Here is a 144,179-nt window from a genome sequence, read left to right on the forward strand (position 1 = left end):
CCTCATTATTCCTCTTCTGCAATATTCATTTATCTTTGTAAGTTGTTGTCACTTTTATGTCTTGCACTGTACTGCTGCCACCAAACTACAAATTTCGCAACGTGCACTCAGTGGCCACTTTATCGGGTACACTTGTACACCTGCTCATTAATACAAATATCCAATCAGCCAATCATGTAGCAGCAATTCATTGTATAAAAGCATGCAGACATGGTCAAGAGGTTCAGTTGTTGTTCAGACCTAACTTCAGAACGGGGGAGAAATGTGATCTAAGTTCCTTTGACCGTGGAATGATTGTTGGTGCCAGATGGGGTGGTTTGAGTATCTCAGAAACTGCCGATTGCCTGGTATTTTTGCGCAAAATAGAGTTTACAGAGAATGGGGTAAAAAAAAATCCAACAAGCAGCAGTTCTGTAGGTGAAAGTGCCTTGTTAATGAGAGAGCTCAGGGGAGAGTAGCCAGATTGGTTCAAGGAAGGTGAGTGTAATTCAGTTGAACACACCTTACAACAGTGGTGTGGAGAAGAGCATCTCTCAATACAGGACACATCAAACCCAGAAGTGGATGAGCTGCAGCAGCAAAGAACCATTAGCATGCAGTCGGTGAGTGTACAGTTGAGATAATAAACCTGATTCTGACTCTGATTCTGTAAAGTAATGAATCCCCTTTATGCTGTGAAAACAACCCAAGCATATTCATAGAACCACCAAAGAACTTGCCTGGGAGGTGTAACAAGATTACAAAACACAAGGTGTTGTTGCCTCTGTTATCTGGAGTGGAATTATCCTGATCTTTTCTCAGGTATGCAAGGAAGTAATGTCTGCAACTTTGCTAATGGGCCGTAGCACAGCGTGGAGATACCATCTGCTTACGAGACAGTTGCTTCTCTTATCTGAGAGGGCTGGCTGGCCCTATCTCTCTCTCATTCAAGCAGATCCAGAGAGATGGTGTAGGATTAAAAAGTAAACTTTTCCACTGAGTTCAAGCCGTGTGTCAGTATGAACTCAGTGACTTGGGCTGGTGATGTGCCGATGTATTGAAGGTGAATCGATGATTGTGAAACCCTTGTACTTCAGGGTCAGCACAGGCATAAGAATCAGCTTTATTATCACTGATATATTGTTTGTCATGAGATTTGTTGTTTTGTGGCAGCAATACAATGCAAGACATGAAAGATACTAGAAGCTACGATAAGAAATATATATAAAAATAAGTAAATAGTTCAAATGAAGGGCATTTGATGGGTCTGGGCCTGTACTCACTGGAGTTTACAAAAATGAGGGGGGATCTCGTTGAAACTTATCAAATATTGAAAGGCTGAGATATATTGGATATGGAGGAAACGTTTCCTATAGTTGGAGAGTCTAGGACCAGAGGGTACAACCTCAGAATAAAAGAGCGTCCCTTTAGAAGAGAGGTGAGGAGGAAATTCTTTAGCAAGAGGATGGTGAATCTGCGGAATTCATTGCCACAGATGGCTGTGAAGGCCAAGTCATTGGGTATATTTAAAGTGGAGGTTGATAGGTTCTTGATTAGTCAGGGCATCAAAGGTTATGGGGAAAAGACTGGAGAATGGAGATGAGAGGGATAATAAATCAGCCATGATGAATGGCAGAACAGGCTCAATGGGCCGAATGGGCTAATTCTGCTCCTATTTGGTGCGGTCTAATAGTCATGCAGGGTTCATGGGCCATTCAGAAATCTGATGGCAGAGGGGAAGAAGCTGTTCCTAAAACGCTGAGTGTGTGTCTTCAAGCTCCTGTACCTCCTCCCTGATGGTAATAAAAGGAAGAGGGCACATCCTGGATAATGAGGGTCTTTAATGACGGATGCCAACTTCATGTGTGCGGAGACTAGTGCCTTTAGTGGAGATGGCTGCATCAACAACCACGGGAAACACACGTGACTCCTTTATGTCTGGAGTCGGGGGTTGTGGTAGTTGGCACCGCCAGACATTCTTGTTGGCTGGCAAATCACAGGAAGATGGATCCTGAGGAAAAGGAGATCCATATCTCACGTGAGTGAAAAATACTCTCGGCATCCCGATCCCAGAGCCTAGGTTTCCTGTACTGGTTGGAATGGAATGGATGGATTTGTCATTGCCACAGGTACTGATACAGTGGAAAACATTTTTCTGTGACACCTAAAATCAAAGTCAAGTTTACTGTCACAGGTGCAATGAAAAACTTAACTTGCAGCAGAATCACAGGCACATATAAGCAGCATTCACAAGAAAAAAATGCATAAATATCAATTAGAATCACAAGAAGTTCTGCAGATGCTGGAAATCCAAAGCAACACACACAAAATGAAAGAGGGACTCAGGAGGTGAGGCAGCATCTATGGAAATGAATAAACACTCGACGTTTTGGGCCGAGACCCTTCTTCAAAAGGAAGGGGGAAGATGCCGGGGGGGGGGAAGGGAAGCAGCTTGAAAGTGATAGATGAAGCCTAGTAAGTGGGAAAGATAAAGGAAGGAATCTGATAGGGGAGAAGAGTGGACCATAGGAGAAAGCGAAGGAGGAGAGGACCCGGGAGGCAGTGATAGGCACCTGAGAAGAGGTAAGAGGCTATATTGGAGAACAGAAGAAGAGGGGAGGCGGAGGGATTTTTTTACCATCTTAGGTTATGAGAACACTCGGTCCTCTTTTATTGTCATTTAGAAATGCATACATGCATTAAGAAATGATACAATGTTTCTCCGGCGTGATATCACAGAAAACAGGACAGACCAAAGACTAACACTGACAAAACCACATAATTATAACGTATAGTTACAGCAGTGCAAAGCAATACCATAATTTGATGAAGAACAGTCCGTAGGTACAGTAAAAAAAATAGTCTCAAAGTCCAGAGTCGATCGACTCCCGAGTCCCCGATAGCAGGCGGCAAAAGGGAGAAACTCCCTCAACTTGCCGATACCTTGGAAGCAGCCGACCACAGCTGACCTTGAGTCCATCCGTCCGAAAACTCTGAGCTTCCGACCAGCCTCTCCGATATAGCCTCCCGAGTGCCATCCTCTGCCGAGTGCCTTCGACCTCTCCCCGGCCGCTGAAACATGCAAAGCCGAGGATTTCGAGGCCTTCAGCTCCAGAGATTCCGGTTACCACGCAGTAGCAGCGGCAGCAAAGCAGACATTTCAGAAGTTTTCCAGGTGTTCCGCTGTGCTCTCATGTCTGTCTCCATCAAATCAGGATTGTGCACGGTCCCCTACCTGACAGATAACAGATATTCATCACCGGAGAGGCCACGCGCGTTGTCATCGCACAACCATCTTCTCCCCTAGAAGAAGAAATCAATATTCTTACCATCAGGTTGGAGGTTGCCCGGATGGAATATGAAGTGTTGCTCCTCCACCCTAAGGGTGGCCTCATCCTGACACAAGAGGAGGTCATGGACCAACATGGCAGAATGGGAATGGAAATCAGAACTAAAACGTTTGGCCACGGGGAAGTGCCGCTTTTGACAGATGGAGCAGAGGTGATCAACGAAGCAGCCCCCGCAGAGGTGATCAACGAAGCAATGTAGAAGAGGCAGTAATGTATAAATTATACACTAGTGTTACAAGAACACAATTAGAGCAAAAAGAAACAAAAGTCCATTGTAGTACAAAGTGATCAAACTGCTCATAATGTTGCTAACTTCTAATGATTAGGATTGCATTGGTTGGTTCAAAAAGTAAATAGTTGAAAGGAAGTAGCTGTTCTTAAACTTGGTGGTGTGAGACCTCAGAGTTCTCTGCCTCCTGATGGTAGCTGGGAGAAGATGGCATGGCTTGGGTGGTAGGGATCTTTGCCTTCTCGAGACAGCACCTCCTGTTTGTACACCCAATGGTGGGAAGGGATGTGCCTGTAATGTAAAGGTAAAGATTAGCTTTATTTGTCACATGTACAATGAAATGTTTTATTTGCATCAATGAGTATCACAGTCTGCCAGAGGCAGTCCACAAGTGTCACCACACTACCGGTGCCAGCATACATGCCCACTGATCCTAACCTGTACGTCTTTGGAATAGTCATAGTCATAGTCATACTTTATTGATCCCGGGGAAAATTGTTTTTTGTTACAGTTGCACCATAAATAATTAAATAGTAATAAAACCATAAATAGTTAAATAGTAATATATAAGTTATGCCAGGAAATAAGTCCAGGACCAGCCTATTGGCTCAGGGTGTCTGACCCTCCAAAGGAGGAGTTGTAAAGTTTGATGGCCACAGGCAGGAATGACTTCCTATGACGCTCAGTGTTGCATCTCGGTGGAATGAGTCTCTGGATGAATGTACTCCTGTGCCCACCCAGTACATTATATAGTGGATGGGAGACATTGTCCAAGATGGCATGCAAGTTGGACAGCATCCTCTTTTCGACACCACAGAATGTGTGAGGAAACCAGAGCACCCAGAGAAAAGCCACGTGGTCACGGGAAGAATGTACAAACTCCTTAGAGACGGAGTCCGTGATTCGGATCCAGACAGATCATTCTGGGCATTATCACACTGAGGTAGTAAAAAGGAAAACACCTGTCCCAGAATTTTGTAAAGCCATTTCTGACCAATGTTCCCTCTAATTTGTAATGACCAGCGTGCGCTAATATCTTGTGCTGTGCAATTTTTTGCCCAGTGACAACACTATGCGCGCACTGAATAATTTCTTCAATAAAAACAGCCAGTTCTAAAATCTACAGACAAATCATCACAAACTCCACATTGTCAACACAGTCCATGTCAGAAACTGGAAAAGGAAACGTGATTGTGTTCGATCATGAAATATAACTTACACGCCAACGAGGTAGAGGCTGACAATCTTTTTTGAATGCAGTTTAAACTCTTCTGTGCGCTAGTAGCCAAAGATATGTGCACAGGCACATGCACACACCTGAGGTGGAACATTGCTTCTGACAACAGTCAGGCAGCGTCTGCTGTCCTCTCTTCGGTCTCCGTCTGCTCCTGCCCCAGATTTCATCCCCACGTTACACACACAACGAGCTCAGTAAGGCCCTTCCCTTCTCCTTCCCTGGCTTTCTCCCTTGCAGACGTATCATGATTAAACTGCTGAACCTGCAATCCCAAAGCCTGGAATAACCATCCAATGATTGAATTCAAATGTACATATGGAGGCAGGAATTGAACGTGGATCGCAGGTGTTCCAAAGCTTTACGCAAACCACTGAGCTACCAAGCCACCCACATTAGGTCTTACCCTTCTCTCTTTTGCCTGTTCAAGTGCCTGTCTTACTGCGTCTTAAGCAGCATGGTAACATGGCAGTATAACACTGTACATCCCCAGCTGTAAGATCGGGGTTCAATTCCCAGTGCTGTCCGTAAGGAGTTTGCATGTTCTACCCAGGAATGCGTAGGTTTCCTCCGGGTGCTGCTGTTTCCTCCCACTATCCAAACACATACAGATTCAGGTTAGTAACTTGTGCATGCTCTATGTGACAATAGACAATAGGTGCAGGAGTAGGCCATTCAGCCCTTCGAGCCAACACCGCCATTCACTGTGATCATGGCTGATCATCCACAATCAGTACCCAGTTCCTTCCTTATCCCATAACCTTTGATTCTGCGATCTTTAAGAGCTCTATCCATCTCTTTCTTGAAAGCATCCAGAGACTTGGCCTCCACAGCCTTCTGGGGCAGAGCATTCCATATATCCACCACTCTCTGGGTGAAAAGGTTTTTCCTCAACTCCGTTCTAAATGGCCTGCCCCTAATTCTTAAACTGTGGCCTCTGGTTCTGGACTCACCCATCAGCGGGAACATGCTTCCTGCCTCCAGCGTGTCCAATCCCTTAATAATCTTATATGTTTCAATAAGATCCCCTCTCAGCCTTCTAAATTCCAGAGTATACAAGCCTAGTCGCTCCAATCTTTCGACATATGACAGTCCCATCATCCCAGGAATTAACCTCGTGAACCTACGCTGCACTCCCTCAATAGCAAGAATGTCCTTCCTCAAATTTGGAGACCAAAACTGCACACAGTACTCCAGGTGTGGTCTCACCAGGGTGCCTGAAACATGGCAACATCAGCGGGCTGCCCCCAGCACACCTTCAGACTGTGTCGGTCGTTGACACAAATGACAGATTTCACTGTATGTCTTGATGTTTCAATGTACATGATACAAATAAAGCTGATCTTTCTATAAGCTTAGTGGTTGTATCTGATTCTCCCATCTCATCTGTTGGCATGCTCTAGATTTCAAACACTCACTGTTTGTAAAACCCATCCCTCAAGTCCCCTGTAAGACTCCTTCCTCTTCCCTTAAACCTTTGTTACCTTGTCTTTGATAGATCCAGTCTGTAATAAAGACACTACCAGCTACACGTCACAATATACACAGAATGACGGAGGAATTCAACTTTGCGGTCTCTTTCAGGTATGCCTACCCTGAAGAAGTTAGTCTTCTCTTCACAACTTCTGATTTCCCTTCACAGATGCAGATGCTGCCTCACTTGCTGAGTTCGTCCAGGATTTTGTGTGTGTTGCTCAAGATTTCCAGCATCTGCAGAATTATCTTACGTTTATAATCAGCACTTATCAAACAGTTTCAAAAGAAACCTTTCCCGAAGCAATTGAATAAAACTTTTCCCTCTAGTCTAACTGAAGTAGATTAAGCTAGGTGGCATAGATTCAGGGTAAGATGAGGGATTCAGAGATGACCTAAAGGGGAGTTTCTTCACCCAGAGAACGGTGAATACCTAGATCATAGTACCTGAGAAAGGAGGGAGGTCACCTGGATCACCTAGACACGGAAAGCTATAGGCCAAGTGCTGGAAGGCGGGATTATCAGGGATGGGTGCTCACTGGTCCGCAGGGATGGGTGCTCACTGGTCAGCAGGGATGGGTGCTCACTGGTCCACAGGGATGGGTGCTCACTGCTCAGCAGGGATGGGTGCACACTGGTCTGCAGGGATGGGTGCTCACTGGTCAGCAGGGATGGGTGCTCACTGGTCCGCAGGGATGGGTACTCACTGCTCAGCAGGGATGGGTGCTCACTGGTCCGCAGGGATGGGGGCTCACTGGTCCGCAGGGATGGGGGCTCACTAGTCCGCAGGGATGGGTGCTCACTGGTCCGCAGGGATGGGTGCTCACTGGTCAGTAGGGATGGGTGCTCACTGGTCCGCAGGGATGGGTGCTCACTGGTCAGCAGGGATGGGTGCTCACTGCTCAGCAGGGATGGGTGCTCACTGGTCCGCAGGGATGGGTGCTCACTGGTCCGCAGGGATGGGTGCTCACTTTTCAGCAGAGATGGGTGCTCACTTTTCAGCAGGGATGGGTGCTCACTGGTCCACAGGGATGGGTGCTCACTGGTCCGCAGGGATGGGTGCTCACTGGTCAGCAGGAATGGGTGCTCACTGGTCAGCAGGGATGGGGGCTCACTGGTCCACAGGGATGGGTGCTCACTGGTCCACAGGGATGGGTGCTCACTGGTCAGCAGGGATGGGTACTCACTGGTCAGCAGGGATGGGGGCTCACTGGTCAGCAGGGATGGGGGCTCACTGGTCAGCAGGGATGAGTGCTCACTGGTCATCAGGGATGGGGGCTCACTGGTCCACAGGGATGGGTGCTCACTGGTCAGCAGGGATGAGTGCTCACTGGTCATCAGGGATGGGGGCTCACTGGTCCACAGGGATGGGTGCTCACTGGTCAGCAGGGATGGGTGCTCACTGGTCATCAGGGATGGGGGCTCACTGGTCCACAGGAATGGGTGCTCACTGGTCAGCAGGGATGGGTGCTCACTGGTCATCAGGGATGGGGGCTCACTGGTCCGCAGGGATGGGTGCTCACTTTTCAGCAGGGATGGGGGCTCACTGGTCAGCAGGGATGGGTGCTCACTGGTCCGCAGGGATGGGTGCTCACTGCTCAGCAGGGATGGGTACTCACTGCTCAGCAGGGATGGGTGCTCACTGGTCATCAGGAATGGGGGCTCACTGGTCAGCAGGGATGGGGGCTCACTGGTCCGCAGGGATGGGGGTTCACTGGTCAGCAGGGATGGGGGCTCACTGGTCCACAGGGATGGGTGCTCACTGGTCAGCAGGGATGGGTGCTCACTGGTCATCAGGGATGGGGGCTCACTGGTCCGCAGGGATGGGTGCTCACTTTTCAGCAGGGATGGGTGCTCACCGGTCAGCAGGGATGGGTGCTCACTGGTCAGCAAGGATGGGTGCTCACCGGTCAGCAGGGATGGGGGTCACTGGTCCGCAGGGATGGGGGCTCACTGGTCAGCAGGGATGGGTGCTCACTGGTCTGCAGGGATGGGTGCTCACTGCTCAGCAGGGATGGGTGCTCACTGGTCCGCAGGGATGGGGGCTCACTGGTCAGCAGGGATGGGTGCTCACCGGTCTGCAGGGATGGGTGCTCACTGGTCAGCAGGGATGGGTGCTCACTGGCCAGCAGGGATGGGTGCTCACTGGTCCGCAGGGATGGGGACTAACTGGTCCGCAGGGATGGGGGCTCACTGGTCCACAGGGATGGGTGCTCACTGGTCAGCAGGGATGGGTGCTCACTGGTCAGTAGGGATGGGTGCTCACTGGTCCGCAGGGATGGGTGCTCACTTTTCAGCAGGGATGGGGGCTCACTGGTCAGCAGGGATGGGTGCTCACTGGTCCGCAGGGATGGGTGCTCACTTTTCAGCAGGGATGGGGGCTCACTGGTCAGCAGGGATGGGGGCTCACTGGTCCGCAGGGATGGGTGCTCAGCGGTCAGCAGGGATGGGTGCTCACTGGTCAGCAAGGATGGGTGCTCACTTTTCAGCAGGGATGGCTGCTCACCGGTCAGCAGGGATGGGGGCTCACTGGTCAGCAGGGATGGGTGCTCACTGGTCTGCAGGGATAGGTGCTCACTGGTCTGCAGGGATGGGTGCTCACTTTTCAGCAGGGATGGGGGGTCACCGGTCCGCAGGGATGGGTGCTCACCGGTCAGCAGGGATGGGTGCTCACCGGTCAGCAGGGATGGGTGCTCACCGGTCAGCAGGGATGGGGGCTCACTGGTCCGCGGGGATGGGTACTCACTGGTCAGCAGGGATGGGTGCTCACTGGTCATCAGGGATGGGGGCTCACTGGTCCACAGGGATGGGTGCTCACTGGTCCGCAGGGATGGGCGCTCACTGGTCCGCAGTGATGGGTGCTCACTTTTCAGCAGGGATGGGTGCTCACTGGTCAGCAGGGATGGGGGGTCACTGGTCCGCAGGGATGGGTGCTCACTGGTCAGCAAGGATGGGTGCTCACTGGTCATCAGGGATGGAGGCTCACTGGTCCGCAGGGATGGGTGCTCACTTTTCAGCAGGGATGGGTGCTCACCGGTCAGCAGGGATGGGTGCTCACTGGTCAGCAAGGATGGGTGCTCACTTTTCAGCAGGGATGGCTGCTCACCGGTCAGCAGGGATGGGCGCTCACTGGTCCGCAGTGATGGGTGCTCACTTTTCAGCAGGGATGGGTGCTCACTGGTCAGCAGGGATGGGGGTTCACTGGTCCGCAGGGATGGGTGCTCACTGGTCAGCAAGGATGGGTGCTCACTTTTCAGCAGGGATGGGGGCTCACTGGTCCACAGGGATGGGTGCTCACTGGTCAGCAAGGATGGGTGCTCACTTTTCAGCAGGGATGGGTGCTCACCGGTCAGCAGGGATGGGTGCTCACTGGTCAGCAAGGATGGGTGCTCACTTTTCAGCAGGGATGGCTGCTCACCGGTCAGCAGGGATGGGGGCTCACTGGTCAGCAGGGATGGGTGCTCACTGGTCTGCAGGGATAGGTGCTCACTGGTCTGCAGGGATGGGTGCTCACTTTTCAGCAGGGATGGCTGCTCACCGGTCAGCAGGGATGGGGGGTCACTGGTCCGCAGGAATGGGTGCTCACTGGTCAGGAGGGATGGGTGCTCACCGGTCAGCAGGGATGGGGGCTCACTGGTCCGCAGGGATGGGGGCTCACTGGTCCGCAGGAATGGGGGCTCACTGGTCCGCAGGGATGTGCTGGTCTTGATGGTTTCTTTACATGTTGTGTAACTCTTCGACTCTATTAGCATCTGAATGAACAGTTAACTTGCCAGGAGACAGTGGGCTGTGAAATAAATGCTGATACTTGGGAATGTAACCTTGCAAATAAGTGGGTACTTGATGGTCAGCTCTTAATGGGTTGGTCCTTTTTGGAATGACTCAATGCAAGGTGAACACTAATTGGACAGCAAAGGCAGGAATCATTGGTGGCCAACTGCTGCCCCCTTGTGATAAGTGCAGGATGGCCAGAACTCGGCTGCCGCCAGAGATTTTCCAGGAGAGGGGGAGCTGCACGAGGGAGAGGGTGACAGAGGGAGAGTGAGAGAAAGACGAGAGAGTGAGAGTGGGAGAGTGGAAGTGAGGGAGAGAGGTGTAGTGACAGATTGAAAGAGAGAAGCAGAGAATGAAAGAGAAGAATGAGAGGGAAGAAGAAAGAGAGAAACGGACTGAAATGAGAGAGAAAGAGGCAGAGGTGGGAGAGAGAGGTAGAGAAAAGGAGAGAGATGGAATGAGTGAGAGAATGAGAGTGTGAGAGAGAAGAGATTGAGAGTGGGAGAGTGTGAGAGAGGGAGGGAGGAGCATAGTGATCACTCCGCACTAACATCTTAACTACATTCTACAGAGGCGTGGTTGAGAGTGTGCTGACCTTTTGCATCACAACCTGGTACCCCAGCTGCAGTGCTGTCGACAAAAAAGCCTTGCAGTGGGTGGTTAGGGGAGCAGAGAAGGTCATTGGGGTCTCCCTACCTTCTGTCCAAGACCTCTTTCAGAGTCGATGCCTCCAGAAGACACGGTACATCATTAAAGACCCCTCACACCCTCTCCATGAACTGTTTGTTCTTCTGCCATCAAGCAAGCGTTACAGGAGCATCAAAACAAAAACCACAAGGCTACTAAACAGCTTCCTCCCACAGGCAGTCAGACTGCTAAATAGCTGCTCCACCTGACTCTGCTTTGGACACTTTTAACTTGCACTGGACACTTATAACTGATTTTAACTGACATGTGGCTGTTGTGTTTTACTATTTATTGTTATGTTTATTATTTAGTGTTGCGTTTGTTACCATTGCACTGCTCCTGAGAAACGCTGTTTCATTCTGCCCTGCCGAGCTGATGTATGGTTAGAATGACAATAAAGTTTTTTGAATCTTGAATCTTTCAATCTTTAAATAGATTGAAAGGGAGAGACAGCGAGAGAGGGTGGAAGAGGAGTAAAACTCCGTGTAACCATAGATATCAGGAGCAGGGTATTCACCCTCTCAAGCCCATCAACCTGTTCGCTGTAAATTTAGAATAATTACACACTACCTTATCACCTATTCTGTAGTTACCAAACTGATATCCTGCTGTTGACAGTAGGTCTTGTCCACCTGTGAACTTAATGGTTTGACGAGCTGCTTCTGAGTTTGAAGCGGGAAAACTTATGGGTGGTTCTAGCACCACCTGGTGTGGAAGCTCCAGTGCGCAGGATCGAAGGGGAATGCAGAGGGTTTTAAACTCACTCAGCTCCAGCCCAGGCACAAACCACCCCATCGTCAACGATATCTTCAAAAGGCAGGGCCTCGAGAAGGTGGCATCCATCATTAAGGATCTCACCATTCGAGGCATGTCCTCTTCTAATTACAGGAGCCTGAAAGTTTTAGGAACGGCTTCTTCCCCTCTGCCATCAGATTTCTGAATGGTCCATGAACCCATGAACAATATCTTGCTGGTCCTCTTTTGTACTAGGTATCTATTTTTGTAACTTATACTAATTTTTAATGTATTGCACTGTACTACTGCCACAAAGCAACAAGTTTCATGACACAAATGATAATAAACCTGATTCTGATTCTGCTACAGGGTAGGAATGGCTGATTTTAGTTCCAAATCACCATGCTCACAGATCACGCTTCCAGCTTTCTTTGAACACAGATTTGTTTAATAGATTACATCTCGACTCCCCAGATGACAGTGGGATGTCACAGATCCAGATCATAACAAAACCCGTTCTCCAAGGGATGTCTCTAATACCCATTGCACCTACTCCAAAAGGGCATCAGTCATACCCAGGAAGAGCAGGGTGAGCTGGCTTGGCGACTATTCGCCAGTAGCTTTCACTTCCATTCTGATGCAGTGCATTGAGAGGTTGATCATGCCATGGCGAGAATTAACTGCTGCCTAAGCAAGGGCCTGGACCCATTGCAACTGGCCTACCACTCCAATAGGTCTACAACAGATACAACCTCACTGGTTCTCCACTTGGCTTTCAGCACCAAGGCAACAACCAAACATATGTACGCTGTATACGAATTACAGCTCGGTATTCTAAACCATCATCCCCTCAGTACTAATCATCATGTTTCAAAACCTGGGCCCCTGTACCTCCCTCAGCATTTGAACTCTTGATGTCCTCATAGGGAGACCATTTTCAGTACAGATTGGTGATAACATCAACATAAGCTCATTTATCTTTTACACTGTTCATTTATTCTTGTTATCTTCTGTAACTTTTATATCAACAAAGTTAACATCATAAATTCTATTAATTACAGAAAAATAGAGGGCAATGCAGGAGGGAAGGGTTATATTGATCTTAAAGTAGGTTAAAAAGACAGCACAACATCATGGGCTGAATGTACTGTGCTGTGCTGTTCTACGTTGTATATGTCAATATTAATAAACCTGACACGAAATGCTGGAGGAACTCAGCAGGTCAGGCAGCATCTGTGGAAATGAATTAACAGTTGACGTTTCAGGCCATAACCCATCATCAGGCCCTGCTGGGTTCCTCCAGCATTTTGGGTGTGTTGCCCTGGATTTCCAGCATCTGCGGAATCCCTTGTGTTAATCAACCTGATTCTGATTCATCCAGTACCGGACGCATTTCCGGAAGAATTCCATTCTGGAATACATCTGGAAGAATGCAGTGTGGATGCATTCCAGAAGATGGCGCCAGCGAGCAACGCTACCAAGGACGACATCCTCAAGACAGGTCACCAAGCAACTCATTTCACTTCTTTTATATCGTCTTTTTATTCCATATGTGATTCTGCTATTGTTTGAGCCTATCAGTGGGGAAGTTGAATCTCAGGGTTATATATCACATACATACATTGATAAAAAATGTACTTTGAATCCATAAATCCTTTGAATTATCCACAAGAAGGCAGCAAAAGATCACAAGAAGTCCCATAGAGTCCAGTGTGTCAACGGGCAATGCCAGAGGACGTCCTTTTAAGGCAAGTGAAGTTAGGGGAGATGTCAGAAGTAGGTATTTTTTACACAGAGACTGGTGTGTGTGTGTGTGTGTGTGTGGAACATGCTGTCAGGGGTGGTGATAGAGGCAGATACATTAGGGGCATTTCAGAAATAGGCACATGGAGGAATGAAAAATGGAGGGCTGTGTTCTGTGTAGGAGAGAAGCATTAGATGGATCTTAGAGAAGGCTTATAAAGATCAGTATAACACTGTGGGCCTATCATTGTTCTGTGATGTACTGTTCTATGTAATCCTGACCTGTTCTCAGTCGTTGAATCAGTCAGCAAGCAAGCAAGCTCTTTGGTCCAGCAAGTCCAAACTGACCCACCAAACACTAATCCATTTGATTCTCCCCACATTCCCACCAAACACTAATCCATTTGATTCTCCCCACCACAGCCACCCCTGATTGCACTGGTCACCCCACACTACAGGCAATTCACAATGGCCAATGAACCCACCAACCCACATACGTTACGGATGCGGGAAGAAACCCACGAGGTCACAGGACACTGTGTGTCCGACAGAGTGATCAGCAGCACTGGGGCTCCACAGGGGACTGTCTTGTCTCCCTTTCTCTTCACCATTTACACCTCGGACTTCAACTACTGCACAGAGTCTTGTCATCTTCAGAAGTTTTCTGATGACTCTGCCATAGTTGGGTGCATCAGCAAGGGAGATGAGGCTGAGTACAGGGCTACGGTAGGAAACTTTGTCACATGGTGTGAGCAGAATTATCTGCAGCTTAATGTGAAAAAGACTAAGGAGCTGGTGGTAGACCTGAGGAGAGCTAAGGTACCAGTGACCCCTGTTTCCATCCAGGGGGTCAGTGTGGACATGGTGGAGGATTACAAATACCTGGGAATACGAATTGACAATAAACTGGACTGGTCAAAGAACACTGAGGCTGTCCACAAGAAGGGTCAGAGCCGTCTCTATTTCCTGAGGAGACTGAGATCCTTTAACATCTGCTGGACGATGCTGAGGATGTTCTACAAGTCTGTGGTGGCCAGTGCTATCATGTTTGCTGTTGTGTGCTGGGGCAGCAGGCTGAGAGTAGAAGACACCAACAGAATCAACAAACTCATTTGTAAGGCCAGTGATGTTGTGGGGATGGAACTGGACTCTCTGACGGTGGTGTCTGAAGAGAGGATGCTGTCCAAGTTGCATGCCATCTTGGACAATGTCTCCCATCCACTACATAGTGTACTGGGTGGGCACAGGAGTACATTCAGCCAGAGACTCATTCCACCGAGATGCAACACAGAGCGTCATAGGAAGTCATTCCTGCCTGTGGCCATCAAACTTTACAACTCCTCCCTTGGAGGGTCAGACACCCTGAGCCAATAGGCTGGTCCTGGACTTATTTCCTGGCATAATTTACATATTACTATTTAACTATTTATGGTTTTATTACTATTTAATTATTTATGGTGCAACTGTAACGAAAACCAGTTTCCTCCGGGATCGATAGACTATGACTATGACTATTCTCCTCAGACACTGCCTGACCTTCCAGCATCTTCTGTTTTATTTTGGATCTCCAGCATCTGCAGTTAAACAGATAAAACTGAGCAGTGTCATAGTACTTTGTGTTGGATCTTGCTGTGTGAAGATTGGCCTCTGTGTTTCCTGCATTCCGCAGAAGTACACAATTCCAGAAGTCCTTTATTTGGGATCAGCTGGACATTCTCTATGCTTCTTCTTCCATCGGGCAGAAGATACAAAAGCCTGAAGTTCTGTTGCACCACAGCTTCCACCCTGCTGTTGTGAGACTATTAAATAGTTCCTTAGTATGATAGGTCGGACACTTGACCTTACTGATTATCTGCACTGCATTTTCTCTGTAACTGTTACCCTTCATTCAGCATTCTGTTATTGCCTTACCCGTTCTACCTCGATGCACCATGCAAAGATATGGTCTGAATGAACAGAATGCAAGGCAAGCTCTTCACCATATTCACATGTGGCGACAATAAACCAATTCCAATTCTAACTTCAATTCCAATACCATCTGCCGTTGACATGAGAGCTGTGGAAAGAGGTGTACCCAGCTCCCCATCTCCAACGTGGTGTAGGACAACATATTCCACCAGGAGTGAGAGTGTGGGTAGGGACTGGACATTGGCCAGGAGGCCATGCAGCTAATCTAGTCCACTATCCCAAATGAATCTACGTTAGCTCTGCCATCTCATTTTCAGAAGCAGAGTCAGGTTCACTAACACTGGCATATTTCATGAAATTTGTTGCTTTGTGGCAGCAGTGCAGTGCAATACATAGAATTCTGTATAAAGTATAAGAAATATATAATTAGTTTAAATGATTACTGCAAAAAGAGCAAAAGAAGTGAGGTTCATTAGTCCATTCAGAAATCTGATGGTGGAGAGGAAGAAGCTGTTCCTAAAACATTGAACTTTTGTCTTCAGGCTCCTGTAACTCCTCCTTGATAGTAGTAATGAGAAGAGGGCATATCCTGGGTGGTGAGGGTCCTTAGTGATGGACGCTGCCTTTGAGGCATTGCCTTTCGAAGATATTCTTGATGCTGAGAGTCCCTTTGATACTGGACAATGATGCAACCAGTTAAAATGCTCTCCAAATCTCCTCAAACTCCTAATGAAGTATAGCCACTGTCAAGCCTTCTTTGTAATTGCATCAATACATTGGGCCGGGGTAGATCTTCAGAGATGTTGACACCCAGGAACTTGAAACTCCTCACTGTTGATCCCTCAATGTGTGTTCCCTTGACTTCCTCTTCCAGAAGTGATGAGTCAATTCCTTGGTCTTACTGACATTGAATGCAAAGTTGGAGTTGCAATTCCAGTCAACCAGCTGATCTATCTACCTCGTCACCATCTAAAATTCGGCCCACAATAGTTGTGTCATCGGCAAATTTATAGATAGTGTTTGAGCTGTGCTTTGCTGCACAGTCATGGGTGCAGAGGGAGTAGAGCAGTGGCTGAGCACACATCCTTGAGCTGTGCCAGTGTTGACTGTCAGCAAGGAAGAGATATTATTTCCAACGCACACTGACTGTGGTCTCCTAGTGAGGATGTCAAGGACCCAGTTGCAGAGGGAGGGATTTGGAGCTTGTTGGTTAGAACTGAGGACGTGACGGTGTTGAACATCTACTATGGACCTATTTTGGTGAAAGGCAAATTGCAGTGGTTCCAGGTCTTTGCTTCGGCAGGAGTTGACTCTGGCCACGACCAACCTCTCAATGCATTTCATCACGGTAGATGTGAGTACAACTGAGTGGTAGTCATGGGCACTGGTATGCTTGTTGCCTTTTGAAGCAGGTGAGGACCTCTGCCTACAGCAGTGAGAGATTGAAAATGTCCTTTAACACGCCAGCCAGTTGGTTGGTAAAGGCTTTCAGTACCCTACCAGGTACTGATGCTTTGTAATCGTTCACCCTCTTGAAAGATGTTCTGATGTCAGCCTCCAGGACAGAGGTCACAGGGTCGCCAGATGCTGCAGGGATTTGCACTGATGTAGTCTATTTTCCCTTTCAGCGCATTATAAAATATGTTGGGCTCATCTGGGAGTGAAGCATCACAGCCATTCGTGATGTTAGGTTTTGCCTTGTAGGAAGTAAAGGCCTGCAAAAGCATCCAATAAAGTCTCTAATTTCAAACAAAATTTCTTTTTTGCATTTATATATCTCCTTCCCCCATCAGCACCCTCACCACACACACATCAATTCTCACTTTAAAAGCCCATGTTGACTGCCAGAATCTCTGCAGAACGGAGGCAAGGATCCAGATTTACACCACCTTTTGGACAAAGTACCCTTCCCAGATATCCCATCCAACTAACTAGCTGTGTAGAAAATGGTCCCCTGTCTACATTTCAACCGATTATTTCCCAGCATTTTTCTCAGTGTGATGTCCGGAAGGGTTTGTGTCAGCAGGGTAGTTGGAGAACGACCAGACATTTTGCTGAGAACCCCACTAGTCAGAGCCTTGAATACCCAAGTCTTCTACACTCTCACCAACACTATCCACACAGTACATTCTCAGACAACACGGTGTCCTTCCTCCTCTGTTGCCCCGACTCAGCTGGAGCTGATTCATGCTCTCAAACCTGAGCAGCCCGACTTTGTTTCACTTCTCTGCTGCATTTCTGTGGTTACTGATCTACACCAACAAATCCCCTTCTCTGTCATTAACTTGTCGACTCCATTCAAACCATTGCCCTCCCTCAGTGTGGCCATCCCCTCAGGATTCCGGAGCAATGGACACAAAATGCTGGAGGAACTCGGTAGGTCAGGCAGCATCTGTGGACAGGAATAAACAATCAACATCTCGAGCCGAGATCCTTCCTCACGACTATGATTCATGTTCAGGATGCATGATGAAAGATCTTAATTTCAAACGCTGACAGTTCATTTCCCCTACCAAAGATGCTACCTGACTTGTTGAATTTCTCCAGCATTGTGTGTTGCTCCAGGTTTCCAGTATCTGCAGAATCGCTTGTTCTACCCACCTGTGGGTTCCCTTCACAACTTATCGGGGGTTTGATAGACAGTGAGGACAGGATGAGCTGTAACTAGCGTCGAGTATAGCCGTAGTCTTTGATCCCATCAGGAGCTCTATTCCTCAGCCATCGACTATGGTGTGCAGTTCTGGTCACTATAGTAGAGGAAGGATGTGGTGGCTTTAGACAGTACAGAAAAGGATCACTAGGCTGTTGCCTTGTTTAGAGAGTATTAGGATAAACTTGTCTTGTTTTCTGTAGATTGTCAGAAGTGCCTAAGATTCTGGGAAACATCAATAGGGTATATAGAGTACTTTCCCAGAGTGGAAACGTCAAATACCAGAAGGCATAGCCGTAAAGTGTGAGTGGGGAGCTTAAAGAAGATTTATGAGATGAGTGCAATATAAATACTAAAGTCTTTTACATAGAAAGAGGTAGGCACCTAAAACACACAGCCATAAGCAGATACGATAGCTACGTTTCAGAGGCATTCAAACAGACACATGAACAGGCAGGGAATGGAGATCAAAAGATCTCATACCACCAGTTTTAGGTTTCTGAACCAGGATGAATAATTTCACTCATCTCAACTCTGAGTTGATTCCAAAACTGATGATCTCAGCATGATTTATTTATTTATTTGCTTATTGGTTGTTTGTCAGTCTTTGCTTTTGTGTAGTTTATCAATAATTATTTATTTGTTCTACTGTCATCATGATCAATTTATTATCCCTCTCAACCCCAATCTCCTACTTTCACCTGATAACCTTTGACTCCCTTAATCTCCACCTTAAAGTCAGCAACTCTAAATTCCTCAGTGTTATTATTTCAGGGGAACCTGTCCTGGTCCCAGCACGTACGTGCAATTATGAAGAAGACATGGCAGTACCTCTACTTCCTTGGGAGTTTATGGAGATTCAGCATGACATCTACAACTCTGACAAACTTCTATAGATGTGTAGTGGAGAGTGTATTGACTGGCTGTATCACAGCCTGGTATAGAAACACCAAAGTCCTTGAATAGAAAATCTCTCAAAAAAGTACTGCATGGAGCCCAGTCCATCACAGATAAAGCCCTCCCAAACACTGAGCCCATCTACATGAAAGATTGTTGCAGGAAAGCAGCATCCATTATCAGGGACCCTCACCGCCCAGGACACGCTCTCGTCTCACTGCTGCCATCGGGAAGGAGATACAGGAGCCTCAGGACTCACACCACCAGATTCAGGAACAGTTATTACCCCTCAACCATCAGGCTCTTGAACCAAAGGGGATAACTTCACTTACCTCATAATTGAATAATTCTCACAGCTAATGGACTCACTGGCAAGGACTCTTCATCTTATGTTCGCAGTATTTATTGTTTATTTATTTGTTTTTTTTTGTTTATTTTTGTGTTTGCAGAGTTTGTTGTCTTCTGTATTCAGGATGAATGCCAAAGTTGTGTAGTCTTTCATTCATTCTATTGTGGTTATTATTCTATAAAGTTATTGAGTATGCCCACAAGAAAATGAATCCCAGGGTTGTATATGGTGACATACAGTGTATGTACTTCAATAATAAGTTTACTTTGCCACTTTGAACTTTAAACCACGGTGGCATAGCAGTTAGCGTGACGCTACTGCAGCTCGAGGGCATTGGAGCTCAGCATTCAATTCCATCATTGACTGTAAGGAATTTGTACGTTCTCCCTGTGTCTGCGTACATTTCCTCTATGTGCTCCGGTTTCCTCCCACAGTCCAAAGACATACTAGTTAGTAGGTTAACTGGTTGTTGTAAATTGTCCTGTGATGAGGCTAGGGTTCAGTCAGTGGGTTACTAGGTGGCAGGCTCATTGGGCTAGAAGGGCCCGTTCTGCGCTGTATCACCAAATAAATAAATATACCCAATGACTTGGCCTCCAGAGTCATCTGTGGCAATGAATTCCACAGATTCACTAACCTCTGGCTAAAAAAAAAAAAATGCTCCTCATCTCTGTTCTAAAGGGACATCTTTCTATCCTTAGGCTGTGTCCTCTAGTCCTAGACTCCCCTCTGTACAGGAAATATTCTCTTCTCGTCCACTCTATCTTGGCCCTTCACTATTCAATAGTTTTCAATGAGATCACCCCTCACTCTTCTAAATTCCAGTGAGCACAGTCCCAGAGCTATTAAATGCTTCCTCATATGTTGCATCTTTCATTTCCGGGATCATTCTTGTGGACCTCCTCTGGACTCTCTGCAATGTCAGCAAATCCTTTCTTAGATAAGGCACCAAAACTGCTCGCAGTACTCCAAGTCAGGACTGACCAATGCCCCTGTAGGGCTTCAGCATTACACCCTCCAGCTGCCAAAACCCTCATCCTGACTACTATCATCTTCGGGCAAATATGCCAAAGGACCACATTAACTGGAGGTCTCCCATCAAAACCACATCCACCCATCCACACTCACCCAGCTAAGCAATACTTCCATTTTAGAATTCCATCGCATATATCCCCTATGATCTCACCCTTCTCTATCTCACTAAACTCCTCTGGCCCTGCATGCTCACCAATTCCTAGCAACGCAGACAAAATGCTGGAGGAACTCCACAGGTCAAGTAACCTCTATGGAGTCATGATGAAGGGACTCAGCCTGAAACGTCAACTGCCCATTTCCCTCCAGTAAATCGGCTGAGCTCCTCAAACATCTTGCATGGATTGCTCCAGGTTTCCAGCATCTGCAGAATCTCATGTCTGACTATCCCCTCCTCCTTTACAACCTTCTAAGACCCTGCACTCTTCTAATCCTGGCCATCTTATCTTCCTCTATTTCCATCCTTCACCAATTCCCTGAACCTTGGAGTTCCCTCCATCATCTCTCCCTTCTCCTTTTAAGACACTCTGTAAAACTTACTCCATCCCTAATTCAATTATGTTACTGTTTCAGAGATACAACACAGCAACAGGCCCACCTTCCCAACGAACACCAGCTGTCCAATTGTACCATGTGACCAATTAGTCTACTAACCCATGTTGTTTTTAGAGTGTGGGAGGTGGCCAAAGCACCCAGAGGAAACTCACACCATCACGGGGAGAACGTGCAAACCCCTTGCAGATAGTGGCAGGGATTGAACCCAGCTCACTGGTGCTTTAATTGCATTACTCTAACCGCTCTGCTACCATGCAATTTGATCAGGTTAGTCACCCCAAACCAAACCTCATCTTCTTCCATTCATGGACGCAGAGAGCAAGCCTTACAACCTTCCGAAGGCTTGGAACTACGCCATCTTTACTGTGCATTGAATTCGCTTCATTTAAAACTTCCCTGCAACGGAGAGAGGATAGGTTGAATCTATGCACGTAGCAGTCCCAAATCACTGTATTCAAATACTTTATTTCAGCTTAACCATCAGGGCAGAAATACAAAATAAACACCCACCCTAATTAGACAAGATTTATTGCTCCATAGTGATCTATTTACATTGTTTGCTCCTTGAACTCGATGCTATTTACAGTGGGTCCAAGAAAATGCTTCATACAACAAAACACTGAAATCCCAAGGACAGACCAGAGCCCGAATGGAAATTGAGCCTAATTAAAATCATCCTGGAAAAAGGAGTGGGACAAATAAGGGAGCTGGGATCCATCTCTGACAGAAGGTGGGTCAATGGGATGTGTTGGTAATCCAGATTCTCCCCACATCTCCCCAACCCATCTTTCACATATTCCTGAGGAATAAGTGGGATTGGGAATATGAGAAGTGGGATTGGAAGATTATGGGGATATTTGGATGGGTAGAATTGTCAGATGTAAAGATGGGAAGGTAGAAAGGTGGGACTGACAGTATGGGGATAAATCTTTTAAAGACTTGCACTCAGGGCCTCTTTAAAATGTCACTGGAAACCTTTGACCTGTCTCTCCATCTCTTCTGCTAGAAGCAGGTTTAGAGGGGCAGGTTGAACTCTGCAGTGAACGCCATTGCCTACCAGAATAAACTCTTTAGGCAGGGAGACGAGACAGCAAAGTCACGAGAGGCCAAGAGAGAGTGAAGAGGAAGGAAAGGAAAGCGTGTGATGTAATGGCGGTTGATTGAATGTAATTGGCAGCTGAATTAAAGAAAAACTAGGGGAAAAATTATTTCACTCTACAGGTGCCTGGGGTTCAAAACAGAGAGGAGGTGGAGGCAGGAAACCTAACCAGGCCCCAGTGCATGTGTTCCAGAGGACGACAATACTCGATAACAAGCTCATTCCTTGGAATGTAGGACAATGAGGTGGACCTTAACGAAGGGTTTAAAATTATAAGATGCATAGAAAGGGTGGACGATAACAGTCTCTTCCCCAGGGTAGAAGAGTCCAAAACGAGGGGGAATAACTTGAGGGTGAGAGGGAAAAGATTCAAAGGGACCTGAGAGGCAACTTTTTCCCCCAGAGGGGGTGAGTATATAGAATGAGTTGCCAGAGGAAGTGATTGAGGCAAGTACAATAGTACAATAGAAGCACTTGGACAGGTAGGTGGTGGGGCTTGGAGAGGTTAGGCCGAACACAGGGAATTGGGACTAGCTGGACGGGCAGCATGGACTTGGTGGGCTGCAGGGCCTGTTTCCACGTGGTGTTACTCCACGTGTCTTCCTGCAGGTGCCTTCAGCTGTGTGGCTGTGGACGCTTGTGAGTAGCTTGCAAGGGATCTCATTGCGTTCACCAGAATGGCCATTCAGTGCTGGATTCCAGTGAGTGCACATCTTCATGGAGTCACAGGCACTCAATGGTCCCAGCTTCCTCCAGCGCCGTGTTGTGTGGAGGAACCATAGGCTACAGGGACTGTACTGAAAGACGCCAGACCCGCTCTCTGGAGGACCCCATCTCACACTCACAGAACGTCAGCTCCAAGGAAATTGTGCCTTGGCCAACACCAGGCACACAGGGCCGGGGCTGAGTTCTCAGGTCCACAGGACCATAGGCAGAAGTCTCCACTCCACCTGTAGTTTGTGCCCAGGTCGGGAACAGTGTGAACCTGTGCCCAGTGGTGGGGCAGAGTGGCTGGGGGGTCCACACGAGTCATGCCAGGACAGCGGAGCCCACAACGCCAGCTCATGACCAGGTTCCTGTCCTTTGTAGTGGGGAAGAGGTTCTGTCTGCTTCCCAACCATGGAGGACAGGTGCCCAATAACGCACTGTCTTCAATCAGCTTTCCACACAACCTCCTCACCACAGGTCTCCGCACCGCTGAAAATTTCCACCCCCCTCCCCCACCCCCACTTGTGACTGATGACCCCGTAGGTCCGTCCACGGCCCCACCTTCTCAAGTGGTCGGTTGTAGAGAGATTGTCCATGTGCAGCAGGGCCATTTGTGGGGGGGAACGGGTAGTTCACATGTGCCTCTTCATGTGGAGAGCCAGGTGGTCCGACCGGGAGAAAGCCCGCTCGCAAAGATGGCACTGGAAGGGGCGGTGGCCTGTGTGTTTCCGGAAATGGCGGGTCAACTCATCAGAGCGGGCAAACTTCCAGCCGCAGCCTTCCCAGTTGCAGTGGTAAGGCTTCTCTCCTGCAAAGGGGAAACATAGGATTGTTAACAAGGGTGACAGAAAAATGGAGGGCTGCGTAGGAGGGAACGGTTAGATTAATGTTACAGCAGGGAAAAAAAGTTGGCACAACATTGTAGGCCTGTACTGTACTGTTTTATGTCCATGTAACATAGTCTTACATCCATTCTCCATCCATGCCCTTCCCTCCTGGATATCCTGATCATAAACCTAGTTCAAGAAGGCAACTCCATCATCAAAGATCCACACTATCTGGGCTATGCCTCTCCTAACAACTACCATTAGCTAGGTGGCACATACTTACAAACTTTTTGATCTTCTGCCTGATGGGAGAGGGGAGATGTCCAGGGTGGGAAAGGGGTCTTCGACTGGCCCACTGGAAGTGAAGCAGGTCTCTCTCCAACTAGAGAGGAGACTCAACAATTGATTGGTGGAAAATAATCTCAAATTAGCCACTCTCTTCTCAGGTTTTCTGTGTACAATCTGATTATTGTCTTCAGGAGGAGGAAACTGGAGGTCCATGAGCCAATCCTCATTGGGAGGATCAGAGATGAAAAAGGTCAGCAACTTTAAATTCCGCAGTGTAATCATTCAAGAGGATCAGTTCTAGGTCCAGCACATAACTCCCATTATAAAGAAAGCAAGGCAGCACCTCTACTTTCTTAGAAGTTTGCGAAGGTTTGGCATGTCATCTAAAATTTTTACAAGCTGTTATAGATGTGTGGTGGAGAGTATATTGACTGGTTGCATCATTGATTGATTGGAAGCACCAATACCCTTGAACGGAAATTCCTACAGAAAGTTGTGGATATGCTCCAGTCCATCATGGGAAAAGCTTTCCCCAACATTGAGCACATCTACATGAAATGTTGTCATAGGAAAACATTATCCATCAACAGGAACTTTCACCACCCAGGCCATGCTCCCTTCTCAGTGTTGCCATCAGAAAAGAGGTTCAGGAGCCTCAAGACCACAGCACCAGGTTCAGGAATAGTTGTTACCCCTCAACCATCAGGCTATTGAACCAGAGGGGATAACTTCACTCGTCCTATCACTGAACCGTTGCCATAACCTATGGACTCACTTTCAAGAATGCTTCATCTCATGTTCTTGATGTTTATTGATTATTTATTTATTATTATTTAATTAATTCCAATTTCCATTCCGATGTGTCGATCAATGGCCTCCTCTTGTGCCAAGATGAGGCCACCCTCGGGCTGGAGGAACAACATCTTATGTCAACGTACCCTCCAACCTCATAGCATGAATATCAATTTCTCCTTCCAGTGAACAAACTTCCCCTCCCCCCCTCACCCTTCCCCTATTTCCCACTCTGACCTTTTACTTCTTCTCACCTGCCTAGTGTTATTTCCCCTGGGTCTCCTCTTCCTTCCCTTTTTCCTATTCTCCAATCTCCTCTAGCAGATTCTTTCTTCTCCAGACCTTGACCTATCCCACCCACCTGGCTTCACCCATCACCTTGCAGCTATCCTCCTTCTCCTCCCCCACTGTTGACTCAGACATCTCCCCGATTCCCTCTCAGTCCTGACGAAGGCTCTCAGCCTGAAATGGCAACAGTTCACTCTTTTCCATAGATGCTACCTGGCCTGCTGAGATCCTCCAGCATTTTGCGTGTGTTGCTCTGGATTTCCAGCATCTATGGAAGTTCTCATGTTTGTTTATTAGTATTATTATTAATAACATTTTTTCTTTCTTTTTGTATTTGCACAGTTTGTTGATTTTTTGTTTTTGCACATTGGTAGTCGTGTGCCCTGATGGGTGCAATCTATCATTACCAACTCATCAACGATCTGTTCACAACTTCCATGTTCATTATAAACCTTGGCAAATTTTCACAACACAACTGGGATAAATCACCGCTAGGTGACCTTACTCCAGAAGGGCCTGTTTCTATGCTGTATCTCTTTGTGACTCGAACCAAACTACCAGTACGCCTCTGTGATGTGGGAAGAAACCAGGGCACCAGCTGGAAACACACGCAGGCACAGGGATGGTGGGGAAGCCAGAACTTTTAAAGTTGACAGTAAAAAAAAGTGTTCAAACCTGACCTCAGTTCTGTCTGTGTGGAGTTTGCATGTTCTCCCCATGTCGATTTACAGTCACCAATTAACTTGGAACTGTCACAAATTACCCCTAGTGTGTAGGTGAGTAGTGGAATAGCAGGGAATCCACTGAGAATGCGTGGAGAATAAAACATGGAATTAACGCAGGATTGGTGGAAATGGGTGGGTGATTGTCAGTACAGAATCGGTGGGCTGAATGGCCTGTTCAGATGGTATGCATCACAGTACATATGACAATAATAAACCAATACCATAATACTACTACATGTGCGGTGAGTGATGCACTCGTGTTCCTGCAGCTCTCTGTCCTTCCACCGCACCTGGACTCCTTCCAGAAGTGAACTCTCTACTTGCCCACCAAAAAGCACCAACACACAGTTATCTTTGATAAACTTCACCTCGCAATTATTTGCCCTTTCAGCAATTATTTTTTTTTTTAGAAAGAGATAATGATTCCCTTCACTGGTCACACGTACATCAAAACGTACAGTGAAATGCCTCATTTGTGTCAACGACCTACACGGTCCGGGAATGTGCTAGGGCAGCCTGTGAGTATTGCTATGCTTGGTCGGAGAAAACCCCCATGGTCACAGGGAGAATGTACAAACTCCCAACAGACAGCGATGACAATTGAACCCAGGCGTCTCGCACTGTACCTCTTTATGCTAACTGCTACTCTACTGTGCTGCCCTTTCATGCTATTTTCATGTCCTCCTGGAGTTTCTCAGTGAGCTCAGCTCTTTCTGAATTTGAAATCATCTGCAAATTTAATACTGTACTTTTGATTCCAGAATATAAAGGTAAACTTGAAATAAATCATTTGATAGGGATCTAATCCGGGTTACTGAAGTTATAAAGACAACAAGGCATAGGAGCAGAATTAGGCCACTCAGCCCATCAAAGTGACAAAAGATTCCTTCCCATTATCCCGCACCCCACCACCTGTCTGTTACACAATCTGAAACAGAAACATAAGGGTGCAAATCTTAACCAAGAGACATAAAATTTAGCCTATGCTCTGCGTTCTGGAGGGAACAACACACTTTGCAGGGAGACCATCAGTTTCTTGAAAATGTATCTGGAAGGAAGGTGGGGGGGGGGGGGGAATGAAACTGATGTTCTGTGTCTCTCTGATGGAGGAATTCACCAGCTCAGGAAGTATCTGTGGAGGCAAAAGGTTAGGGCACTTGCCCCACTCCTCCTCCTCACCTCCATCATGGTCATTACCCTCTTCACCATTGAGGATGTCTTCAAAAGGTGATGGCTCAGGAATATGGCATCCATCATTAAGGATCCTCATCATCCAGGAATTGCCTTCTTCTCATTTCTACCACGAGGGAGGAGGTGCAGGAGCCTGAAGACACTCACTGAACGTTTTAGGAACAGCTTCTTCCAGATATCTGAACAGTCCTTGAACTCAAGAACACTACCTCTCTTTGGCTCTTTTTGCATGACTTACTTTTATTTCTTATTGTAACTTTTTTTTAAAAAAAAGTATTGCACTGCACTGCTGCCGCAGAACCAGAAACTTCACACACATGTCACGACATACATGTGGGATATGGCAATTCTTGAAACCTCTAGCCACCCAGAAAACTACATCTACACCAGGTGCACTAAGCTGCACCTCCTCAAGGAACACGCTGAAGAACTGGAGCCACAACTCAATTACCTTCGGCTCTTAAGAGAAAGTGAGGAGATGATAGAACGGAGCTACAGGGAGTTAAGTCACCCCTAGGTTGCAGGAGACAGGTGAATAGATGCCTGTCAGGAGTGGGAAGGGAAATCTGGTACAAAGTACCCCTGTGGGTGCTCCCCTCAATAATAAGTATAATGTTTTGTATACTGTTGGGAGGGATAACCTACTGGGGGAAGCCATAGCGACCGGGTCTCTTCCCCTGGTGCTGTGGCTCGAGGGGAAGGGGTCTGAGGAGGAATGCACTGATGTTAGGAGATTCCATAGTCAGAGGAGTGGATAGGAGAGTCTGCGGACATGATAAAGAAATCCAGATAGTATATTGCCTCCCAGGTGCCAGGGTCAGGAACATCTCGGATCATGTTCACAACGTTCTAAATGGGGAGAGTAAACAGCCAGATATCATGGTCCACATTGGTACCAATGACGTAGGAAGGAAAAGAGAGAAAGTCCTAAAGAGAGAATTTGGGAGCTAGGTAGAAAGTTGAAAAGCAGGACCTCCAGGGTAATAATCTCTGAGATTGCTGCCTTTGCCACACCAGTCATAGGATGATTTGGTAGATCAATATGTGGCTGAGGAACTGGTGTGGGGGGCAGGCTTTCAGAGTTATGGATCACTGGGATCTCTTCCAGGGATGGCATGACTTGTACAAAAGGGTAAGGCGACACATGAACCAGAGGTGGACCAATATCTTTGTGGGCAGGTTTGCTCAAGCTGTTGGGGAGGGTTTAAACTAATTTGGCAGGGGGGTGGGAACTGGAGTGATAGGGCTAAGGACAAGGATGTTGATTTACAAGTAGAGGTAGTGTATAGTAAGACTGTCACGAAGCATACACAAATGATGGGGCAAAATTGCAGTCAGTGGGATGGGTTGCAGTCTAAAAGACAGGACAAAATTGAAAAGGGGTGACCAATACAGGACTGAAGATGTTATATTTGAATGCACACCGTATACAAATTAAGGTAGATGATCTTGCAATGCAGTTAAGTGATCAGCCGGTATGACGTTGTGGGTATCACAGAGTCATGGCTGAAAGACGATTGTAGTTGGGAGCTTAATATCCAATCTATTGAAAAAAAAACAGACAGGGAGGCAGGGCAGGAGGAGTGGCTCTGCTGGTAAAAAAAAAATGAAATCAAATGTTCAGAAAGAGGTGACATAGGATTGGAAGATGTAGAATCCTTGGGGTAGAGTTAAGAAACTGCAAGGGCAATAAGACCCTGATGGGAGTGAAAAACAGGCTTCCAAATAGCAGCCAGAATGTGGTCTACATATTACAGTGGGAGATCGAAAAAGCACGTCAAAAAGACAATGTAACATTAATCATGGAGGATTTCAATATGCAAATAAATTGGGGAAAATCAAGTTGATGATGGATTCATACATAGAACATAGAATAGTACAGCACAGTACAGGCCCTTCGGCCCACAATGTTGTGCCGACCCTCAAACCCTGCCTCCCATATAAGCCCCCACCTTAAATTCCTCCATATACCCGTCTAGTAGTCTCTTAAACTTCACTAGTGTATCTGCCCCCACCACTGACTCAGGCAGTGCATTCCACGCACCAACCACTCTCTGAGTAAAAAACCTTCCTCTAATATCCCCCTCGAACTTCCCACCCCTTACCTTAAAGCCATGTCCTCTTGTATTGAGCAGTGGTGCCCTGGGGAAGAGGCGCTGGCTATCCACTCTATCTATTCCTCTTATTATCTTGTACACCTCTATCATGTCTCCTCTCATCCTCCTTCTCTCCAAAGAGTAAAGCCCTAGCTCCCTTAATCTCTGATCATAATGCATACTTTCTAAACCAGGCAGCGTCCTGGTAAATCTCCTTTGCTTCCACATCCTTCCTATAGTGAGGTGACCAGAACTGGACACAGTACTCCAAGTGTGGCCTAACCAGAGTTTTATAGAGCTGCATCATTACATCACGACTCTTAAACTCTATCCCTCGACTTATGAAAGCTAACACCCCATAAGCTTTCTTAACTACCCTATCCACCAGTGAGGCAACTTTCAGGGATCTGTGGACATGTACCCCGAGATCCCTCTGCTCCTCCACACTACCAAGTATCCTGCCATTTTCTTTGTACTCTGCCTTGGAATTTGTCCTTCCAAAGTGTACCACCTCACACTTCTCCAGGTTGAACTCCATCTGCCAAGAGAGAATTTCTCTCATTCCAAGAGAGAATTTGTGGAATTCCTCTGAGATGACTTTTGGGAACAGCTTGTGGTTGAGCCCACTAGGGGATCAGCAATTCTGGATTGGGTGATGCATAATAAACTGGATATAATTAGGGAACTTAAGGGTAAAGAAACCCTTAGGAAACAGTGATCATAATCTGAGAATTCACCCTGCAATTTGAGAGGGAAAAGCTAAAGTCAGATGTATTGGTACTTCAGTGATGTAAAGGAAATTACAGAGGCACAAGGGAGGAGCTGAACAAAGTTGATTGCAAGGAGACACTAGCAGGGACAATGGCAAGGCAGCAATGGCTAGAGTTTCTGGGAGCAATTCAGAAGGCACAGGATAGATACATCCCAAAGAGGAAGTATTCTAAAGGCAGGATGGTGCAACCGTGACTGGCAAGGGAAGTCAAAGCCAACATAAAGGCAAAAGAGAGGGTATATAATGGAGCAAAAATTAGCAGGAAGTTAGAGGTTGGGAAATTTTTTTAAAAACTAACAGAAGGCAACTAAAAAATGCCATAAGGAGGAAAAAGTTGAAATATGAAAGTAGGCTAGCCAATAACATCAAAAATGATACCAAAGGATTTTAAAGTATAAAAGAGCAGCAAGAGTAGATATTAGACCACAGGAAAACGACGCTGAAGAGATAATAATGGGGGACAAGGAATGGCGGACAAACTGAATAAGTATTTTGCATCAGTCTTCATTATGGAAGACACCAGCAGTATGCCAGAAGTTCTCGAGTGTTAAGGTGCAGAAGTGAGTGCAGTTGCTATTACTAGGGAGATAGTGCTTGGGAAACTGAAAGGTCTGAAGGTAGATAAGTCACCTGGACCTGATGGACTCCAGGGCTCTGAAAGAGGTAGCTGAAGAGATTGTGGAGGCATTAGTAATGATCTTTCAAGATTCAATAGATTCTGGCATGATTCTGGAGGACTAAAATATTGCAAATGTCACTCCACTCTTCGGGAAGGGGGGGAGGGAAGCAGAAGACAGGAAATTATAGGCCAATTAGCCTGACTTCAGTGGTTGAGAAGATGTTGGAGTTGATTGTTAAGGATATGGTTTTGTGGTACTTGAAAGCACATGACAAAGTAGGCCAAAGTTAGAATGGTTTCCTTAAGGTAAAATCTTGTCTGACAAATCTGTTGAAATTCTTTGAAGAAATAACAAGCAGGATAGACAAAGGAGAATTGGGGTATGTTGTGTACTTGGATTTTCAGAAGGCCTTTGACGAGATGTTGCACTTGGAGACTGCTAAATGAGCTAAGAGCCCAGGGTATTACTGGAAAGATATTAGCATTGAGTACAATGTAGGAGATTACAGAATGAGTTTAAAGGCATTTTGAGGGAACAGATAGAGTTGCTGAACCTGTTCTATTAAAAGGTCAAGGATTTGAAATGTTGCCTCATGATGTTGTCTAACTAGCTGATTGTTTCTGGCATTTCCTATTTTTATTTCAGATTTCCAGCATCTGCGGATTTTTATCTTGGTTTTTCAAAACCCGACGCTAGAAACTGAGCAGCCCCTAGGCTATTTTGAGCTTAGATGGAAGAAGCCTGTGCAGTCAGCTTTAGTTGGAAAGGGGATGCTGCTCACTGCCTGTAGGTCACTAACAAATCCAGGCACATGTGACACCTACAGAGATGCAACGTCCTGGGTTCTAATGGAGTAGAGATAACAGAACTGGTCCTGGGGCATACAGCGCCCAAGGCAAGTGGATGAAATCTAAAACTTACATGAAAATCAAAAAGAAAAAATGACAACATGCTGGAAATTTGAGATAAAAACAGGAAATACTTAAAACACTCAGCAGGTCAGGCAGCATCTGTGGAGAAAGAAACAGTCAATAAATGAGGTCAAAGACCCTTTGTCAGTACTGGCAAAGAGAAATTAGAATAAATGATCATTTGAAATTCACCTCTCCCCTCAGTCCACCAGCACCCAAATATTGGTTAACCTCATTAGCGATCCTATGACAGAGAAATGAGTTTACAGCACCTTGCATTACTATAGCAATTTTAACAAAGTAAAGTATCCACAGATGTTCCACTACAGAGAGATCCTATAGAAATAGCCACCAAGCAGAAGATCCAAGAAATACAAACAGAAACTACTCAACAGGAACAGAATGGAGCAATCAGTATCAATTACTTACATCAATCCTACACTCACCCCATTTAATTCCCCCCACATTCCCATCAGCTCCTCACAGTTCCTACCACTCACCCATGTACTCAAGACAATTTAAAAGCCAAAGTCAAAGCAAGTTCATTGTGGAAGTCTGTATACATTACCATATACTACCTTGCGAATGAGCAGTTAATTAACCTAGTGGTCCACACATCTCTGAGATTCAGATTTATCACACGTACAGCGAAACAGACAGTTTATTGCAGCCAGGAGACGTGAATCATGCAGAAGGGTCTCAGCCTGAAACATCAACTGTCTGTTCATTTCCTTGGATGCTGCTGAGTTCCTGCAGTATTTTGTGTGTTTTACTTTGAATTTCCAGCATCCACTGAATTTCTGGACTTTAATGCATTGCTTGCAATAACAACCAACACAACCCAAGGCTGTGCTTGGGGGGGCTCCACACTCTGGCACCATTCAGAGCATGGGATGTGGGAGGAAACCCACATGGTGACAGGCAGAACCTGCAAACTCCACACGGACAGCACCTGAGCTCAGGGTAGAAGCCAGGTCTCGGGCAGTGGAAGCACCACCATGCCACCCTCAGGAGATCAGGAGTAGGTTTTAGAGATAAAGGAGGGTGAGGCAGCTGTTCTAATGGAGGTAATCGCGGAGCATGGGTGGAGGTAGCTCAAGGCACACCTGCTTGCAGCCAGGAGGCTGCTAGCAGAGCAGGGTGGAGATGTAGCAGAGTTGTTCAACCAGAGAAGCTGGTTTTTTGTGACCAGTGGAGGCTAGAGAGAGCCAATGGAGAGATCTGTCGGATAATTTCAAAACTGAGGCTTGTAACCACACAAGAACTCATCCAGCCCATCAAATCTGCACCAGCTGCTAGCAAGGTCAACTCCTCAATTGCCGCCCCCCCCCATTCTTTCCCTTTCCCCTGCAAGTTGTCCTATCTTCCCTCCAGAAGATATTCAAGGTCGCCTCAACCCCTTGAATTGAATTGACTTCATTTCTTACATCTTTCACATAGATGAGAAGTAAAACTCTTTGTATTACATCTCTGTCTAAATGTGTAATTTATAGTAATTCAGGTAGTGAACTCCGGTTCATACAATCAGAAATATCAAGTAGTAAATGCGTGCACAGCTCTCCGGTGAAAAATGATATTGTATCTGTTAAATAGGGGCCGTGGACAATTTCTGATTTGATGGAGACAGACATGAAAGCACAGAGGAACATCTGGAGAAATTTCTGAAACGCCCATCCGCTGCTGTCGTTACTGTGTGGTCGGGTATCTTTCGGAGGGTAGGCCTCAAAATCCCCGGCCTCGCCTGCTTTCGGTGACCGAGAAAGAGGTTGAATCGCTCAGACAGAGATGGCGCTCAGTACTCGGTGTTGGAGAGCTGATCAGAGCTCGAAGTTTACAGATGACTCAGAGTCGGATTGTGGTCAGCATGGCAGGGAGTTTTACTTCCCTCTCCTGTCTGCGTGAGATGTGGGACATTTGAGAAACTTTGAGTTTTACTGTGCTCACGGACTTTCTTCATCAAGTTATGGTATTGTGCACTGTTGTAACTATATGTATAATTATGTGGTTTTGTCAGTTTTTTTCAGTCTTGGTTTGTCCTGTGTTTTTGTGATATCACACCGGAGGAAATAATGTATCATTTCTTAATGCATGCATTACTAAATGGCAATAAAAGGGGACTACGTGTCTTCATAATCTAATCTAATCTAATCTAAATCAAGGCAACTGGACTTGCTGTGTTGTCTAGAAGATGTTTTGCCACTCATCCAAGAGGCTTCTTCAATTCTAATCCATGGTGGGTAGTTTCCCGGTTTATAACCTCCGAGTTGCTTAAAGGTATAACAATCAGATGAGGGTCGTTAAGAGTCACAGAAGTAATGAGAAGGTCGTTAGTCTTATCTTTGCATGGATGGAGGTGTGAACCATTGTGGAGGTGCCAAGGTAGAGGTGTTAGGACTGCGTTGTAAGTAACTGATAGGTGGTGTTGTATCCCACTCCCTCTGGTCAGAGATGGGTTTTCCATATTGACAAAGATAGCTTCTTTAAAGCCTGATTTATACTTCTGCGTCAACTCGACGCCATAACCTACGCAAGAGGCCTACGCGCGTTGTGAGCATTTATACTTGTGCGTTGGTGTGTCCGCGTCGCTCTGCAATTCGGGCATGTCACGCATGTGCACACACCTGCCCGTGCAAGACTTCCTGGTCATGGTAGTCTTTCTCGGGGTAAGCAAGAAGCGAGCGTCTTTTTTCGTAAAAGCGAAATGTGTCCTCCATAATTTCGGAGGTCTGTAAAGCTTTACGGAAAGCGTTGCAGCCAGAGTTCCTTCCCTGCCCTTCAGTCGCCCAATGGGAAGCTATTGCAGTGTAGGATGAAATGCGATGCTACCAAGCAGACCAATCACAGCTGTTGCGTTCTGCATTGCCGCGACACGCAGTTACATTTTGGGAGAGGTGCGCGTCAGGCTCTGGCATAGGGATCCGCGTTGGCTCTGCGTAGGGTTTGCGGCGACACCGGGCGCCGCGTTGACGCAAAAGTATAAATCAGGCTTAGCCGCTCTTTCAAACCATCTGTCCTCCCTGCCCAAAAAGTGCACACTGTTATCAAAGGAATGCCCCTTGCCCTGTAGGCGTAAATATACAGCCGAGTCTTGACCCGGGGTGTTAGCCCTTCCTGAACAGAGGGGGTGGGGGTAAGATACCAGCAATCAGCAATTTACAGTACAGTCCTAACGTCCCCACCACAGTTCACACCCTCTCAAGACTAATGACCCTCTCATTACCTCTACAAGTCTTAACAACCCTCACCTGATTGCTATACCTTTAAACAATTCAGTTTATAAACTGGGAAACTACCCACCACGGATTAGAATTGAAGGAGCCTCTTGCGTGAGTGGTGGAACATCTAGACAACACAGCAAGTCCAGTTGCCTAGGTACACTACAGCTTGCTATACAATGACCCGGACGACTGAGACAAACAATCAGAAAGAAATACAGCTTGGAAACATGCCCTTCGGCCCACTGAGTTTTTGCCAATTCACACTTATCCCGTTCTTCAGTTCAACACTGAACTGACCCCACAACCTACACACTGACTTTCAAGGACACTACAACTCAAGCTCACGGTTTTATTTATTTATTTTTTTAATTATCATTGTATTTGCACAGTTTGTCTTTTACACATTGGTTGTTTGCCAGTCTTGGCGTGCAGATTGTGATTGATTCCATTGTAGTTCTTAGTTCTACTGTGAATGCTGCAAGAATATGAATCTCAGGGTTGGAGATAGTGACATATATGAACTTTGATAATAAATTTACTTTTAACTTTGATGTTATTCTCCCCATATTTCCACCAACTCCCGCCAGATTCCACTTTTCACCAAGTTTATAGCGGCTAATTAACCCACCAGCCCCCACATTTTTTGGGATGTAGAGCAATGGGCCAGGGATACCTATAGGGAGAACATGCAATCTCCACACAGACAGTGCCAGAGGTCAGGATTGCACCCAGGTCTCTAGTGTTGTGAGGCAGTGGCTTTACCCGTTGCACCAATGTGCAGGCACATCATCGCTCTTGGTTTAAGTCTTTTCCCTCGCAGTCTCTTCAAGGATCAACTTTATTCGCCATGTATAGTTACATGCATCAGGAATTTGCTGTGGTGTGTTGGTGCGACGTGCAACAAAAACACCAACATATATCATAAAAGAATTATATAAACACTCAAGTTAGAGGTTAAAGCACAGATATGGAATAAAATGTGCATAAATATATAATTTAAAGTTAAAGTCTGTCCCAAGCCTTGTGGTCCATCAGGCCAGTGCTTATGCCGGTTTCTCTGGCGTGAAGTGACTGAGAGTACGAGACTCCCCACCCCGGATAGGACACCGGTCTATTGCGAGGTTAACCCCCAGCATTTGCCGGTACCCATTTTCAGCTGGGTGGACTGGAGCAGCGTGTGGTTAAGTGCCTTGCTCAAAGACACAACACGCTGCCTCGGCCGAGACTCGAACCCATGACCTTCAGATCGTGAGCCCAATGCCCTAACCACTTGGCCACGTGCCATATAAATATATAATAGCAACATCTACCTAAAATGTAAACAACATTGTAAGAAGTTTAAGGTGTTCACAGTGCAGTGACAGGAGTAGCAGATAGAAGGGGGTGCAGGGGAAAAGACTAACTGGAATGGTTGATCAGATTACCTGCCACAGGCAAGGTTTAAAGTGGCATGAAGTTTTTGTTTTGTTAGCCCTATAGTGCTTTCCAGAGGGGAGCTTTTGGAAAAGCCAGTTTGCTGGTGGGTAGAGTCTATAATAATTTTCCACCTGCAGATCCAAACTCTAAATTTGTTCCCACTGGTCCTTGAACATCTCCATCTGATCTCCCTCCCTAAACCATCAAGTCCCCTCCAAAACTTCCCTTAGTCTGAGAACAACCACCTTCTCCAGTCCATCCTTAGAACTGAAATCCCTCCTCCCTGAAACCAGCTCATCTGCCTTTTTTTTTCCCCCCGTAGGAACCTTCAACAAGTTCTAACTGGTTGCTGCAATTCCTAGACAACATCCAACAGTGCTTAAAAACATGAGAGATTCTGTAGGTGCTGGAAATCCAGAGCAACGCACACGGAATGCTGGAAAAGCTCAGCAGGTCAGGCAGCGTCTGTGGAGTGGAATAAAGAGCTGATGTTTTGGCCGAGACCCTTCATCACGACTGGAAAGGAAGGGGGAAGAAGCCAGAAAAAGGTGGGGGATGGAGAAAGAGTACAAGCTGGCAGGTTATGTTGTATTTTGGAATATCATAATCAAAGAGACAGGTAGCATAGAAATAGTCCTTTCAGCCCATTTACATTAGCCTATCCCAATCCCATTTACCTACACATATGCTTACCTTTCCACACCTTGCCTATTCAAGTACCGTCTAAATGCCTCTTGTACCTGATTGATCACCATCTCTGCCAGCACGTTCCAAATACTAGCCACTGTGTAGAACTACCGCCACAAATCAGTGGTTCATTGGTCTAGAGACATGATTCTCCATTAGGGACACGTATAGACTTATGTGCAAGAGGTTGCAGGTTCAAATCCCAGTTGAGCCCTGTTGAGCAGACTGGTTAGCGTAACACTATACAGTGCCAGCGACCAGATTCACTGAATGAACTCAGCAGGTCAGGCAACATCAATATACTTTATTCTTTGATCACAGCATCTGCAGATTATTTTGTGTTTACAACCTGGATTCATTTCTGCTGGTGAGTATAAAGAGACTGTTCGTTCTACCCATGACCATGTGGAATTCTTCTGGCTGCTCCGGTTTCCTACCACACTTCAAAGACCTACAAATTTAGTATGTTAATTGGTCACATGAGTGTAACTGGGTGGCATAGGCTTGTTGGGCCGGAAGGCTGTATCTCATTTTTTAATCTCTAAATAAATTAAAAATCCCTTTTAAAAGTCCTTCCTGTCACCCTCAACTTATGCCCTGAAGTATCATGGGAAATAGATGCTGACTCTCTAACCCTATCAAAGTCTCTCCTAACCAGCAACAGGCAAAATGCTGGAGAAACTGATTGGTGGAGGGGAGGGAATGGATCAAGACCCTTCACCTGGACAGCCGTTCATTGAGGTGTGCCTCTTGTAATTTTATGTCCTTCTCCCTCCATTTCCTTCACTCCAGGGGGAACGCACAGCCAATCCGATCTCTCCCTATACTGTAACTAAGGAGCTGGTCTGACAGGTGGCAGATAGACTTCAATCTGAGGAAGTGTGAAATGATGCATTTGGAAGGTTAAACTTGAAGACAGAGCAGAAGATTAATGGCATGATTCTTAGCAGGGTGGAGGAACAGAGGGATCTTGGAATCAAAGTCCACAGAGCCCTCAGAGTTGTGCAAGTTGATAGGGCAATGTATTGACCTTCATTTGTCAGGGCTTTTGAGTTCAAGAGCAGCGAAGTAATGTTGCAGCTCTATAAAGCTCTGTTTAGACCACACCTGGTCACCTCATTGTAGAAAGGATGTGGAAGCTCTGGAGAGGGTACAGAGGAGATTTACCAGGATGCTGCCTGGATTACAGAGTACATCTTATCGGGAAAGATTGAGTGAGCTAGAGCGTTTTTCTTTGGAGTGAAGAAGAGAAGAAGTGACTTGACAGAGGTGTACCAGTTGATAACGTGCATATATAGAGTGGACAGCCAGTGCCAAAGCAGCAATGGCTAATATGAGGGGACATAACTTTAATGTGATTGGAGGAAATAGCATGGAATGGATATCAGAGGTAGTTTTTTTTAAAAAAACACACAGAGTGGTAAGTGGATGGAACACACTGCCAGGGGTAGTGGGGGAGGTAGATACATTAGGGATATTTACGAAACTCAAGTAACCACAAAGATGATAGAAAAATGGATGGCTATGTAGAAGGGAAGGATTAGGTTGATCTTGGAGTAGGTTAAGGACAGCACAACACTGTGGGCCAAACTGTTCCATGTTTTAAGCACAAAATAATCTGCAGATGCTGGGATCAAAGCAACACTCACAACACGCTGGAGGAACTCAGCAGGTCGGGCAGCATCCGTGGAAAAGATCGGTCGACGTTTCGGGCCGGAACCCTTCGTCAGAACTGTAGAGGAAAGGGGCAGAGGCCCTATAAAGAAGGTGGGGGGGAGGGTGGGAAGGAGAAGGCTGGTCAGTTCCAGGTTCACAAAGGTCTCTGCCCCTTCCCTCTACAGTCCTGACGAAGGGCTGGGCAGATCTTCTCTGCACCCTTCTCAGCTGAACCATCAGTTGCAACATTTCACTACCTCCAAGTGCACCCAAGCGCGCGCGCGTTCACGTTTTCTCTCTCTCTCTCCCTCTCTCTCTCTCTCTCTCTCCCTCGCTCGTTACCTGTATGGGTGCGAAGGTGGGCCTTCAGGTGGGAGCTCTTGGTGTAGACTTTTCCGCATCCGGGGTATTCACAGTTGTGGCTGGCCACTCTCTTCCTTGCCCAGGTCTTCCGAGTCCGCTTGTGCTTGGGCTCCTCAGCGACGCTGGCTGGCAGGAGTGGGGAGGCTGCCGAAAGGATGGCGGTGTGCCCGGGTAGGTCTCCCTTGAGGTTGGACGTGTAGAAGTGGATATGCCCCTGGTACAGATGGGGGGGCTGCTGGGTGTAGTAGGAGGGGTTCCGGGAGAGCAGGTGGTAGTTGTGGGCGCCCTGCTGTTGAAGTTGGTGCTGGTGTTGATAGTGCTCGGCAAGCTGGTACTGGGAGACCTGCTGGTCCCTGGGCTGGGTCCTTATATCTCCAGGAGCCTCTGCTACCTGGGGGTAGAAGTGGCGGACAGGATGGCACGTCAGCATCAGGCTGGGCTTGTAATCCACCAGGGGCCTGGCACCAGAGCTCACTGGCACCATGCGGTCGGCTTTCTGAGCCCCGGGACCGCCACTTCCCATTGGCATGGGGGGGCAGGTCACCAGTCTCTCCCTCTGTGGCATGGTTGCTCCTTGATCCATGCCCCCCAAATTGGTGTAGGTCTTATTTCGGGGGTCCGCACATCCCGCCTGGGTGTCAGGTCTCAGCTGGCTGGTTTGGACGTCAGTGGACAAGAGTTCAGCCACGAGGCTGGTGGCTGGTGTGTCTGAGCTGTTCCAATCCGTGGGCTGGTGGGCCACCCTCTTGAATTTGCCACCACTGCCCTCCGGCACGTGTGCCAGCGGGTAACCAGGGGCCATGGGTGTGCCCGCACCAGCTTCTGCACCAGAAAGGTCTGACAGGAGGAGATCCAGGTCCAAGAACGAGCCAAAGTCTTCGTCCTCGCGCTTGATCTGCTCAGGGGCCAGGACCGGCCGGGGTCCATCTCCAACAGGGTTCTTGCTGCTGGTGGAGTTCTGCTTCGTGGAATTGTCCTCGACCTCCCACCACTGAAACACAAAGGTTAAGAGGCTCAGTGATAACGTTTGATTGCAATATTCCTGCATCAGACCTAGTCCCTTGAAACCCCTGCTCTCCTGGGTACCCGGGCTACAGGCTCTACAGCTATCCGTGCCTCTGGCCAGGCCAGTACCTGGTCCCATCTCCTCCAGACCTAGATGAAACATTGTCCCCTAAACTGTCCATTTGCATTTCTAATCTTTCCACCGTTGTCAGGTCAGATCTATTGTCACAAGTACGACTATGGGGAGCTACAGGTACAATGAAATATCTGCTTGAGACAGCATCACAGGCACAGACAACACACAGGGATTAAATTATGCTTGAATTATAGCCGGTGAAGCAAGAGAAAGAAAATCATTCTGCAAAGATTAAGACCTTAATGCAAAATTAGAAAGCACAGAGACAAGTCTGTGGTAGTGCTAAAGGTGGTCCATGGTACGCCGGTGCTGAGGGAGGGCTAGGGTTTTACAGGTCAATTAGAGTACCTGATGTTTGTAGGAAAGTAGCTGTTCCTGAGCCTGGTGATGTGGGACTTCACGCTTCTGTACTTTCCGCCTGGTGGCCCTGCCTTCTGGTGTTCAGGCTCCAACCCATGGACCACCATCCCTAGACATCGACACCCTTCTCGCCTCTTAGAGGCTAGCTGTGGCCAACCCTGGCAGCTTTGAATAAATCCTAACAACGCCTTTCCAAGCTGGGAGTCAGTACGTGTCCAAGCACACTCATGTGAAGCCGCTTTGAAATGTGTTACTACGTAAAGGTACTATCCGGAAACTGGAAACACACAACAGGCCAGGCAGCCTCTGTGGAGTTAGAAACAAAGTTCATGATTCAAGTACAAGACCCTGCATTAGACCAAAGGATCCATACTACTGACCAGCACATTCTGATACAGGGTCTTAGACTTCAAACATTAACTCTTCTTTCTCTCTCCACAGATGCTGCCTGACCTGCTGAGTGTTTCCACCATTTTCTGTTTTTGTTTCAGATTTCTGGCATCTGCAGTTTTTATTATATATAATACTACACATATGGCTGTTCTCATCAAATGGGCAACAGTGAGAATGTCCGAAAAAGGAAGGGAATTTAATTAGGAAATCTTGGGTGAATAAACATCTAAGAGATCCAGATTTCAGGCAGATACAGTAGATATAAACCTGGAAATAGAGTTATGGGGTCAGAGGGATACAGCAAGGAAACAGGCCTTTTAGTCCACTGAGTCTGTGCTGACTATCAATCACCCATTTTACTCTAGTCCCAATTTTTATTGTCCCTGCATACTCATCAACCCTGTCACTTTTCTGAACATGATGGGCAGACTATATTAGTGCCAGAAGGTGTGGTAATATTTGCAGGCTACCCCAGCACGTCCTTGGTGTGTTGGTTGTTAACACAAACAATACATTTTACTATATTTATGTTTCAATTCATGTGATAAATAAATCTAAATCTTAAATTCAAACTCTGAACTCCCCTAGATTCTATCCCTCACTAGGGGGGATTTGGAGTGGCTAATTAAACTACCAATCTGCATGCCTTTGGGATGAAACTGAAACACCCAGGGAAGGGGGTCAGGTGGTGGGGGGGGGGGCGGGAAGCAAAACACAGATCTAATATAGTCACAGGAAACGATACAAACTCCACACAGGACTCAACCAGCCGTCCTGCCACCCAACAACCCCCACTTAACCCTAACCTGATCATGGGCTAATTTACAATGACCAATTAACTTACCAGACACGTCTTTGGACTGTGGGAGGAAACCAGAGGACCTGGAGAAGATCCACACACTCCACAGGGAGGACTTACAGAGGATACTCAAACCTCCCTATCTGGCACCAACAGTCAAAGATCATTGAGGTCACATTTCTTTCCCCTATTCGAATGCTTGGCCTGAACAACAACTGAACCTCTTGACAATGTCTGCATGCTTTTAAGCATTGAGTTGCTGCTACATGATTGACCAATTAGATATTTGTATTCATGAGCAGGTGTACAAGTGTACCTAATAAATTGTCCACTTGGTGTACTTAAGTAAATTGCAACCAAGTTGAAAATAAAATGAAATAAATGCTGAGCCTTTTCCTTCTAGTGCAAACATTCTGGAACCAACGGAACAGGTTTATTATGAGTCATGTGAAGTCTAGTTTGATTGCTATCTCTCTCTTTTATAAACTTTGTTCCCTGTTGTGAACAATTATCATTGGCTGATTTCCTGTTCCATTGCTTTTCACAGACTGGAATTAGCAGTCAACTGCCTCTAATCAGAACGATATATCCAAATAGAGACCAGCAGTTGGATAAGCTGAGAACAGAAGTGTTGTTGTCCAAGTGAGGTAGTGCAGCTGTTAACCTCGGAGTGCGAGGCTCCCAGCTGTTCACTGGCTTACCGCCTGCCCCAGTAACTGGCTGCAGGAGTGCCGGGTTGCGTGACTGCTGCAGGGCGTTGGAGTGGTGACGGCACAATTGGCTTACTTCCTCTGCCTCGCATGCATTCCCAGCCACAGCTTCCTCACCACCCTCGGCTGGTCCAAGAGATCAAGGGGCTTGCCTCCACTGACGGGATGTGAGCCTGGGTCAGCGCCAGTCAGGGATAATCACCAGGGATCTGGGGGCCTCGTTGGAGAATCATGGAGGGCCCTTCAGCCCATTGTATCTGGTGCTGGCTCCCAGTAAAATAATCCTGTTCTCTGAATTTTTCCCCCACATCACTCCAGGTTATTCTTTTGCAAGCCCCTCTCACCATTCCAGTTCTTTTCTTGACTCCTTACTGAAGCTGAAGTTGGGGGGGAGACCAGATTAAGGTTTATAAGTTTATGCGAGGCATAGTTAGAGTGGATAAGAAGCACTCTCTTCCCCCCATGGTTGAAGTGTCTAATACCAGAGGGTATACATTTACGATGAGAGGGTACAAGTTCAAATAATACGTGCAGGACAAAGTTTGTTTCTTTAAAACACAAAGTGTGGAGGTGTGTTGGAGAGCATTCTAACTGGTTGCATCACCATCTGGAATGGAGGGGCCACCGCGCTGGATCGGAAAAGGCTGCAGAGAGTTGTAAACTCAGCCAGCTCCATGATGGACACGAGTCTCCCCAGCATCGAGGGCACTTTCATAGGCAATGCCTCAAAAAGGTGGCACCCATCATTAAGTACCCCCATCATCCAAGACGTGCTCTCTTCTCATTGCTACCATCAAGGAGGAGGTGCAAAAGCCTGAAGACACACACTCAACTCCTCAGGAACAGCTTCTTCCCCTCCGCCATCAGATTTCTGAATGGATAACGATCCCATGAATACCACCTCACTTGTTTTGCACTCTTTGTGCTACCTACTTGGCGTTCATTGGGACATAATTTTGACTGGAAGAAAGTATGGGAGGATGTCAGAGGTAAGCTCTTTAAAAAAAAAGAGTACAAGTGCATGGAAAGTTCTGACCGGGATGGTGTAGAGGCAGGTACATTAGGGAGACTTAAGGGACTCTTTGGTATGTGGATGATAGCGAAATGGAGGGCTACTGCACGTGGGAGGGAAGTATTAGATCGATCTTAAAGTAGATTAAAAGTTCAGCATAGCACCGTGAGCTGAACAGCCTGCAAGTAAGCATTTCATTGTCACTAGTACATGTATGCACAGGTATAATAAATTCGACCTGCCAGTCTTTGTATGTAACATTTAATTGATTCTGTTGTATTTCTTTATTCTACTGTGAATTCCTACAAGAAAATTAATCTCAGGGTAATATATGGTGACAGGTACATACTTTGATAATAAATTTAATTTGGATGGTGACATTAATCCTGGACTAATCCCATTTTTATTTTCCTCGCATTCCTATCAACGCCCCGCGGAATCTGCCACTTCCCCCTGTCCCAATTAACCGGCCAATCCACACGTCTGCAGTGGGAGGAAACAGGGGCATCTTGGGGAAATCCACGCAGTGTCAGGGAGACGTGCAAACCCCACACAGGCAGCAGGGGTCAGGAGTGAACCCAGGTGACTGGAGCTTTGAGGCAGCCGCTTGCCCACTGCGTCACTGTGCTGTACAATCAACAGCCCTGTGTACAATTCCAATGTAACTGCCTACTTTTGCACTGGTTCTCTCTCTTTATAAAGCCCAAGAACTCACCCATTTCGCTCATTGTTCGCTCGACATGCTCTCTCACTTTGCAGGATTTATACACCTTTAGATACACTCAGTGGCCACTCTATTAGGTACACCTGCTCACCAATGCACATATCAAAATCAGCCAATCACATGGCAGCAGCTCAATGCACAGAAGTGTGCAAACATGGTCAAGAGGTTCGGCTGTTGTTCAGATCATTCCAAGTGACAAAGCAACAACAGTGAGACAGGCCCTGTTCCTCCCTCCTTCCCCACATACACAGTCCTCTAACCCCAGGATAGGCCATCCTCTTTGGCCTCCAGCCTCCAGCAGACTCACAAAATCGCAGGCATTGAGCTTTGGCTTTCCAGTTCCATGTCCCAGTACCTGGGCACCCCTTAGAACTTTGACAGGACTGGTGCACACGAACACCATGGATGCTTTTTTTTGTGTCCACTTGCACCTGGGCAGGTTCAGGCTCCCAGATGGTACCTAAAGCATCTCAGCTCAGGAAGTTGTTCCAGTTGGAACCAATTACTACTGGTGCAGAAAATGTCCCACACCGCTTTTTGGAAAAATTCACAACTACAGGGAATTATGGCACAGAAGGTGGTTCTAGTTGTATTACTGCTCCACCTGGCTTCTCATAACAGCAGCAATTCCTTCCCACTCTTCGATGGAACCAGGGGAGATTTCCAGAGTACCCTGGCCAGTACTTATCCCTCAACAAACATCAAGAAACAAATGTAACCACCAAGAGTTCATGTCTGCTGTGTGGTTATTTGTTTTTGCAACACACACAAAGGTCAGGCAGCATCTATGGAGGGGAAAAGCTGTTGATGTTTCAGGCCGAGACCTGTTCATCTGCTTATTCTCCTCTACAGGTGCTACGTGATGCTCAAGATGAACAGCATCTGCAGAATCTCCTGTGTTTTTAATTTGTTTTTGTGCCTGACACGTCACAACAAAGACTCTTCACTACCCGAGGGTCCAGTGGCACAACAGCACTGCAGGTAGACCAGCTGACCCAGGTTCAACCTCAACCTTGGGTATTGTCTTTGTGGAGTTTGCAACCTTTCTCCCTGTGACCTGGTGGGTCTGCTCCCGGTATACTGTGGTTTCTGCCAAAAACACACGGGCTGAAGGGTTAATTGGCCACTGTAAATTTTCCCCAGTGTATTGGTGAGTGGCAGAAAACTGGGTGGGTGGGAGGGGGGCAGGGAAATTGATGGGATCAGTGCAAGATTAGAGTAGGCAGATGCTTGACGGTCAGCATGGTAATGGTGGGCCGAATGGTCCATTTCCTTGTTGTATGAATCCATGATCAAAGACAAAGACTAGCAGATACTTAAAGTGCAGGCAGATAGGGTCTTGATTAGTAATGGTGTCAAACGAAACAGAGGGAAGGCAGGGGAATGGGGTTCAGAGGAAATAAATCAGACATGATCAAAGACTTAATGGGCCAAATGACCTAATTCTGCTCCTTTGTCTTGATAGTCTTTAAGTTGGGACCCGATCTATGGCCATATCCGTTTTAAATGTCGACAGTTCATCCCTTCCCAGTTTACAGTGTCCAGCCCAAACACCACCCATGCAAGACACTCCCTCGGCTACTCATTTCTGTGGGATCTTGCTCAGCATTGCCACTGTCCTGGACAGAGTGTACACCCCATTGTGGGAAAGACCAATCCTCCCCTCAGCACGAGAAAGGCCTCCCTCCCAATCGAAAAAAAGTGTATCCCACACCATCGCAGAGCAGCTACAATGTTCCCGATGTATTTAGTCAAAAACCTGGATAAACTCACTTTTAAAACATTTATGATTTTATTGCTTAATTAATGAATAATTGAGAAACGTGTGTTTATTCTCTGCTGTAGCGTGTCATTTGGCACGGGTCCAGAGCTAGCAGGGAGGCCCTGACTATGTTGCAATGTCAGCTAGCAGATTCCGATCTGTGCTCAGACTTGTCCGTGTATCAAGCATCTTCTTGGCTTCTTGGCATGAAGAGAGGTTGGAGACGCAGCAAGGAGAGAGCGCTCAGCCCCAGGGAGGATTAGCTGTGTTGGTGATGGCGGGGGCTCTAATGCTCTCTGTTTGGAGCTGTCTTGGACGAAAACCACATAAGCTTACTCTAGTGATCCTACGTGGATAGGGTCTTACTCTATCAGCTTCAATAATACCCCGATTCATCCCTCCCTCATGGACGAGGAAGGTGATAATGCTAATTATGTTAGGAGCATTCCTGAACTAAAAATCATGGATATCAAGGGTTAAAACCAGACCATTCCCCAATACATAGTTTGGGATTTCTGCCAGGCAGAACAGGAGAAAGTGCTACATTGATGGAGATGCCCAGTTTCAGATGAATCTTCTCCCTCAAATGGATGCAAAAGACTCCTTGTCTCTATTTCGGCTCTCAGAATAAAATGATGTCCTTAAAATTGAGATGAGGAGGAATTTCTCCACCCAGAGTGTAGAGAACCTGTGAAAGTCATTGCCGCAGACAGTTGTGGAGGCCAAGTCATTGGGTGTATTTAAGGCAGAGATAGGTAGGTTCTTGATTAGCCAGGGCATCAAAGGGTATGGGGTGAAGGCAGGGAGTGGAGATGACTGGAAGAATTGGATCAGCCCATGATTGAATGGTGGAGCAAACTCGATGGGCCAAATGACCTACTTCTGCTCCTACATCTTATCGTCTATATTTAAAACAGAGGACGGTAGGTTCTTGATTACAAAGGGCATCAAAGGCTGAAGAAAGAAGGCAAGAGAATGGAGTTGAGAAGGAAAATAAATTAGCCATGATCAAATAGGTAGAGCAGACTCTCGATGTCTAAACAGCCTGTTTCTGGTCTTATGTCTTATGGACTTGACCTAAAGTGCTGCAGTTACAGAAAAAATGTAGTGCAGGCAGAAAATAGGCTATGAGGGCCATGATGAGATAAGATTGTGAGGTCAAGATTTCCTCTTTATTTAAGGCAAAGATTGATTTGTTCTTGATTGACAAGGTGTTTAAGGCTTACGTGGAGAAGGTGGGAGAATGGGGGCTGAAAAAAAAATCAGCCATGATTGAGTGGTGGGGAAGACTCAGTGGATTAAATAGTATAACTCTGCTCCCATATCTTATGGTCTTGTATCTAAAAGTAGGGGCAACTTCCCTGGTGTTCTGGTATTGTCTGGCAATTAAAGCACTGCCAATTGTGGGATCTGGCTATATCTAAAATAGTTACTGTGGTTTGGTGTTACAGTATTGAAAACACTAGAAATCATTCCAATAACCACAAAGCATTTTAGGATGTCTTGAGGCCGTGGAAAGTTTTGGAAGTGGGAGGAGGAAATGAAGCATCCATGAAGATTTTTGGGAGTATATTGCTCAGAGGACTGGGAAGCTCCCTGGAGATTCCATCTCATTCCATACTGGGCAGTGGATAACCATCATATAAAGCAGCAGTCTTTTCACAAGATGGCAAGGATCTTGGAAGAATCTAGGAGGACTGATAAACCTAGAAGTACAGGTACATGCTTTCATGAAAGTGGTGCCCCAGGTAGACAAGGTAGCAAGGAAGGCTTTTGCCACACTGGCCTGCAACCTTCAGAAGGTGAAACGTTATGTTGCAGTTCCATAAGAAGTTGGTGAGTTGACATTTGGAATATTGTGTTCCGTTTTGATCCTCCTGAGGGCGGTCAATATATGGAATGAGCTGCCAGAGGAAGTGGTTGAGACAGGTATATTAATAACATTTAAAAAGGTACTACACCAGATATATGCATTAGAGAAGTTCGGAAGGATACGGGCCAAATGTAAGCAAAGAGGATTAGCTTAGGTGGAAGTGTTGAAAAGCATGGAGCAGTTGGGCTGATGGGCTGTATGACTCTTACTCCTAAATTGGGGCATACTTTTTTTGATGGCATTAAACAGGAACTTGAAAAGATTATTTTGGAGAGGCTGTCAGCAGGTAAAGAGATAACGGTAAGTGGGAGAAATTGAGAAGTAGAATTGAAAGAGTTCAGGGTCAACGTGTTCCTGATTATGTCTCTGTGGCTGCTAGAACATATCTGACCCCAAAGAACATCAGAAACAGGATTACACTTTTTAGTCCTTGCATCTCTGCTGGCACTCATTAAGATCATGGCTAATCATTTCCCCCTGCACTAGCCCCATATCCCTTCGTACCCTTACACGGTTAGTGTAAACCCTTAGTGTAGCAGTTAGCAAAATATTATTACAGTGCTAGCTGTAAGATTGAGGTTCGATTTCCACCGATGTCTGTAAGGAGTTTCTACTTTCTTCCTGTGACTGTGTAGGTTTCCTCCGGGTGCTCTGGTTTCCTCCGACATTCCAAAGGTGTCCAGGTTAGGTTTGTGAGTTTTGGTCATGCTACGTTGGCTCCAGAAGTATGCGACACTTGCGGACTGTCAGCATGATCCTCACTGATTTAATTTGATGCAAACAACGCATTTCACAATATATTTAAATGCTTCAATTTACATATGGCAAATAAAGATAATCTTTAAAAAAAATTTCATCTTTATCTAAAATTCTGTCTGGCTCCATCTTGAATCAACTCAGCAACTGAGCCTCCACAGCTCTGTTGGGTGAGAATTTCAACAATCCATTGCTCCACAGGTAAAGAAATATCTTTTCATCTTATCCCCGAGTGAGCAACCCCTTACTTTGAGATTATTGCCCCTTACCATGGACATCCCAGTGTCCTGCATCCACCTAATCAGGCCTCCATAGATTTTTGTATATTTCCAATCATATCTCCTCTCATTCCTCTAAACTCATGAGAAGTCAGGACAAACCTGCTTAATTCCTCTTCAGGGGAACAAGAAAGGCAAATCACCTGTTATTTTATTTGGAAACAAAAAGCTACAAAATATGTACCAAAATCTCAAGGTTGTGACAGTCCCACGGAACACAATGTTGAACCTACAAAGTTCTGCTTAAGATAGTCTTCCAACTTGTTTTCCCAGTTCAAAGACCAGGAGCACTAGTCTTTCTGGCATTTTAAACCCATCCCTTTTACTAAGCCTTTGATTTTCTAACGTAGCAAAATCTTTGCTTGCATTAGATGTTGTGCAATATGCTGCCATACTCCACGTTACAGGTGCTCCCTACATTGCCTCATTTTTGCAGCTAAACTATTTCGTCACACGCAATCAGTGCAAGAGACGGAAATCCAGTTTCTCTTTTGTTATTGCTTTGGATGGCCGCTCCCTCATCTCTACATCTCCCACTCCCTGCGGGGGATGAAGTAGATATGGCACATTAAACCACAAGGCATAGGAGCAGAATTAGGCTATTCTGCCTATCAAGTCTTCTGCCATTCCATCGTGGCTGATTTATTAATCCTATTCTCCTGCCTTCTCCCTGTAACCCTTGACGCCCGTATTAGTTAAGAACCAGTCAAACTCCACTTTAAATATACCCAACGACTTGGCCTCCACAGCCGTCTGTGGAAATGAATGCTACAGATTCACCACACTCTGGCTAAAGAAATTCCTCCTCATCCCTGTACTGGACAGAAACTCACTCAACCCTAGAGCACCTGGATGGCAAAGATGCATACATCAAGCTGCTCTTTATCAACGGAAAAAAGTCAGCATTTAATACAATCATCACCTCAAAGACTAGTCACTAAGCTCCAAGACTTAGGCCTCAATACCCCCTTCTGCAATGGGATCCTCGATTTCCTCACTTGCAGTTCAGATTAGCAACATCTCTTCCACGGTTTCCAACATCACAGGTGCACCACAAGGTTGTGTGCTTAGGTCTCTGCTCTACTCATTTTGTGGCCAAGCACAAGTCTAGTGCCATATTCAGCTTTGCTGATGACACTGCCATTGTACATCCAATCGAAGGTGGTGACAAATCAGCATTTAGGAGGGAGATTGAAAATCTGGCTGAGTGGTGCCACAACAGCAACCTCTCACTCAACGTCAGCAAGACCAAGGAGCTGATTATGGACCTCAAGAGGAGGAAAGCAGAGGTCCATGAGCCAGTGTTCAGAGGAACAGAAGTGGAGAGGGTCAGCAACTTTAAATTCCTCCGTGTTATTATTTTTGGAGGACCTGTCCTGGGCCCAGCACACAAGGGAAATTACAAAACAAAAGCACAGCAGCACCTCTACTTCCTTAGGAGTTTGCAGAAATTTGGCATGACATCTAGAACTTTGACAAACCTCTGTCGATGTATGGTGGAGAGTATATTGACTGGCTGCATCACAGCCTGGTATGGAAACACCAATGCCCTTGACCAAAAAAAAAACACACAAAAAAGTATGGAATGTGGCCCAGTCCATCATGGGCAAAGCCCTATCCACCATTGAGCACATCCACATGAAACGCTGTCGCAGGAAAGTTGCATCTACCGTCAGGGACACCCACCACCCGAGCTATGCTCTATTCTTGCTGCTGCCATCAGGAAGAAGGTACAGGAGCCTCAGGACTCAAACCACTAGGTTCAGGAACAGTTATTACCCCTCAACCATCAGGCTCTTGAAGCAGAGGGGATAACTTCACTCACCTTCACTTGCCCCATCATTGCAATGTTCCACGTGACTATGGACTCACTTTCAAGAGCTCTTCGTCTCATATTCTCAATATTTATTGCTCACTTATTTATTATTATTTCTTTCTTTGTGTACTTGCATAGCTTGCTGTCTTTTGCAGCCTTGCTGAACGCCCAATTTGGCGCAGTCTTTCATTGATTCTGTTATGGTTATTATTCTGTTTACAGATTTATTGAGTATGCCCACAAGAAAATGTATCTCAGGGTTGTTCAAGGTGAAATATTAGCACTTTGATAACAAATTTACTTGAACTTTGAAATCCTTGTATTCTGAGGCTGTGCCATCAGGCCCTAGACTCTACCCCAACTGGAAGTCTCCGCTCAGTGTACACTACCTAGGCCTTTCAATAATCAATAGGTTTCAATGAGATCCTCCCTCATTCTTCTAAACTCCAGTGAGTACCGACGCGAGACTAATGGCCACTTTTACCTTGATAACTGAGTAGAGAAGGGATAAACAGCAAATGTTAAATACCTGGCAAAAAAAACTAATCAGAAGTAATAAAGACTACAAGATTATCTGTGCATGTACATTCATAGTTGTAAACACCCACATGGTTCACTAGCATTCTCCAGGGAAAGAAATCAACAGGAGGATGTGGAAGCTTTAGAGAGGACGCAGAGATTTACCAGGATGCTGTCTGGATTAGGGAACATGTCTTATGAACATAGGTTGACTGAGCTAGGGCTTTTCTCTTTGGATGAAGGGCAGCCAAAGACTTTTATTCCAGGCAGAAATGACTAATACAAGTGGGCACAATTTTAAGGTGATTGGAAAGTATAGTGTGAATGCCAGAGGCAAGTTGTTTTTTTTTTTTGCACAGAGGAGGTGAGTGTGTGGAACACCCTGCCAAGGCAGATAATTTAGGGGCATTTAAGAAACTCTTAGACAGGCAGACGGATGACAGAAAAAATGGTGGGCTATGAAGGACAGAAGGGTTAGATTGATCTTAGAACAGGTTAAAAGGTTGGCATGTCATGGACCGAAGGGCCCCTGCCGTGCTGTAATGTTCGATTTACCCTCTTTGCCTTGTCTCGTTGATATGTAACTCCAGGATCACCAATGTGGTTGAATCTTAAATGTCCCAGAAAAACACTTACTGAAGAGAGATTAGGGGTGAGCAACAAGTATTGGCTCTACCAATTAATAAGACCATACACCATAAGAGACAAAAGCTGAATTAGGCCATTTCATCACGGCTGCTCCAATTTTTCTCTCAGCCCCGATCTCCTACCTTCTCCCAGTTTCCCTTCATGCCCTGACCAATCAAGAATCTATCAACCTCTGTCTTAAATATACATACAGACTTGGCCTCCGCAGCTGCCTATGGAAAAGAATTCCACAGATTTACCATTCTCGAGCTGAAGAAATTCCTCCTCATCTCTGTTCTAAAAGCACACACTTCTATCCTGAGGCAGCGTCCTCTGTTCTTGGACTCCCCCACCATAGGAAACATCCTCTCCACATCCACTCTATCAAGGTCTTTCACTATTCAATAGATTTCAATGAGGTCACCCCTCAATCTTCTAAATTTTCATCAATACTGACCCAGAACTATCAAACATTCTTCATATTACAAGCCGTTCAATCCTGGAATCATTCTCGAGAACCTCCTTTGTACCTTCTCCAGTTTCAGCACATCCTTTCTAAGATAAGGGGCCCAAACTGCTCACAATGCCCCAAGTGAGGCCTCACCAGTGCTTTATAAAGTATCAACATTACATCCTTGCTTTTATATTCTAGTCCTCTTGAAATGAATGCTAACATTGCCTTTGCCTTCCTCACCACAGACTCAACCTGTAACAACTTTTAGGGAATCCTGCAGAAGGACTCCCAAGTCTCTTTTTACCTCAGTTTTTTGTATTTTCTTGCCATTTAGAAAACAGTCAGCCATTTTATTTCTTCCACCAAAGTGCATGGCCATGCACTTCCCAACACTGTATTCCATCTGCCATTTCTTTGCCCATTCTCCTACCCTGTCCAAGTCCTTCTGTAGCCTCTCTACTTCCTCAAAACTACTTGCCCCTCCAACAACAAAGCCATCAATTACATCTTCCAAGTCATTGGCATATGAGATAAAAAGAATCTATCCCTACACGGACCACTGTGGAACACAGCAGCCTATCAGAAAAGGCTCCCTTTATCCCCACTCTTTGCCTCCTGCCAGTCAAACACTGCTTTATCCATGCTAGAATCTTTCCTGTAAAGCCATGGGCTCATAGCTTGTTAAGCAGCCTCACGTGTGGCAGCTTGCCAAAGACCTTCTGAAAATCCAAGTACACAACATCAACCTGTTCTCTTTTATCTATCCTGCTGGTTATTTCTTCAAAGAATGTCAACAGATTTCTCAGGCAAGATTTTCCCTTGAGGAAACCATGCTGACTATAGCCTATTTTATCATGTGCCTCCAAGTATCCTGAGACCCCATCCTTAATGATTAATCCTCACCATTAATGTCCATATTCTGCTAAAAGGAACAGATAACCAATACTTCACCGGTGGCTCCCACACAGACTGGTTCAAACCCGTTGCTGCTCAGTGACTCAGGCACAGAAACAGGGACCTTATCGACTGCTTCCCTCACACTTAACAACCGACGGACCACCCAACACTCCAAAGACATCCTACCTGAGATCACAATCCTCCAACGTGGTCTTCAAGCTGGTAGCTTTTTTGCTAAATCACTAAATAGACCCTCAGCCCCAGTGCAGGGATACAACCTGAACTGTCGATATTCATAGTCATACTTTATTGATCCTGAGGGAAATTGGTTTTCGTTACAGTTGCACCATAAATAATAAATAGTAATAGAACCATAAATAGTTAAATAGTAATATGTAAATAATGCCAGTAAATTATGAACTAAGCCAGGACCAGCCTATTGGCTCAGGGTGTCTGACCCTCCAAGGGAGGAGTTGTAAAGTTTGATGGCCACAGGCAGGAATGACTTCCTATGACGCTCTGTGTTGCATCTCGATGGAATGAGTCTCTGGCTGAATGTACTCCTGTGCCCAACCAGTACATTATGTAGTGGGTGGGAGGCATTGTCCAAGATGGCATGCAATTTAGACAGCATCCTCTTTTCAGACACCACTGTGAGAGAGTCCAGTTCATCCCCACAACATCACTGGCCTTACGAATGAGTTTGTTGGTTCTGTTGGTGTCTGCTACCCTCAGCCTGCTGCCCCAGCACACAACAGCAAACATGATCGCACTGGCCACCACAGACTCGTAGAACATCCTCAGCATCATCCGGCAGATGTTAAAGGACCTCAGTCTCCTCAGGAAATAGAGACGGCTCTGACCCTTCTTGTAGACAGCCTCAGTGTTCTTTGACCAGTCCAGTTTATTGTCAATTCGCATCCCCAGGTATTTGTAATCCTCCACCATGTCCACACTGACCCCTGGATGGAAACAGGGGTCACTGGTACCTTAGCTCTCCTCAGGTCTACCACCAGCTCCTTAGTCTTTTTCACATTAAGCTGCAGATAATTCTGCTCACACCATGTGACAAAGTTTCCCCCTCCCCACCTCTCCTTACCCCCACAGATGCTGCTTGGCCACTGAGTTCTTCCAGCAGATGGTTTGCCACTCAGTAATAAACCAGATGATGCTTCAATAATTGTCATACACTGTCACATCCAGTCCTTTAGTTAGAAGGTAGCAACACACTGCTGTTCAAGGTCTTGGGGCATCCCAATATTTGTCATATTAATTCTCTATTTCCTTACAACATGCATTCAGCGACCACTTTATTAGGCACAACTGCTCACTAATGCAAATATCTAATCAGCCCATATTGTAACAGCATGTCAAAGGATAAAAGCATGCAGACCTGGTCAAGAGGTTCAGTTGTTGTTCAGACCAAATAAAATAGGGAAAAAGGTGATCCAAGTGACTTTGACTGTGGATGATTGCTGGTGCCAGACAGGGTGGTTCGAGTATCTCAGAAACTGCTGAACCCTGGAATTTACATGCACAACAGTCTCTAGAGTTTACAGAGAATGGTGTGAAAAACAAAAAAAAACATCCAGTGAGCAGCAGTTCCATGGCCAAAAAATCTTGTTAATCAGAGACGCCAGAGGAGAATGGCCAGACTGGTTCAAGCTGACAGGAAGGCGACAGTAACTCAAATAACCACACATTACAACAGTGGTGTGCTGAAGAGCATCCCCGAATGCACAACGCATCGAACCTTGAAGTGGATGGGCTACAGCAGCAGAAGACCACGAGCACACACTCAGAAAATGTAGAAAGAGGCCTTTCAGCTCACTGAGACAATGTTTGCTAATGGAGCAGTCCAATTTTCCCAGTTATATCTTCCATCCCACACGCTTACGATCGTCCTACCACCCACCTACACCAGGGGCAAGTCACAGTCACTAAAATAACGACCAACCTGTCTGTCATGGGGATGAGAGAGAGAACAGAGCACGTGGGGGAGAAATGCATACAAACTCTGTATAGACAACACCCAAGGTCAGGATCAAGCCGGGGCACCAGGGCGGTGAGGCAAGGAGATATCCAAATATCAGATGCCTCAGGATCTCTAATGGGGACACAAATGATCCAGACAGTGCATTGAGGTTAATGTAAATAAATGATTAAATATTTCAGTAACATTGCATTATGGAAGGAAAGCATCCTATCTGGATGTATAATGGCTAGGTATGGAAACATCTGTATGTGACTGCAAGAAACCACAGAGAGTTGTGGACACAGCTTAACCTCCATAGACTCTGTCTACACTTCTCACTACCTCAGTAAAGCAGCCAGCATAATGAAAGACTCCACACCTCCCCGGACATTTTCTCTTCTTCCCCAACCCCCCGCCCAATCATGCAGAAGATACAAAACCTGAAGGCATATATTACAGACTCAAGGACACCTCCTATCCTGCTATTATCAGCCTGTAAAAGGTCTTCTTGTACCATAAAATGGAAAAATTCACCTCACAGTCTACCTTGTTAATGATTGTGTATTTTGTTTATCTACACTGCACTCTCTCTGTGGCATTTTGCATTTTATTTTTACCTTGTTCTATCTCAATGCTCTGTGTAATGGATTAACCTGTATGAACAGCACACAAGGCAAGCTTGTCACTGTATCTTCGTACATGTGGCAGTAATAAGACCATAAGATATAGGAGCAGAATTAGGCCACTTGGCCCATCGAGTCTGCTGCACCATTTCATCATGGCTGATCCAATTTTCCTCTCAGCCCCAATCTCCTGCTTTTTCCCCCCCATATCCCTTCATGCCCTGATCAATCCAGAATCTATCAACCTCTGCCTTAAATATACATAAATACTTGGCCTCCACAGCTGCCTCAGAGCATTGAGAAAGAAATCCACAGATTCACTATTCTTTGGCTGAAGAAATTCCTCTCTATTCTGAGACTGTGTCCTCTAGTATTAGACTCCCCCACCATGGGAAACATTCTCTCCCCATCTACTCTATCAAGGTCTTTCACCATTTAATAGTTTTCAATGAGGTCACCACTCATTCTTCCGAATTCTAGATAATACAGGCCAGAGCTATCAAATGTTCTTCATATGACAAGCCATTCAATCCTGGAATCATTTTCATGAAATGTCCTTTGAATCCTCTCCAGTTTAATAAACCGATACCAATAACCAGAGTAACACCCAAAATACTGGAGGAATTCATCCAGTCAACAACACACAGGATCACTGTCCATTCCTTCCCCGTGTAGCATTGTCTGCTCATCATTTCTCTTCCCCTCCCACAAGGCAGCACTCCCTCTGCACAGACTTACATGCCAATCTCCTGACTCACAGGCAACCACAGTTGACCAAAATGAATTAATTGTCTTTACTTAACGTTAATTGCATTGAATTAGCAAGCTCGCAAACGGTTTATATCTTGCAGAGGGCATCAGGTGCATTGGCTGAATTAGTTCGCTGGTGGGGTATACAGTGAAGGAGAGCGAAGCCAAATGGGGTGCTCTGTGTGACCTCAGTAATGAGACAAACCAGCAGATTCCTCTTCGACCCAACAGGTTCCGCAGCTTTGTGCTCACACAGTCAGGGAACATCAGCTAACTACAGAAGTTGTTTGCTGACATTGGCTGGGAACAGGATGCAGAGGGGGAAGTTTTCTGGCCTGACTTCACCTACATCTGAGATTCACTCTCTGACTCACTGCCCGCGCCAAATTCACCCTGGTTCAGGAACTGTCTGGAACTCTTACATGTAGCATAGTGGTTAGTTCAATTGGTTTACAGCGCCGGCAACCTGAGATCAGGGTTCGATTCCCGCCATTGCCGGTAAGGAGTTTGTATGTTCTCCCCATGACCGTGTGGGTTTTCTCCGTGTGCTCCAGTTTCCTCCCACATTCTAAAAACATACGGGTTGCGTTCAGTAAGCTGTGGGCTTGCTATGTTGGCATCGGTGGTGTGACAACACTTGCAGGCTACCTCCAGCAAATCCTCAGACTATGGCTGTTGACACAATAGTTTCGATGTACATGTAACAAATAAAGCTAATCGTTGGAGTCTGAAAATTAATAAAACTAACTGTAGAAAGTGTGAACTAAAGTAAAAACGGTGGAAATAACAAACAGGTCAGACAGCAGCCAACTGGAGGAGCGATCTGCTGGAAGAACTCAGTGCGTTGAGCAGCGTCTGAGGAAGGGAATCGTTGACGTTTTGCATCGAAGCCCTGCATTCGGACTGAGAGTGAAGATGGCCAGTGCAAAGGGAGGGGGGAGTGATGAGACGGGGACCAGCGTGATTGGCGGACTGAGGAAGAATGCAAGGTGACAGGCAGGTAGTGCCAGGTAGGGGAGTGGAGCCGGGAGGCAGTGACAGATAAATGAGTCACTAATGGGATGTGGCTCATGAGAATATGGGTTAAAAGTCCCAGTCATCCAAAGTGGCACTATTAAAATATAGGCGTAACTACTCATTTAGTCAGAGAGACAAATTCCAATGGAGTTGTTCAGAAAGGAGAATTTTGCGCCCTATCCAACACTTATCCCCATCCAACCATTTAAAGTGAAGGATCTGGCCTTTGGTATATCCTTGCTCATGGGAGGTTGCTGTCCACAAATTGCTATTGCCTTTCTTTGGCTGTTGTAGGCTCAGCTTGCTCCACCATGGACACCAGCCACCCCGCCTTCCAGGATGATGCCTCAAGAGGAGATGGCATCCATCAAGGACCTTCTCCACCCAGGACGTGCCCTTTTTCCATTGCTACCATCAATAAAGAGGTAAAGGAGCTTGAAGACACGTGCTCAATGTTTTAGGAACAGCTTCTTCCCCTCCACCATTAGATTTCTGACAGACCATGTTTGTTTTTCTCTCTTTTTGCACTACACATTTATATTGCTTATATAACTAGCAGTAATCTTTTTATATACTGCTGCCACAAAATAACACATTTCATGGCATGTGTCAGTGATAGTATACATGATTCTGATTCTTTCATTACAGCGGTGACTGCATTTGAAAAGGTTTTGGGACATCCTGATACTATAAAAATACAACCGACTGGCCCATTCAAAACCTTGGAGCCAGCACATTTAGGATAATCCAAGTACATATACGTCACCTTATACAATCATTTTCTTGCAGGCATTCAGACTGAATACAAGAAACACAATAGAATCAATGAAAGACTGCACCCGACAGGCCAGACAACCAACCAATGTGGAACGACAACAGATTGTGTCAATACAAAAAGAATAAAAAATTAAGTAATAATAATAAATAAGCAATAAATATCAAGTACACAAGATGAAGAGTCCTTGAAAGTGAGTCCATTGGTTGTGGGAACAGTTCAGTGAAGGGGCGAATGAAGTTGAGTGAAGTTGGTTCAAGAATCTGATAGTTGAAGGGTGATAACTGTTCCTGAACCTGGTGCGTGGGTTCTGAGGATCTTGTACTTTCTTCCTGGTGGCAGCGGTGAGAAGAGAGGATGGCCAGGATGGTCGGGGGTCCTTAATGATGAATGCTTCTCTCCTGCGACAGCGTTTCATGTAGATATGCTCAATGGTGGGGAGGGCTATACCCTGTGATAGACTGGGCTGTATCCATTAGTTTTTGTAGGCATTTCTGTTCAAGGGCACTGCTTTTTCAATACTGGGCTGATATGCAACCAGTCAACATACTCTCTACTGCACATCTGTAGAAGTTTGTCAAAGTTTTAGATGACATGCTGCTGTGCTTTTTTTGTAATGGCACTTACGTCCGGGACCCAGGACGGATCCTCTAAAAAAAATGATAACACTGAGAAACTTAAAGTTGCTGACTCTCTCCACCTCTGATCCCCCAAAGGAGGATTGGCTCATCGACCTCTGGTTTCCTTCTCCTGAAGTCCATAACCAGTTCCTTGGTCTTACTGATATGGAGTGAGAAGTGGTTGTTGTGGCCCCACTCAGCCAGATGTTCAATCTCCCTCCTATATGCTGGTTGGTCACCACCTCTGATCCAACCAATGATAATGGTGATGTCAGCAAACCTGAAAATGGCATTGGGGCTGTGCTTAGCCACACAGTCATAGGTGTAAAGCAAGTCGAGCAGGAGGCTAAGCACACAGCTTTGTGATGCACTTCTGGTGATGGAGGTTAGGGAGGAGTTGTTACCTATCTGAACTGACTGGGGTCTGCAAATGAGGAAATCTCGAATCTAATTGCACAAGGAGGTATTGAGGCCAAGGCCTTGAAGCTTATTGATCAGATTTGAGGAGATGATGGCATTCAAACATACATAAAGTAGTGTCTGATTGGCAGAAGGTAAAGAGTGGGACTAAAGTGACCCAGGATCTAGCACCGGTTTGCTGCAGGAGACTAGTGCTGTTCCACCAGAGTCTGTATTGGGACCGATTCTTTTTACATTATATGCCAATGATTTGGATAATGGGATTGATGGCTTTGTTGCAAAGTTTGCAGATGCTATGAAGATAGGTGGAGAGGCAGGTAGTTTTGAGGAAGTAGAGAGGCTACACAAAGACAGATTATTAGGAAATTGGGCAAAGAAATGGCAGACGGGATGCAGTCTTGGGAAGTGTATGGTCATGCACTTTTGTAGAAGGAATCAAAGAGTTGACTATTTTCTAAACGGAGAGAAAATACAAAAAAAAACTGAGGCGCAGAGGGAGTTGGAGATCCTTCTGCAGGATTCCCTAAAAGTTAATTTGCAGGTTGAGTCTGTGGTGAGGAAGACAAATGTGATGTTAGCATTTATTTCAAGAGGACTCAAACATAACAGCAAAGACGTAATGTTGAGGCTTTTTAAACCACTAGTGAGGCCTCAGTAAAGCACTAGTGAGTATTGTGAGCAGATTTAGCTCCCTTACCTTAGAAAGGATGTGCTGAAACTGGAGGGGGTTCAAAGGAGATTGAAGAAAACGACACCAGGATTGAATGGCTTGTCATGTGAAGCACGTTTGATAGCTCTGGGCCTGTAGTCACTGGAATTCAGAAGAATGAAGGATGACCTAATTGAAACCTATCGAATAGTGAAAGGCCTTGATAGAGTGGACATGCAGTGGATTTTTCCTATGGTGAGAGAGTCCGAGACCAGAGGACACAGCCTTAGAGTAGAGGGGCGTCCTTTTAGAACGGAGGTGAGGAGGAATTTCTTTAGCCAGAGAGTGGTGAATCCATGGAATCTTTTGCCACAGGCAGATGTGGAGGCCAGGTCTTTATTTATAATTAAGACCAACGTTGATACATTGATAGATGTCTTACCAATGGATCTCGGCCTGAAATTTTTTTCCCCCATAGATGCTGCCTGGCTTGCTGAGTCCCTACAGCATTTTGCGTGTGTTGCTTGATAGATTCTTGATTGGTCAGAGCATGAAGTGATACAGGGAGAAGACAGGAGATTGGATTGGGGCTAAGAGGAAAATTGGATCAGCTGTGATGAAACGGTGGAGCAGACTTGATAGGCCAAATGGCCTAATTCTACTCCTACATTGTATGGTCTTACTGAACGCTGAGCATCCTGATATATGCATCTTCGCTGTTCAGAGATGTTCCAGGGTTGAGTGAGGAGCCAACTAAATTGCATCTGCTTTTGACCTTTGAGACACTAGGCAAATTGGAATGGATAATAGCATGTAACTGGGTGAAAAAAATCACCCAATTAGTTGCACCTGCCATGTTGCAGTGAGATCTCCAGCTTTATGAACCCCTGCGAACATGCTTCTTAAAAGAATTAAAAGCTTTAACACCTTCTTTACACAAACCACAATTAAACTAAGATTTCTTCTAGGATGCACAACAACCATAGTGTTATTTTCCCCATTGAGATTCACCATTATCTAACTAGCTAATATATCTCAATGCCACCTCCTGAACATCCTCACGTCTGAGTTAAGCACCAAAAAAAATGTCCTCGATGGCAGGTAAGCTGGTGCCCAGCCTTTTCCATCTGGAATTGGGCCAGGAACAAAGACCAGAGACGGTGCATTTCAAATCAAATGTGGACTCCACTACAAATTGACATTGTACCTGCATCCACCTCCTCCTCTAACAGGCACCCACCACTTTCTTGAAAAGAAAGCTGCCTGATAAAAATTTCTTAAACCTTTCTCCTTGTCACCATAAGCAGGACGATCTAGTATTTGACATTGCCACTCTGGGAGAAGGACTGAGAATTGAAAATGACTGTCTGTGATTGTTTTGACTGAGAGGAGGGGAGGGGAGGGGGGAAAAATGTCCTCTCCCTGCGCCCCTTTTATGTTCACATACCTCACTTCCTGTAAATTCGAATGAGTTGTCTCTTCAGTGAAACTGAATTAGGTGTCTTTGTTTGAAAGCTGAATCCTAGATATATATTCAGCAGGCTGGGGAAACACTTGCTGAGTTTAAACGCAAACAACAGGAATTCTGCGGATGCTGGAAATCCAAGCAACACACATCAAAGTTGCTGGCGAACGCAGCAGGCCAGGCAGCATCTGTAGGAAGAGGTGCAGTCGACGTTTCAGGCCGAGACCCTTCGCCAGGACTTGCTGAGTTTTGTTGAATTTGGATGCTCCTCCTCCCAGCTCTGCTGTCATTTGTAAGCCTGGGTTCTGGGCAAACACTCAGCCGTGTAGCTGGCCACAGCTACAGAAGAACACCAAAAAGTAGAGATAGGAGCTGAGCTCCCAACCCTACAATCCTACCATCATTCAATACAACAATGGCTGATCTGCCCTAGGTCCATTTCCTCTTCCGTGCCAGTTCTCTATTAATCTTCTTCTTCTTCGAGTTTTTACTGCAGCTGGCATCCACACTGTTGCATTACTGCCATCTTCAGGATTTATTGTCCTCCATTGTCCATTCACTTTAAAGCCGTCTTCCCAGTCCCGTCGCCCTTAAAAAACTAAACAACCATTTCCTCCGCTGATCACTCTCCCTACATTCCAATAAACCTTTAACACCATTCTCTACCAGTCCTATTTTGCGTAATTGTTGTAACCTTTGTTGCCTTTCCTGTGCAAATTTCCAGCATGAAATAAGGATATGCTGTACTGTTTCAGTCTCCCGACACAGATCGCAAAACATTAACCTTAAAATGAAGATTTGGAGGATGCAATTGTTGAAAACGTTATATGATGGCTGTCCATTATCTACATTGAGTGTCTGTACTGATTTTGTTCACTTACAATCAATCAAAAGAATGCAGCGGCGTACACTGGATGAATTCCTCTATCAATAACTATTAACCTTAAAACCTTTTAATCCATTAACCTTAATTCCCCTCTCTTTCTTAAATTTATTTATCTCCATTGATCCAGACTCCACAACTCTTTGGAGTTGAGAAATCTGGAAGTCCACAACACCCCACTGGAAGAATTTCACACACCTTAGTTTTAAGTGACCCCACCCCCACCCCACACTTTATCTTGTAATTTGTTCAGGATTTCCCCACTAGCAAAAACATCTCCACATCTACTCAGCCATGCCCCTGTGGAAAGTTGTATATTTGGAGAAGACCACTGCTTACTTACTTTTCTAAACTCTGAAAGATAAAGATCAAATTCTTGTCCTCGCAAGGGGTCTTGGTCCAACACATCAACTGTTTATTTCTCTCCACAGATGCTGCCTGACCTGCTGTGTTCCTCCAGCAAACCACTTTGTCTGGCACCAACTATCATTCCATAGGCAAAGTCACTTAGCTAATAATTCTGCCCCATTCTGATACTTGAGCTGAACCTCTTGACCATCTCTTCATGCTATTAGGCCTTGAGTGGCTGATTAGATATTTACATTAAGAAACAGGTCTACCTAATAAAGTGGCCATTAAGATAACATAACACACTCATGCGCAACACAATTAATTGGGACTCATCCAAACCAGTACATTTTGGCCTTATTGAACAGCTGCCCCAGTTAGCTAAAGTTTCATGGAAATAGTTTAAAAAGGTATTGGAAAAAAGACAGCTACCGTTTAACTGAGTAACAAATTATGTATCCAAGTAAAATAAAGAACAAAATATAACACTACTACAGTACTATAAAACTGTGTATTAGTTCCTTTAGTTATTGATAGAGGAATTCATCCAGTGTACACCGCTGCATTCTTTTGATTGATTGTAAGTGAACAAGATCAGTACAGACACCCAACGTAGATAATTGACAGCCATCACATAACGTTTTCAACAACTGCATCCTCCAAATCTTCATTTTCATTGTAACATTCAAGATGATTGGTGATACCTTCAAATTCATCTTGCTCCTAACTTGAAGTAGTGAAATCGTTTCATTTTCACTCCCAGCCCTTTCTGGCACCTCCAAGCCTGAATCCTTGAAACCACGGGCAGCAAAACAGTTCTGAATTGTCTTACTCTTTATTTCTCGCCAGCTACCAGGGGCAAAAATATATATAATATATAGTATATATATAAACCAAAAATATATATACACTATAAGGCAGGAGTGGCCAACCTTTCACATTCCATGTGTCAATTTTTTCACTCACGACTTCAGATGCACCATACAACTCTTGTACACCCATTCAATTCTTGTAAAAATGTTAATATAGAACTCATGTGTGGAAAAAAAAATCGCATCTGAACTCATGCGTGAAAAAAATCGACGCATGGGATGTATAAGGTTGGCCACCCCTGTTGTAGGGCATGGTGTAGTGCCTAACGGCCACACAAGAACACATGACTAATGCTAGTTAGAAATTGTTCAGCAACAGTCTCTTGTCCCAATTAAGTGGCTTAGTGTCCCAAATAATTTTCTCGAGTAGTTTTTGTTCTTTAAGAGTTCTCCCAAATAAGCAGCTGCTTCTGTTAAACGATTGTCCAACTAACCACAATCCACTGTGTATAGAACACACTCCTGCGCACAATATACAGATGTGCAGAATTTAGATTTAGGTTTATTTTATCACATGTACTTCGAAACATAGCTACAGTGAAATGCGTCATTTGCCAACAGTGCTTGGCAGAACACTGAACACAACAAGCAACTAAACAACAGCAAAACAAGCTCCATTATGGAAAGATAACACTCATGTACAATAAGCAGAGCAACCGGACCTCAATTGGAGGTAGGTGAAAACCACAAGCGCAAGAAAATAGAAGGAGGAGGCTTCTTGGTTCTAAGGCCCACCTAGCCATCCAACATGATCATTCTGTTCCAGTGCTCTTCTCTGCCAGTTCCCCGTCTCTGAAATTTATCCACCCACTCATCGAACGTCTTCAATAATGCAGCCTCCACAACCCACCAGGTGAGCAAATTCCAGAGACTCAATGCCCTCCGTGAGGAGGAATTCCTGTGCACTACACTTCAGATTGTAATAATGTCCATCTTACCTTATATCTCTGTCTTCCTTTTCAAGACTCCCCCAGTGGAAACAGTCAACATCTCCCCTGTTGTGCCCTTCTATTTCAATAAGACTACCTCTTATTTTCCTAAATTCCAAAGAATGTAGATTTAACAGATTTAGACATTCAGAAAAATGCCTGAACATATCTTGGATGGTTACATCATTTCTGTGTTAGGCCGTCCGAATGCTCAGGAGCTGAAAAAGCTGAATGGAGTAGGCTCAGCCCAGAACATCACGGGCACACCCCTTCCCACCAGTAATAATCCTGCATCTACAGGAGGTGCTGCCACAAGAAGGTAACATCTATCATGAAGACCTCCATCATACAGGCCAGGCCACGACATGGGGCGATGCAGTAGTTACCACAATTGCCTTACAGTGCCAGTGATCACTGATTGGAGTTCGATTCCCACCACTGTCTGTAATGAGTTTGTAAATTCTCCCTGTGATAGCATTCGTTTCCTCCAGCTTCTCTGGTTTCCTGCCACATTCCTACAACATTCGGATGGGGGTAATGAATTACAGCTATGCTACATTGGCAGCGCAGGTGTGCCAATACTTGCAGGCTGCCCCAGCATACAATCCCTGGACTGTGTTGGTCAATGACGCAAAATGATGTATTTTGCTATGTTTCAATGGACGTGCGACAAATAAAGCTAATATCTCTTTAAAATCCATCTCCTTGCAGCAGCCATTGGCCTGAAGTCTCACTCAACCAGGTTCAAGAACAGTTAGTGCCTTTCAACTATTTGATTCTTGAACTGGCAAAATCCTAATCACTACAGTTTAGCAACACTATGATGACTTCAATCACTTTGCACTAAAATGGACTTGGTTTCATTTTGCTCTAATTGTGTTCATTCATATAAAAACTGTGCCTAGCTTACACTGAAGTTATGCTCTTCTTGTGAACGCTGCTCATCTGATGCCATTTGCCTGTGATGCTGCTACAGGTTTTTCATTGCACCTGTGCAGATGACAATAAACTCAGCTTCTGGGTTTCTTTTTAGATATTTTGGTAAGGCAGCTTGCCAAACGCAAAGTCCAGCCTGGTGATTCTCTTCTGTCTTACCTTCAATGCCAGCATATCATTTCCAAAATAAGGGGACCAAAGCTATTTATCATCCTCCAGGGTGCGGCCTCTCCAAAACCCTGTGCAATTGTAACATTTCTCTACACTGAAATTCCAACCCCTTTGCAATAAAAACCAGTGTGCTAACTACTCAGCTATCGACACACCTTTAGTGATTCATGCACAATACTTCTGTATTCCACTCATCTACAGCCATTCCCTAATCAGGTAGATTTCCACCTTTTGTTTACTCCTTTTAAAATGCATGACATTCAATTCCATTAGCCAAGCTTTTGCCTACTCATTTAACCTTTCTGTCACAACTTGCTGAGTCTCAGTATCCTTACTGAAGCACACCTACTTCTGTATTATTGGCACTCATAGCTATCTACCGCACTTCAGTGCAAATATTTCTGAGAGAGAAACGAAAACTGAGATGCTGGAAATACTCCGTAGATCGGACAGCATCCATAGAAGAAAGAACAGAGTTAACATCTCAGTTGCTGCAGAGGACTTTCAGCATTTTTCTGTGCTTATTCCCAATTTTGTGCATTGTCTATTATCATATTGTGTTCAGTTCTGGTCACCTCAATGTAAGAGAGATCTGGAAGCTTTAGAGAGCGTGCAGAGGCGATTTACCAGGGCGCTGTCTGGACTAGATGGCATGGCTTTTGAAGATATGTCAAGCTAAGGCTTTGCTCTTTCGAGCAAAGGAGGATGAGAAGTGACTTGATAGATGTGTGCCAGATGATAAGAGGCATAGATAGAGTCGATAGCCAGAGACTTTTTACCCCAGGGTGGAAACGGCTAATATTTGAGGGCATAATTTTAAGATGGTTAGAGGAAAGTTAGACGGGATATTAGAGGTAAGGTGTTTTTTTTAAATACATACACAGGGTGGTGGGTGGATGGAATGGCCTTCCAAGGGTGCTGGTAAAGACAGTTACATTAGGGCATTCAAGAAACTCTTAAATAGGCACATGAATGTTTGGAAAATGAAGGGCGATGTAAAAGGGAAGAGTTAGATTGATCTAGGAGTACGTTAAAAAGTCAGCACAACACCGTGGGTCAAAGGGCTTGTACTGTGCAGTAGTGTTCTATGTTCTAAAGAAGCAAGAAAGAAAAGTCCTTGTGAGTCCTGATGAAAAGCCTTGGCCCAAAATATCGACTCATTATTTCCCTCCATAAAAGCTACCTGACCTGCTGAGTTCCTCCAGAATTTTGTGCATGTTATTCTGCATAATCTCTTGTTTTAAGGAAAAAGTCCTTTATTTTCTTCCTCTCGACTTCGCCCCACTTGATGTTGACAGAAGTTCACGAGTACTCACCAAGCACTTACAATCCCCACCCAACCGCAATTAGCCTCTGTGACTGCAAGATATCTTGCAACAAGCTGCAACAAATGTTTTTGTAAAACACCATTTTGAACACAACTCCACCCCACGGTACATTGCGTGCCCTGTCATTGTATAAAGCACATCGTTTGTGCAACACTACGGAAGCTACCAGTGTAATTAAATAATCAGGAATTGCAATAAACCAATTAAATCCTGATTCTGCTGATACAGATAGATTCCTTTTCCTGGAATCAATGGTTCACAGAATTAGTTTTTCTGTTTCCATTTGCGCCTCCTTTAGAACGAACCCTTTTATTAAAATAATTTGAGCATTAAATTTCATTTTGTATTTCAACAACAACTTATGTCCTGACGCTCCTTCACACAGCAAAACATCCCAAGGCATTTCACAGCTGATATCAAGCCAAATCTGAGACTAAGCTACATTATAAGCAAGGTGATGAAAAGTCTTCTCATGAGATGGGTTTTATGAAACATCTTAAAAGGGAAAAATACAATGTCAGAGAAACAGGGAGGGTTCCAAACAGAATTCCAGATCTTAGGTCTCTGTAAAACCTTACAACACACCTTAAATGCAGACACTAGAGACTACCGATGCTGGAAATTTGGAGCAACACACAAAGGCGCTGGAGGAACTCAGCAGGTCAGGCAGCACCTATGGAGGGGAATGAACAGTCAACATTTCAAGTTTGGACATTTCATCACTGGCTGACGAAGGCTCTGGACCCAAAACATTGAATGGTGGCAACCCACTTCAATTCAACTTCACATTCCCATTCTGGTATCTCTGTCCATGGCCTCCTTTACTGCCACGTTGAGACCAAACTCAGGTTGAAGGAGCAATTCCAACTGGGTAGCCTCCAACCTGATGGCATGAACATCGAATTCTCCAACATCTGGTGATTTCTCCTCCCTCCCCCTTCTCTCTTTTTCCATTCCCCAGTCTGGTTCTCCTCTTACCCCTTCTCTTCTCCTCACCTGAACATCACCTCCCTTTTGTTCCCTTCTTCCTCCCCTTTCTTCAATGGTCCATTGCCCTCTCCTAACAGATTCCTTCTTATTCAACGACCATCCCCTCCCAGCTTCTGGCTTCATCCACCCTCTCCAGCCACTCAATGTCCCCTTACTTGGTCTCACCTATCACCTGTACCCTACCTTCTTATCCCGGCATCCTCCTCCTCCTTTTCCAAACATAATGAAGGTTTTCGGCCCAAAACATCGACTTGTTTATTCCCCTCCATAGATGCTGCCTGTCTTAGAGAGCTCCCCCAACATTTTGTGTATTGCTACTTAAATACCAATTCTTTCATAGTTACTCTTTGATTTTTCTCTCCTGAAGAGGGCTAAATATTACCATGTAATAATTATTTCAAACATTAAAATGTGAAATATAAATATGAAATTAATCCTGAGCCAGTGGCTTTTATCTGAGGGATCATTAACTCTGCAACATTAAAACAAAATTTTGCTGTTTAATATTATTCAAAATTTAACTTAGAAATTGTGGGAAACTTGCAGCTAATCTGCTCAGATTTCAGCCTTAAATCTTCAACAAGTCGTTAACCAACAGAAGGTGCCTGATGGATTAGTACAGGCATAACATTTTATAGATGTTGACAGGCCAAAAGTATACGTCAAATATTTGTAGTTTAATGCAACATACACAAGATGCTGGATGAACTCAGCAAGTCAGGCAGCACCTATGTAGGGGGACGAAGAGCCGATATTTCAAGCCGAGACCGTTTATCAGGACTTTTCCTCTCCATAGATGCTGCCCAACCTGCAGAATTCCTCCAGCACTTTGTGTGTGTGTAACTCTGGGTATTGGTATATTATGGTCACTTGTATGAAGATACAGTGAAAAGCTTATCTTTCATATTGTTTGCACAAATTATTACACAGTGCACTGAGGTAGAACAAAGCAGATCAATTCCAGTGCAAAATAACATGTAAAAGCTACAGAGAAAGTGCAGTGCAGGCAAACAACAAAGTGCAAGATCATAACGACATAGAATACGAGGCCAAGAGTTCACCTTATCGTACAAGCGGTCTGTTCGAGAGACTGATAACAGTGACATAGGAGCTGTCCTTGAGCCTGGGCTTTCAGGCTTTTGTACCTTCTGCCCAATGGGAGAGGGGAATAAAGAGCTGGCGTCACAGGCTGAGACCTTTCATCTGCACCCTTTCGAAGTTTAATAACTTTTTTTTTTTTAAATTGCACAGAATCAAATCAAACAATAATAATAAATATTTTATTGAGCAACTTTAACTAAAGAAGTGTACCAGGGAGCTTCATAGGGGCAGTTCAGAATAAAATTCGAGGCAATTACATACATAAACATGGGTAGAGTTACAGATCTCTACAGCACAAATAGGCCATTCAGCCCATCTAGCACATACCAGACTATTACTCTACTTAGTACCATCGACCTGCTCTTGAACCATAGCCCTCCATACCCAGGCATCCATGTACCTGATAGTCATAAAAGTGTGAAAAATGAGGCAGGTTTTAATGAGCAGATTTGAGCCATTCAGTCCATCGAGTCTGCTCTGCTATTCCATCATGGCTAATTATTTATCCCTCTCAACTTCACTCTTCTGCTTTCTTCCTGACACCATTACTAATCAAGAACCTATCAACTCCACCTTCAATGACTTGACATCCACAGCCAACTATGGCAGTTAATTCCAAAGATTCACCACCCTCTGGCCAAAGAAGTTCCTCAGAGCAGAGAGAAAACTGGAAGGAATTTTAGAGCTTAGACATTAGACGTTTGAAAGCAAGTGGTAGTGTAGTTAAGACTGGGCATGAGGAGATCAGATATGGCAGTGGTCAGGGGTTCCAGACTGTGGCAATGAAAACCATTCAAAACACAGGGTCCTGAGGGCAAGGACGGGAAGTTTAAGATCATACCAGGAATGGAGCCAGAGCTGGCCAGGGGTGAGAGCAAATCTGTCCTCCACACAATGACATTTCCGCCCAATCGTCCAGGTATGAATCTTGTCCACCCTCATAACAAAAACATCCTGCTCAATTTACTGAATGCAAAAATCCTGGCTATTCAAGCAACTCCTTCTGGTATTTCCTGAAATGTCATAGCTGGTCCATTCTTCCAGCATTTGAAGTCCAACCCTCCTTCCATTTGCTGGTTCAGTGCTGCACTCGAAGTACAAATTTATTTTTATTTAGAGGTACAGCACAGTAACAGGCTCTTCTGGCGCAACAAGACCACGACACCCAATTAACCTACTAACTCGTGTGGATTTTTGGAATGTAGGAGGAAATCAGAGCACCTGGAGGAAACATATTTGCAGTCACAGGGAGAACGCAAAAGTCCTCACAGACAGTGGCGGGAAATGAGACCGGGTCACTGGTGTTCTGAAGTGCTACACTAGAGACACAAGAGGATCAAGGATCAACTTTATTCACCATATATGTCTACGTGTATTCGGAACTTGCTGTGGTGTGTCAGCACGACACGTGACAAAAAACAACATTCAACAATTAGAAAGAACAAAGAGTTACATAAAAAGTAAAGTTAGACGTTATAGAACAGATATGGAATAAAATGGGCATAATTACACAAATGTCAGCATCTATTTACAATGCAAGCAGTATTATAAAAAGTGGTTTAAAGTGTTTACAATGCAGTGCAGTGATAGGGGCAATAGATTGATGTGGAGGAGGGGGCAAACTAGAAAGGTCGATCAAATTAACTGCCCGAGGGAAGAAACTTTTTAAATATTGTGAAGTTTTTTGTTTTGTTTCATTTTAATAGCTCTCGAGTGCTTTCCAGAAGGCAGCTTTTGGAAAAGGTAGTTTGCAGGGTGGATAGCGTCCACAATGATCTCTCACGCCCACCTCTTTGTCCTGGACACATACAAGCCCTGCAGTGACGGTAGACTGCAGCCCATGATTTTTCCGCTGATCTGACAATTTGTTGCAGCTTTTGTATATTGTGAGAGGATGATGCAACAAACCAGACAGTAGTGACCGACGTGAGGATGCTGTCCGCAATGGCAGTGTAGGTGGAATTTTCTGGGGAAGATGGCAGATACTGGAATCAATCTGCTGGAGGACCTCAACTAGTGAGGCAGCATCTGTGGGAGGAAAAGTATCTGTGCTTGTCCTGATGCAGGATTTCGACCTGAGACGTCGACAATCTCTCCCCCTTTTCTCCCACAGATGCCGATTGACCTGGTGGGTTCCACCAGCAGATTGAATGTGTTTGAACCTAAATTTACACATTGATCCGGCAGCTTCTTGTTCACTTCTCTCTGAGTGCTCTTGTACTGAAAGAAACTGTTTGATATAACACCTTTTAAACTGCTTCCACTTGTGTCTATCTGTGGCCCCTCTGGTTGTATATGCTGAGGGTCAGTTTGTTCCAGGGGTTCTAGAACAGCCACTTCCCTTCAACTATTCCTTTTGAACTTATCTAATATTGAAAAGCTGAGAGAGTGGATGTTGAGAGGATGTTCCTATAGTGGGGGTATCTAGGAACAAAGGGTAAAGCTTCAGAATAGAAGGACGTCACTTTAGAACAGCGGTAATGAGAAATTTCCTCCTTACTTCTGACAGCCTCTCTCTCCTTCTCACTCACCACTCCCGAAAGAAGGTCCCAGCATTCGAATGGTCTCTCCCCCTCTCTCAATGCTGTCGTAGGATGGTGCTGGAGTTCTGGGTCGGGCAAGGTTTAATCAGTGTGGTTTGTGTATTGAACGCTATAGTTCACACTATGATGCATTTCTAGTTTCTAGTCACTTCTTGTTACTTGTTATCTGGGACGGCCTGCAGATAACGAACACTGAGCTGAACTGAATATGCCTGGACTCTTTCAGTTTTGGGTTTTATGTTCTGTGTTTTTCACACGGCATTTTTTTTGTAGCCGTTTATGTGATTTTCTTTTGCACGTGGGAAGGTTTGATGTTTTTCTTTGGATAGGTTCCATGATTTTCTTTGTTTCACGGCTGTCTATGGGGAAGACAAATCTCAGGCATGTATACGGCATGCCAATAATTGTACTTTGAACTTACTTAGCAAGAGGGTGGTGAATCTGTGAATTTCATTGCCATAGTGGCCGTGGAGGCCAAGTTATGGGTATATTTAAAGCGGAGGTTGATAGGTTCTTGACTAGTAAGGGTGTCAAAGGTTATGGGGTGAAGGCAGGAGAATGAGGTTGAGAGGAATAACAAACAGCAATAATGGAATGGGAGAGTAGACTTGATGGGCCAAATGGCCCAATTCTGCTCCTGTGTCTTATTCAATGCTGGAACCAACCTGCACAACCCTTATCTCTAACCCAGTATGGCAGCACTGACCACTAGACGCTACTATGTTCTAATTATGTTCTTTCTTGCATAATTTTGTATAGATTGTTTTTTCTTCTGAATGATTGCTATTGCCTGTGATGCTCCTGCAAGTTTTTCATTTCACCCACGCATGCGTGAAGCTGTGCATGTCACAATAAATTCAACTTTGACTACTTCAGTACATGAAATTACAGCATACTAAATTACTCGAGTACAAGGGTCTTTGCCCAAATCATCGACTGTTTATTCCTCTGTATAGGTACTGCCTGGCCTGCTGAATTCCTCCTGAATTTTGTGTGTGTTATTCTAGATTTCCAGCATCTGAAGAACCTCTCATGTTAATGTTGTATTCCTGTAGTCCTGATTTCTGAGAGAGAGAGAACTGGGGGTCAGGTCCCATTCACGTGATCCAGCGTGGCATTCTGATGCAGCCACTGAGGGACTGCTGGACAAATACAGGGTACAGTTTTCACATCAAGCATGATAATGCACACCTACCTGCCTTCTCAGGTACAATTGATAAAGCTGCCACAAGATCATTGCAAGTTCTCCGTCATGCCTCGACAGATACTTGCCTCCCGGCCAACATCAGGATGACCCAGTGGCACAGTGTGCAGAGCCGCCACCTCACAGCTCTGGAGACCCGGGTTCCCTCCCAACTTTGGGTGCTGTCTGTGCGGAGTTTGAATGTACTCCCTGCGACTGTGTATGTTTACTCCAGGCGCTCCAGTTTCCTCCAGCATCCCAAAGACATACAAGTTGGCAGGTGAATTGCCAATATAAATTGCCCCCAGTATGTAGGTGAGTGGTAGAATCGGTGAGGGTGGGTGGTGGGAGGGGATGTTAGTGATGAGAATATGGGACAATAAAATGGTGTTTGAGGGTCAGCTGAAGGGCCTGTTTCTGTATTGTGTTTGTGTAAGTCTGTGCGTCTCTGACTAAACTAGATTAATTGAATACCATCATATTGCATGATCTGGGACAGTGTTCAGTACAAACTGGGTCCCATTCTTTACACGAAGTTATCTTTCGGGAAATATGAATGAGTTTCAAAATGCTTTAAATTATATCACACAGCTGCAACTCATTTCATTCTTATAGCGACAAACAGTCAGTGTAGTGTCCCCGTATACTGACCCTCGGTCAGAAGGACAGGTGAGCGTTGGAGTGACAGGTGCTGGCTTTGAGAACTACACATGTAACCACAATGGTAATGCCAAAAAACAAATAAAAGTCACTTTGCCAATCACTTGCCCATGGGAGATTTGCATGCATTCCCTGCCCTTCACCTGAAACTGTTGTGTTGGGGTGAACACCACAGGCAACATTCACCCTGTGCCAAACAAACACCTTGTGTTTGAAATGCTCAGTGGGTTTTCCCTGCCTATGGGATCCTGGTTTGTACAAACTGTTGGCTTTATCAGGGATTGTGCTTGCAAGGCCATAGTATTCTGACTGTTGCTTTCCACCCCTGCGAGAGTGGTGTGAGCTGACTTCTACAATCACCAGGAAGGAGGTACAGGAGTCTGAAGACACACAATCAATGCCTCAGGAACAGCTCCTTCCCCTCTAACATCAGATTTCTGAATGGACCATGAACCAACTTCAATAGTTTTGCTCTCTATTGCACTACATTTTTTAACAATATATTTCTAATTTTAACCTATAGTATTTTTGATGTATTGCACTGTACTGCTGCTGCAAAACAAGTTTTACAAAAGTCAGTGAAAATAAACGCGATTCTGATTCTTGCATCCTTGCACCCCATGTCATAAGGAAGCAAAGTTCCTCCCATGCCTTGTTTGGTGCATTGGGCATTCACCTTGCCATTTCTGTAGCGTTTGTCTGCTCTACGAGGCAGAGTTACTACCTCAACACTCAGCTCAGCATGGTTAGACAGCATGCAAGGAGCTGGCCGAATTCAAACCCATGGCCCCTTGTTCTGAAGTCCAAATGCACCACACTACCAGTGCAGGCGTGAAGAAACAAACAGACTCAAGAGACTGCGGGTGCTGGAACCTAGAGCAGCACACAAAGTGCCGGAGCAACTCAGCAGCTTCTGTGGTGCCACACCACTCCCTCCTCCTTATCGCTCCGTCACACACACACACACACACACACACAGTCCAAATGCAAGGCCACTTCCCTCCCCAGAAGCTACCTGACCCACCGAGATCCTGCAGTGCTCTGTGCGTTGCAGTGGACTCCAAGCAGGGTTCTGCAAGCTGATGGTACACGCAATAAATACAATGCATGACACAGAAGCAGATGCTGAAATCTGCAGCAACAATCCGCTGGAGGAAATCTGTAGATCAAGCAGCATCAGTGGGGTGAGAGTATTTGTTGCTTTTTGGGTCAAACCCCCTACATCACCAGTCCTGATGCACGATCCCAACCCAAAATGTCAAGATTAAAGTTTATTTGTCATGTGAACATCATAACATACAATGAAGTGTATCATTTGCGTGAACTACCAATACACTGGAGGTAGCCTGCAAATGTCGCTACACAATGCTTGGCAGAACCACACATGACGTGACATAACAAAACAGAACACAATAAGCAACATAACAGCAAAACAAGCCCTGTTCCTCCATCCCTACACACCCACACACAGTCCTCTAACCCCGAGCCAGCCCATCTGCTTCGGCATCCAGCAGTCTCAGATTCACACACTGGACCGTTGACTACCCCAGCAATCATGCAGAGATTCGTAGACCTGGGTCTACAGCCAACAGGCCTCGACCTCCGGACTTCTGATTCGATTCCCGGACCCCTGTCCTTAGCATCAACCACAGGACCTACTAATCACCGAACAACAGGCCTCAAACTCCAAACTCACTGATGATGGGACCCTGAATACTAGGCTTCAAACTTTGTTGTCACCCATTCAGGGTCAACAATTCCACTCCCCTCTTCCCCCCCCCATGCCCCACAGATGCTCCTTGACCCAGAGCTCTCCCCAGCCTCCCCAGCTCTCCCCAGCCTCCCAGCTAACATACGTATCTTCCCTCCCCTACCACCAATACTGAGACACTGAGAAAGCTGTCATCACAAACAGCTCCCCACCACCACCCCTCCCCAACATCCAGACTGTCCATCCCACCCAAGGGTAATCCAAACCCCTGAGAACAGGCTGCTGACCTGCTTAACACAGGAAAAAGCCCCCTCCAGTGAACATAAAAAGCAATTTGATCAACTCCCCAGGACTTTCTGATCTCCACACTCACAAATAACACAACATCATACCATTCCCTGTACTAGCAGAGGACAATCTGATAGTGTGCGCACACACACACACATACAAATATACACCACACACTACACAAATACAGACAACGTATATCAATACCCATACACAAATACATTCCACACATAAATAAGTACATGCTTGAGACATATGCAACACATATACACAATGCATATACACAACTCATAAAATGCTGTATATACACACATCATGTATTAAATATATACATACACACCATGTATCAGATATATACACACACACCACACAAATACACAAATTGCATTCAGATACACATACAATATACCAATACACAGAAAATACATACTCCAAAGATATGAAACACATATATACAATGCATATATAAAAAACAAATACAGACAAAATATATACACACAAACATCACACACCACAGTATATAAATACATATTACACACACTGCATATATACCCATACAAACATCTCACATACAGACACCGCACAAGTACGTGTAGACACACACACACACCCCATGTCCACATACCACACGTACGTACACACCGGGCGTAGTATTAACTCCTACAGGACATGACTCCCGGGACACGAGAGAGATATCTCTGCCTTCAGCTGCGCACCTCAGCTTCAGCCTGCGTCTGACCGAAACTACAGTCTCCTCCTCTGGAATCCGCATCCTGGCCACGGAAACCGATAATAAACTGAGATTACTCATATTTACTGCTCCGCGGAGACAGCGTGGCGGTCTGGGAGAATTCCAGGTGTAATGGGACGGTGCGGTGGCAAATAGACCAGATCTTGACCATCTCAGTCGAAACTCCCCGGGCGCCCCAACAAATCACCCAAATTCCTCTTACTTGTCTTACCTTGATAATCTCGTCTTGCTTCTCTTGAAAGTTTATGGGACTGGCAAACGAGCTGATGGAAGGCAGAACTGCTTCTGTTAGAGCCATGGTAATTCCGGGATGGGCTGTTACAACCTGGGACTGTCCCGGTAGCCCTGGCGGTTTTTCTCTCCCTCCCTTCCTCACTTACTCACTCGCTCATTCAACTCCCTATCGGTTCTGAAGTTTCTTGGTAACAGGTTGCCTCTCCTCTGCCAGATGGTGAGCCACGGTAGTACTAGTCTCTGATTAATATTCGCACACGTGATTTATATGCAAATACATCTGTTTAATATTAATACCGCGCAGGGCGGTGTCTGTGAATGACACATTCTGAAATTGACAAGTATTCAACTTTTTGCAAAATAGTTTGGGAACTTTTTGAAGTCCGGCCTGAGTTTGCACAGGGACATTGAAAACACTTCATAGCTACCAGCATTCCTAAAGCAGGGTGTTAAGCTGTGAAATTTTAAATAAAATTAGGTCACATTCCGCACTATACAGTGCAGTTGGAAGCCATAGGTTCCAGCGAGACTATGCCAGCTATATTAAATCGTCCATCTCCCTGCTCTTTCTTCATAACATTGTGGGCCAAAAAAAGGCTGGTGTACTATTCTATATTCTATGTTTGCAAGGGGATATCCTTCAGCAATGAGATAAACCTCACCATCAGAAAGAACAAGTTCACCATCACCCCCTGTCTGGTACACCAGTGCTTTCTTCTGCTGAAACTTCCACTCCTTCCGTTTGGTAGATTCAAGACTCAGGCTTCAAGATTTAAGATTCAAAATACAAGTTTATTTCTCACATGTATATTGAAACAAACAGTGCAAAGTGCCATTTGCGTCACCAACCAATACACCAAGGTGTGCTGAGGCAGGGCACGAGTGCCGTCACACATTCTGGCACCAAAATAGCACGCCCACCATGCTTGACAGAACAAGACAGACCACAATAAGCAACCAAGCAAGAACAGCGAAACAAACCCTGTTCCTCCCTCCCGCTTTATACTGTGTCCACATCTTCATAGATCTCCTCTATAACAGGGATCCAATGCAGACTGGACTGCTGTCTCACAGATCAGTTCCATTCACTCCACTTGTGAGCCCAGACTTTGGTTTCAGCCCTGAAACGTTCACTGTTTCTAGTTCCAGAGATGTTGCCTGACCCACTGAGCATTGGCAAGAATGACCTCTTTGATTTCAAATTCCTCCTCGCCTCATCTTTAGACATGGCTTCTTGCACAGTGATGCTGACCATCAGATGAGAAAGAGCAGCCCAACTTCTCAGAGAGATTTGTCTCAGCCTCTCATACTCAAAACGAAGTTCCATCACCTAATTGGGCTACTCCAGGTAAACCCTTCTCATGATAAATCTCCTGTCTATATGTGTTGGTAATCCAAAATAAAAACACAAAATGTTTTTGTGTCAAAGGCAAGTTCTTCACACAGAGAGCGGAGGGTACATGGAATGCCCTGCCAGGGGTGGTGGAAGAGGCAGACACATTAGTGGCATTTAAGATACTCTTACATGGGAAAAATGGAGGGCTACATAGCAGAGAAGGGTTAGATTGATCTCAGAGTAGGTTAAAAGGTTGGCACAACATCGTGGGCTGCAGAGCCTGCACTGTGCTGCACTGTTCAATGTCTTGAAAATTGCAGAATATTCAGCGCATCAGTCAGCATCTGCAGGGAGAGCGAGAGAGGTCAACGGTTGTTTGAGAAGTTAGAACATAGAACAGTTTTTAAAATGTAGAGAGAACGTGAAGGGGAGGACACAGCACAAGAGAAAGAATAAAGAGCAGGAAAGACTGCCTATTACAAGGCAGGAACGGCCAGTAATGGAACAGGTCATACAAACTATAAAACATTAACTCTTCTTCTCCCTTTGCAGTATCTGCCAAAACTTTTTCATATTTTCTGTTTCTCCTTACAGAATATTTGCTGCAATTGCTGTCTAACTGGACCCTAACTCTTCTCCAGCATGACATGGACATAAGAAAATCAAAGATCAGAGTTCAGAGTAAGTTTATTGTCGAAATACTTATGTGCCTGTATATACTACCCTGAGATTCATTTTCTTGTGGGCATTCACAGTAAATATGAAGAAACGCAATAGAATCAATGTAAAACTACACACAAAGATGGGCGAATAACCAATGTGCTAAACACAACAAATTGATTCATGAGTTATGGAATCATAAGTAATAAATCATATTGAGAACCTCCAGTTAAGCTAACGGTATCGAACATGTGCGACAGCTTTCTGGGAGTCAGAGAGCTAAGAAATCACTTAGGGTGTAAGTGAATTCACCCTGAAATTTGAGAAAAGCTGAAGTCAAATGTATTAGTATTACAGAAGCGCAAAGGGAATTACAGCAGCACGAGAGAGGAATTGGCCAGAATCTATTGAAAAAGAACATTGGCAGGGATGACAGCAGAGCAGCAATGGCTGGAATTTCTGGAAGCAAATCGGAAGGCAGAGGCTATGTACATCGCAAAGAAGAAGAAGTATTCTAAAGGAAAATGACACAACCATGGCTAACAAGGGAAGTCAAAGCCAACATAAAGTCCAAAGAGAAGGCATATAATAGAGCAAAAATTAATGGGAAGTTAAAGGATTGAGAAGCCTTTAAAAAACCAACGAAAACCAACTAACATCCACCATTGTTCCAGTACATAAAAAGACCAAGATAACATGTCTGAACAACTGACGTCCCGTCACACTCACCTCAATAATAAGCAAATGCTTTGAAAGGCTGGTCAAGGTTTACATTTGCGGTATGCTACCACTCATACCGGACCCCCTACAATTCGCCTACCGACACAACCGATTGACAGATGATGCAACGGCCACAACTCTACACACCGTCTTTACACATCTGGAGAAGAAGGATGCTCATGTGAGAATGCTGTTCTTGGACTACAGTTCAGCATTCAACACCATAATTCCCTCCAGGCTCGACACGAAGCTCAGAGACCTCGGCCTTGACTCTGCCTTGTGTAGCTGGATCCTGTCAGATCGTTGGCAAGTGGTATGAGGGGACTCCCTCACCTCTGCCCCTCTGACCCTCAACACAGCAGCCCCTCAGCCCCCTCTTTTACTCTCCAGATACCCATGACTGTGTCGCCACCCACAGCTCCAATCTGCTAACTATATTTTCTGATGACACTACACTGATTGGCCTAATCTCAAATAATAATGAGGCAGCCTACAGAGAAGAAGTCACTGCCCTGACACAGTGGTGTCAAGAAAACAATCTTTCCCTCAATGTCGCAAAAACAAAGGGGCTGGTTGTGGACTACAGGACTAATAGAGACAGGCTAACCCCTATTGACATCAATGGATCTGGGTTGAGAGGGTGAACAGCTTTAAATTCCTTGGCATAAACATCTCATGTGGTCTATACATACTGGCTGTGTAGTGAAAAAGGCACAACAGCGCCTCTTTCACCTCAGGTGGTTGAAGAAGTTTGGTGTGGGCCCCTAAATACTAAGAACTTTCTATAGAGGCGCAATTGAGAGCATCCTGACTGACTGTATCACCGTCTGGTATGGGAACTGTGCTTCCCTCAATCACAGGACTCTGCAGAGAATGGTGTGGACTGCCCAGCACATCTGTAGATGTGAACTTCCCACTATTCAGGACATTTACAAAGACAGGTGTGTAAAAAGGGCCCGAAGGATCATTGGGGACCCGAGTCACCCCAACCACAAACTGTTCCAGCTGCTACCATCCAGGAAATAGTACTGCAGTAGAAAAGCCAGGACCAACAGGCTCCGGGAAAGCTTCTTCCACCAGGCCATCAGACTGCTTAACTCATGCTAACACAACTGTATTTCTAAGTTATATTGACTATCCTGTTGTACATAATATTTATTATAAATTACTATAAATTACACATTGCTCATTTAGATGGAGGCATAACAAAGATTTTTACTCCTCATGTATATGAAGGATGTGTAATAAAGTCAATTCAATTCAAGAAGGCAACTAAAATGTCATTAAGATGGTAAAGATGGAATACAAAAGTTTACTAGCCAATAATATTAAAGAGGATACCAAAAGTTTCTTTAGATACACAAAGTGTAAAAGAGAGGGAAGAGTGGATGTCGGACTGCTGGAAAACAAAGATGGAGAGGTAGTAATGGGGGATAATGAGATAGCGGATGAACTGAGTAAGTATTTTGTATCAGTTTCACTGTGGATGACACTAGCAGTATGGTGGAAGTTCCAGGTGTCAGGGGGCATGAAGTGTGTGAAGTTACCATAACTAGAGAGAAGGTTCTTGGGAAACTGAAGGTCTGAAGGTGGATAAGTCACCTAGACCAGATGGTGTACACCCCAGAGTTCTGAACAAGCTGGCTGAAAAGATCATGGAGGCATTAGTTATGAACTTTCAAGAATCATTAGGTTCTGGAATGGTTCCGGAAGACATGAAAATTGCAAATGTCACTCCACTCTTCAAGAAGGGAGAGAGACAAAAGAAAGGAAACTATAGACAAATTAGTCTGACCCCAGAAGATGTCGGAGTCAATTATCAAGGATGAGGTCCCAGGGTACTTGGAGGCACATGATAAAATAGGCCATAGTCAGCATGGTTTCCTCAAGGGAAAATCTTGCCTGACAAATCTGTTGGAATTCTTTGAAGAAATAACAAGCAGGATGGACAAAGGAGAATCGGGTTGATGTTGTGTGCTTGGATTTTCAGAAGGCCTTTGGCAGGATGCCACACCCAAGGCTGCTTAACGAGCAACAACCCATGATATTATGGGGAAGATTATGGATAAAGCAGTGACTGATTGCCAGGAGGTAAAGAGTGGGAATATAGGGAACCTTTTCTGGTTGGCTGCCAGTGACGAGTGGTGCTCCACAGGAATCTGTGTTGGCACGGATTCTTTTTACATCATATGTCAATGATTTGGATGATGGAATTGATGAATTTGATGCAAAGTTTACAGATGATATGAAGATAGGGGAAGTTTTGAGGAAGTAGTGAGGCTACAGAAGGACTTAGACAGATTAGGAGAAGAGGCAAATAAATGGCAGATCAAATACAGTCTCAGGAATTGTACCATCATGCACTTCGGTAGAAGAAATGAAAGAGTTGACTATTTTGTAAATGGAGAGAAAATACAAAAACTGAGGTGCAAAGGGACTTGGGAGTTCTTGCTCAGGATTCCCTAAAGATTAATTTGCAGGTTGAGTCTGTGCTGAGGAAGGCAAATGCAAAGTTAGCATTAATTTCAAGAGGACTGGAGCATAAAAGCAAGGATGTAATGTTGAGATTTTATAAAGCACTGGTGAGGCCTCACTTGAAGCAAGTCTGGGCCTCTAAGGAAGAATGTGCTGAAACTGGAGAGTGTTCAAAGGAGCTTCATGAAAATTATTCCAAGATTGAATGGTTTATCATATGAAGAGCATTTGATGGCTCTGGGCCTGCAGTCACTGGAGTTCAGAAGAATGAGGTGTGACTTTATTGGGGCTGAGAGAAAAATTGGATCAGCCAGGATGAAATGGTGGAGCAGACTCAATGGGCCAAATGGCTCAATTCTGCTCCTAAACCTTATGGTCTATATCCAACTAAAAACATCATTATAAATACATTTCCTGAGGTAAATTGTGTTAAATTATTGCTGCAAACAGTAATAATTTAACATAAGCAATGGTGAGGTGAGTTCAGGAGATGAGCCAAGATGGTGTATTGCAGAATCATTGCAGATGGAGTTCCGATGCCAGTTCAGAGGGCTCAGGAGCGAGGCTGATCATTCTGGGTGCTGAAAAGAGAGGTCGAAGCATGTTCGGAGGAGATTCAGTGCCTGTACAACTAGCCCAGGGGCGAGGTTGGATCATTCTGAGCACCGAGCTGGTTTGAAGAGCTTGGGAGCAGCTTTGGGCTGGGCAACGAAATCCGAGCCTGGAGTGAGTTGCTGTGGGGCATCGTCTAGGTCCAGAGCCTTTTGCAGTAGTGGTCCCCTGGTTCCAGTATGAGGTGTAATTTTCTGTTTAGACAATTTAAATGCCAGCCCAGATTGGAGGTAAGACCAGATTTCGCTCTCTCTCTGTGATGGTCACTCCTCTTTCCAAGGCACTGGAGCTTTAATGTCAGCCCAGATAGACTGAAAAGAAAGTGTGTCAGTCGGGACAAGATCTGATTTTGCATCTCCATGTCACTGAGGCAATGAAGACTGCCCCGGTTAGTTTGAGAGTTTTTAGTTAGTGGCCCTATTGGCCCAGCATTTATTATTTACCTTCGTTCTGTAGAGTTCTAATTAAAACTGTGTGAACTGTTCATTCATGTCAGTGTCTCTCCCACAGTAGTGTAGTGGTTAGCACGACGATATTACAGCTTGGGGGCATCGGAGTTCAGAGTTCGATTCTGACATCATCTGCAAGGAGTTTGTATGACCTCCCCATGGAATGTGTTGGGTCTTCCCCAGGTGCTCTGGTTTCCTCCCACAGTCCGAAGATGTACTGGTTAGTAGGTTAGTTGGTCATTGTAAATTTTCCCCTGATTAGGCTAGGGTTAATCAGGCATTGCTGGGCTGTGTGGCTTGTAGGGCCCAAAGGACCTATTCTGCATGTAATCCAAATAAATAAATAAATGGAAATATCTCTGTCAAGCCTGTTGAAGTCTCTTCTTCACTCAGTTTAATTTCACCCTCACTGACCATCCTGGCACCAAGAATACTCTCTCCTGCCAAGGTGCTCTCTCCTGCCAGCTTGACATCCCTGAGGGCAATGCCAATCCCGAACCCATCCTTTCCCACACATGCATAGCTGCCCTGGTGATCAGGGAATAGAGACAGAGGTGAGGGCTGCCCAACAGTTGGATCCAAGCCCGGATGGGGAACCTCTCAAATGGCCATTTGACTCTGCCACTGTGCCACCCAGAGTGTCAGGGTGGGATCATTCTTCCCTTCTGGTTGGCCACCTGGGGATTGAACAGATGCTAAAACTTATAAAGAGATGACCTTGGTGCCTGTCTTATGTCCCAAGGTATCCATGAATTTTTCTCTGCCTGTTCCACTTGTGCCCAGAACGCAACATTACGTCCGTGCCCTGCTGGTCTGTCCTGCCCGCTGCCTGTGCCTTACCGCCCCGGTCCCATCTCTCCATGAATTTCATCAGCCCATCAGATGGGATCACTACCATTCTGGTAATTGTGGACTGGTTCTCTAAAGCAGCCCATTTCATTGCTCTCCCAAACTCCCAACAGCTCATGAGACTGTCACCTTCATGGTTCAGCACGTGTTCAGGCTGCATGGCTTCCCTCAGGACATAGTGTCTGACCGAGGACCATAGCTCATGTCCCATTTTGCGAAGGCTTTCTGTTCTCTTTTGGGGGCCACAGCCAGCCTCTTCTCAGGAGTCCACCCCCCTCAACGGCCCCGATCAGCGAACCTTGAGCTGGAGACAAACCTGCACTGCCTTGTCTCTTCCAACCTCACAACTTGGAGCTCCCAACTGATTTGTGCAGTGACCGACCACACTAATCTCCTTCCATCCTTCACCGCCATGTCCCCTCTGAATGCCAAAAGGGATTCCAGCCACCTCTCTGCCCTGACCAAGTCCCTGCTGCTGAACAGTTGGTCCAACACTACAAGCGCATATGGAGATGGGCCAGGGCTTCTCTGCTGCTCACCCAGAAATTATATGCCCGGCAAGCCGATCAGCTCTGCTGACAGGTGAGGCCTCTCAAGCCAGGAGGAAAAGTTTGGCTGGTGTCTATAGATCTTCCGTTGAGAACTAAGAGCCATAAGTTGGCCCCATGCTATGTAGGACCATTCATAGTGGAGAAGGCTATCAACAAAGTTGCACCTACCATTATCCATAAGGATTCACCCAGTATTCCACGTTTCCCAGCTCAAGCCAGTGTCTTTCTCCCCCTTGCTTCAGTCACTTTCGCTCGCCTCTTTCCTGTTTGATAGATGATTATCATCTTAGTGTGGGCACGTGGCCACGTGGTTAAGGCATTGGACTAGCTACCTGAAGGTCGTGAGTTCGAGCCCCAGCCGAGGGAACGTGTTGCGTCCTTGAGCAAAGCACTTAACCACACGGTGCTCTGCGATGACACTGGTGCCAAGCTGTGTGGGTCCTAATGCCCTTCCCTTGGACAACATTGGTGTCATGGAGAGGGGAGACTTGCAGCATGGGCAACTGCTGGTCTTCCATACAACCTTGCCCAGGCCTGCGCCCTGGAGAGTGAAGACTTTCCAGGCGTAGATCCATGGTCTTGCAAGACTAACGGATGCCTTTGCTTTATCATCTTAGTCTATTCTGTGATCTCCTGGCATCTTGCCGGTATGGGGCAGGGTCCAGTAGAGTGTGGATTGGGAGGGGTATAGCCCAGAGGAATGTTCTTGGGTTCCGGCTTGAGACATCCTGGACAAGTATCTCATCCGGGACTTCCAGCGGGCACAGGTCTCTGGCACCTAGGGTGAAGGCCCTGTCACAGTCACAGATTGTGCTGCAGAATCTCGGCGCTCTCAAAAGTGAGCTGCTGAAGGAAGACATTCCAGCCAATTAGTGTTTCTTTGTACTTGTATTTAACCCCTTTCCTTTCACAGTGATGACAATACTCCCTCCCTCTCCACTTCCACTCCCTTCTGCTCACCCTTGCCTACTTTCCGGGAAAGCAGACTGGTGCTTTATATAAATGCTGTAAAGAAGTGGTATTAATTTAGTTCAAGGATACCACTTTCAAGCTGTAGTGACAGTGTAAGATTTTTTGTTAATAGCTCTGTTGGCCTAGTGTTTATTATTGACCTTTGTTATGTACAGTTCTAATTAAAGCTGAGCAAACTCTTCGTTCCAAATCCACGTCTCTTCCTCTGCAGTTGGGCCATCACCGAGCTCTTGTCAGTTGGGGTAAGTGAAGTTATCCACTCTGGTTCAGGAACCTGATAGTTGAGGGTTAATAACTGTTCCTGTACCTGGTGGTGTGGGACCTAAGGCTCCTGTACCTTCTTCCTGATGGCAGCAGTGAGAAGAGAGCCTGGCCTGGATGTAGGTGTCCATTCTGATGGATGCTGCTTTCCTGCAACAGTGCTCCCTGAAGATGTGCTCAATGTTACGGAAGGCTTTACCTGTAATGGACTGAGCTATATCGATACTAAGCTTCTCTGTTCAAGGGCATTAGTGTTTGCATAGCAGGCCATGATGCCAACAGTCAGTATACTCGCCACCATGCATCTATGGAAGTTTGTCAAAGTTTTAGATGACACTAAATCTTTGCAAACTTTTCAGAAGTTAGAGGCACCATTATGCCTTCCTTGTCATGGCACCTACATGCTGCACCCAGAACACCACCTGTAGTTGCCTCTCCGAGCTGCAAACCATCCTGACTTGGAAATGTATATCACCTCTCCTTCTTCTTCGCCAGCCAGAGGTGCAGTGGCATCCGCACCGGTCTTCGAGGCAAACGGTCCCGGGTTTGAGTCCTTGCACGCTTTCCATCCGCGCTGGGTTGAGCATCGAGCTAGTAACTCGGCCTCATAAAAAACAGACAAATGCTAAAGAAAGGGCCAGGTCGCTGCCCGATGCACCACAAGGCGCGGAATGGAACTACGACAACCTTCACCTTCACTGGATCTAAATCCTGCAGGAACACCTTCACCAGAGGGACTGAGCAAGTGCATGCAAGTCCCTCTTCACCACCACACACAGGTGACAATGGTGCTGGTAGAGGCAGATACATTGGGAACACTTAAGAAACTCAGGTAGGCACTTGGATGATGGAAAAATGGAGGGCTATGTAGGAGGGAAGAGTTAGATTGATCTTCGAGTAGGTTAAAAGGTCAGCACAACATTATGGGCCGAAAGGCCTGTACTGTGCTTTTACATTCTATGTTCTCACGAGCAATAAGTGTATGCATCATCAGCATGCCCAGAACCTAGTCATAAACTAAAAATAACCTACACACACACACCCCTCTGCATATATCTACACTCTACCCATTGTCATTGGCGATAATGTCCTGTAACAGCAAGAAGATGTGAAAGAAAATTCCCGCCATCCATCAGCACTGGGCTAAACCTGCAGTCAAATCACAGGTCAGGTCAGGTCAGCTGCCTGTCTGAGGTCAGCAGGGGAAGGCTGGTACAGTATATCTGCTGTATGACAACTGGTACTGCAGCCTCAGTAGCTGTGATGTGTGTGTTTGTGTTTGTGTGTGTGTGTGTGTGTGTGTGTGTGTGTGTGTGTGTGTGTGTGTGTGTGTGTATATAGGTGTATAAATGTGTCAGGAAGGGATTTCTTAGTTACGCTCGGTCTCTCTTCAGTCCTGTGGTGAATCACACACAGATTCTGGCCGCAGTCTCTCTCAGCTTCCAGCTTTTTATACTATGGTTATTTTTTAACTTCCTGTGCAAACCCAACTCCTAAATTTGGAACGCACTCCGGCGAGCAGCAGTGAGCTTCCTGGGGAAGTTCACTGACAGGAGGAAATCAGGAGCTCACCCTCGACTGGAAACACATGGGACTGAGTGGTGCTGAGGAAGCAGACATCGCCTACGGCAGAGACCACCATCGGTGGGGGGCTCAGGCCGGGGGGGTTACTGAGTGGGCTTGGGACAAGCTGAAGTTTCTGGAGGGTGCAGGACAGAGGAACATTGAAAGGGTTCATCGCTTTTCCTCGCAGCTGCCTGTGATTCCTCTGACATCCCAAACCCATGCCAGTTGGTAAGTTAATTTGCTGCTGTAAATTACTCCTAGTGGGTAGGTGAGAGATAAAATCTGGGGGTGGGGGCTGGATTGATGAGAATGTGGGGAGAAGGAAATGACATTGGTTAGCATTGATATAAATAGATGTTCGACAGTCAGCGTTGAGGTGGTTGGACTGAAGGGCTTATTTCTGTCGTAGTATTGCAATTGGTATTGGTGTTGTGTTACTATTGTCACATGTACCAAGATACAGTGAAAAGCTTGTTTTGCACACTGTTCATACAGACCACATCACAACACAGTGCATTAAAGCTGAACAAGGTTAAACAATAACAATGCAGGTATAAGAATAACAATATTGGTCAGACCGTACTTGGAGTACTGTGAGCAGAGTTAGACCATGTATCTAATAATGTGCTGGCTTTGGAGAGGGCCCAGAGGAGGTTCACAAGAATGATCCGGGAATGAAAAAGTTAATGTATGAAGGGCACTTGATGGCTTGGGACCTGTATTAGCTGGAGTTCAGAAGAATTGAACCTATCGAATATTGAAAGACCCAGAGAGAGTGAATACGGAGAGGATGTTTCCTGTAGTGGGAGAGTCTAAGACCAGAGATGGTTTTGGAGGCCAAATCATTGGGTATATTTAAAGTATAGATTGATTAGTAAGGATGTCAAATGTTATGGAGAGAAGACAAGAGAATGGGGTTGAGAAGGATAATAAAGGAAGAGCAGACTCAGTGGGCTGAGTGGCCTAATTCTGCTCTTATGGTCCTAAGGTCTTATGTGCCACATTTACCACAGTATAGGTAAACCTTATGCAAAATCATAATAAGGTAGATTGTGAGGTCAAGAGTCTATTTTGTCATACAAGAAATCCATTCAAGAGCCTGATAACAGCAGGATTGAAGCTATCCTTCAGCCTGGTGGTATGTTTCTTGATCTCGTTACAAGAGTTTTCATGACAATGAACCCCGCCATTTGACCTGGCCCACGCCTTCATTAACCTGGTCCAACACTACTTGCCTTTATTGGGATCTTTCTCAGTCTCTACCATCTATGTTATTGAGATTGAGGGTTATGAATATGATAAGGGATTGTAGGGGTGGTGACTAAGGCTGGAGGGGTTGAGAGGGTGGATTGAAGGAAATGAGTGCTCAGGTTTGTGAGGGTGTGGGCCAGTAGAGGGGTGTGGAGATTAGGGTTAGGGATAGGGGTAGGATTGGCAGATAGAGGTGAGAGGGGTGTGGAGGTTAGAGTTAGGGATAGGGGTAGGATTGGCAGATAGAGGTGAGAGGGGTGTGGAGGTTAGGGTTATGGATAGGGTTAGGGGATAAAGGTGAGGGCTTGGAGAGGAGAGGGCATTCTGGCAGGCAGACAGAGTGGGCCTGGTGGGCAGAATGGGGGCCTGGCAGAGTGAGAGAGGAGGGACTGACGGAGAAGGCTTTTACCTGGCTAGGTTGGGTGTGGTTATTCATAGAGCATCATCTTGCTATACACCTACCTGCAGAATGGGGTGGGGAGCCATTTGAGTTGGTCTGCATTAGGGATATCTGTAATGGGGTATGTACAGAGCTCTACCTGCATTCAAAGCGGGCATACCTTCCCTGCATTGTGTAGTTTTCAGAGACCTCTTTTGTATCTGGGTGTGTGGGAGTCCCCAGTCTGGATTAAATTTAAAGGGAACATGTTGCCCTATTGTGAAAACTTTAATTTTATAGATAGAATCAGTATTCATAGGCCTAGTGATTAGGTTTAATTTAGACCATTTGGGGAGTTCACTTTGTTTTTAGAACTGGTTATCAGGCTTAATTTAGACCATTTGGGGAGATTGTTTTCAGGCCTAGTTCTTAGGTTTAGTTCATGCCATTTTGGGAGTAGGTCTGATGTTAGTCTTAGTTTAGATCATATGGGGTTAGTTTTGTTTTTTTAGGCCTAGCTATTAGACTTCGTTTAGACCATTCTTCACACAAACTCAACCAGCTCCTGTTGATCCTGTGATCTCAGTTTCTGAGGCTGATATGCGAGCATCCTTCAGGAGGTTGAATGCATGAAAAGCATTTGGCCCAGAGAGGGTACCTGGCCAAGTACTAAAGACTTGTGCTGATCAACTGGCTGGAATGTTCATTGAGATTTCTAACCTCTCCTTTAGGCACTCTGAGGTACCCACAGGTTCGCTTATACAGACATCCCACCCTGCAAAAACTCATTCCCCCCTACCTCCGGTCGACCTCAAGGGTGTATGTATACAGAACATTTGACTATGAAAGAATACAATTTATTTGATCACATATTGAAACTATTTACACAACACACTCACACACACACATATATATATACAAACGTTTGTATATTCCTTGTTGAGTATTTTGTTGGCAGTCTCGATGCTAATAGCTAAATGCTAATGCAAATAGCTTTCCTATTTCTTTTGCAAACTTTCCTTGGACTGTGATGTGGCTTGCTTGGCAGATTTGAGCATTTTGTCAGAAGTCTCAATCTCATAGCAGTCTGTGTCAATGAATTTGTTAATTTTGCAAGACATCAGATTCACAAGTGTTTTGCGAGACAGCTGACTTCTGAATTCTGTCTTAATCTGACGCACCATGCTGAATGCCCTTTCTACATCACAATTAGAATTTGGCGTCATTTTTTTTTACCCCTATTAGGCAGGGGTACACTTTAGTGTAGTCTGGGGTGAAGTATGTTTTATATTTTCTTTTTTTTGGAGCACTCTGCCATGGCGCTGCAGGACACTAAACTGAACTGATGGAGAATGAAAGAGAGAGACAGGGCGACTGTAAAGCCCGCCCACAGAGAAAACTGATAGGTCTACTTAGCGTAAAGAGAGACCAATCAGGATGCTCTCTCTGTCACTCTCTCGCTACGTCTGTCACTCGCTCTCTCTGTCTCTCTGTCTCTCTGTCTGTCTGTTCTCTCGCTCTCTCTCTCTCTCTCTCTCTCTCTCTCTCTCTCTCTCTCTCTCACTCTCCCTCTCGCTCGCCCAGTCTCAAAAAAATCGATTTCTGGGATATTGTATATAATATGCGGGCGTCAGGGAGCCACTATCAATATGTGGGGAGACTCCCGGAACCTCCGGGAGAGGTGGGATGTCTGCTTATAGCAGTGTCCAAGAAGAACGTAACCTGCCTCAATGACTTACATCCACAGCGATGAAGTGTTTTGAGAGGCTCAGGATGAAACATATCAACTCTTGCCTGAGAAGCAACTTGGTTCCGCTTTATTCTGCCTACCGGTGCAACAGGTCCACAGCAGCTGCCGTCTCATTGGTTCTTTATTCAGCCCTGGAACATCTAAACAGCAAAGATGCATACATCAGGAGGCTCCTTATTGACTACAGCTCAGCGTTAAATACGATCATCCCCTGAAAACTAATCAATAAGCTTCAAGACCTTAGCTTCAATTTCTCCTTGAGCAACTGGATCTTTGACTTCCTCCGTTGCATACCGTAATCAGTTTGGATTGGCAACAATGTCTCCTCCACGATCTCCAGCAGCACAGGTGCATCACAAGGCTAAGAGTTTAACCCCTTGCTCTACTCACCATGTGGCTAAGCACAGCTCCAATGCCACAAGGCTGAGAGTTTAACCCCTTGCTCTACTCGCCGTGTGGCTAAGCGCAGCTCCAATGCCATATTTAAGTCTGCTGATGACGTCACTGACAGTGGCTGATTCAAAGGTGGTGATGAGTCAGCATAGAGGAGGGAGATTGAAAATCTGGCTGAGCGGTGCCACAACAACAACATCTCACTCAGTGTCAGCAAGACCAAGGAGCTGATTATTGACTTCAGGAGGGGGAAACCAGAGATCCATCAGCCAGTCCTCATGAGGGGATCAGAGGTGGAGAGGGTCAGCAACTTTAAATTCCTCAGTGTTATCATTTCAGCGGACCTGTCCTGGGCCCAGCACATTAAGCACAATAACGAAGAAAGGATACTCCTTAGGAATACGCGAAAATTCAGCGTCACTTCACTTGGTCACCATTGAACTGTTCCCACAACCTACGGACTCAAATTCAAGGACCTGTCAGCTCACATTCTCATTATTTATTGCTTACTTCTTCCTACTATTGTTTCGCTCTTTTTGTACTTGCACAGTGTGCTTTCTTTTGCATATTGGTTGAACACCAGGCTGGTGTAGTTTTTCATTGATTCTATTATGATTATGAATTTTTTAAGTATGCCTGCAAGAAAATGAATCTCAGGGCTGTATATGGTGACATATATGTACTTAGATAATAAATTTAGTTTGGACTTTGAATCTATCACTCTCTGACTGAACGACATTATTTGGACATCATCATCTGAATGCTCTGGTTTTCTCCCACAGCCTGAAGACGTGTGCGTTGGTAGGTTAATTACCTGCTGTATATTACCCTCAGTGCGCAGTGGTAGAATGTGATAAGTTCATGGGACAGCAGGAAGAGTGAAATGGGGCAATAGAGCATTTTGTGTAAATGGCTGCCCGGTAGTTGGTGCAGACTCAGAGGTTCCTGTGCCATACTGTTCTATCCTTTATGTTCTGCTCCAGGACCAGTAGTTCAGTTCACTGGTAGCTAAACTCTTCCTCCATCGCTTGCACAGTGAGAAACTCTTGCTCAAGTGTTACAGGAGTCAGGTACAATCAAGCAATGAACCATCACAGGAAGAGTCATTGACCTGAAATGTTACAGCTACTCACCAGGTCTGGGGCAGCAGGGTGGCAGTATAAAGACAGAGCAGGACAATTCTTATTTATTTTATATAGAGATGCACGGTAACAGGCTGCCAGCCCAAAGAGCACATGCCACTCCCCTTATTACACCAAAGTAACTGATTGCCTTCTAACGCAGAAATCTTTGGAATGAGGAAAGAGACCGGAGCACCCAGAGGGAACCCGCGAGGTCACAGGGAGTATGTGCAAACTCCTTGCAGGCAGTGGTAAACCCAGGCCACTACCACTGTAGTAGTGTTCCATTAACTGCTACGCGACTGTGGCACCCATAATGAGGCGTATATTCACAGAAGCTTAGATTTACATTCACATTTATTTATCATGTGTACATCGAACACATCAATAATTTCAGATTTGCGGATGACACTGTGTTAATTGCAAGAACAGAGGAAGAACTACAAAACTTAATTGATATAATTGTTGAAGAAAGTGTAAAAATGGGTCTATCTATCAATTGCAAAAAGACAATGTATAGTGATATCCAGAAAGAAGGGAGAATCCTATCTGCAGGCTGAGAATAAACGGGGAAGACATAAAACAAGTACAAAACTTTTGCTGCTTAGGAAGCTGGGTGACATCAGATGGCAGGTGCGACTTGGACGTTAAAAAAAGAATAGGAATGGCAAAAGACACCTTTATGAGAATGAAGAGTATACTGACCAACACTAAACTAGGCATGACAACCTGCCTCAGAGTACTGAAATGTTATGTTAACCCAGTTATGTTATATGGCTCAGAATGTTGGACAATATCTAGTAACATGAGGAAACAAATTGTAGCAGCAGAGATGTGGTTATTGAGGAGGATGCAAAGAATATCATGGATGAGACGAATATTGAACGAGGTTGTCATGAACAGAGAAAACACAAAAAGAGAAATAATGTGTATGAGATAATGAAAAGGCAACGTAACTTCATTGGACATGTGATTAGGAAAGAGGAGTTAGAATGCACAGTAATTATGGGAAAGATTGAAGGGAAGAAAGCAAGAGGAAGACAAAGGCAAATGATGATGGAGACAGCAGCCAGAGAATTGGAAATGAATACCAATGAACTGATCCACTTGACCCGAAACAGGAGTGTGTGGGCCATGGCAGTCGCAGCTCAAACTGGGCATGGCGCCTGATGATGATGATGATGTACGTCAAAACATTCAGTGGAATGCATCATTTGTGTAAACAACCAGCACACCCAAGGATATGCTGGGGGCAGTCTTCAAGTGTTGTCGCATATTCTGGCAACAACATAGCATACCCACAATGTTAGCACAAGAACAACAGCCAACCAAAACAGGACAACAGCAAAACAAGCCCTTTTCTCTTGCCTCCCACCTACCCACTAACACACCCTGACAGGCCGCCAAACACAGGGCAGGCCAGCTCCAGGTCCCGCAGTCCCTGTCCGCGGATTCTCAGCCTCGTCGACATTAGGGTTCCAGCTTCAGATTTCACCTCAGGACACCGACCATGGGTTTGACCTTCAAGCCTCAACTTCCGACCTCCGACACCAGTGACCAGATCCCTGTGGCTCCTTTGGACCCTCATGAATATCTCGGGCCTCTACATTTCGTCATTGATATTCCGCTTTGCCCTCCAGACTTCACCAGGCACAAAGAAGGGGTTCAGAATTTGACAAGCGATCCCATAGAAATCCTAGACAGAAGTGGAGATGGAGCAACAAACAAGAGAAAGCCTGCAGATACTGGAAATCCGAGCAGCACACACAAAATTCTGGATGGCCACTGGGAGATCCTGCTTTTTCTTTTGGATGGAGCATAGGCGCACGGCAAAGCGGTCTCCCAGTCTACGGGTCTCACTGATACCCAAGACGCCAAACCTAAAGCATCAGACACAGAAGATCATCTATTCAATGATTTCAGGTTCCCTGGCTCTGAACACCTTATTTTCACTATGGATGTCCAGTCCCTATACACCTCCAACTCCCACCAGTAAGGTCTCAAAGGTTTCCATTTTTTCTGGACACCAGACCCAACCAGTTCCCCTCCACTACTACTCTCCTCCGTCTCACGAAACACCCTCACTCTCAATAATTTTTCTTTTGGGTCCTCCCACTTCCTTCAAACAAAAGGGATAGCCGTGGGCACTCTCATGGGACCCAGCTATGCCGGCCTTTTTGTTGGCTATGTATAACAGTTTATGTTCCAAGCCTACACTGGCGTCACTCACCAACTTTTCCTACACTACAGCGACGGCTGCATTGGTGCTGCTTCCTGCACCCATGCAGAGCTTGTCGACTTCATCAACTTTGACTCCAACCTCCACCTTGCCCTCAAATTTACCTAGCAGGCCAAGCAGCATCTATGGAAAAAAAAAGTACAGTCGACATTTCCGGCCGAGACCTTTCGGCAGGACTGGAGAAAAAAAGATGAGGAGTAGATTTACAAGATGGGTGGAGCGGAGAGAAAAACCCAAGGTGATAGGTCCCAGTTTCACCTGTCACCTTGGGTTTCTCTCTCTCCTTCCCCCAATCTTGTAAATCTACTCCCCATCTTTTTTTCTCCAGTCCTGCCAAAGGGTCCTGACCCAAAACGCTGACTCCATAGACGCTGCCTGGCCTGCTGAGTTCCTCCAGCATTTTGGTGTGTGTTGTTTAGATTTCCAGCATCTGCAGATTTTCCCTTGTTTCTCAAACCATTTCCCACATCTCCCTCTGCTTTCTCAATCTCTCTGTCCCTATCTCTGGAGACAGCTTATCTACTGATGTCTATTATAAACCCACTGAAGCTCATAGCTACCTGGACTCACCTGTTCCTACCCTGTTACTTGTAAAAACGGCATCCTCTCTTAATTCCTCTGTCTCCATCACATCTGCTCTCAGAATGAGGCTTTTCATTCCCGAATGATGGAGATTTCCTCCTTCTTCAAAGAAAGGGGCTTCCTTTCCTCCACTATCAACGCTGCCCTCAACTGCATCTCTTCCATTTCGCACACGTATGCCCTCCTCACCATCTTCCTGCCACATCACCAGGGATAGGGTTCCTCTTATACTTATCTACCACCCCATCAGCCTCCATGTCCAGCACATAAATCTCTGGAACTTCCGCCATACCGAACGGGATCCCACCACCAAGCACATCGTTCCCTCTTCCCCGCTTTCTGCTTTCTGCAGGGATCACTCCCTATACAACTCCCTTGTCCATTCATCCCTCCCCACTGATCTCCCTCCCTGGTACTTATCCTTGTAAGCGGAACAAGTGCTACACCTCCCCCTACACCTCCTCCCTCACTACCGTTCAGGGCTCCAAACAGTCCTTCCAGGTGAGGCAACACTTCACCTGTGAGTCTGTTGGGGTCATCTACTGTATCCAGTGCTCCCAGTGTGGCCTCTTGTGTATCGGTGAGACCCGACGTAGATTGGGAGACCGCTTCACCGAGCACCCACGCTCCGTCCACCAGAAAAAGTAGGAGCTCCCACTGGCCACCCATTTTAATTCCACTTCCTCTCCCCATCCTGACATGTCAGTCCATGGCCTCCTCTACTGTAGCGATGAGACCACATTCAGGTTGGAAGAGCAACACTTTATATTCCATCTGGGCAGCCACCAGCCTGATGGCACAAACGTCAATTTCTTGAACTTCCAGTAATGTTCTCCCCCTTCACCATTCCCCATTTCCATTTCCCTCTCTCACCGCATCTCCTTACCTGCCCATCACCTCTCCCTGGTACTCTTCCCCCCCCTCCACCCCTTTCTGTCTCCTACGGCCTTCTGTCCGCTCCTATCAAATTCCCCCTTCTCCAGCCCTGTATCTCTCCCACCAATCAACTTCCCAGCTCTTTACTTCACCCCTCCCCTCCCTCCCTGTTTCACTTATCACCTTGTGTTTCTTCCTTCCCTCCCCCAACCTTCTAGCTCTGACTCCTCATCTTCTTTTCTCCAGTCCTGATGAAGGGTCTCGGCCTGAAACTTCAACCACACTTTTTTCCATAGATGCTGCCTGGCCTGCTGAGCTCCTCCAGCATTTTGTGTTGTGATGCAGCAAGGTTGTTCCTGATGTCTGAGATGTGCAAGAACAGGGGTCATTATTGTTGGAATTCGGTGATATTGATGTAGAACTTCTCTAGAAGTCAAAAATGAAATGTAAATATTGAAATTAGAGCCATCTTATTAAGTGCTCAAAACAGTAAAGAACGCTGGTAATCAAGTTAGTCTACGGTAAGGGGGAGAAAGAGAAAGCGAAGGAAGAGAGCAAAGATATTAAATTATATCTGCTAATTTTCAACCCATTTTTCCAGCTGGTCCAGATCCCTCAACGAGCTTTCATAGCCTTTCTTGCTGCCCACTACACCCCGATCTTCGTGTCATCTGCAAATTTGCTCTTCCAGTTTACCACGTTATTATCCCAGTCATTGATGTACTGTGGATAACAAATAATAATGGACCCACACCAATCCCTGTGACACATCACTGGCCTCCAGCAACCTACTACCACTCTCTGGCTTCTCCCGCGAGGCCAGGTCTGCCTGGCTCTCCGAATATCTGGAGCATATTCTGTATTAATTCAAATTTTTAACAACTCTTCCTGATACAGAATAAAATGTCAACCAGCCCTGTAGGCATTGGTTCCAGCTGTTACATTCTTTGCCTTTTCTGCTTGGCTCCTCATTAAGTTACCATATCCACTAGACTTCCCGCCCAAGACCATCTCACATATCTCCTGGCACCCGCTTCAGAAAACTGCACAGAAAGGTCTTTATCAGCACTCTCCGTCTGCTCTCTGCAGTCCACACCCTTGACTTCCATTAGGCCAATTTGTAAATCATACTGCATTTGACCCTTCCCGTAAAAGCAAGTCATCAAGTTAAACAGGGGCTGAAAGTTTGAGAAGGATCGATGTTGCTGATTTCTGCGGAAGAGCAGGAACTAATGGGTTAAATTGGCAATTTCTCAAAGCTGAAAAAAGAGAATAAATATTCTTCACTTGCTCTTGGAGCTGTAGTTGCCTTGTGGGGAGGGAGTCGCCACAAAGTATCTCATAGAGACTTCCACAAAGAGTCAAAGGCTTTGGGCAAAAATGCCAGTCGCTTGGTCTTGTTTATAAATGTGCACCAATACCTAAAGTATCATATGAACCTCCAAATCCTTCAAAAATATCCTTCCCGACCAATCTGTGTCACCCACACTGCAACCTTTTGTCACGGAGACACAAGAAAATTGCATAAACGCAAGAGATTCTGCAGATGCTGGAAAATACACACAAAATAGTGGAGTCAACGTTTCCTGCTGAAGAGCTTTGGCCTGAAATGTCAACTGTTTATTTCTCTCCTGAGAGGCTGATGTTCTTCCAGCATTTTGTATGTGTTACAAGGGACTTCCAGTTGCTGGAATCTGGAGTAAAAGAAAACAAAATGCTGGTGGAACTTTTCCATTCTCTGTCTGGCTGCCCTCTCACCCCTCCTCCTCACCTCCCCATCACCTCTTTGATTCCCTTCTTCCTTTCCTTACTGCCATGATCTCCTTATAGATTCCCTCCTCTTCAGCCCTTCATCTGGAAGTTTGTCTTCCAGTCACTCACTGTCCCAACTCAGTCAAAATCCTTCAATGGCCCTTATCTATTCTGAAGGAGCACTGTTACCACATAGACCTTCCCATCCTCTTATGGACACCAGGGATATATAGTTCACAGGCCACAAGTATTGCATCAAAAAAAAATCCTGCTCTACTGCCTGGGCTGGGGTATGGAGTTAGCAGGGAATGAGCATTGAATCCCTGATGTTTAAGGCTGAGTCCCAAAGCGGGAAAACATTCAGCTGCAGTTCTTGAAGTTGTTCAGATTCCTAAAAACTGACTATGACACAATTATTCAGCAGTTCTGGCAACAACTGCAGCGAGAGGAGTAATGTCAGTCCTGATGCACAGGCTCGCCCCAAAACATTACCACGACCAGCTGTATTCCTTCAGCAGCTTGCTTTTGGCTCCTGATTCCGACATCTGTAGTCTCCTGTGCTAACGTGTCAGAACATGGTGGTTGGTGATACGGACTCTTCTTGCTCAAGGAGAAAATTGAGAAAACAAGTGACGGGGAGGAATGGAGAGAACAAAAAAGAATAAAAACAGAAAATGCTGGAAAAGCAAGCGCAAAATGCTGGAGGAACTCAGCGGGCCAGGCAGCATCTAGGAAAAGAGTACAGTCGATGTTTTGGGCCGAGATGTGGGCTGTACTCATTTCCATAGATGCTGCCTGGCCTGTTGAGTTCCTCCAGCATTTTGTGTGTTGTTCAAGATCAAGATTCTAGTTTATTTATCCCGTTTTTTTCTTTGTGTGTGCCATACTCTGCCAGAACCTCGGCAACCACTTTTTTCAAGTGGTTGTCTTGGAGGAAAGATTCTGTGAGTGGTCCCCCATGTCCTTCTCACAGCGCAGTTTTTTTTAATGAGGCCGAGTTGCAAGCTCGACACTCAACCCGGCTTGGGTGGAAAACATGCCTGGGAGCGACCCGACTGGATTCGAACTCAGGAACCTTCGCTCCGCAGTCCAGCGCTGATGTCACTGCGCCACCAGCCCCTGTACATACGGTGAAATGCGTTGCTTGCATTAACAGCGGTACACTCGAGGGTGTGCTGGGGCAGCCCACAAGTATCACCACACACTCTGGTTCCAACGTAGCCTGCCCACAATGTTCAACAGAACTCACCAGGTCAGACAGTGTGTGGAAAGAGAAACAATGACTGGTGAATTTAACTTTAGCAAAGCTGGTATAAGAGCCCAGTGTCACTAACAATGACTGAGAATTGACCAGACCACCTGGGTCACTAATATTGTTCAGGGAAGGAAATCTGATGTCCTTGCCCTGTCTGTCTGATAAGTGACTCCAGACACACCCTTGTGCTGACTGTTAACTGCTCCCTGAAATAACCCAAAAATACACCCAACTCAGGAGCCATTTAGAGAGAGACAATGCATATTATCTTGCCTAGAGCATCTACCTCCTGTGTGGAAAAGATTTTATTAGTTTTATTTTATTTGGAGATATAGGCCCTTCAGCCCAATGAGCTCATGCCACCAAATTACACCCATGTGACCACATAATCTACTAGCCCTGCTGAGGGTCTCGGCCCAAAATGTCGACTGTATTCTTTTCCATAGATGCTGCCCGGCCTGCTGAGTTCCTCCAGTATTTGGTGTGCGTTGCTTGGATTTCCAGCATTTGCAGGTGTTCTCTTGTTCGAGATTGAAGCTTCTAACCCGTATGTCTTTGGGAAGTGGGAAGAAACAGCAACACCTGGAGAAAACCCACACGGACACGGGAAGAATGTACAAGCTCCTTGCAGGCAGCAGCGGGAATTGATACCGAGTTGTAGGCGCGGTGTCAGTGTTACATTAGCCGCTATGCTATCGTGCCGCCTGGATTTGATGAGGTGGATTAGATTAGATTATGAGAACACTCAGTCCTCTTTTATTGTCATTTAGAAATGCATACATGCATTAAGAAATGATACAATGTTCCTCCAGAGTGATATCACGGAAAACAGGACAAACCAAAGAGTAACGCTGACAGAACCACATAATTATAACATATAGTTACAGCTGTGCAAAGCAATACCATAATTTGATGAAGAGCAGACCATGAGCACCGTAAAAAAATGTCTCAAAAGTCCCCAAGTCGATCGATTCCCGAGTCCCCAGTAGCAGGCAGCAAAAGGGAGAAGCTCCCTGCCATAAACCTCCAAGCCACCGACAACTGCCGATGCCTTGGAAGCAGGCGACCACAGCCGACACTGAGTCCATCCGTCCGAAAACTTCGAGCCTCTGACCAGCCCCTCCGATACAGCCTCCCGAGCGCCATCCTCTGCTGAGCACCCTCAACCTCGCCCCGGCCGCTGAAACAAGCAAAGCCGAGGATTCGGGGCCTTCTGCTCCGGAGATTCCGGTTACCACACAGTAGCAGCGGCAGCGAAGCGGGCATTTCAGAAGTTTCTCCAGATGTTCCTCCGTACTCTCACGTCTGTCTCCATGGAATCAGAATTGTGCACGGTCCCCTACTTGACAGATTACAGATATCATTCACCGGAGAGGCCGCGCGCGCTGCGTCGTGCAGCCACCTTCTCCTCCATGACCGAGGATGTGAAAAATACTCTAAATGCAGCATGAACTAAAACCTAGACAATTTAGAGCCCTTGCCTGTCTATACAGGAAAAGTATGTCTTCCTAGGACACCATCTCCTGTACGTTCCATTCACCTTGATAATAAGAACTCACATGTCAGTTTGCAATTCATTGACTATAGCTCAGTCTTCAAGAACATACTACCAAATAAGCTCATCTCTAGACTCCTGGACATTGGCTTTCAAACCCCACCTGCAAATGAATTTTAGATTTCCTGACTGACAGAGCTCGGTTGGTTACAATTGGTTACAACATTTCACCCACCCTGTCCCTCAGCACTGCTGCTCCCCAAGGTCGTGTGCTCTTCTCCCATCACTAGGTGGTCAAGTACAGTATCAGAACTTAAAAGATACCATGCTTATAGGCTGGAACAACAGAATTGATGAGATGGAGTACAGGAGAGGGATCAAAAACCTCAATCTAGCCCCTAATGACAGCAGGATGAAAGAGTTACCTTTTTACCACAACTCTGTCCTCATCAGCAGAGATTTTGTAAAGATGGGGCAATGTGTTCAAGTGTGGAGGAACAGAGGGATCTTGAAGGCCAAGTACATAAAATCCTCAAAGTTGCCACACAAGTTGAAAGGGCTGTAAAGAGGGCATATGGACATTTGGCTTTCATTTGTCGGGGCATCGAGTTCAAGACCCCCGAGGTAATGTTGGCTGCTCATAAGGTTGTTGGAGCTGGGATCCCATTGAGTCTTCGCCACCATTCATTCATGTCTGATTTATTTTCCCGCTCAAACCCATTCTCCTGGCTGTGCCCTATAACTTTTGGTGCCATTAATTGAAGTGAATAAAGGCAGCACGGAATCAGTTGTACAAACACAGGGCATGCTATGGACAGCTTAATGAGTGTCCAACGTCGTGGGCCCTCAAAACCTTTCCAGTGTCCGCAAAGCCTGACTTTGGACTGTGGTGGGACTTCCCTGGTCGGGTACAGCCGTAACATCTCACACAACTTCATCCCCAGCACAACTGTACATTGGACTAGTGCCCCACAACTGGGCACTAACATGCCATAGCCACACAATTAGACCCCACTTGGAGTATTGGGTCCAGTTGCCTCATGATAGAAAAGATGTGGAAGCTTTAGAGAGAGTACAGAGGAGATTTACTGCCTGGATTAGGAAGCATGTCTTGTGAGGAAAGGTTGAGCAAGCTAAGATTTTGCCCTTTGCAGCAAAGAAGGATGAGAAGTGACATGATAGATGTATACAAGATGATAAGGGACATAGATTGAGTGGATAGTCAGAGCCCTTTTCCCAGGGTAGAAAACGGCTAATACGTGAAGGCATAATTTTAAGGTGATTGAAGGAAGGTATAGGAAGCATATCAGAGAAAGTTTTTTTTACACAGTGGTGGGTGCATAAAAGCCTCAAAGCACATACTATCAGGCAAAGGACACCTTCTATCCTGCTGTTATAGGACTACTGAGCAGTCTCGTAATACGATAAGATGGACTCCTAACCTCACTCCCTACCTCGTGAAGACTGTGCATGTTATTGTCTGCCTGTACTGCTCTTTCCCTGTAACTGTGGCACGTTGTTCTGCATTCTGTTACTGTCTTTTCTCGTACCACTTCAATCTACTGTTGTAATGGATAGATCTGTATGAGCGGTATGCAAGACCAGTTTTTCCATCTACCTCAGTACACGTGACCATAATAAACCAGTTTAATCAGAAGGGCTGTGTGGAAAATGTCGGAAATGGGACCGACAGGATTGCTGCACAATGGGCCGAGCATCCTTCCTCCAGGAGGGAATGATTTAAGTACACAGAGCTCGGCCCAAAAGCACAACGCCTGTCACTGCTCAGTGTCTATTTGAGCCTCAGATCTTCAGAGGAATCTCAGCTTCACTAAGTAATTTTGGGGCTACAGTCTGATCGTTGGCCATGCCGGGAGCAAGCTCAGGTCTGCGCTGAAGTGACTTGTCAAATATGCAACACAAGAGATTCTGCAGATCCCGACTAACACACGCAAAATGCTGGAGGAACTCAGTAAGTCGGGTCCTCGTGAAGGGTCTCGACCTGAGACATGGGCTTCTTATTCCCCTCCATGGATGCTGCGTGTCCTGCAGAGTTCCTCCAACACTTTGAACGTGTTTGTCAAATCTGCAGCTGAATCAACTCCAAAGCGATCAAATCCCATTCGGTTAGAACTTGCATGCATTTTTAACAGGAACATGTAAGTGAACTTCCTCTAGGCTTCTTTCAGCCGAGACAGCTTGAGGTAATACCTGCCAGACCATTTTACGTTTGTTTATGTTGGCGTGCCAAGTCACACCGATTGCATATTTGGCTTCTCTTCATGCTCAGACGAGATGATCATGGGTCAGATGCGATTGCTTCAGAGTATCCTAGTGACATCCACCTGCAATTTTGGCTCAGTTTTAGACCGTAGACCATAAGATACAGGAGCAGAACCAGGCCTTTCCACCAGTTGATTCTGCTCTGTCATTCAAATTCAAGATTAATTGTCATTCAACCATACACATGAATACAGCCAAACAAAACGGCATTCCTCCGGGCCAAGGTGCTCACCACAAGGCAAGTAGTCACATAGAAACATAAAAACATAGAAAACCTACAGCACAATACAGGCCCTTCAGCCCACAAAGCTGTGCTGAACATGTACCCATAGCCCTCTATTTTTCTAAACTCCATGTATCCATCCAGGAGTCTCTTAAAAGACCCTATCGTTTCCACCTCTACCACCGCCACCAGTATACACCAGTAAAATCCATATACACCACATCTACGTCCCTACCTTCATCAACGTGTTTAGTCACATCCTCAAAAAATTCAGTCAGGCTCATAAGGCACGACCTGCCTTTGACAAAGCCGTGCTGACTGTTCCTAATCATATCATGCCTCTCCAAATGTTCATAAATCCTGCCTCTCAGGATCTTCTCCATCAAATTACCAACCACTGAAATAAGACTCACTGGCCTATAATTTTCTGGGCTACCCATACTCCCTTTCTTGAATAAGGGAACAACATCCTCAACCCTCCAATCCTCCGGAACCTCTCCCATCCTCATTGATGATGTAAAGATCATTGCCAGAGGCTCAGCAATTTCCTCCCTAGCTTCCCACAGTAGCCTGGGGTACATCCCATCCAGTCCCGGTGACTTATCCAACTTGATGCTTTCCAAAATCTCCATCACATCCTCTTCCTTAGTATCTACATGCTCAAGCTTTTCAGTCCACTGTAAGTCATCCCTACAATCGCCAAGATCCTTTTTCGTAGTGAATACTGAAGCAAAATATTCATTAAATACCTCTGCCATCTCCTCTGGTTCCACACACACTTTTCCACTGTCACACTTGATTGGTCCTATTCTCTCACGTCTTATCCTCTTGCTCTTCACATACTTGTAGAATGCGTTAGGGTTTTTCTTAATCCTGTCCACCAAGGTCTTCTCATGGCCCCTTCTGGTTTTCCTAATTTCATTCTTAAGCTCCTTCCTGCTAGCCTTATAATCTTCTAGATTCCTATCATTACCTAGTTTTTTTTAACCTTTCATAAACTCTTCCTTTCTTCTTGACTAGACTTACAACAGCCTTTGTACACCACAGATCTTGTACCCTATCATCCTTTCCATGTCTCAATGGAACATACCTCCTCAGAACCCCACACAAATATCCCCTGAACATTTGCCACATTTCTTCCATACGTTTCCCTGAGAACATCTGTTTCCAATTTATGCTTCCAAGTTCTTGCCTGATAGTCTCATATTTCCCCTTTCTCCAATTAAATGTTTCCCTAACTTGTCTGTTCCTATCCCTCTCCAATGCTATGGTAAAGGAGATAGAATTGTGATCATTATCTCCAAAATGCTCTCCCACTGAGAGACCTGACACCTGACCAGGTTCATTTCCCAATACCAGATCAAGTACAACCTCTCCTCTTGTAGGCTTATCTACATATTGTGTCAAGAAACCTTCCTGAACACACCTAACAAACTCTACCCCATCTAAACCCCTTACTCTTGGGAGATGCCAATCAATATTTGGGAAATTAAAATCTCCCACCACAACAAACCTGTTATTATTACTCCTTTCCAGAATCTGTCTCCCTAACTGCTCCTCGATGTCCCTGTTACTATTAAGTGGTCTATAAAAAACACCCAGTAGAGTTATTGACCCCTTTCTATTCCTAACTTCCACCCACTGACACTCCATAGACAACCCCTCCATGATTTCCTCCCTTTCTGCAGCCGTGACACTATCTCTGATCAACAGTGCCACGCCCCCACCTCTTTTGCCTCCCTCCTTATCCTTTCTGAAGCATCTAAAGCCTGACACTTGAAGTAACCATCCTGCCCCTGCACCATCCAAGGCTCTGTAATGGCCACAACATCATAGCTCCAAGTGCTGATTCACGCTCTGAGCTCATCCGCTTTATTCATAATACTCCTTGCATTAAAATAGACACATCTCAAACCATCAGTCTGAGTGCATCCTTTCTCTATCACCTGCCTATCCTCCCATTTCGCACTGTCATCAAGCTTTCTCTATTTGTGAGCCAACCACCCTTTCCTCTGTCACTTCAGTTTGGTTCCCACCCCACAGTATTTCTAGTTTAAACTCTCCCCAATAGCCCTAGCAAACCTCTCCGCCAGGATATTGGTCCCCCTCGGATTCAAGTGCAATCCGTCCTTTTTGTACAGGTCACACCTGCCCCAGAAGAGGTCCCAATGATCCAGAAATCTGAATCCCTGCCCTCTCCCCAATGGCACAGGCAGTAATCCCAAGATGACTACCTTTGAGGTCCAGCTTCTCAGCTTCTTTCCTAACTCCCTGTAGTCTGTTTTCAGGACCTCCTCCCTTTTCCTACCTATGTCACTGGTACCAAAATGTACCACAACCTCTGGCTGTTCTCCTTCCCACTTCAAGATATCATGGACGCGATCAGAAACATCCCCGACCCTGGCACCTGGGAGGCAAACTACCATCCGCGTTTCTTTCCTGCGTCCACAGAATCACCTATCTGACCCCCTAACTATCACTGCTGCCATCCTATTCCTTTCCCTACCCTTCTGAGCCACAGGGCCAGACTCTGTGCCAGAGGCACGACACTGTTGCTTCCCCCAGGCAGGCTGTCCCCTCCGCAACAGTACTCAAACAGGAATACTTATTGTTAAGGGGGACAACCACTGGGGTACTCTCTAGTACCTGCTTCTTGCCCTTCCCTCTCTTGACTGTTACCCACTTCTCTGTCTCCTGTGGTCCCGGGTGACTACCTGCCTATAGCTCCTCTCTATCACCTCCTCACTCTCCCTGACCAGACAAAGGTCATCGAGCTGCAGCACGAGGGACACATTTAGCACATATAATTACGACAGTAGAAAAACGTGTAGTCAAAGAAAAACTAATACAGCCCAAGTCCTGGAGTACCATGGCTTGTAGATTGATCCTGCATGGGATATCGTCCTGGAGCACATTTAGCACATATAATTACGACAGTAGAAAAACGTGTAGTCAAAGAAAAACTAATACAGCCCAAGTCCTGGAGTACCATGGCTTGTAGATTGATCCTGCATGGGATATCGTCCTGGAGCCGCGTTCCTGCAAGGACAAGCGCACAGCTGTATTCATCATGCGCTAGTGCAGCCACAAACAAATGCAATCTACCTTGTCTTTCAGCTAGCAAACACTAGAGAGCAGCACGAACAGGAGGGGTCAGCCAGGACTCCTGAGTGTCCGCTGATTCTCTGCTGTCTCCCACACCATCTTGGCGTCTTCCCCCCTTGGAGGCTGCAAAAGGCATGAGCGCCTGGTCCGCGCAATAGCTGGAGGTCATGCAGCTCTCCCGCTGTCAGTCTCAGCAACGAACCAATGAACGGGATTTGCAGTATTATACATTACCAATGTCCAACAAGGTCTTGCAATCACAAGAAAAACATTGTTGGCATTCGGCTGCCCCTCGATTCTTTAAACCTGATTCCAGGAGAAGGCTCAGGAGCTTGAAGACTCGTACGGCCAGAATTGGGAACAGCTTCTTTCCAACTGTGATAAGACTGCTGAATGGATCCTGACCCGGATCTGGGCCGTACCCTCCAAATATCCAGACCTGCCTCTCAGTTTTTTTGCACCACCTTACTTTCCCTTTTCTATTTTCTATTTATGATTGATAATTTAAATTTTTAATATTTACTATGGATTTGTACTCCAGGGAGTGCGAAGCACAGTATCAAATATCACTGTGATGATTGTACGTCGTAGTATCAATTGTTTGACGAAAATAAAGTATAAAGTAAAGTAATGCACCAAAGCTTATAATTTCATATCACATTTCTTATGTTATTTATAGGGAACAATAACAATAATCTTTAGAAATCATGATATTCTTCAGTTGTCTTTTCGATTGAGTTCAAGGGGCCACGAGGTGATGTTGCAACTCTATAAAACCCTGGTTTGACCACAGTTGGAATATTGTATTCAGTTCTGGTCACCTCATTAGAGGAAGGATGTAACACACACAAAAAATGCTGGTGGAACGCAGCAGGCCAGGCAGCATCTATGGGAAGAGGTACAGTCGAAGTTTCAGGCCGGGACCCTTCGTCAGGACTAACTGAAAGAAGAGATGGTAAGAGATTTGAAAGTAGGAGGGGGAGGGGTGTGGAAGTTTTAAAGAGGGTGCAGAGGAGATTGACCAGGATGGATTAAAGAGCATGTCTTATGAGGAAAGGTTGAGTAAGCCTTGGCTTTTCTCTTTGGAGCAAAGAAGGATGAGAAGTGTACCAGATGATAAGGGGCATAAATAGAGTGAACAGCCAGCACATTTTTCCCAGGGCAAAAGTGGCTAATATGAAAGGGCATAATTTTAAGGTGATTGGAGGAAATTATAGGGGGATGTCAGAGGTTTCTTTTTACAGAGAGAGTGATGGGGGTGCTTGGAATGCACTGCCAGGGGTGAGATAAGAGACTGGTACATTAAAACAATAAATACACATATATAAGCAACAAGACTCATCGTTTCTCCTTAAAAATCCATAATTATTGGTATTGATTCATTAACAAAAAAAAATCTCTGCTCAAAATTACCATGGCGCACAAGAGAATTTTTTAGAAGATTATCCCCAGTTTGGGCACACACTCTCAAAAAGCTCTGCCACCCTTGAGAGAATGACTGCCACTCAAAACTGGCTAAAATTCAGGGAGAGTGAAGAGTGAGGGGCCTGACAGGATCTTGGACTGATGTGACACTTGGAAAAGAATATCCCAAGACTGTGAGGACCTCCCTCTCCTCCACGCTAAATCAGTAGACTGAGTGATGTGGACAAGCCTCAGGAAAGGGATTCTAAACCAAAATTCTCTGTTTCAGGCCATACACTCAGTGGCCTTGCTGGCCACTTTATTGGGTACAGGATGTATCTCTGTATGTTTGCGGTCTTCTGCTGCCGTGGCCTGTCCATTTCAAGGGTCAATGCGTCATGTGCTCAGAGATGCTCTTCAACACACCACTGTTGTAAGTTGTAGTTACTGAAATAACCGCTGCCCTTCCCTCAGCTCGAACTGGTCTGGCCATTCTCCTCTGACTTTCTCATTAACAAGACATTTTCACCCACAGAACTGGCACTCACTGGATTTTTTCTGTTTGTTTGCTTTTTGCTCTATTCTCTGTAAAGACTGTTATGTGTGAAAATCCAAGGCGATTAGCAGTTTCTGAGAGAATCAAACCACCCGTCTGACATCAACAACCATCCCACGGTCAACGTCACCTAGATCACATTTATTCCCTATTCTGATGTTTGGTCTGAGCAACAACTGAATCTCTTGACCATGTCTGCGTGCTTTTATGCGTTGAGTTGCTGCCACGTGATTGGTTGATTAGATACTTGTATTATCGAACAGGTATAGAGGTGTACCTAATAAAGTGGCCATTGAGTGTATTCTGTTTACCAAACTGGTCTGGGATACAGTTTTCTTTGTATGTTGGACACCCAACAGAGGAAAATAAGCTCCCCACCATCACACCCTACCATCTATTCAGTGTTGCAGGATGTCATTTGGTTACGTTATTGAGGTTGGCTACCAGCTCCGGGCACAGGCTTCTAGGGGTAGCTGCTCTTCCCCACTGGTGAAGTAGTTGAGAGCAGCGATGAGCAAGCAATGGGCTTCCAGGAATACGATTCCACTGTAGATTATGTAGCCATGTAGTTTATCTTGAGTAGCACCAGGCCCCAGGCTGACAGAACCTGGCTGGCTCACGAGAGATAGCTCAAAGGATACACACTGGTGCACGGCTCTGATGTTTATGAGAGATCACTGGGACTTCCTGACACACAGAATTCTGCCGATTTGTCTTGTTTGCCAGAGGATAGCTAATCAGGGAAGACACTCAGAGCTGTGGTCAGGTCACCTGGTTACTGGTGTGGTGTGGGGGAGGGAAAATGTGATAACTTGAACTGTTAGTGGACTTGTCAGCTAACGGTCTGCATCAGCGGGTTAATTGATGAAGGAGAAGGCAGCAGAGTCTCCAGGATTGCCTGAGGTTCTACATTGTAAAAGGGATGTGCATATCGCTGACAGCGGGGGGACTGTCTCCACCGGGAAACAGTTCACAAGCTCTGATCCCCCAAATGATTTAACTAAACTCTCATAAAAGATTCATGAAAGACTCCACTTTCAGCTCTTCCTGTGAGGTGGTGGTTATGGCCTGAGCAGTTGCTCCAGTCTGATCACATTAAAATGAACAGTGAGGTGGAGAATGGAAAGAGAATAGTAGTGTTTGTGTGTGTAACAGGATCTGTTTGTACAACAGGGTCAGTATGTAACAGAGGTTCTGCCCCAGCACTGGTTGTGTGTGTAACAGAGTCTGTTTGTACAACAGGGTCAGTGTGTAAAAGGGTCTGTTTGTACAACAGGGTCAGTGTGTAACAGAGACTCTGTCCCAGCACTGGTTGAGTGTGTAACCAGGTCTGCATGTGTAACAGAGACTGTACGTGTAACAAGCTCTGTGTCCCAGCACTGACTGAGTGTGTAACAGGGACTTGTGTGTAACAGAGACTGTGTGTGTAATGGGACTGTGTGTGTAACAGCGATTGCATATGTAACAGGGTTTGTGTATGTAACAGGGACTGTGTCCCAACATTGACTGTGTGTACATATGGACTAGCTTTCTGAATTTACATCACCGTGCTCAAATATTAAATTTGTCCCAGCACTCTGCCATATTTCACTGAAGGAGAATTACTCAGAAGGAAAAACTAATTTCCTGAGCACTTTGACTAGGCCACCCTTGTTAACACAGCATGGAAATCCGACATAAATTCTTCCAGGTCCATTTGTGCTTTGTGGAGATGGAATTTTAGACTTCCTCTGTCCAGTTCCAAGTGAATAAGAGCCCCGAGTGTTGGAAAGAACGTGGTTCCATAACCTTTCCAGAGGTATTGCCCTTTGGGTGGATTAGGAACCTGGGATAAAATAAAATGTAATGATGTTAGAGCTGTGGGCAAAGCACTTTACCTCATCCACGACCAGCGAGCTTACTCCGTATCTGACCTTTGCTGACCCTGGCCGGTAGGCAGTCCATCCAGGCCATGCTCTCTCCTCACTTCTGCCATCAGGAAGCAGGTACAAGAGGGTTAGATCCCCACTCTACCAGATTCAGGCATAGTTCAGTACCCTTCAGACATCAGGCTCCTGAGCAGTGTGGATAACTTCATTCACCTCAAGGACCAACAGACTCAATTTCAAGCTCTCGACAACTCATATTCTCAGTATTATTTTGTGTTTGCACAGTTTGCTTTCTTTGGCACGTTCATTGTTGTCGGTCTTTGCGTGTAGTGTTTCATGGATTCTGTTGCAGTTCTTTGCTCTAGTGTGAGTGCTTGGGAAGGAAAATGAATCTCAGGGTAGTATATGGTGACATTTATGTACCTTGATAATAGATTTACTTTGAACCTTGAACAGGTGGTGTAGAGGGAGCTTTGTCCTGTATCAAACTCTTGTGCCTTGCACTGGGACGGTGTGATGGGACAGTGCTTTACTTTATATCTAACCCCATTCCCCTGTCCTTTTTATTCTTTTTTATTTCCTTTTTGTCCTTTTCCAAAGGCGGTTTATGCAGTGATTACAAGCTCATATTATTACAGCTGTACAGTACCTCACCAATACATACTATTTACAGTTTCAAATTATAATTATAATTAATTGATGCATTCATTTCAAGTTATAACATTGTCTGGTCCTGGAATCCGCCCCCACCCCAATAAAACCTACCCTTTTTTCACTTTGACATTTAATTTATTAAAAAAAACTTTATCTGACAATTTTTCAGATCTTATAATTCATTAGCTAAATGGAATATGTCTTCTCCCCTTGAATGCGTGTCAGTTGTCAGCCTCCCACCAACTTACAAAAAAAGTGTTCATTGCAAATTTACAATTCGATTATTCTACAAGAAACACAGAGACCATAGCAGTGACTGACACAAACTAAATTAAAACATTCCCATCCCCACCTTGGATGTCATTTATCCCCTCTTTTGCCCTGTGGTCCCAGAAAACCTCCGTGTTACCCACAGATACTGGGTTTCTTTCCCCACAGTTACCAAGGGCATGGACGTATGCCCGGAACATTGCCAAGCAGCCGTAGAGATTTATAGAGCATTAAAGAACAGAAACAGGCCTTTAGACCCATCTACTCCATACTGAATTGTTATTCTGCCCAGTCTCATTGTCCCACGCCCAGATCATAGCCCTCCATAGCTCTCCCATCTTATGTATTTATCCAAACTCATTTTAAATGTTGAAATCAAAACAGCAGCCAGCATTTCCACTGGCATCTCATTCCACACTTGTATCGCCCTCCGAAAGAAGTTGTTCCTCTCAGCCTCCCCTTAATTATTTTACCTATCACCCTTAACCTATGACCTTCAGTTATAGTCTCACTCAACCTCAGTGCAAAAGGCCAGCTTGCACTCACCCTATCTATAACCCTCATAATTTTGTCCACCTGTATCAGACAGGGTAGAGCCCTCCACTGTCCACCTCCAGGCCTCACAGATAATGATGTTTGCCAGCCCCAGAAGCAAATTTACTGGGACATTCTACCACCCCCCCCCCCCAACACACACACCCCCGACCTCTAGGCTGTTCATCTTTCGATGCTGTTACAACGTCCCCTCTGTTCACTGTTCCCTCAGCTCTGTCTCTTTCGCACCTTTTATTAGGGAAGTGTGGGAAAACAGGCAGTATATTTTTCCCAGGGTTGGAAAGTCTAATACCAGAGGGTATGCGTTTAAACCGAGAAGGTGTAAATTCAAAGGAGATGTGAGGAGCAAGTTTTTTTTTAACACAGAGATTGGTGGGTGCCTGGAATGCACTGCCTGGGGTGGTGATAGAGGCAGTTACGTACATTAGGGAATTTTAAGAGACACTTATACAGGCAGGAAATGAAAGGATGTGGACATTGTGTAGGTAGAAGGGATTAGTTTAGTTGGCTATTTGATTCCTAATTTAACTGGTTTGGCACAAACATTGCAGGCCGAAAGGCCTGTTCCTGTGTTCTATGCCTGAGACTCCTGGATGGGCAAACTGCAGTCAGTGACAGTATAAGGCTGCTTGCTGTCATGTGCTTCCTGCAGATTAAAGACACAGCGTAGATTCGTGAGTGAATTTGAGATGGGTGTACCCCCGCAGGGAGAAGCTTTGTATGTAATTCCACACATTCACCCTCCCGATAAGGCAACAAGCAGTTCAACAGTAATGCTATCCAACGCACACAGACTCCTCTGGCAACTGTACAATTTAATAGCTGCAAAATGTCCCTTACATAATGAACGCCAGCAAGCTTAGTAACATAGAAATTAGAACAGCACAGGCCTTTCAGCCCACAATGTTGTGACGACCAAGGTCAAGCTAACCCTGTCAGCGTGAACCAGTCTGGCCATTCTCCTCTGACCTCTCTCATTAACAAGGTGTTTTCACCTGCAGAACTGTCACTCACTGAGATACTCAAATCACCTCGTCTGGCACCAACAACCATCCCACGGTCAAAGTCACATTTCTTCCCCATTCTGATGTTTGGTCTGAACAACAGCCGAACCTCTGGAGCACATCGACATTCTTTTATGCGCTGAGCTGCTGCCACCTGATTGGCTGATTAAATATCTGCATAAACAGGTGTATCTTATAAAATAACCACTGTGTGTAATAGTCTCTTAAATGCCTCAAATGCAGCCTATCCCTCGCCCTTCTTGGTAGTAGAGGTCACTGATTTAGACCGTAAGACAGAGTTGCAGATTTATTCCATCTAGCCCATCAAGTCTGCTACGTCATTCGAACATCACTGATTTATTTTCCCTCTCAACTTCATTCTCCTGCCTTCTCCCTGAAATCTTTTACGCCCTTTCTAATCAAGAACATGTCAAGCTCTGCTTTAAAGGGATTAGGCATTGGAGAGATTAGGTTTGTTGGTCATGTGTACATTGAAGCATACAGAGAAATGCCTTATTTGCATCAAATCAAATCAGCAAGGACTGAGTCGGGCTTCCGGCACCAACACAGCATGCCCACGGTTCACTAACGCTAACCCGTCTGTCTTTGGGATGTGGGAGGAAACTGGAGCACCTGGAGGAGATCCACACAGTCACAGGGAGAACGCACATCCTCCTTCCTGACTGTGGTGAGAAATGAACCCAGGTCACAGGCTCTGTAATAGGGTTATGTCAGCCACTATGCTACCATACTGGACGTGCTGGTTGCTAATGCAAACAACGCATTTTTCAGCACGTTTCAAAGTACTTGTGGTAGGTAAATCTGAATGTGAATCTGTCAGGGTAAATGGCCTACTCAAGTTTCCCCCTCAAAATTTCCTTCCGCTGCCGGAGCCAAGAAAGATCTCCTCAACTTCCCGATCTTCCCTTCACCTTCACCTCCATTTAACCTTATTCCAAGGTGAGCTGTCGCTGGCTGGTGAGCGTGCAGAGCTTCTGTGAGTGCATTCCTGAGACATGTGCTGCTTCATAGAGGCCTATTATCCCTACCGCACATCATACAGCAACTTTAAGGGAAGCTGGGTGTTCGTATATCTGAAATTGCTGGTCCTTTTGATGCAAGCATGAGTCAGGCTGAACTACATGGCCCGTGACAAAAACACCAAAACACCACAGAGGAACCACCTCACCCTGGGGCACTAGATGAAAGAAATTGCTGAATTCCCACTGCCAGAAGCTAATGCCACTCAGCAGCCAAACTCACGCGATCGGCTGGTGAGGGAAACTGGGCGAAGAGTACAAGGAGGCGGTGGTTTGCTGAGTAAGTATATCACCTTGAATGCAGCAAAGGGTTTGTCGTGCAGCTATATTGGGTGCTGAAGGGTTGGGGACAACACACTTCAAAATTGTACACAGTCATCAGCTCTGGTTTTAACATGGAGTGCTATGTCTCCATGGTAATGCCCTTTACCTCCAATAAAGACAGTAACCCGAGATTAGTGATGGGAGTAATATTATGAATTTATATACATAAAGGGTGGTGCAGAGGAACAGCCAGTAGAGCCACTGCCTCACAGCTCCAGAGACCCCGGTTCAATCCCGACCTCAGGTGATCTCTGTGTGGAGTTTGCACGTTCTCTGCTCCCGGTGACGGTGCAGATCCCTCCTGGATGCTCCAGTTCCTCTTCTCTTCCCAAAGTTGTGCAGGTCGGTAGGCTAACTAGCCACTGTATTGTGTAGGCGGCTGGTAGAAACTGGGAATGTGGAGGCAATAAAATGGGATTGATGTGATTTGTGCTCGGTGGTCAGTCTGGACTCAATGGGCCAAAGGGCCTATTTCTGTGTGGTGTACTATGTTCCTAGAGGTGTCACAGCAGTGTAGCGGTAGTTCAATTGCTTTAGAGTGCCAGTGATCACTGTTTGGGGTTGAATACCCACCACTCTCCCCGCGACTGCGTGGGTTTCCTCTGGGTGCTCCAGTTTCCTCCCACATTCCAAAGGCATGCAGGTTAGGATTATTAACTTGTGGGCATACTCGATTGGCACCAGAGGTGCAGCGATACATTCCGGCTGTTGCCAGCACATCATCGCTGGTTTGATTTGATGCAAATTATGTATTTTACTGCATGTTTCAATGTACGTGTGACAAATAGCGCTAATCTTTCCTCTCTGAGCAACCGTACTGGCACGTTTCAAAATTCTTCTTGTGTGACTAGGCACAGCTCAAAGGCCATCTATAAACTGTGTAACATAACATCGATAACACGACTTCTGTTGGTAGAATCTCAGATGAGGACGAGATGGCATACAGGAGTGAGGTAGGTTGGCTGGTTAAGTGGTGTCAGAACTTGCACTAAATATCAGTAAGACCAAGGAACTGATTGTGGACTTGAGGAAGGGGAAGTCAAGGGAGCACATACCAGTCCTGATTGAGGGGTCAGTGAGCAGCTTTAATATCCTGCATCAGCCTCTCAGGGTATCTATCCTAAGCCCAACGTATTGATGCAATCACAAAGAAGTCACGCCAGAGGCTATATTTCAATAGGAGTTTGAGGAGATTTGATATGTCACCAAAGACACATGCAGATTTCTACAGATTTAACATGGAGAGCATTCATATTGGTTGCATCACCATCTGATGTGAAGGGGCTCCAGGATCAGAGAAATTTGCAGAGGGTTGTAAACTCAGCCAGCTCCAACAAGACCACTAGCCTCCCCAGCATCAAGGACATAGAACATAGAACATAGAAAACCTGCAGCACAATGCAGGCCCTTTGGCCCACAATGCTGTACCGAACATGTACTTACTTTAGAAATTACCTAGGGTTACCCATAGACCTCTATTTTTCTGAGCTTCATGTACCAATCCAGGAGTCTCTTGAAAGACCCTATCATATCTGCCTCCACCACTGTCACCGGCAGCTCATTCCACACAATCACCACTCTCTGAGTAAAAAACTTACCCCTAACATCTCCTCTGTACCTGCTTCCATGCCCTTCAAACTATGTCTTCTTGTGTTAGCCATTTCAGCCCTGGGAAAAAGCCCCTGACTATCCACACGATCAATGCCCCTCATCATCTTATACACCTCTATCAGGTCATCTTCCGCAGCTCCAAGGAGAAAAAGCTGAGTTCACTCAACCTATTCTCTTTTTTTAAAAATTTTATTTTTATTTGGATAAAGAATTCACAAGTATCATGTACTTTTTCCACACTTATAACCTTTTCCATTTTTTATATGTATAAAAGTATAATTATTTATACATTCTTAAGTACACATTGAGATGATATAAAAGGAAATTAGACACTTAAATAGATAATTATGTACAGTGGTAATTCCAATTTATTAGGCTAAGTAATGGTATTAGTTGTTAAGAAACATAGTAACAATAGTTTCCATAAATCTCTTCTGGACCATTTCTTCTGGTCCAAAATGTTGTATGTAAGCCTATGTAACAACCTTTGTAGGTGTTTATATCCTAACTTGTTCATGCTTGCTCCTGCCCCCAGACATAATTATCCAATCCGTATGTACTTATTTACTTAATTTTATCATTTTTTATCCCTTTCCCAAATCTTTTCCTTTACTTGTATTAATTCTCTATTTTTCCAAAAGAAAACAAAAACAGTAGACATTTAGACTAGGGATGCTTACATTAGCAATATTACTGTGTTGATGAGAAGAGCAGCATAAATCATTAGGAGAGTCATCTAAAGTCTGCTCACATTGGGGTTATATATTCAATCCATTTATTCCAGATTTGATAAAATTTTTCTTTTTGAATTCTCAGGGAGTAAGTCAACTTTTCCATTTTAAATATTTCCAAGATAATTTCGTGCCAATCTTCTAATGTGGGTGGTATTGGATTTAGCCACCTTCTAGTGATTGATTTCTTACTCGCCGCTAAGAGGGCCTGCAGCAACTTTATATCTTCCTTCTGTTCAAGAAACAATACATGCCCCAGATAGAGCGAATCAAAGTTCAGAGGTATCTGGGACCTAAGTACCTTAACTAATGTTCTATGAATACTTTCCCAATATATACTTAATTTAGGGCAATCCCAGAAAATATGAAAATGATTTGCCTCCTTGGAGCCGCACCTTCTCCAACACGTCATTTTTGTATCTCTGTATTTTTCCTGATATGGGGTCTTGAAGTATCTTATAATATTTTTCCAACAATGTTCCCTCCAAGTCAAAGAATTAGTCGAGGACCATTGAAAGCTGCAGATTTTCCCCCAAGCCTCCTCTGAAAGTACCAACCCCGCTTCTTTCTCCCACTTCTCTTTAATATACAATGTGTTTACATTTTTAGCATAGGCGAGTGCATTATATAATTGAGAAACTGATTTACTAGGTATTACTCAACCTATTCTCATAAGGCATGCTCCCCAATCCAGGCAACATCCTTGTAAGACTCCTCTGCACCCTTTCTATAATTTCCACGTCCTTCCTGTGGTGAGGTGACCAGAGCTGAGCACAGTACTCCAAGTGGGGTCTGACCAGAGTCCTATATAGCTGCAGCATTACCTCTTGGCTCTTAAACTCAATCCCACAGTTGATGAAGGCCAATGCACTGTATGCTTTCTTAACCACAGAGTCAACCTGCGTAGCAGCTTTGAGTGTCCTATGGACTCGAACCCCAAGATCCTTCTGATCCTCCACACTACCCAGAGTCTTACCATTAATACTACATTCTGCCATCATATTTGACCTACCAAAATGAACCATCTCACACTTATCTGGGTTGAATTCCATCTGCCACTTCTCAGCCCAGTTTTGCATCCTATTGATGTCCCACTGTAACCTCTGACAGCCCTCCACACTATCTGCAACACCCCAACCTTTGTGTCATCAGCAAATTTACTAACCCATCCCTCCACTTCCTCATCCAGGTCATTTATAAAAATCAGGAAGCGTGGGGGTCCCAGAACAGATCCCTGAGGCACACCACTGGTCACCGGCCTCCATGCAGAAAATGACCCGTCTACAAACACTCTTTGCCTTCTGTGGGCAAGCCCAATTCTGGATCCACAATGCAAGGTCTCCTTGGATCCCATGCCTCCTTACTTTCTCAATAGCCTTACTTATCAAATGCCTTGCTGAAATCCATATACACTACATTTACATCTTCAAAAGGCAATGCCTCAAGATGGCAGCATCCATCATTAAGGACCCTCACCACCCAGGATGTGCCCTCTTCTCATTACTACCATCAGGGGGGAGGTACTGGAGCATGAAGATCCACACTCAATATCTTAGGAACAGTTTCTTCATTTCTGCCATCAGATTTCTAGGCGATCCTTGAAACCCATGAATAGTACTTAGATTAGATTAGATTAGATTATGAGGACACTCAGTCCTCATTTATTGTCATTTAGAAATGCATGCATTAAGAAATGATACAATGTTCCTCCAGTATGATATCACAGAAACACAGGACAGACCAAGACTAAAACTGAAAAAAACCCACATAATTATAACATATAGTTACAACAGTGCAAAGCAATACCGTAATTTGATAAAGAGCAGACCATGGGCACGGTAAGAAAAAGTCTCAAAGTCCCGATAGCCCCATCATCTCACGCAGACAGTAGAAGGGAGAAACTTTCCCTGCCATGAGCCTCCAGCACCGCAAACTTGCCGATGCAGCGCCCTGTAAGCACCCGACCACAGCCAACTCTGAGTTCGTCCGAAAACTTCGAGCCTCCGACCAGCCCTCCAACACCCAGCACCGAGCATCATCTCTACTGAGAACTTCGACCCAGCCCCGGCTGCCGAGCAACAAACAAAGCTAAGGACTCGGGGCCTTCCCCTCCGGAGATTCTGGATCACACAGTAGCAGCGGCAGCCGAACAGGCATTTCAGAAGTTTCATCAGATGTTCCTCCGTGCTCTCACGTCTGTCTCCATCAAATCAGAATTGCGCACGGCACCCTACTTGACAGATAACAGATATTCATCACCAGAGTGGCTGCTGCGAGCTGCGTCACGCCATATTCTCCTCTTCCTCCACCAAAATACTTCACCATTTTGTTTTATTTTTACACTAGTTAGTTTATTGTATTTCTTATTGTAACATAGTAATATTTTATTATTCTGTATTGCACTGTACCACTGCCATCAAACAACGGATTTCACAACCTATGTCGGTGATAATAAACCTGATTGTGACTCTGAAAATTCTGGAGGAACTCAGCAGATCAGGCAGCATCTGTTGAGGGAAATAAACAGCTCATTTTTCAGGCCGAGACCCTTCATCAGGGCCTGCTGAAGAAGCTCAGCCCATAATGTCAACCCTTCATTTCTCTCCATGACTACTGCCTGGCCTGATGAATTTTTCCAGCACCTTGTGTGTGTTGCTCAAAATCTGCAGAAGCTCCTGTGCTTGGTTTGTGGTGGAATAAATGTAAAGACCAGGTCTCCAAGGAGAAGGCAGTCTACTCCAGGACTAGTTCCCGACAGCCATTAATGATTTTGTTTCCATCACTGTGACTGTTCTGCAGACAGTTAACTGGAACAGGTTATAAAATGTTTTTTTAAGAGGTCCCACCCTCTACCATACAGCTAAAGGCTGATTCCTGCACACACAGCCACAGATGTATATTGTAGAACAATTTAGATTCCTTATCATTATTCCTGGTTCTGAAAAGAGTCTAATAAACCACTGGGTGTATTCTGTCGAGTACTGCTGGATTCAATAGAACCACAAAGCAAACAGTAACACTGCAATTGTAATTAGACTGGTTACAATGGGGCCTGCTTACTGTGGCAGGCTTATTCATTGTGAACCAGACTCCAAACCTCAACATAAATTTATTATCAAAGTACCCACATGTCACCATATACTAGCCTGAGATTCATTTTCTTGCAGGCATCATTCATAATAGAACAATGACAGACATCCCACCTCTCCCGGAAGTTCCGGGAGTCCCCCATATATGAATAGTGGCTCCCTGATGCCCGCAAATTATATACAATATCATGGAAATCAATTTTTTTGAGAGCGAGCGAGCAAGAGAAAGCGAGAGCGAGAGAGAGAGCGAGAGAGAGAGAGCACGAGAGATAAAGCAAGTGAGAGAGAGCGCGAGAGAGAAAGCAAGCGAGAGCGAGAGCGCACCATGGCAGAGTGTTCCAAACAAATATAAAACGTACGTCACCCTAGACTACACTAAAGTGTACCCCTGCCTAATAGAGGTCAAAAATAATGTCAGTGTTGCTCGCTGCACTGTTTGCAACAGTGACTTTTCTATTGCCCATGGTGGGTTAAAATGTAAAAGACATGTTGAGGTGAGTTTAACAGGTGTCATTCGTTCATTAGCATAGCTAATGTTATTTAAACTAGCTGGCTGGCTGCTAAGGAGCTGCTCTATTGCAGACATCCCACCTCTGCCAGCAGTCTCCCGCAAATTGATGGTGCTACCTCCCTGAAATGAATTTTTGCTGGGTGGCATGTCAGCAATGAAGTACAATAGAATCAGTGAAAAACTACACACAAAGACTGACAAGCAACCAAGGTGCAAAAGAAGACAAACTATGCAAATACAAAGATAACATGTACCAATAACATTTAATAATAATAAATACAAATAACATGTAATAATACTAAATATGTACATAATACTGAGAACAAGAGTTGTAGAGTCCATAGATTGTGTTCAGTGATCAGTTCAGTGTTGAGGTGAGTGAAGTTATCCATGGTGGTTCAGGAGCCTGATGGTTGAAGGGTAATAACTGTTCCTGAACCTGGTGACGTGGAACCTAAGGCTCCTGAACCTCTTTCCTGATGGCAGTAATGAGTAGAGAGCATGGCCTAGATGGTGGGGGTCCATGATGATGGCTTCTACTCCTTGTGGATGTGCTCAGTGGTGGAAGGCTGTGTCCTGAGATGAACTTGGACATATCCACTAATTCTGCAGACTTTCCCATTCTTGGCCATTGGTGTTTCGGTACCAGGCCATGACGTACCCAGTCACCATACTGTCCACTGTGCTTCTGCAGAAGCTCTTCATCAGTTTGCGCTGGTTGAAAGTGATTAGTTCCAGTTAGATAAAAACGCAAACACGATGAAATTTGCAGATGCTGGAAGTTCAAGCAACACACACAAAATGCTGGTGGAACGCAGCAGGCCAGACAGCATCCATAGGAAGAAGCTTATGGACGAAGGGTCTCGGCCCAAATCGTCGAATGTGCTTCTTCCTATGGATGCTGCCTGGCCTGCTGCGTTCCACCAGTTCCAGCTAGAGCTGGCTTGTCAGTTCTTAAAGGTGAGAAGCACGGACATGAGTTCCGAACCCCAACCATCCAGTGTGGACTACTCCCCCAACTCCTCTACAAGTCACCACTTCGTGAACTTAAGCCCATGTCAGTGAAACTCGGCGAGCCAGCACATGGAGGTGTCCATGGAGGAGCGGTGCAGTTTGGCACGGTCCAGGCCGCAGGAGTACGTGCTGAGGGACACACTGATGCCTGGTGCGGCCGCTGCAAGGACTCGGTGGGGGAGGACCACCGTGTAGGGTTGCTCGTCTATTGGACTGGGAAGGGCTGGATTGGGTGAAGAACGTCTTCAATTATTGCAGTAGTATACCACCCATACAGCCCATGAGCGGCACTGGTGCTATTGGTCTTAAGGACTGCAATCGAACAGCACTGAAAGCATTGACTGTGAATGTAAGCATCTAAGGCCATTGTATGGTTTATTCTTGTAAATATTTTTATTATGAAAAAAGTTTATTTTGATATAATAATACTTTAAAAAAGCCACATCACCAAGCTATTGCTGACAGGGAAAACCCCAGCTGTCTGTTACTTGTTACAAATGCTCTCCTCTCTATGTCACAACCTTGCCGGTTCAGAACACCGGGGTAGATGAGATGGGGCTTGCCCAGCCGAACGTGCACAGCCTTGCCAACATGGCGTCCGCAGACATCATCACTCAGAGAAGTCTGGAGAGTGTTGGAGGCTTCCTTCATATTGTGCAATCGGAGGGTCGGGCAACTATGTCACGGGCAGGTCGTAGTGTCCTTGTCATTCTTTTGGTCACCCGTGCAATGCATAACATAGAACAGCGGTCCCCAACCACCGGGCCGCAAAGCATGTGCTACCAGCCGCAAGCACACAATATGATTTGGTGATATGAGTCAGCTGTATCTTTCCTCATTCCCTGTCGCACACTGTTGAGCTTGAACGCACGTGAGGTCATTTATCCGCGCGTCATCCTTGTCAGCGCGGGAAGAAGATCAGCTCCTCGAGCTTGCAAGTGATGGCAGACTGAAAGGTACGTTTGACATAACATGTCTGCCGGCATTCTGGATCAAAGTCAAGGCTAAAAATCCTGAGACAGCCACGAAAGCACTGAAAACATTGCTTCCATTTCCAACATACCTCTGCAATGAATGCAACGAAAAATTAATCGGGGAATAGACTGGACATAAGGAACCCCCTTTGAGTATCGCTGTCCTCCATCACCCCTAGATGGCACCGTCTTGTTGCAGGGAAACAAGTATTCAGCCCAGGGCTCCCACTGATTCAGCGATATTAGTGTGTTGCAATGATTTTATATGTTCATACGGGGAAAATATGTGCTGTGTGTTTAATATCCAAATGTTACTTAAAATGTTATGATGCTATTGACTTATATAACCATATAACAATTACAGCACGGAAACAGGCCATCTCTGCCCTTCTAGTCCGTGCTGAACGCTACTCTCACCTATTCCCACCAACCTGCACTCAGCTCATAACCCTCCATTCCTTTGCTGTCCATATACCTGTCCAATTTTTCTTTAAATGATAATATCAAACCTGCCTCTACCACTTCTACTGGAGGTTCGTTCAACACTTACTTCAAGATCCCCATTCCTCCCCTGACAATTATCACTATATTCATGCGAGGAAAATATGCACTGCGTGTTTAATATTAAATTTGTTAGATAAACCCTCTTGGAAATGAAATTGAGTGTATTAGCCACTTATCACCTATATTCCGGTCATGATTAAACCCCCCCCCCCAGACAGAATCACCAAAATCGATTTGTAGAAAAAAATCGGCAATCGGCCGGTCCGCAAGAATATTGTCCGCAAGAATAATAAATCGGTCCACGTTGCAAAAAAGATTGGGGACCCCTGACATAGAACGATACAGCACAAGAACAGGCCCTTTCCAGCAACACTTGATGTCCATCTCTGCTTATGTCCCTGGGAAATGCCCATAGATCAGAGTCCTCTGTTAGGCAGCTGCTCAAGAAGAAATGAGAAAAGGCCCCTGCATCTACCTTACAGGGTAACGTAATTGGTGGAAACGTACAGAATTCATAACCTCCAACATTGGGTTGGGGTTCACTTTAAGAGGCTGGTTTGACGTGATGAGGTAATTATGAAAAGAACTTTTACAACAATTTATGTTCCGTTTCTGGTGCTCAATAATTGAATTGCTACGGCTTTTCTTAAATATAAAATGCCTCCACCATTTTATTTGTGAAAACCTACATTGGTGACCCCCATCCTCTAGGATAATTCCAGATTTATTGAACATGTTGGCGAATGCAGTCGCTCAGAAACTGTTGGAGTTCTGGGAGCAAAATGCCATTGCTTGGTTTGTCCAATTCGCGCTGCGAGAAATCTCCGCTGATAACACCAAGTATTTCTATGTGGTCATGTCAATCGGAAACTCCACAGCTGCAAGAGTGGTGAGTCTACTAGAATGCCCGCCTGAACATGATAAGTACTGATTGCTGAAAACTCACCTTTTACAGGCTTCTGGACTATCGGTGTCAGCTCATTTGGATATGGAACAAGAGACGCTGTAGTGGGTCGATACTGGGAGTGGGACTGAAGTGGCCAGAGGCTGCTGAATTGCGTTGGCAAGAATGCTAACGGCTGTCAAGTGACGCTGGCTGTCTGCAGCAAGTTCCTAGATGGTGGGCGTGAGAGCAGAAATTGCAGACAGCTGACTCTGATTGTCTGCCGTGAGCTGCTGAGCAGTTGCTGCGAGGGATGATACCTGTTCCTCTGGATGAGACTGGGCTTTGTCAGCAAGAAATTATCTGCCTCATTGCTTCAGTAACTTCGCTCCGCACAGATACAATTGCCCGTAGCTTGTCCCTTACCTGACCAATGAATCACAGGGCCAAGGTCAGCTGATCTCTCTCTGTTGGGTCCATGTTTGTGCGGTTGAGACTTGCTGTCAGTTCATTTGGATATGGCCCAAGTGCGGTGAGTGACCGACACCAAAACAGGTCGATAGGTCACAGACTTTAATGCGAACAGTATTTTAAGGGAAAAAGAAAACAATAAACATTAGGCCACACAGGGCCGTTAACTAAAACTCTCAAATTGAAAACTAGATGCCAACACCACAGCTGAAAGGAATATCTAAATATAAAACAAATACCACTAGTTCTCAGCGTCAGTCCACTTGACAGTTCACTATTCTCAGGCAAGGCCAAATGCAAGCAGGCAGCACACTTTGCTCAAGTTTCGACAAGTGCTACAATGAAAAGAAGGGCGTTAAATACTGCCATAATTAAATAATAATTAGCTGACACGTGCACAATTGCCAAATCTGCTGTGCAGCCGAGTCCGTGGTTGTGACTGAGCCCCCTTTACAACCAGAAGTCTGAGCGTACCAAACAGTTGCTCTCCTTGCCCATTCTCGGCGATGCTAAGCCGTCAGAGCTAATGGATCACAGGTTGTCTTTCCTGGGAAGTCACCATCCTTGTTTTATTTTTAAAGAACTCTTCATGCAGCAAATGCCTGATCAAGCTCGCATAGCCCTCACTAATGCACCAGTGAAGGACTATAGGGAGCTTGCTAAAATGGCTGATCGTCTCCACTCAACTAGGAGGGGTGCATCATTCTTCCTCCTTTCTCTACATCAATAATCAGGAGTAAAACAGGGATATGTGATTGCCCCAACTTTGTTCACCATCTTCATTGAGACAATAATCCACATTATCAAGGATGACCTACCCCCAGGAATCGAAATTGTCTACAGAACAGATGGCAGACTTTTCAATCTTGCCCATCTCAAGTCCAAAATGAAGACATCCACGAGTTCCCTCATCGAGTTCCAATACGCAGATGACAACAGTGTTGCAGCTCTTTCAGAAAACCACCCACAACAGATTCTGACTGCCTTCAGCCATGCATCCACGAAACTTGGACTTACTGTCAATTCCAAGAAGACTCAGATCATCTATCAGCCGTCACCAATTGAGACAAATCGGATAGAACCATCAATTCAACTTTGCGAAACAACCCTGGAAAACGTGGACCACTTCCCGTATCTTGGAAGTCACCTCTCCTCCAATGTCGACCTTAATGACGAGATCCAACATCGTCTTAAATACGCTGGAACAGCTTTTGGACACCTCCGAACAAGAGTCTTTCACGATCGTGACATCCGAACAGACACCAAAATGTTAGTGTACAAAGCAGTGGTAATCCCAATGCTCCTCTATGCATCAGAAAGCTGGACAACATACCAACGATATCTGAAGGCACTTGAAAAGTTCCATCAACGCTGTCTTCGAAACAGCTTAAATATCAGCTGGGAAGTTAGAAGAACCAACGTCAGTGTGCTAAATGAAGCAAAAACAACAAGCATTGAAGCCTACGTCATCAAGAGCCAACTAAGATGGAGCGGTCATGTTGTTCGGATGAAAGACGAACGTCTGCCGAAACAAATCATCTACTCCCAGCTTAAAGAAGGCAAATGTAAAAGAGGTGGACAACAGAAGAGATTCAGAGACGTTTTAAAAGCCAACATGAAGAAATGTAACATCGACATCAACAATCGGGAAACCAATGCCAAGGACAGGAAACTCTGGCAAGCCATCATCCGAGAAGGAACAGCAACTTTCGAAGCCAACAGATGTGTAGAATTAGAAGAAAATGGAAAGAGAGGCAGCAACAACCAAAGCCCGATCTGCCATCTGGAACTACCTGTCCTGAATGCGGAAGAACTTTCAAAGCCAAGATTGGACTCATAAGCCACTTGAGAGCCCATAAGTAGATCAACAGAACGAAGACCATCATCCTCGACCTCGAGGGATAGACTTGAAAAAATCCGAACAGCTAGGCTCCCAACATAAGGACAACTGGAGCTCAAAAACAGACAACGCTGCACCTGTGTTCTTACCACGCTCGCTTTGGTAGGAATGCTAGGAAGTGCCAAACACCTTGCAGCTTCAACAATGCCAGCACGTCGGAACATCAGAGGTCTGTGAAGACCGTGGGTTCCAGCTGCCAAGGCATCACGAACAACCTTTCAGGGTGACACTTCCTGTGTGGCACAGGTGCTCAAGTGAGAGTTCAGCCAGCGTTGCCTATTGATGACAAGGCAAAGAGAAACTAAACCTTGCTGGAGGTCGCCAACAGCAGCAGGATCCAGACCTACAGGACACGACAGGTGAGGTTCTGCTTCAGTGGGTGACATTATACATGGGACTTTGTCCTGTCTAAAGAACCAGAATCAGGTTTATTATCACCGGCATGTGACGTGAGATTTGTTAATTTAGCAGCAGCAGTTCAACGCAATACATAATCTAGCAGAGAGAGAAAAAAATAACAATAATAATTAATGAAATAAAACATAATAATAGATAAACAAATAAATTAATTAGGTATATTGAATAGGTTTTTAAAAAATGTGCAAAATACTGCATATTAAAAAAAGTGAGGTAGTGTCCAAAGTTTCAACGTCCATTTAAGAATTGGATGGCAGAGGGGAAGTGGCTAGACCTCTGCTTGGTGCAGATTTCCTGGGTGCCCGAGAACTGCTAATCAATCTTAAGAACTGCCAGCTTGTGGATGTCAAGGACTTTGTGTAGTTACCCTGCTGCCCCAGTAAGTTCCCCACAACGACTCTGTCAAGCGCATTCACCACTGCGTGTGAGCTTACTCGACCGCTGGGCGAATTCCCAGACCTCACCAAGCCCACATTCTCCACTGCAGTCACAAAGCGTGGGTTCGAGCACCACCATCCCACAACTGGCCCACCAGTCCGTGCCCGTGTGCATAGACTGGACCCAGAAAATCTGATGACCGCAAAGGCTGGGTTTGCCAACAGGGAAAAACTTGGTATTGTACATTGGTCGAATAGCCCCTGAGCTTCACCCCTCCATATGGTCCCAAAGTCTGATGGTGTTTGCCACCCATGTGGTGATTACCAACGCCTTAATGAGACCACCACCTGATCGTTACCTGGTCTCTCACATCCAGGACTTTTCAGCACATTTAGCCGAGGAGTTAATTTTTTCCAAAGTTCTCTTAGTTAGAGGCCACCATCAGGTGCCTGTGTGCTCAGAGGACATTCCCAAAGCCGTTGTGATAGCCCTGTTTGATCTCTTTGATTTTCTGCACATGCCATTTGGGCTGAAGAATGCAACACAGACTTTCCAATAGCTGATGGACTCTGTTAAAAGACTTAGATTTTCATTTTGTTTACCTGGATGACATACTTGATGCCAGTGCACCAAATCTGAACACGTAGCTCATTTCCACACACTTTTCGAGTGCATAAGCCAACACTACTAAATGCTAGTTTGGATTTTTTTGGCCATCATATCTCTGCAGAGGGTGTGAAACCCCTCCCATTAAAGGTATCACTATAATGGATTTCCCACTGCCCCACACTACTAAAATACCATAGGAGTTTAGGCACGGTGAATTTCTATCACCGCTTCATTCCACGAGCTGCTGTACTAATGCACCCCCTGTAAAGTGTGCTTGAAGACAATACCTCTAATCACATGCTTCACTAGTCAGCGGACATGACCATACCCAAAAAGCTCTTTCCAATGTGACCCCACTGGCACACCCACTCCTCAATGCACCTGTAGCCATTACAACTGATGTTTCAGACTATTCTGTGGGTGCTGTGCATGTACAGTTGGTCGGAGACGTGTGGCAGCTGTTTGTCTTCTTCAGCCAGTATCTCCATCCCCACAGAGAGAGAAAATACAGCATATTTGACCGTGAGCGTCTTGATCTCTATTTGGCTGTCATTCATTTTCATTTTCTTCTAGAGGGTTGCCATTTCACAACATGCTTTGATCACAAACTCCTCGTGCAAGGAAAGTGTCAGACTCTTGGTCTGAACTGCATCGACGCCAACTGGACTACATATCAGAGTTCACAACTGATATACAACCTATCAAGGGGAAAAATAATGCCGTGGCTGGTTGCCCCTCACGGCCAGCCATTGAGGCCATACACGTAGGGGTTGTCTACGCCATCACGGCAGCCAACCAAGATTTGAAGGATTCTGCTACCATGTCCCTGTTGTCACAACATGACCATGAGAGTGTCAACGCACCTCTGGGCGACCCAGAGGCATCTGTTGTTCCCTCGCCCACAGAACATCAGACCAGGCTTGTCTGAGCTCCAGACTGGCTCACTATGTCGGTCTTAGTGAACTCCGGCAGCGGGGCTGTGGTCCCGTGTAGGGTAATGTAACTGGTGGAAACATACAGAATTCACAACCACCAACAGTGGGTTGGGGTTCACTTTAAGAGGCGAGTCTGATATGATGAGGTAATTACGTGAAGTACTTTTATCATGTTTTGTTTTCCATTTTTGGTGCTCTATAAATGAGTTGTTATGGCTTGTCTTCAACATATAACACCTCCACTGTTTTACTTATGAAAAGCTGCAACCTCATTATGACGCAAACACAAGGAATATCTGCAGATGCTGGAATTTCAAGCAATGCACATAAAAGTTGCTGGTGAACGCAGCAGGCCAGGCAGCATCTCTAGGAAGAGGTGCAGTCGACGTTTCAGGCCGAGACCCTTTGTCAGGACTAACTGAATGAAGAGCTAGTAAGAGATTTGAAAGTGGGAGGGGGAGGGGGAGATCCAAAATGATAGGAGAAGACAGGAGGGGGAGGGATGGAGCCAAGAGCTGGACAGGTGATTGGCAAAGGGATGTGAGAGGATCATGGGACAGGAGGCCCAGGGAGAAAGAAAAGGGGGAGGTGGGGGAAAAGCCCAGAGGATGGGCAAGGGGTATAGTCAGAGGGACAGATGGAGAAAAAGGAAAGAGAGAGAAAGAATGTGTGTATATAAACACACATGGGGTACGAGGGGGAGGTGGGGCATTAGTAGAAGTTTGAGAAGTCAATGTTCATGCCATCAGGCTGGAGGCTACCCAGACAGAATATAAGGTGTTGTTCCTCCAGCCTGAGTTCCTCATTATGATCCTGCATCTTGTTGTTTACCTGCGTTGCTCTTTCTCTGTAGCTGACACACTTTATTCTGCATTGTTATTGTTTTATCTTGTTCTACCTCAGAGCACTGTGTAACAAATTGATCCCTATAAACAGTAATGTACACGTGGCAATGATAATAAACCAATAATCTTTTTGCAAACATTCTTTGCCAAATCCACAGTCCACAAATAAGTAGGTGATCCTCTTACCCTCATCTCAGTTGAGCCATGGTCTGTGGGGAATGGGATTCTGCCTCGTACAGGAAGGATCTGTCAGAGAGGGTCTCTCTCACCATCAGCTAAGTGAGGTCTCTGGGCCCGTTGGTACGATCCAGTGATGAGCTGTTATGCCAGATGGTTTGTTAGTGATGTTGGAATTGGTTTATTATTGTAACATGTACCAAGATACAATGAAACATTGTCTTGCATACTACTCATACAGATCAAATCATTACATGGTGTATTGAGGTAGAGCAAGGTAAAACAATAACCACGCAGAATAAAGTGTAACAGCTACAGAGAAGGTACAGTGCAGGATACTAACAAAACCGACTGTGACGTCACGAGCCCATCTTATCACACAAGAGGTCCATTCAAGGGTCTGGTAACAGCAGGATAGAAGCTGTCCTTGAACCCGACAGTTTGGGCTTTCAGACTTTTGTATACTCTTTCTGATTGAAGAAAGCAGAAGAGAAAATGTTCGGGTTGGGGGTGGGGTCTTTGCTCTGCCTAGACAATGGGAAGTGTAGATAGAATCCTCAGACGAGAGGCCAGTTCCTGTGATTTGCTGAGCTGTATTCACAACTCTGCAGTTTTTTGTGGTCCTATGGAGAGCAGTTGCCAGGCAAAGCTATGATATATCCGGACAGGGTGCTTTCTATGGTGCTTCAATTAGCGTGGGTCAAAGGGGACACGCCAAAGTTCTTTAGCCTCCTGACGAATAGGAGGCAGAGCTATGATGGCACCAAATGGCTGCTTCTTTGAGCTCATCTGCGGAAACAGCTTAAATTCCTTTCTTTAATGTCCTTCTCTTCCTTTCGAAGGTGGCTGGGATTATGTTGAAGTCCGTGATGTGCAGTTGCACTCAAACTGCGGTTTCTCACAGCGGATGGTTCCCCTCTCCCGGAGCTCACCGACCTGCTGTTTCTTGACCAGCCTGGGAGATGCCGCCTCCGGGGTGTGGCCCTGCACCGCCCTAGGGGTGACCAATTCCGTGGCGGTGTTGCCGACTGAGGCGTCGCAGGACAAAGAGCGTCAGATGCAGCTGACGGAGGTCTCTGTACTCGAGTGTTGCTCCCTCGCTCTCCTTCTCTCAATGGTGGGGGGCGGGGGGGGCTTGCTGCTGAGTCTCGAGATGGAGAATCTCGGAATAAAAGGCGGCACAGCAGATTGTAACAACGTTAGTCTCCCCTTTCGCTGTGAAATGGGTGGACATCTCTCTGTCCCTCGTTAGTGAGAGAGAGAGACAGAGAGAGAGCCTGTGTCATGCTGAACTCTCGGGTGAGCTATAGTTTTTGTCGATTGCAGATCACGGTCTCTCTTTGGGGGCTCTGCTGTTGCTTGCTTGGTGGTTAGTAGATACTGAATGGGTGGAGGGGGGAGAGGGGAGGTTGATGCCTTGTTATTGCTTGTTCGTTGGGGGGGGAGAAGGGGCTTTGGGATTCTAATACTTTTCTTTCTCTCATTCATTCTTTAAGGTTCTTTTCTGTTTTGTGGATAATTGTGAAGAGTAAGAATTTCAGGCTGTATACCGTATACACTCTGTGATATTAAAATGGGACCATCTGAAGTAGAGATGTTGGTGAACTTTTTTGTCTTTGTGGTTGGACCAGGACAATCTGTTAGTGATGATGGTTACTGCTAGGAAGACTGAGTACAGTCTGCTCAGGGAGCTACGTCATAGGATCCGTCTTGTCCTTCTCCTGCAGGTGTGTTCGTACTGACCACATGTGGTGAAAGGTGTTTCTTTGAAGAAACTTCTCCATGCAGAACGGGTAACGCAGCAAGGTCCAGCTGAATGGATCTGTGTGCATAATAATGTGGCCAGGCCCATTCTTCGCAGCCCCAAAGACAGGCAGAACATCAGCACGTAGAGACACCTGGTGCTCCTGGACTTCAGTCCGATGCTCAGCTTGGAACGGCCACACACAAAGGTGACCATAGGACATGGAATGTCAAACAATACAGCACATGAGCAGGCCCTTCAATCCGCGATGTCTCTGCCGAACACAACACCAAATCAAACTCAAACTAAATCTCTTCCGCCGTATCCCTCCATCTTCTGTTTATACACACGGGTCTCGGCGAGCCAGCTGGGGAAGCTGAAGGCCCAGTGTACGAGTGTCTGGGTTAGAATCAGAGTCCGCTGGAGGCTGAAGCTAAAGAATACAGACGTGTGCTGGTTTTAAACACAAAAGCTGCATTTTACCGTATGTTTTGGTGTACATGTGATAAGCGAACTTGAATCTATCTAAAAATTTCTTTACCCCACTATTATATCTGTTTCTACTATTGTCCCTGGCAGGCCTTTCCAGGCCCCCATCACTTTCTGCATAAAAAACTTTTCCCACACCTCTCCTTTAAACCTCCCCCCCCTCCAACCTTCAATGCAAGCCCTCTGTTATTTGACGTTTCTGGATTGTTGAGTTCCCCACTCCCAGAGCATGTCCCAAATGGTGAGAGTCCTTAGTAATGGATTCCGGCTCCCTGTGGCACTGCCTTTTGAAGATGCCCTTGGTAGTGGAGAGGGCTGTACCTGTGATGAAACTGGCTGAGCAACCCTCTGCAACCTCTTGTGTTGGAGGCTCCATCCCAGACAGTGGTACGACCAGTCAGCATGCTCTCCACAGTACATCCCTCGACCTTCACAACAGTCTTTGGTGACATACTGATCTCCTCAAACTCCAACTTCCAACCAACCTTCGGGATGCACATCCTTGACTGCAATGAACTGTTTCTCACCCCTCCTATAAGCCATTGAATTCCTTTAGATTATGAAGACACGTAGTCCCCTCTTATTGTCATTTAGTAATGCATCCATTAAGAAATGATACATTATTTCCTCCGGTGTGATATTACAAAACACAGGACAAACCAAGACTGAAAAAACTGACAAAACCACATAATTATACATATAGTTACAAACAGTGTACAATACCATAACTTGATGAAGAAAGTCCGTGAGCACAGTAAAGTTCAAAGTTTCTCAAATGTCCCACATCTCACGCAGACGGGAGAAGGAAGAAAAACTCTCCCTGCCATGCCAACCACAATCCGACTCTGAGTCATCCGAAAACTTCGAGCTGTGATCAGCTCTCCAACACCGAGTTCTGAGCGCCATCTCTGTCCGAGTGATTCGACCTCTTTCTCGGTTGGCAAAAGCAGGCAAGGCCGGGGATTTTGAGGCCTACCCTCCAAAAGATTCCCGATCACAGAGTAGCGACAGCAGTGAACGAGTATTTCAGAAATTTCTCCAGATGTTCCTCTGTGCTTTCACGTCCATTCTCCATCAAATCAGAAATTGTCCACAGCCCCTATTTAACAGATACGACATCATTTTTCACCGGAGAGCTGTGCTCCCCTCAACATTCCCTCAACAGAGGAGACCCTGTCCATAGTCTCCTCCTCATCCAGACATCATCACATCAGCATAGCCTGCCAAACCACCATGCAAAACACAGTGTTCAAGTGGCCTTTTACCAAGTAAGAGGCTTATCACAAAAGCTGAAGGCACATTGGTCAGCACTCGTACAACGTTGTCCATGTAAGAACAACAGATGCTGGCGGTGAATGGTTCTTTCTCATTCTGGAGGGTGATTAGTGATCTTCCCCAGGGACAGTTGTCAAGGCCACTGCTTTCCTTAATATACAGAAATAAGTTAGACATGGGGACGCCGACCACTATTTCTAAATATGTGGTCAACACTCAAATGTGGAGAGTGTTGTGACTGACAATAAGAGTTATACAGGCTGGTGAATGGGCAGGGGCATGGTAGGTGAGGTTTAATTCAGGGAAATTATTTTTAGAGATACAGCACGGTAACAGGCCCTTCCGACCCAATGAGCTCGCACCGCCAAATTACCCGCACGTGACCAATGAAGCTGCGACCCTGTACATCTTTGAACTGTGGGAGGAAAGCCCCGCAGCCACGTGGAGAACCTACCAACAGACAGTGGCGGAACTTCCGGGGCACCTAGGCGCGACTCGAGTAGCAGCCGCACTCTCAATGGATGCAATTAAATATTCCCGTTTCAGCCTGATACAGCTAAAAAGCACAACTGCTTCCAAGGTCAGTACAGTCAACAAAGATGTCTTAATGCATCTAAACGAACTATCGCTGCTTAAAACCGATGGAAACAACACCGATTGTGGTCAGAAGTGCCCACGGAAGACATCTCGGAGGAAATGCGCGCGTAGATCAGGATTACGTGCATTTAAGGAAACAGGGTTTTAAACTCCCTATACTGACTATCTTGCTGGCGAACGTGCAGTCTCTGGTGAATAAAATCGATGATCTCAGAGCCAGGGTGCTGAATCAGAGGAACATTAGGACCACGTGTGTCCTTTGTTTCACATAATCCTGGTTAACCTCTTCCTTACCGGATCGACGGGTTTACTATACACCATCAGGATACATCTATAGAGTCTCTCAAAAGCAGAGGTGGAGGAGTATGCCTCATGATCAACTCTTCTTGGTGCACGAATATATCAGTGCTGTCCCAATTCTGCTCACCAGACCTGGAATATCTAGCAGTAAAGTGCCGTCCTTTTTACCTACCACGGGAGTTCTCTGGGGTCATTCTGGTAGCAGTTTACATTCCACCTCAGGCCAATGTCAATCAGGCTTTAGATGATCTGAGTAATGGGATCAACATGCACAAAACAGCGCATCCTAACACCTTCACCATCGTTTCAGGAGGTTTTAACCAGGCCAGTCTGAAAAAATCACTAAGCAGCTACCATGATTGAGTGGCTAGTTTGCGGCGCTGGAGGTTCACCGTCTGCGTGAGATGATGGGACTTTCGAGAGACTTTGGGACTTTTACTGTGCCATGGTCTGTTCTTATCAAATTATGGTATTGCTTTGCACTGTTGTAACTATATATTATTATTAAGTGGATTTTGTTAGGTTTTAAGTTGGTTTGTCATGTGTTTCTGTGATATCATTCTGGAAAAACATTGTATCATTTCTTAATGCATGCATTACTAAATGACAATAAAAGAGGACTGCGTGTCCTCATAATCTAATCTAATCTAATCAAGAGATCACTTGCAATACCAGGGGAAACAACACACTGGATCATTGCTACACCACCATCAAGAATGCCTACCGTACTATTCCACACCCTCACTTTGGGAAGTCTGATCATGTAGCTGTACTCCCTGAGTATAGGCAGAGACTGAAGACTGCAGCACCAGCAGTGAGGACCAAGAAGGTTTGGACAAGGGAAGCACAGGAGCGCCTACAGGACTGCTTTGAATCAGTGGACTGGGCTGTATTCAGGGATTCACCTTCAAACCTGGATGAGTATGCTGCAGCTGTTACCGACTTCATTAAAACCTGTGTGGATGGGTGTGTGCCCACAAAGACTTACTGTACATTCCCAAACCAAATCCCATGGATGAACCAGGAGATACGACGCCTGCTGACGGCTAGATCTGTGGCATTCCAGTCTGGCAATCCAGGCCTGGACCAGAAAACCAGGTATGATTTGTGGAGGGCTATTTAAAGGGCAAAGAGACAATTTCAAATGAGGTTAGAGGCGACATCGGATGCATGGCAACTCTGGCAGGGTCTGCAAGACATTACTTCCTACAGAGCGAAACCCAATAGCATGAATGGCAGCGATGCTTCACTACCAGAACTCAACGCCTTCTATGCACGGCTTGAAACGGAAACACAACTACAGCTGTGAAGATCCTTGCTGCACCCGATGACCCTGTGATCTCCGTCTCAGAGGCTGTTGTTAGTCTGTCTTTAAAGAGAGTGAACCCTCGTAAGGCGGAAGACCCCAATGAAGTACCTTGTAAAGCTCTGAAAACCTGTAGCAGGAGTATTCAAGGACATTTTCAACCTCTCACTGCTATGGGCAGAAGTTCCCACTTGCTTCAAAAAGGCAACCAACTAGCAGGAGTATTCAAGGACATTTTCAACCTCTCACTGCTATGGGCAGAAGTTCCCACTTGCTTCAAAAAGGCAACAATTATATCAGTGCCTAAGAAGAATAATGTGGGCTGCCTTAAAGACTGTCGCCCAGTAGCACTCACATCGACAGTGATGAAATGTTTTGAGAGATTGGTCATGACTAGACTGAACTTCTGCCTCGGCAAGGACCTGGACCCACTGGAATTTGCTTATTGCCACAATAGGTCAATGGCAGATGCAATCTCAATGGCTCTTCGCACGGCCTTAGACCACCTGGACGACACAAACACCTATGTCAGGATGCTGTTCATCGACTATAGCTCAATCCTGATTGAGAAGTTGCAGAACCTGGGCTTCTGTACCTCCCTCTGCAATTGGATCCTCAGCTTCCTAACCAGAAGACCAAAATCTGTGCAGATCAACACTGGCACACCTCAGGGATGTGTGCTTAGCCCACTGCTCTACTCTCTCTATACACATGATTGTGTGGCTAGGCATAGCTCAAATACCATCTACAAATTTGCTGATGATACAACCATTGTCAATAGAGTCTCAGGTAGTGACGAGAGGGCGTACGGGAGTGAGATATGCCAACCAGTGGAATGGTGCCACAGCAACAACCTGGCACTCAATGTCAGTAAGACAAAAGAGCTGATTGTGGACTTCAGGAAGGGTAAGATGAAGGAACACATACCAATCCTCATAGAGGGATCAGAAGTGGAGAGAGTGAGCAGCTTCAAGTTCCTGGGTGTCAAGATCTCTAAGAACCTAACTTGGTCCTAACATATCGATGTAGTTATAAAGAAGGCAAGACAGCGGCTACACTTTATTAGGAGTTTGAAGAGATTTGGCATGTCAACAAATACACTCAAAAACTTCTATAGATGTACTGTGGAGAGCATTCTGACAGGCTGCATCACTGTCTGGTATGGAGGGGTGGGGGGCTACTGCACAGGACCGAAAGAAGCTGCAGAAGGTTGTAAATCTAGTCAGCGCCATGTTGGGCACTAGCCTACAAAGTACCCAGGACAGCTTTAGGGAGCAGTGTCTCAGAAAGGCAGCGTCCATTGTTAAGGACCTCCAGCACCCAGGGCATGCCCTTTTCTCACTGTTACCATAAGGTAGGAGGTACAGAAGCCTGAAGGCACACACTCAGCGATTCAGGAACAGCTTCTTCCCCTCCGCCATCTGATTCCTCAATGGACATTGAATCTTTGGACACTACCTCACTTTTCTTTAATAGACAGTATTTCTGTTTTTGCACATTTTTTTAATCTTTCAATATACATAATTGATTCACTTGTTTATTTATTATTATTATTTATTTCTTTGTTCTTCTCTGCTAGATTATGTATTACATTGAACTGCTGCTGCTAAGTTAACAAATTTCACGTCACATGTCGGTGATAACAAACCTGATTCTGAAAGGAACCCAGGTCACTGGCACTGTAATAACATTAGGCCAGCCGCTACACTATTGAGCTCGTTGGTGTCTGTTATGTGGCAAAAGTCTGGGTGATGGATAGTGATCGGATGAATGAACCAGGCAATGGAGAATAAAGGGCGCTCTTCTAAAAGGGGTGGAGGACCTGGGAGCGATGGACACACTAGTTGTTGTAAGTGGGAAGCCGACGCTGGAATACGGAGTAACAAATGATCCACTGGGTCGACTCAGCAGGTCGAGCAACATCTGTAGGTGGAAAGATATAGTCAACGTTTTGGGTTGAAACCCTACATCAGGACTGACAGTGGGAGAAGCAGGTTGGGAAAGCAGGTAATAAGGTATACATGTAAACATAAAATAATCTGCGGATGCTGTGATCAAAGTAACACCTTCAGTACGCTGGATGAACTCAGCAGGTCAGGCAGAATTAGTTAGAAACGATGAGTCGGCGTTTCAGGCCGGAACCCTTCGTCAGGACTGAAGAATGAAAGATGGGGAAGGATTTGAAGAATGCTTGTAGCTTCAGTTGAAAGACTAGTAATTTGAAAAACAAAGGGGTGGGGGAGGGGAAGCATTGATGTCATAGCCTGAAAACAATGGGTAGTAGAAGAAGGAGGCGGAACCATGAGGGAGCTGGGGGAGGGCGTAGAGTGAAATAGGGATAGAGGAAGGGAGGGGGAGGGAATTACCGGAAGTTGTATTCTATATTCATACCAAGGGGCTGGAGACTACCTAGATGGTATATGACGTGTTGCTCCTCTAACCTGAGTTTAGCCTCACCATGGCAGTAGAGGAGGCCATGTATGGACATATCTGAATGGGAATGGGAAGCAGAGTTGAAGTGGGTGGCTACCGGGAGATCCTGTCTGTTTTGGCGGACGGAGCGGAGGTGCTCGACGAAGCGGTCCCCCAATTTGCGTCGTGTTTCACCGATGTAGAGGAGGCCGCACCGGGAGCACCGGATGCAATAGATGACCCCAACAAACTCACAAGTGAAGTGTTGCCTCACCTGGAAGGACCGTTTGGGGCCTTGAATGGTTGCATGAGATGAGGTGTAGCACTTACGCTTACAGGGGTAAGTGCCGGGTGGGAGATCCGTGGGGAGGGACGTGTGGATAAGGGAGTCGCGGAGGGACCGATCCCTGCGGAAAGCGGAGAGGGAAAGCTGTGCTTAGTGGTGGGGTCCTGTTGAAGGTGGCGGAAGTTGCAGAGGATAATGTGCTGGATCCGGAGGCTGGTGGGGTGGTAGGTGAGGACAAGGGGAACTCTGTCCCTGTTGTGGTGGCAGGAGGATGGGGTGAGGGCCGAAGTGCGGGAAATGGAGGAGATGTAGGTGAGGGCATCATTGATGACGGCAGAAGGGAAACCACGATCCTTAAAGAAAGAGGACATTTGAGATGTCTTGGAACGGAAAGCCTCATCCTGGGAGCAGATGCGGTGGAGACAGAGGAACTGGGAATAGGGAATGGCATTTTTACATGTGGTGGGGTGGGAAGAGGTATAGTCAAGGTAGTTATGAGAGTCAGTGGGCTTGTAGAAGATGTCAGTGGACAGTCTGTCTCCAGAGATGGAGACCGAGACATCGAGAAAGGGGAGAGAAGTGTCCGAGATAGAGGAAGTGAATTTGAGGGCTGGGTGGAAGTTTGAGGTAAAGTCGATGAAATTGACGAGCTCAGCATGGGTGCAGGAAGCAGCACCAATGTAGTCGACAATGTAGCGAAGGAAAATTTGGGGAGCAGTACCAGAATAGGTTTGGAGCACAGACTGTTCCACATAACCAACAAAGAGGCAGGCATAGCTGGGGCTCATGCGAGTTCCCATAGCTACACCCTTAGTCTGAAGAAAGTGGGAAGAGCCAAAAGGGAAGTTATTAAGTGTGAGAACCAGTTCCACCAACCAGAGGAGGGTAGTGGTGGTGGGGAACTGGTGAGGTCTATTATCCAGAAAGTAGCGGAGGGCCTTGAGGCCTTCTTGATGGGGAATGGAGTTGTATAAGGATTGGACATCCATAGTAAAAATGTAGCGGTTGGGACCGGGGAATTGGAAGTTATTGAAGAGGTGGAGGGCATGGGATGTATCCCAGATGTAGGTGGGGATGGACTGAACTATGGGTGACAAAATGGAGTCCAGGTAGGCAGACACAAATTCGGTGGGACAGGAGCAGGCAGAAATTATGGGTCTACCGGAACAGTTAGGCTTGTGGATCTTTGGGAGGAGGTAAAACCGAGTAGTACAGGGTGTGGGAATAATGAGTTTAGCGGCTGAGGATGGAAGGTCTCCGGAGTTGATAAGGGCGGTGATGGTACGGGAGACAATGGTTTGATGTTTTTTGGTGGGGTCCTGTTCCAGGGGTAAGTAAGAGGAGGTGTCAGAGAGCTGCTGTTTTGCCTCAGTGAGGTAGAGGTCCATCCGCCAGACTACTACGGCACCACCTTTGTCAACAGGTTTGATGGTGAGGTTAGGATTAGTGCGGAGAGAGTGGAGGGCAGTGCGTTCAGAGGGAGTGAGGTTGGAACAGGAGAGAGGAGTGGTGAAGTTGAGATGGTTGATGCCTCGGCGACAGTTGGAGATGAAGAGATCGAGTGCAGTTAGAAGACCCGGGCGGGGTGTCCAGGAGGAGGAGGAGGGTTGAAGACAGGAGAGGGGGTCATCTGTAGCGGGAGGGGAATCCTTACCAGAGAAGTCGGCTCAGAGACGTAGGCGACGGAAGAAGAGTTCAGCCTCATGGCGGGCACGGAACTCACTGAGGTGTGGACGGAGGGGGACAAAAGTGAGGCCCTTGCTAAGGACAGAACATTCTGCCTCAGAGAGGGGAAAGTCAGAGGGGATGGTGAAGACACGGCAAGGGTTGGGGCTGGGGTGAGAGGATGGTGGAGAGTGGGAGGTATCAGGAGGGAGAGGGGGGTTGGGATGTTCAGGGAGAGCGAGGTTAGGGAAGGATGAGGAATCAGAGGAATGGAGGGGCGATGAGGGGTAGAGGGAAGTTTGGCAGTCGCTGGGTGGAAAGAGGGTAGTGGGGGAATAAGTTGGGCGGTGGGACCCAGCGGCAGTAGGAGCAGTTCCAGTTTGGAGAGTGTATACTTAAGGTATACATAATTCTAGATTCATCAAAGATTCATCAAAGCGGAGGGCCTTGAGGCCTTCTTGATGGGGAATGGAGTTGTATAAGGATTGGACATCCATAGTAAAAATGTAGCGGTTGGGACCGCGGAATTGGAAGTTATTGAAGAGGTGGAGGGCATGGGATGTATCCCAGATGTAGGTGGGGATGGACTGAACTATGGGTGACAAAATGGAGTCCAGGTAGGCAGACACAAGTTCGGTGGGACAGGAGCAGGCAGAAATTATGGGTCTACCGGAACAGTTAGGCTTGTGGATCTTTGGGAGGAGGTAAAACCGAGTAGTACAGGGTGTGGGAATAATGAGTTAGCAACCATCACAAACTTAGCATGTGCTGGGGGCAGGCTGGAAATGTCACCACACGTTCCAGCACCCACGTAGCCTGTCCACCATGTTCAACAGAACCCACAGCCAACGTACAAATTCTCAGTTCATAACTGTAGCTGAATGAAATCAACAATAAATTGTCAAAAACTCTTTGCTTATATGTTTTAAGGAATAAAGCTGTCAACTGTTACATGGTCAGTGCCTGCGCTCTTCCCAGGTTCCAGGTTGACTTGCTTCCCCTCCAGTTCTGTGGGTTCTAGAGTGGCCCATGAGGCTAATGGGGGACTCGTGGACTCTACTGACTTGAGGACAGATGGTGTTGGACAAGGCAGGTGGGTGGTGTTGTCCTCGTGCTGTTTGTGCATGATCTTTGCAATCTCCTCTCGTGAAAACCCATGATCATTAGTCCCAACTCCAGATACTCTTTAGTGATTCAGTGATTGCCATGTCAATGTGGAGGTGGAAAATCTTTAAAAGCCTTCCACTGTCTTCCCAGAGACCTGTCACTGTGAGCTGGCTGAGCAGGAACAGATCTCCAGCGCTGGGTGAGGAACCTGATTTTGGTTTGCCTGTCACAAACACAAGAGATAATGGTGATGCTGGAAATCCAGAGCAACGCACATAAAATGCTGGAGGAACTCAGCAGGTCAGGTGGCATCTATGAATAGGAATAAACAGTCTACGCTTCAGCCTGAGACCCTTCATGGTTGGACAACATGGTTTGCTTATGCTGCTGGTGAATTTGGAGGGTTTTGCAGGGACGGTGTTTGTGGGACCTAGCTAGTGCTAGCAACAGCTGGTGCATGTCTCTGAAGTACACAAGAAGCCAAAGTTCACTGCTACTCGGGAAACCATGGGCTTACAGCTAAATGTAACTCTTGTCTTGGGCAATGTGGTTTGCCTAATTGTGAGCTTCTTGGCTCAGAGCCTGTGAGATGATGGGAAGTAAATACCAGTCTTGACCACAGCATCTATCTTCCAAAAAAAAAGTAAAATAAAAACAATGAACCAGAACATAGAACATAGCAGCACAGTACAGACCCTTCGGCCCATGATGTTGTCCCAACCTCGCAACCTATCCAAGATCAATCTAACCCTCCCTCCTGCATAGGCCTCCATTTTGCTTTCTTCCATGTGCCCAAGAGTCTCTCAAATGCCTCTAATATAACTGTCTACCGCCATCCCAGCAGCGTGTTCCCCATACCCACCATGTTCTGTGTAAATACCCCACCTCTGACACTACCCCCCCCATACTTTCCTCCAACCACCTTAAAATGATGCTCTCTCATATTAGCCATTTCCACCCGCTGAAAGGTGCAAGTTGTCCACTCTGTCAGTGCTTCTTATCATGTTCTACAGTTCTGTCAAATCACCTCCCATCCTCCTTCACTCCAAAGAGAAAAGCCTTGCTCAACCTGTCCTTGTGTGACATGCTCTCTAATCCAGGCAACATCCTGGTAAATCTCCTCTGAACCCTCTCTAAAGCTTCCCTATGCTTCCTTTAATGAGGCAACCTGAAGCGAACAGAATTCTTTATCCTCATAACACATCTAGTCTGCGTTGAAACTAGTAACCAGTCCTCCTGAGCAGAATTTATGGTCAGGCAACACCTAGTGGCCAGTGGCAGTCCCTTTCTGTCACCTCCCCATTCTCCTAATCTGCCTTTCTCCAGGTATGCATCCAGTTGCAGCCAAAACACTTCTATTTTCTACAGCATAACCATAAGCACAAGAGGTTCTGCAGATGCAAAACACACAAAATGCTGGAGAAACTCAGCAGGTCTATAGGGTGGAATAGTGGATATTTTCCAGCCAAGACCCCTCATCAGGACTGGAGAGGAAGGGGGCAGAAACCAAAATAAGAAAGTGGAAGTAGTACAAGCTGGCACATAATAGGAGAGGAGAGTAGTCCACGGGAGAAAGAGAAGGGGTGGTAGCAGGGGGAGGTGATTACAGATAAGGAGAAAAGAAAGGGTAAGGGGGTTCCAAAATGGGGAATGGAAAGAAAGAGAAGAGGGAGGGGGGAGAAATTAACAGAAGTCAGAGAAATCAGTGTTCATGCTATCAGGCTGGAGGCTACCCAGATGGAATATGAGCTCCTCCATCTGGAGAATGGCCTCCCTGTTTCTCCTCCATCACGTCCTTGTTCCATTTAGGCACTCGCCAGTCAAGCAACAAGAAGTTTCCCACAATACTTTCAGTGGAACTGAAGTAATCATTACGTGCCCCACTAGAAATGCACAGAATGTTGAAGGATCAGAACAGGTTTGACGTCTGTGCAGTGCAGGTTGTGGCTCCTGTAAACCAACGATCCCACGTAGAGTAGGAGAGTTTAGAGTAACAGGCTGATGCAGAGCCTGAGGAACATGTACAAACGTGTTCTTGCCATGTGCAAGCTTCCTGTGCAAGGGGAATGAGCTCTATACTGCAGGCTGTTGTTACTTTGATGTGTGCTGTCACCTGACCTAGGTTTATGATTGGAATACACATTAAATGATCCATGTGCCTGTCCCAGGATCTATCAGATTCTTTGCTTTTTAATAGCGATGTAAAATAGTTTGGTTCAGTCATCACGCCCTTAGTCTATATTACAGTCACGGCCTACTAATCCAGGCTTAGTATTTCCTTTTTCCTGCTGAACTTTAGCTGTAACTTCACTAATCTTGACAACAATCGGATCATTTGCTGGTAGTGATTTTGCTTTCCAAGATCACTGGCTGCTTAGCCTCAGAGAATCTTATTACATCTGGCTTAGGCTGGTAGTGAGAAGATAAATTACTACTCCAGAGATAGAATCACCACACAGAAACAGGCCCTTCAGTTTGTGCTGTCCTTCAAACGCCCATTTTCTCTAATCCTATGGGGAAGTCCGGAGAACAAGCACCAGTTCTCAGTGAGCTGTCAGCAGTGGAAAGGGTGACCAGCTTTACGTCCCTCAACATCAACAACTCTGTATGATATTTGGATTGTTGACCTCACAAGCTACCTCGTTATGACCATGCACTTGGTTATTGTCTACCTGCACCAAAGTTCAAAGTAAATTTATTATCAAAGTACATATATGTCACCATAGACAACCCCCAGATTCATTTTCTCAAGGGGCGTACTCAGTAAACCCATAATAGAAAAACAACCATCATGCAGTCAGTGGAAGGCCAACCTAACTTGGGTGTTCAACCATTGTGCAAAAGACAACAAATTGTGCAAATACAAAAAGAGAGAAATAACATTAATAATAATAAATATCGAGAACATGAGGTGAGGGGTCCGCAATAGGTTGTGGGACCATTTCAACAATGGGGCAAGTGAGGCTGAGTGAAGTTATCCCCTTTGAAGTTACCCTCATCGAGGGACTGAGCAACTTGAAGTTCCTGGTGTCAACATCTCTGAGAATCTAACCTGGTCCCGACATACCAACGCAGCTATAAAGCTGTATTTCATTAGGAGTTTGAGAAGATTTGGGTTGTGACCTAAAACACTCAAAAACTTCTATAGGTGTACTGTGGAGAGCATTCTAACTGGCTGCATCCCTATCTGGTAAGGGGGGATCTATTGCACAGGATTGAAAGAAGCTACAGGAAGTTATAAAATTAGTCAGCTACATCTTAGGCACAGGCCTCTGCAGTATCCAAGACATCTTTGAGGAGCACTGCCTCAGAAATGTGGCATCAATTATTAAAGACTCCCATCACCCAGGACATGCCCTGTTCTCATTGTTACCATGGGAAAGGAGGTACAGAAGCCCGAAGGCTCACACTCAGCAATTCAGGGATTGCTTCTTCCCCTCTGCCATCCGATTTCTAAACGGACAGTGAACCCATGAATACTATCTCACTTCTTTTTATTGTTTCTGCTTTTGCATTACTATGTTTAAATTTAACTATTTAATATACATATATATTTACTGCAAATCATTTATTTATTTATGTTCTGTATTGTCACGTATTGTATCGGACTGCTGCCACTAAGTTAACATGCTAGTGATATTAAACCTGATTCTGATTCTTTGGTTCAAGAGCCTGATGGTTGAGGGGTATTAACTGTTCATGAACTTGGTGGTGTGAGTTCTGAGACTCCTGTACCTTCTTCCTGATGGCAGACGTGAGAAAAGAGCATGTTCTGGGTGGTAGGGTCCCTGATGATGGATGCTGCTTTCCTGAGACAATGCTTTGTATAGATGTGCTCAATGGTGGGGAGGGTTTTATCAGCAATGGACTGGGTCGAATTCCACTACTTTTTGTAGGATTTTCCATTTTCCACAAAGAGGTATTGAGGCCAGGGTTCTGCTGTGGACCCGTTGCTCTTGTGGGCAAATTGAAGCAGATCAAAATTGCCTCTCAAGCAGAAGTTGATATGTTTCATCACCAACCTCTCTAAGCACTTCATCACTGTGGTTGTAAATGTTGCTGGGCGATAGTCATTGAGGCAAATCACCACATTCTTCTCAGGCACTGGTACAATGGAAGCTTGCTTGAAGCAGGCAGTTACCTCAGACTGCAGAGGCAAGAGATTAAAGGTCTCAGTGATCACTCCAGCCAGTTGACCAGCACAGGTTTTTATTACTTGGCCAGATACCCCGTCTGGACAGGATGGTTTTTGTGTGTTCACCCTCCTGAAGGCTGCTCACACGTTGGCCTCAGACACTGATATCACAGGATCATCGGGAGTTGAGGGAGTTTGTGATCATTCCTCCATGTTTAGATAGTCAAAGAGAGCGTAGACATTGTGCACATCTGGAAGTGAAGTCCTGTTGTTGCCTTTGTTGCTTGATTTAATTTTATAAGAGGTGTTAGTATTCAACCCCTGCCACAACTGTCGAGCATCCCTCGTTGATTCATTTAGTCTGGAATTTCCACTTCGACCGTGAGATGGCTTTCTAGAGATCGCACCTGGACCTCCTGTAACTTTCTTGGTCACCAGACTTGAATGCCTCTGACCTGGCCCTCAGCAGATTGTGGATCTCATGGTTCATCCAGGGTTTTTGGTTGGGGAACACGCTGAATGGTTTTGTGGGACACACTCATCTACAACTGTTTGATTAAAGTCTGTGACAATGGTGTTGTCACTCAGATCCATATCGAGTCATTGAACATGACCCAGTCTACCAACTCAATGCAATCCCGTAACCGCTCCCCCACCTCCCATGACCACCTCTTCGCTGAGCTCTTCAGCCTCTGCCTGACGGCAGGTAGGAGAAGGACAGCCAAGTGATCTGTATGGACTGCGTGCAGTACAAAGTTTATGACTGTACCCCGGTACACGTGACAATAATCAGTTACTAATGTAACAGAGACTCACCAGACTGATTTATATGAGTTCTCTGAGCTAAGGTTCAGCACGGCCCATACTCTCCTGAGCTTTTTAGACTGAGAATGAGCTCCTTAAAATGAGACCAGAGGTGGACTTGATATTCTCCTGGCTGTGGAGTCCATTTCTTGCGTCACCAATACAGTACCTGTACCATAAAAGGCCAGAGATGAAATGAGATTTTTTTATATATATGCAGAATGTGGAGAATGTTTGGAGCTATCCACCCAAGAGGGCTGCGGACACTCAATCACTAAGTATACCCAAGGCAGACATTACATAATTGTTACAAGATGCTCCCAAACTTTACTTTACTTTTCTTGTCGCCAAACAATTGATACTAGAACGTACAATCATCACAGCGATATTTGATTCTGCGCTTCGCGCTCCCTGGATTACAAATCGATAGAAAATATTAAAAATTTAAATTATAAATCATAAATAGAAAATAGAAAAAGGAAAGTAAGGTAGTGCAAAAAAACTGAGAGGCAGGTCCGGATATTTGGAGGGTACGGCTCAGATCCGGGTCAGGATCCGTTCAGCAGTCTTATCACAGTTGGAAAG

General features: G+C 45.6%; 2 protein-coding genes across 3 annotated transcripts; both read right to left on the reverse strand.

Moving 5' to 3' along the window:
- Positions 1 to 3,765: 3,765 nt before the first annotated feature.
- On the reverse strand, positions 3,766 to 10,728 carry LOC140191191 (uncharacterized). The gene is made up of 3 exons (XM_072248349.1): positions 8,772 to 10,728; positions 6,387 to 6,502; positions 3,766 to 3,849 (listed from the first exon to the last, which is right to left on the reverse strand). Exons 1-2 carry the CDS (start codon positions 10,015 to 10,017, stop codon positions 6,429 to 6,431), a joined length of 1,320 nt encoding a protein of 439 aa, XP_072104450.1. The 5' UTR covers positions 10,018 to 10,728; the 3' UTR covers positions 3,766 to 3,849; positions 6,387 to 6,428.
- Positions 10,729 to 18,991: 8,263 nt separating this feature from the next.
- LOC140191192 (Krueppel-like factor 1) lies at positions 18,992 to 75,831 on the reverse strand. Of its 2 annotated transcripts, XR_011883781.1 has the most exons (4): positions 75,573 to 75,831; positions 38,232 to 39,243; positions 22,964 to 23,210; positions 18,992 to 20,991 (listed from the first exon to the last, which is right to left on the reverse strand). XR_011883781.1 is itself a non-coding variant. In XM_072248350.1 (3 exons), the coding sequence occupies exons 1-3, from the start codon at positions 75,657 to 75,659 to the stop codon at positions 23,035 to 23,037; spliced, it is 1,275 nt and encodes a 424-aa protein (XP_072104451.1). In that variant the 5' UTR covers positions 75,660 to 75,831; the 3' UTR covers positions 21,041 to 23,034. The 2 variants fall into 2 exon arrangements, 1 of the variants encoding a protein (XP_072104451.1); XM_072248350.1 differs by lacking the exon at positions 18,992 to 20,991 and having other exon boundaries at positions 21,041 to 23,210.
- Between the last annotated feature and the right edge of the window lie 68,348 nt (positions 75,832 to 144,179).

This window comes from Mobula birostris, chromosome 32, assembly GCF_030028105.1.
Source record: "Mobula birostris isolate sMobBir1 chromosome 32, sMobBir1.hap1, whole genome shotgun sequence".
Classification (NCBI taxonomy): domain Eukaryota; kingdom Metazoa; phylum Chordata; class Chondrichthyes; order Myliobatiformes; family Myliobatidae; genus Mobula; species Mobula birostris.

Excerpts from the sequence above, each read along its gene's own strand:
- LOC140191191 (XM_072248349.1), bottom strand. The coding sequence starts at position 10,017 with ATGCTAATAGAGTCGAAGAGTTACACAACATGTAAAGAAACCATCAAG. Across the intron at positions 6,503-8,771 it reads GCCCCCATCCCTGCTGACCG|ATGCTGGAAATCTTGAGCAA; the intron begins GTGAGCAGCCAT and ends ATAATTCTGCAG.
- LOC140191192 (XM_072248350.1), bottom strand. The coding sequence starts at position 75,659 with ATGGCTCTAACAGAAGCAGTTCTGCCTTCCATCAGCTCGTTTGCCAGT. Across the intron at positions 39,244-75,572 it reads AGCAAGACGAGATTATCAAG|TGGTGGGAGGTCGAGGACAA; the intron begins GTAAGACAAGTA and ends TTTGTGTTTCAG. Across the intron at positions 23,211-38,231 it reads CCACCTTCGCACCCATACAG|GAGAGAAGCCTTACCACTGC; the intron begins GTAACGAGCGAG and ends TCCCCTTTGCAG.